Here is a 144,179-nt window from a genome sequence, read left to right on the forward strand (position 1 = left end):
ACAGTCAGACATGCCGCGGCGTTCAAAATGATTTTAGTGTCAGTGATATGTTTAATCCATTTTGAGATATTTTCCCAATAGTCAAGGATTAGGGGACAGTTCCACCAGATATGCATAAAGGACCCTGTGTCCACACCATATCTCCAGCATGTATCTGATGTTGTGTGAAGCCACTTTTTCGCTTTTAATGGAGTCATGTACCACTGTGTTAAAATCTTGTATGATATTTCTTGATATTTTGTGCTCAACAAACATTTATGTGCCATGATACATGCTTTTTCCCATTGGGATTCGCTGATGTTCATGCCCAGGTCAACTTCCAATTTGGCTTTGTGTTTTTTATCTTCATTGTGAGTTGATTGATTCAGCCACGAATAGGTGATGGAAGTTGTTTTTAAGATCTGAGATCTCTTATAGCAAATGTGTTCTAAGGGCGTCATCTGCAGACAGTATGAGGCTTTATGTTTACCGTTGAGCAGAAAATCTTTAAGCTGTATATGAAACCAGTGGTTAGGGAATGAGTCTCCATATTCTGCTTTTAAAGTGTCAAGAGATTTCATCTTGTTACTGCTAAGACAGTGGGTGGCCAGTAGTTTTGAGTTGCAGTCTGGGGACAGGAGTGACTTTTGATTTAGACCTGGAAGAAAATACGGGTTCTTGGCAATTGATGTCAGAGGGCCAGGTATTGAAGCAAGTTCATTGAGTGGCAATTTTATGCCAGATATTTAACGTAGTAGCTACTAGGGGGTGATCTATGTTCCTGGTGTGTTTGGAGTGAGTAGACCAAGGGTAATACAGTAGTTGTTGTTTGTTGTGTAGTTGCTTAAGATGTATCCAACCCTCATGTTAGAAACTCCGATCCCCCATGGATCTTTTCATTTTAGGGAGATTGAGAAAAAACACTTTCATATAAGGGGCTTTGCTCTGAAAGTGAACTTCCAAATGAGATATACAGCCTTTATAAAGGCATATCTATGAGAATCACTGCCCCTTCTCCTTGAAGTAAACTGCCCTGATATAAATCCTGCCCTGACAGAGGAATTTTCATGTGAGAGATTCTGGCTTCTTGTCAGAAATACTTCCATGTCAACATTCGACAAATGTTGGTCTATATGGCCCAATTGATTCTGAATTTGATGACATAAGAGGTTATTTCGTAGTATTAACACTACCTGTAGGTATAGATTAATTACTGAAAACCAATTTAATGAACATTCTTTCTAGATGCATACCAAAATAATGTGTATATCACTATTACCATATTTTATGTTCTGTACTTTGTTTATTTTTGAAATATTCAATAAAAATTATTGCAAAAAAAAAAAAAGAAATACTTCCATGTGAGGAATCCTGGCCTGTTAGAAATACTTCCATGTAAGAGAATTTGGCCTGTCAGAGATACTTCCACATGAGAGATCATGGCCTGTCAGAGATACTTTCATGTGAGAGCTCCTGCCCTGTTATAGATACTTCCATAAAAGAGATCGTGGCACGTCAGAGATACTTCCATGTGAGAGATCTTGGCCTGCCAAAGATACTTCCATATGAGAGATCCTGGTCTGTCAGAGATACTTTCATGTGAGATATCCTGGCCTGCCAGAGATACTTCCATGTGAGAGATTCTGCCCTGTTATAGATACTTCCATGTGAGAGATCATGACCTGTCAGAGACTATTTCATATGAAAGATCCTGACCTGTCAGAGACACTTCCTTGTGAGAGATTCTAGACAGTCAGAGACACTTCCATGTGAGAGATCCTGGCCAGTCAGAGACACTTCAATATGAGAGATCCTGGCCCATCAGAGATTTTTCCATTTGAGAGATCCTGGCCTGTCAGAGATACATCCATGTGAGAGATCCTGGCCTGTCAGAGATACTTCAATATGAGAGATCCTATCGAATCAGAGATACTTCCATGTGAGAGATCCTGGCCCGTCAGAGATACTTCCATGTGAGTGATCCTGGCCCATCAGTCATACTCTAATGTGAGAGATCCTGGCCATGAGAGATACTTCCAGTTAGAGATACTTCTATGTGAGGGATCCTGGTCTGCCAGAGATACTTCCATGTGAGAAGTCCTACCCTGTCAGAGAAACAAGAAGAAACACAAGAGGAATTTCTGAAACCCCCCCCCCCAAATCTAGGAAGTAATAAAAAAATAGGAACAGAAAATAACAGCAAAAGCAGGCCATAGATGGATTGAAATTCGGGTGGCTGAGCAGGGACCAGCCAAATTTCAATTCATGTGTGTCCGTTCATACTCGACAGAAATCTAATGATCGACTTCTGTTGAAAAGACTTGTTGGAAAATTTCTCTCGAGCAGCCAATGGGCCCCAGCCACAGTATATTCTGATAGCGGAGAGTTCCGGCAGCTAAAATACAATGTGGGGAGTAGGGATGAGCTTCGTGTTCGAGTCGAACCCATGTTCGACTCGAACATCGGCTGTTCGATCGTTCGCCGAATTGCGAACGTTATGGGCCGTTCGCGCTAAATTCGTGTGGCGCGTCACGGCCCATAATTCACTGCGGCATCGCAGTGCATTGCTGGCTGATGATTGGCCAAGCATGCACTATGACCCGCATGCTTGGCCAATCACAGCGCCGTCAGTAGAGAGAGCTGTAATTGGCCAAAGCCAGGGTGGCTTTGGCCAACTATGGCTCAGGGGATTTAGTACACACCCCACACTATATAAGGCCGCCTGCACGGCGGCCCTGTGTAGTGTGTGTTCCGGTGTGCTGAGAGATAGAGAGAGAGAGAGACAGTGTCATTTGATTTGAGTTAGATAGATTAGGCAGAACAGTCAGTCAGTTAGCTGCACTTACAGTGTATTGTGTATATATATGCATCCCAGGTGTTGCATATATATATATACACTGTATTCAGTTTAGCTAGATCCGTTCCTGTTATCTTCTATCTAGACTATTTACATTTAATGCAGTGCGTCCTGCTCACAGTGTTCAGCTAGATCCGTTCCTGCTATTTACATTTAGTGCAGTGCGTCCTGCTCACAGTGTTCAGCTAGATCCGTTCCTGTTAAATTCCTACTGACAGGCAGGCTTGTCTGGTTACAGTATATAAAGCTACCTGAAGAAAATTACAGGTGTTCTATTTGATCCTATTAGTACCACGGTCAGGCAGCTAGACTATTTACATTTAGTACAGTGCGTCCTGCTCACAGTGTTCAGCTAGATCCGTTCCTGTTATCTTCCTACTGACAGGCAGGCTTGTCTGGTTACAGTATATAAAGCTACCTGAAGAAAATTACAGGTGTTCTATTTGATCCTATTAGTACCACGGTCAGGCAGCTAGACTATTTACATTTAGTACAGTGCGTCCTGCTCACAGTGTACAGCTAGATCCGTTCCTGTTATCTTCCTACTGACAGGCAGGCTTGTCTGGTTACAGTATATAAAGCTACCTGAAGAAAATTACAGGTGTTCTATTTGATCCTATTAGTACCACGGTCAGGCAGCTAGACTATTTACATTTAGTACAGTGCGTCCTGCTCACAGTGTTCAGCTAGATCCGTTCCTGTTATCTTCCTACTGACAGGCAGGCTTGTCTGGTTACAGTATATAAAGCTACCTGAAGAAAATTACAGGTGTTCTATTTGATCCTATTAGTACCACGGTCAGGCAGCTAGACTATTTACATTTAGTACAGTGCGTCCTGCTCACAGTGTTCAGCTAGATCCGTTCCTGTTATCTTCCTACTGACAGGCAGGCTTGTCTGGTTACAGTATATAAAGCTACCTGAAGAAAATTACAGGTGTTCTATTTGATCCTATTAGTACCACGGTCAGGCAGCTAGACTATTTACATTTAGTACAGTGCGTCCTGCTCACAGTGTACAGCTAGATCCGTTCCTGTTATCTTCCTACTGACAGGCAGGCTTGTCTGGTTACAGTATATAAAGCTACCTGAAGAAAATTACAGGTGTTCTATTTGATCCTATTAGTACCACGGTCAGGCAGCTAGACTATTTACATTTAGTACAGTGCGTCCTGCTCACAGTGTTCAGCTAGATCCGTTCCTGTTATCTTCCTACTGACAGGCAGGCTTGTCTGGTTACAGTATATAAAGCTACTTGAAGAAAATTACAGGTGTTCTATCCCAGCTTAGTGCAGCTACAGGCCATTAGTATGTCTGGAAGGCCAAGAAGGAGAGGCAGACAGTCACAAGCCAATAAGAGAGGGCAAGCAGGCTCTGTGTCTAGTGCTGGTCGTGGAGACGGTGCATCCTCATCAGCACGTGGCCATGGGACACGCTTGGCCTTTTTTTCGGCAGCTGGCCGCGTTGAGCCGCAACATGCGGAAGACTTGGTCGAGTGGATGACCAAGCCGTCCTCATCCTCCTCATCCTCTCTCACCCATGCCCAGGGTGCTTTGTCTGGCAAAGCAGCGGCCTCTTCCCTCAGCTCAATGTCATCAGTGACTCCTTCCCTAGCTCCACCATGTCCTCATGAGGATTCCCTCGAACTGTTTGACCACAGTGTTGGGTACATGCTCCAGGAGGATGCCCAGCGTTTGGAAGGCTCTGATGACGATACTGAGCTTGATGAAGGCAGTAACATGAGCGCGGACAGAGGGGGTGCCCAAGAAGGACAGCAATCTGGCAGTCATGCTCCCCCTGCTGCAGCATACTGCCAGGTTTGCTCCAGTGATGAGGAGGGAGGGGATGATGAGGTCACTGACTCAACGTGGGTGCCTGATAGGAGAGAGGAGGAGGAGGAGGAGGAGGAGGAGGAGGCGGCAGCACATCACCAACGAGGCAGGATGCCCTCCAGGGGCCAGCCTAAGGGCAGCACATTGACTGCATCACACCCCAAAGCTCCACATGTGCAGGGCGCTGCAGTCTCTGCGCGTTATTCAAAAAGTTCTTTGGTGTGGGCCTTTTTTGAGACGAGTGCATCAGATCGCACCGCTGCTATTTGCAACATATGTCTCAAGCGTATCTCGCGTGGCCAAAACATCTCCCGCTTGGGTACCACATGCTTGACCAGACATATGTTGACCTGCCATGCAGTTCGTTGGCAAGCGTATCTAAAAGACCCACACCAAAGAACAAAGAGGATCTCTCCTTGCTCCTCATCAGCTGAGATTTCCAACCCCACTAGACCTTCAGTCCTCTCTGAGACCTGCAGTGAGAGGAATGAAGGTGTAGAATTAGGTGTGTCACAGCCAAGTACTTGTGGGCAATCTGCTTTTGGTACACCGACGTCAGATTGTACCAGGCAAATTTCCCTGCCCCAGCTGCTGCACCGCCGAAAGAAGTTTGCTCCCAGCCATCCACATGCCCAGCGGTTGAATGCTAGCTTGGCAAAATTGCTAGCACTTCAACTGCTGCCTTTTCAGTTGGTAGACTCTGCCCCCTTCCGTGAGTTTGTGGAATGTGCGGTTCCTCAGTGGCAGGTACCCAAACGCCACTTTTTCTCACGGAAGGCGATTCCGGCTCTCTACCGGCATGTGGAAGGCAATGTCCATGCCTCGCTGGACAGGGCGGTCAGCGGTAAGGTGCATATTACCGCTGACTCATGGTCCAGCAGGCATGGACAGGGACGTTACCTAAGTTTCACGGCGCATTGGGTGACTCTGCTGGCAGCTGGGAAGGATGCAGGACAAGGTGCAGTAGTGTTGGAGGTTGTTCCGCCACCACGCCTCCAAAATGCTGATTGTGACACACCTCTCTCCTCCACCCCCTCCTCTTCTTCTTCCTCCATGGCCTCTTCCTCGGAACCAGCGGTGCTCCGTAGGCGTTCAAGGGGCTACGCAAGTACGCAGGCCAAAAGATGCCATGCGGTGCTTGAGCTGGTGTGCTTGGGGGACAGGAGCCACACTGGGGCAGAGGTTCTGTCAGCTCTGCAGGGGCAGGTTCAGAGGTGGTTGACGCCACGCCAACTTAAGGCAGGAATGGTGGTTTGCGACAATGGCACCAACCTCCTCTCTGCCCTCCGACAGGGACAAATGACCCATGTGCCCTGTTTGGCTCACGTCCTTAACTTGGTGGTGCAGCGGTTCTTGGGCAGGTACCCGGGCTTACAGGATGTCCTGAGGCAGGCCAGGAAAGTCTGTGTGCATTTCCGCCGGTCATATAATGCCAGTGCTCGGCTGACGGACCTCCAAAAGGAGTTTAACCTGCCCAAGAACCGCCTAATCTGTGACATGCCCACCAGGTGGAACTCAACGTTGGCCATGCTGCAGCGGCTGCACACGCAGCAGAGGGCCATCAATGAGTACCTGTGCGACTATGGCACCAGGACAGGGTCAGGGGAGCTTGGTTTTTTTTCCCCACGCCAGTGGGCCATGATCAGGGATGCATGCACTGTCCTGTCACCATTCGAGGAGGCCACAAGGATGGTGAGCAGTGACAGTGCATGCATCAGTGACACTGTCCCCCTTGTCCACCTGTTGGAGCACACGCTGCGTGGAATAATGGACAGGGCACTTGAGGCAGAACAGAGGCAGGAAGAGGAGGACTTCCTTAGCTCTCAAGGCCCCCTTTATCCAGACAGTGTTCCTGCGTGCCCGCCGATCACACAGGAAGAGGACGAGGAGGAAGAGGAGGAGGAGGAAGATTGTGTCAGTATGGAGGTGGAGCCTGGCACTCAGCATCAGCAGCAGTCTTTAAGGGATCAGTCCCAAGAAACACATGGACTTGTACATGGCTGGGAGGAGGTGGCTGCGGACCATGTCGTTCTTAGTGACCCAGAGGACTCCGGACCGAATGCCTCAGCAAACCTACGCTGCATGGCCTCCCTGATCCTGCAAAGCCTGCGTAAGGATCCTCGTATTCGTGGTATCAAGGAGAAGGACCAATACTGGCTGGCAACCCTCCTTGATCCACGTTACAAGGGTAAGGTTGCGGACCTTATCTTGCCATCGCAGAGGGAGCAGAGGATGAAACATCTTCGGGAGGCCTTGCAGAAAGGTCTGTGCAACGCGTTCCCAGAGACTGGGAGGTTACAAACTCCTGTTTCTGGACAACGTGTTGCTGGGGCTTCGGTCAGTCAAAGAAGGAGCGGTGGAGAAGGTGGCCGTCTGACCGATGCGTTCAGACAATTTTTTGGTCCGCAGCCCCAAGGTATGATCGGTTCCAGCAACCATCGCCAGCGTCTGTTTTACATGGTGCAGGAATACCTAGGGGCAAGATCAGACTTGGACACCTTTCCCACCGAAAATCCTCTGGGTTACTGGGTCTTGAGGATGGATCACTGGCCAGAGCTTGCACAGTATGCAATTGAGCTACTGGCCTGTCCTGCATCCAGCGTTCTTTCGGAACGCACATTCAGTGCTGCTGGAGGCGTGGTAACCGATCACAGGGTGCGTCTGTCCACCGACTCGGTCGATCGGCTGACCTTCATAAAAATGAATGAGTCTTGGATCACCACCAGCTACCAAGCACCTGATGCTGATGTAACCGAATAATTTTTTTTGAAATCTCAGATCCCTTCAAAGACTGCCTATGCTGATGCTGAGTGACTATCCCTGAGTAATTATCCTCTTCCTCCTCAATCATCACGCTGATAGCTTGTAAGAACATTTTTGGTTCTGGGCGCCACCACCAGTGCCTAAGGCACAATTTTTCAGCCCCTGTTTAACAGGGGCGTGTAATTACAATTTTTGATGTAATACTTTGCAGCAGGGCTCGTTCCTGCATTCCAACTAGAGTGTCTGTGAGGGGTTGCAGTGTTGTGGCACCAGCACCAGTGCCTAGGGCCCAATTTTTCTGCCCCTGTCTAACAGGGGCGTGTAATTACAATTTTTGATGCAATACTTTGCAGCAGGGCTCGTTCCTGCGTTCCAACTAGAGTGTCTGTGAGGGGTTGCAGTGTTGTGGCACCAGCACCAGTGCCTAAGGCCCAATTTTTCTGCCCCTGTCTAACAGGGGCGTGTAATTACAATTTTTGATGCAATACTTTGCAGCAGGGCTCGTTCCTGCGTTCCAACTAGAGTGTCTGTGAGGGGTTGCAGTGTTGTGGCACCAGCACCAGTGCCTAAGGCCCAATTTTTCTGCCCCTGTCTAACAGGGGCGTGTAATTACAATTTTTGATGCAATACTTTGCAGCAGGGCTCGTTCCTGCGTTACAACTAGAGTGTCTGTGAGGGGTTGCAGTGTTGTGGCACCAGCACCAGTGCCTAAGGCCCAATTTTTCTGCCCCTGTCTAACAGGGGCGTGTAATTACAATTTTTGATGCAATACTTTGCAGCAGGGCTCGTTCCTGCGTTCCAACTAGAGTGTCTGTGAGGGGTTGCAGTGTTGTGGCACCAGCACCAGTGCCTAAGGCCCAATTTTTCTGCCCCTGTCTAACAGGGGCGTGTAATTACAATTTTTGAAGCAATAATTTGCAGCAGGGCTCGTTCCTGCGTTCCAACTAGAGTGTCTGTGAGGGGTTGCAGTGTTGTGGCACCAGCACCAGTGCCTAAGGCCTAATTTTTCAGCTCCTGTTCAACAGGGGCATGTAATTACAATTCTTGATCTAATATTTCACAGCAGGGCCCTGTGAGGGCTTACAGTGTTGTGGCCACAGCAACACCTAAGGCCCAAATTTCTGCTGAGTATATAGGGCAGGACCCTACTTTCAAACATCTAACTTACAAACGACTCCTACTTGCAAACGGAAGGAGACAACAGGAAGTGAGATGAAATCTACCCCTAGGAAGGGAAATTCTCTCCTGTAAGAGTTAATATGGGAAAACAATTTCTCCTTTCCACTGATGCTTTCCAATCCTTGTTCCACAAAAAAACCCAAATTTTCAAAAAACATTTTTCATTGGGACAAAAAAGTGAGGTGAAATCTTCTGAAGAGGAGGAAAGACAGCAAAACAAATGTCACAGGGGTGATAACCCTTCCCTATGTTTTCCAAAAAGCTTAGAAAAGATTTTTTGGCTGGAGCTAAACACGTTAAAAATGTTCAAAATTACAAACAGATTCTACTTAACAACAAACCTACAGTCCCTGTCTTGTTTGCACCGCCTGTATACTGCTGTTCAGAGTATATAGGGCCTGGTGGCCCCACACCTTTCCTTATTTTAATTTGGGTGCGGGGTTCCCCTTAATATCCATACAAGACCCAAAGGGCCTGGTAATGGACTGGGGGGTACCCATGCCGTTTGTCTCACTGATTTTCATCCATATTGCCATGACCCGACATGACATTAAACCCGCAAGCAGTTTTAAATGAGATTTTTTCCTTTAAAAATGACATTTGGTGCAGGGACTGTTCTAAACATGGGAAACATGCGTCACTTTACAGGCATACTATAGACACCCCCCAGGTACGATATTTAAAGGAATATTTCACTTTTTTTTTTTTACTTTAAGCATCATTAAAATCACTGCTCCCAAAAAAACGGCCGTTTTTAAAAGTTTTTTTTGCATTGATACATGTCCCCTGGGGTAGGACCCGGGTCCCCAAACCCTTTTTAGGACAATACCATGCAAATTAGCCTTTAAAATGAGCACTTTTGATTTCGAACGTTCGAGTCCCATAGACGTCAATGGGGTTCTAACGTTCGTGCGAACTTTCGGTCCGTTCGCGGGTTCTGGTGCGAACCGAACCGGGGGGTGTTCGGCTCATCCCTAGTGGGGAGTAGGGATGAGCTTCGAGTTCGAGTCGAACTCATGTTCGACTCGAACATTGGCTGTTCGCAAGTTCACCGAACAGCGAACAATTTGGGGTGTTCGCGGCAAATTCGAATGCCTCGGAACACCCTTTAAAAGTCTATGGGAGAAATCAAAAGTGCTAATTTTAAAGGCTAATATGCAAGTTATTGTCATACAAAGTGTTTGGGGACCTGGGTCCTGCCCCAGGGGACATGGATCAATGCAAAAAAAAGTTTTAAAAACGGCCGTTTTTTCAGGAGCAGTGATTTTAATAATGCTTAAAGTCAATCAATAAAAGTGTAATATCCATTTAAATTTCGTACCTGGGGGGTGTCTATAGTGTGCCTGTAAAGGGGCGCATGTTTCCTGTGTTTAGAACAGTCTGACAGCAAAATGACATTTTGAAGGAAAAAACTCATTTAAAACTACCCGCGGCTATTGCATTGCCGACAATACACATAGAAGTTCATTGATAAAAACGGCATGGGAATTCCCCAAAGGGGAACCCCGAACCAAAATTAAAAAAAAAAAATGACGTGGGAGTCCCCCTAAATTCCATACCAGGCCCTTCAGGTCTGGTATGGATATTAAGGGGAACCCTGGCCAAAATTAAAAAAAAAAAAATGACGTGGGGTTCCCCCTAAATTCCATACCAGACCCTTCAGGTCTGGTATGGATTTTAAGGGGAACCCCGCGCCAAAAAAAAAAAAAAAACGGCGTGGGGTCCCCCCAAAAATCCATACCAGACCCTTATCCGAGCATGCAACCTGGCAGGCCGCAGGAAAAGAGGGGGGGACGAGAGTGCGGCCCCCCCTCCCTCCTGAACCGTACCAGGCCACATGCCCTCAACATTGGGAGGGTGCTTTGGGGTAGCCCCCCAAAACACCTTGTCCCCATGTTGATGAGGACAAGGGCCTCATCCCCACAACCCTGGCCGGTGGTTGTGGGGGTCTGCGGGCGGGGGGCTTATCGGAATCTGGAAGCCACCTTTAACAAGGTGACCCCCAGATCCCGGCCCCCCCCTGTGTGAAATGGTAAGGGGGTACATAAGTACCCCTACCATTTCACGAAAAAAGTGTCAAAAATGTTAAAAATGACAAGAGACAGTTTTTGACAATTCCTTTATTTAAATGCTTCTTCTTTCTTCTATCTTCCTTCATCTTCTGGTTCTTCTGGTTCTTCTGGCTCTTCTGGTTCTTCCTCCGGCATTCTCGTCCAGCATCTCCTCCGCGGCGTCTTCTATCTTCTTCTCCTCGGGCCGCTCCGCACCCATAGCATGGGGGGGAGGCTCCCGCTCTTCTCTTCTTCTTTTCTTCTCTTCTTCTCTTCTTCATTTTCTTCTCCGGGCCGCTCCGCAATCCATGCTGGCATGGAGGGAGGCTCCCGCTGTGTGACGGCGCTCCTCGTCTGACAGTTCTTAAATAACGGGGGGGCGGGGCCACCAGGTGACCCCGCCTCCCTCTGACGCACGGTGACTTGACGGGACTTCCCTGTGACGTCACGGGGAATGCCACAGGGAAGTCCCGTCAAGTCACCGTGCGTCAGAGGGGGGCGGGGTCACCGGGTGGCCCCGCCCCCCCCGTTATTTAAGAACTGTCAGACGAGGAGCGCCGTCACACAGCGGGAGCCTCCCTCCATGCCAGCATGGATTGCGGAGCGGCCCGGAGAAGAAAATGAAGAAGAGAAGAAGAGAAGAAAAGAAGAAGAGAAGAGCGGGAGCCTCCCCCCCATGCCATGGGTGCGGAGCGGCCCGAGGAGAAGAAGACAGAAGACGCCGCGGAGGAGATGCTGGACGAGAACGCCGGAGGAAGAACCAGAAGAGCCAGAAGAACCAGAAGATGAAGGAAGATAGAAGAAAGAAGAAGCATTTAAATAAAGGAATTGTCAAAAACTGTCTCTTGTCATTTTTAACATTTTTGACACTTTTTTCGTGAAATGGTAGGGGTACTTATGTACCCCCTTACCATTTCACACAGGGGGGGGCCGGGATCTGGGGGTCACCTTGTTAAAGGTGGCTTCCAGATTCCGATAAGCCCCCCGCCCGCAGACCCCCACAACCACCGGCCAGGGTTGTGGGGATGAGGCCCTTGTCCTCATCAACATGGGGACAAGGTGTTTTGGGGGGCTACCCCAAAGCACCCTCCCAATGTTGAGGGCATGTGGCCTGGTACGGTTCAGGAGGGAGGGGGGCCGCACTCTCGTCCCCCCCTCTCTTCCTGCGGCCTGCCAGGTTGCGTGCTCGGATAAGGGTCTGGTATGGATTTTTGGGGGGACCCCACGCCGTTTTTTTTTGTTTTTTTTTTTGGCGCGGGGTTCCCCTTAAAATCCATACCAGACCTGAAGGGTCTGGTATGGAATTTAGGGGGAACCCCACGTCATTTTTTTTTTTAAATTTTGGCCGGGGTTCCCCTTAATATCCATACCAGACCTGAAGGGCCTGGTATGGAATTTAGGAGGACCCCCCCACGTCATTTTTTTTTTTAAATTTTGGTTCGGGGTTCCCCTTTGGGGAATTCCCATGCCGTTTTTATCAATGAACTTCTATGTGTATTGTCGGCAATGCAATAGCCGCGGGTAGTTTTAAATGAGTTTTTTCCTTCAAACTGTCATTTTGCTGTCAGACTGTTCTAAACACAGGAAACATGCGCCCCTTTACAGGCATACTATAGACACCCCCCAGGTACGAAATTTAAAGGGATATTACACTTTTATTGTTTGACTTTAAGCATTATTAAAATCACTGCTCCTGAAAAAACGGCCGTTTTTAAAACTTTTTTTTGCATTGATCCATGTCCCCTGGGGCAGGACCCAGGTCCCCAAACACTTTTTATGACAATAACTTGCATATAAGCCTTTAAAATTAGCACTTTTGATTATTCATGTTCGTGTCCCATAGACTTTAACGGTGTTCGCATGTTCGAACGAACTTTTTTCCTGTTCGCATGTTCTGGTGCGAACCGAACAGGGGGGTGTTCGGCTCATCCCTAGTGGGGAGTATTCCTCTAGCCATCTCAATTGTGTGGATGGAGGAATCGTTTTTTTTTTTTTCATTGAGCCAACAAAAAGAAACAATCCATCTATGGCAAGGAGAAAATGGAACAAAATAGTTAAACAGGGCACATTAGGGTTAATGAGGAGGTTAATAGGAACACATTTTACCTATTTATTTTAATTTGTTTACTTGTGATGTTGCTTTAACATATGCAGAACAAATGTCAGGGCTTTGATATACACTTGAATGAAAAAGAGTAAATACAATTTAACAATAATGTTATTACATTGTACAGTATTTAATTGAAGCTTGCAAACACTGTTTGAAAGTTTAATTTTACACAATAGCTGCTGCAGCCACTCCTGGGCTAATTTTGACAAATTTTTATTTTGACAGCTAAGATTTGCCAGCAATAGCAGCAGGAGAGCAGTAGCTGGTAAAAGAGAAGCAACGCGTGGGAGATATGCTTTAGGAACTTTGCTGCTGTTTTTTAGGATTTGTCCTAAAAAAAAACATCCTGATGACATCCTGAATACACAAATGCCCTTTACTATATAACACTATAATTTAGTGCTTTATAGAATGAAACATGATAGAAGATTAAGGATCTCTGTGAGTTTCTAAGTGCAGTTTCCACTGGTTTTGCCAACGCCCTTTTTTTCAGTTTATTTATGGTCTTTCTGCTTTATTCTATGAGGGATATCAATGGAGGATCATTATCATTTTCAGTTTTAGTTCAGTTTCTAACCCCTTTGCCCCATTCTTAAGTTTCAGTTCGGATGTGTACGTTTTTCTAATTGGACTAAAACCTCGCCACTAGGCAAGGCTTCTAAAATTAAATGTGAATCTGATGGGTGGCATTTATAAATGACAAATGCTCAGAGGCGTACAAACTTCTTATTCATCCCCCTGATGGTTTTGTCCCAGGGTTCCTATTAGATTGGGGAAGAGAGTTGGGCTTATCATTCTCTGCAGAGCAGCGGGAACACATACTGTATTTTGCTCATTATTCTTCAGTGGCCTGTAAATACCAGGAACTCAACAACAAGGTCCTCACACACTAGTAAAAGGTCCCTTCTCTCTTGAGGCAGTGAGTACTTATTAGTGTTGTGGGGAGGCTGAAGGTGCCATGTTACATACTTTCTGGCCGTGCCGGAAACAGAAGCAGTTTTGGACCCAGGTATGTTATACAATCAAGCAGCCCACTGATTTTGATTTAGGCACTGACCCGGCCAGATATCTTCTCCACCATTCTGATCTCACTAGATGTAGATATAACTGCTCAATGTTAGTTTACCTGACATCGAATGCGGCAAAGGCAGTGTGGGAGAGGGACTGCCCTCCTACATTTTTGTTGTGGCTTACCTAGATTGCTGATATTCATGCCATGGAAAGTATCACTGCTGCCTTACGTGGTAATGAAGAGAAATTTAATAAAACATGGTTCTATTGGACCCAGTATATTTGTTCCAGGGATTAAGAATCTGCTGTAGCAGAGGATGGGAAAAGGACAATTTTCCTCCTCTCCTCACCTACTTTTTCCTTTTTGTTTCCTTTTTTGCTGCAGTGTGCAGTTCACATATATGTGGGTATTGTCAGTAAGTGTTTAAAATTGAAGTATGGACTGGATGGTGAGAACATGAATGCCATTTGTAGTGGTCAATATACTGTAACACATCTTTTGATATGGAGCATTTTCTTCTGCAGCAATGCACCATTTGAACTAAATCTGTTTGGCCATTGCCTGAATATTTTTTCTCCCATGCCTGTCTGTATGAAAATTGTTTAAATAAAGAATTGTATAGAAAAAGCTAAAGACAAATGCAGCAAAAAAGTGGAGACGCAGCTCCAAATTAGCTAGGTGTGGTGCTCTAAGTGGGTAGGGTGATGGAAATAGCATAGGTAATGGTTGAGGCACTAGAAACCATGGCACATGTCCTATTTCTACTGTGCCCAGCTGCTGCCACTAAGGCTTTTCAGTTTTTGAATCGCGGGCAAACTTACCGTGAATCTGCCTGTGATTTGAAAGTGCTGATATTTGAATGGCAAATCGCGGGACTCGCATTCGAATGACACCTAACAGTGAAAATTCAGTTCTTATGTTACTGGAAACAGATTTGGAAAACTGTAACTTAACCTTCTACCTCCATCTATCTTCTAGTTCTATCGATTTTATAAATTATGATAGTCTAATGCATGCTAATGCATGCTAGTAAGTTAGAATAACACAGTTATTACTTAAGGAGGATGAAAAAAAATCACAATACTTAAGAAAAAAAATTAGAGCACACTGAGTTCAAAGCTCTTTTACACAAAGACTCTCACTATCCCTGAAGCAGTAGACAAGTTAAAAGTGATGATAGATATGTTGCAGAATATTAAATCAAGCACAGAAGTAGTTTTACCAAAGCTTTAACACTACTCCATTGCTGACACTGTTCTGTCTGCGTACGATCTGATGCGCAGTGGAGGGTCCCAGAAGGAAACCATTTATTCTGCTTGTGAGAAAAACAAGGCAAAATAATGCACAAAAATTGCTCTAGAGCTGGTAGAGGAAGAAGTGGAGTGAAGGAGTTCAGCATCCTCTTACCACCACAATCTCTCACATCATGTTCCCCACTGTTTACTCAGACAGAGAAGCTGTTTCCTTTGAAATTCAAATGTTACTTTAGACCTGATCTCTGTCAGCTTCAAGGAAATTTAACTTTGTCTCTGTACAGCTAATTGACAGAAAAAAAAACATTATCTTCAAGAACTGCATTAAAATTCTTCTCTGCAATCTACCTTGTGAACATATTCTGCTCATTCTTAAACTGGACATACTCTGAAAATACACCCTTACTTTTTGGACTAAAACCAGTATTTTATTTGATAAATGAAAGCGTTTGCTACCCCAAAAATTCATATTCCTGATATATGCCTGCTGTACCATATACTTGTAAGAGAGAGAGAGTATCCTGTTTCTTTATATTATTTGCTTTGTGTGAAATCCCTGGTTATCCTACCAGTCTCTCTGCTTTCCTATTAAAAACTGACCACACTAAGCAGGAGAACACACTGTGGTGAGTTCTTTAGCTATGCTGGAAAATCAGTGTGCTCTCCTCCAATGATCAGACTTGTCTTGACATCCCCCGTTGCACAACCATTCATTGGAAAACTCAGTGTGCTGCTGCTTCTCCCCCCTGCAGCTCTTATGCAGCTGAGAACAGATGGAAGGCGATCACTTATAAAAAGGGAAAAAGGGTATTTATAATATATACTTACACTGCCTTTAAAAAGTATTCATACCCCCTGAAATTTTCCACATTTTGTCATGTTACAATCAAAAATGTAAATGTATTTTATTGGGATTTTATGTTATTGACCAACACAAAGTGGCACAGAATTGTGAAATGGAAGGAAAATGATAAATGGTTTTCACATTTTTTTACAAATAAATTTCTGAAAAGTGTGGTGTGCATTTGTATTCAGCCCCCCTGAGTCAGTACCAGAATCACCTTTTGCTGCAATTACAGCTGAAAGTCTTTTTGGGTATGTCTCTACCAGAAAAGTGACATTTTTGCCCATTCTTCTTTGCTCAAGCTCTGTCAGACTGGATGGAGAGCGTCTGTGAAAATAATTTTTCAAATCTTGCCACAGATTCTCAATTGGATTTGGATCTGGACTTTGACTGCGCCATTCTAATACATGCTTTGATCTAAACCATTCTATTGTAGCTCTGGCTGTATGTTTTGGGTCATTGTCCTGCTGGAAGGTCACGCTGGGAAAGATTTCACATTTGGGATTTACAAGTTGACAATGTGTAAGTGGATGGAGTTGCTTTAACAAATACATATACTTTTAATGGTTCCCTTCTTCCTTTCTTTTTTCTTCTAATACATTTTTATTTATACTCTAAAAGTTTAATAGGGTAGTAATGCAAAAACTTGGAAATACACTAAATTTGTCTAGGTTGAAATTAAAAAGTATTGTCAGAAAAAAGACAAATTAAAAAGAAAAGAAAGAGTCAGGTAACAGATCACAATAGTCACCTCACCACCAGATAGACAAGATGGTACACTCATCAAACAAAAAGGTCTTCTGTATCAAAGAATCTCTCAGCCCGTGGTAAGCCTATCATAATCATCTGAGTATATGAATATATGCCTGGCTTTAAATCCTTTATATCTAACAACAGCTCCTCCTCAATGGGTCGCTCTAACAATTCAGCATCTGAGTTTTGAGAGTATAGGCATACCGCTCTGTTGCAGGTAATCTCGCATAATCTAGGGTCTATCACCATGAGTAGTTGGGGGTTCTATGCATTGGAGGGAGATTATAAAGCTTTGTATAATAGTTATGACATGCTGAAGCGAATGCCTCAATGGAATGTTCCAGTGTCCCTGAGGGTGATTTAACACCTAAAATATTGGAGGACAGGTTGAGATCTTGCAGTGCTTTTGCTATTTATGGACTTTATCTCCATGCTCATAAAAAATACTTTTCTATAGAAAAGGGAACGTTGCGCCTTCAGATTTAAGAGTTGTTGTAGTTCATGTCAAGCCTCCAAAAGATCATTATAAATATGATCTCCAATAGGGATGAGCTTCGAGTTTGAGTCGATCTCATGTTCGACTCGAACATCGGCTGTTTGCCAGTTTGCCGAACAGCGAACAATTTGGGGTGTTCGCGGCAAATTCGAAAGCCGCGGAACACCCTTTAAAAGTCTATGGGAGAAATCAAAAGTGCTAATTTTAAAGGCTTATATGCATGGTATTGTCATAAAAAGTGTTTGGGGACCTGGGTCCTGCCCCAGGGGACATGGATCAATGCAAAAAAAAGTTTTAAAAACGACTGTTTTTTCGTGAGCAGTGATTTTAATAATGCTTAAAGTGAAACAATAAAAGTGTAATATTCTTTTAAATTTCGTACCTGGGGGGTGTCTATAGTATGCCTGTAAAGGGGCGCATGTTTCCCGTGTTTAGAACAGTCTGACAGCAAAATGACATTTCAAAGGAAAAAAAGTCATTTAAAACTACTCACGGCTATTAATGAATTGCCGGTCCGACAATACACATAAAAGTTAATTGATAAAAACCGCATGGGAAGTCCCCACAGGGGAACTCTGAACCAAAATGTAAAAAAAAAAAATGACATGGGGGGTCCCCCTAAACTCCATACCAGGACCTTCAGGTCTGGTATGGATATTAAGGGGAACCCCTGCCAAAATTTTTTTAAAAATGGCGTGGGGTCCCCCTCAAAATCTATAGCAAACCCTTCATGTCTGGTATGGATTTTAAGGGGAACCCCGTGCCAAAATAAAAAAAAATGGCATGGGGCCCCCCAAAAATCCATACCAGACCCTTATCCAAGCACGCAACCTGGCAGGCCGCAAGAAAAGAGGGGGATGAGAGAGCGCCCCCCCCTCCTGAACTGTACTATGCCCTCAACATTGGGAGGGTGCTTTGGGGTAGCCCCCCAAAACACCTTGACAGGGGCCTCATCCCCACAACCCTTGCTTGGTGGTTGTGGGGGTCTGTGGGCGGGGGGCTTATCAGAATCTGGAAGCCCCCTTTAACAAGGGGACCCCCAGATCCCGGCCCTCCCCCCTGTGTGAAATGGTAAGGGGGTACAAAAGTACCCCTACCATTTCACAAAAAAAACTGTCAAACATGTTAAAAATGACAAGAGACAGTTTTTGACAATTCCTTTATTTAAATGCTTCTTCTTTCTTCTATCTTCTATCTTCTTCTATTTTCTATCTTCTATCTTCCTTCGGTTTCTTCCTCCATCTTCTTCTTCTGGTTCTTCTGGTTCTTCCTCCGGTGTTCTCGTCCGGCATCTTCCTTCACGGCATCTTCTTCCCTTCTTCTCCTCGGGCCGCTCCGCATACATGATGGCATGATGGGAGGCTCCCGCTGTGTGACGCTTCTCCTCTTCTGACGGTTCTTAAATAACGGGGGGCAGGGCCACTCGGTGCCCCAGCCCCCCTCTGATGCACGGGGACTTGACGGGGACTTCCCTGTGGCATTCCCCGTGGCGTCAGAAGGGGGCGGGGTTACGTAACGGGTGACCCCACCCCCCTCTGACGTCACGGGGAATGCCACAGGGAAGTCCCGTCAAGTCCCCGTGCGCCAGAGGGGGCGGGGTCACCGGGTGGCCCTGCCCCTCGTTATTTAGGAACTGTCAGAAGAGGAGAAGCATCACACAGCGGGAGCCTCCCATCATGCCATCATGTATGTGGAGCGGCCTGAGGAGAAGAAGGGAAGAAGACGCCGCAGAGGAAGATGCCGGACGAGAACACCGGAGGAAGAACCAGAAGAACCAGAAGAACCAGAAGAAGAAGATGGAGGAAGAAACTGAAGGAAGATAGAAGATAGAAGAAAGAAGATAGAAGATAGAAGAAAGAAGAAGCATTTAAATAAAGGAATTGTCAAAAACTGTCTCTTGTGATTTTTAACATTTTTGACAGTTTTTTGTGAAATGGTAGGGGTACTTTTGTACCCCCTTACCATTTCACACAGGGTGGAGGGCCGGGATCTGGGGGTCCCCTTGTTAAAGGGGGCTTCCAGATTCTGATAAGCCCCCCGCCCACAGACCCCCACAACGATCGGGCAAGGGTTGTGGGGATGAGGCCCTTGTCCCCATCAACATGGGGACAAGGTGTTTTGGGAGGCTACCCCAAAGCACCCTCCCAATGTTGAGGGCATGTCGCCTAGTACGGTTCAAGCCTGGTACGTCCCCCCCTCTTTTTCTGCGGCCTCCCAGGTTGCGTGCTTGGATAAGTGTCTGGTATGGATTTTTGGGGGGACCCTACGCCATTTTTTTAAATTTTGGCGTGGGGTTCCCCTTAAAATCCATACCAGACCTGAAGGGTCTGGTATAGATTTTGAGGGGGACCCCACGCCATTTTTTAAAACATTTTGGCCGGGGTTCCCCTTAACCGGTTCAATACAGGGCAATTTCACCCCCTTCCTTCCCAGGCCAATTTTTAGTTTTCAGCGCTGTCACACTTTAAACGTCAATTGCGCGGTCGTGCGACGTTGTACCCAAAAAAAATTGACGTCCTTTTTTCACCACAAATAGAGCTTTTTTTGGTGGTATTTGATCGCCTCTGCGGTTTTTACTTTTTGCGCTGTAAACAAAAGAAGAGCGACAATTTTGAAAAAAAACACAATATTTTTTACTTTTTGCTATAATAAATATCCCAATTTAAAAAAAAAAAAACACATTTTTTCCTCAGTTTTGGCCGATACGTATTCTTCTACATATTTTTGGTAAAAAAAATCGCAATAAGCATATATTGATTGGTTTGCGCAAAAGTTATAGCGTCTACAAAATACGGGATAGATTTATGGCATTTTAAAAAAATATATATTTTTTTTATTTTTTTTAGCGGCGATCGCGATTTTTTTTGGTGACTGTGACATTATGGCGGACACATCGGACACTTTTGACACATATTTGGGACCAATCACATTTATACAGCGATCAATGCTATAAAATTACATTGATTACTGTGTAAATGTGACAGGCAGTGAAGGGGTTAACCACTAGGGGGCGGGGAGGGGTTAAGTATGTTTCCTAGGGAATGATTCTAACTGAAGGGGGAGGGGACGCACTAGGGGAGGAGACCGATCAGTGTTCCTCCGTTCTGGGAACACAGATCGCTCTCCTCAGAGCTGACAGGCTGTGGATCTGTGTGTTTACACACACAGATCCACATGCCGGCCCGGTTAACGGGCAATCGCGGGTGCCCGGCGGACATCGCGGGCGCCGGGCACACGCACCGGGTCCCGGCGCGCGCGCGCCCCCTAGACAGCCGGGAATCCCAGGATGTCATATGACGTCCACCCAGGATGGGAGATCCCATCTGTGGACGTCATATGACTATACGCGGGTACTGAAGTGGTTAATATCCATACCAGACCTGAAGGGCCTGGTATGAAATTTAGGGGGACCCCCATGTCATTTTTTTTTTTAATTTTGGTTCGGGGTTCCCCTGTGGGGAATTCCCATGCGGTTTTTATAAATGAACTTTTATGTGTGTTGTCAGACCGGCAATTCATTAATAGCCACGAGTAGTTTTAAATGACTTTTCTTCCTTTGAAATGTCATTTTGCTGTCAGACTGTTCTAAACATGGGAAACATGTGCCCCTTTACAGGCATACTATAGACACCCCCCAGGTACGAAATTTAAAGAAACATTACACTTTTATTAAAGTTGAATACAAAGGGCTGCGCTTAGGACAGTAGTTTAGGTGTGCTGCCTCCCTTAAAAGAGCTTCCCTAGGGATTCTCTGCTGACTAAAAATATGTTACCAAGGGTAGTGGCGCTTCCTATAGGGTAATAAATGGGAGGGGTGGTTACCCAGATGGTTTCTATCAGTAGATCCCTAATGGAGGTAGCTGGTACCTACCAGGGAGAAAAAACCTTTAATTATCGTGAGGGTATGTATGTCTGTACCTACACACACATATATCCCCATACACCCGTGTATATCAGCAGGTATAAATGAATAAATAGATGAGCAATGTCTTCAGAGGGTCTGGCCTGAGGCCCCTAATAATGTGGTAAATTTACACCATATGCCACCACTAGGTGAAGATATCAATATCATATATACATACTACTGATCTAAAATAATTAAACCATCAAAATAAACCTTTGCTCATCGTGCAGAAAAAACATGTGTAAGTATGAGTAAAAGACATTACATAATATCGAATTAGTGCAAATAAACGTAGTAAAATCACTTATGTCCAAAGAAACAATTATATCCAAAGAAACAATTTTGCAGTGATTAAAGTCCTTAAAAGTGAAAAAAATCCTTAGAATGAAAAGGCTTATGTGAAAAAACTTTTTAGTGAAACAATTTTTTGTTCAAATCCAACGTTTCAACAATTCCGTGACTTGAGTGCTCTCGGAAAATTCCTGTGACTTTTGTGCACCCCCTTCGGGTCCCCACTCACCAGATCCAACAGCCCCAAAAGGGGCGACCAGCATAAGATATCTCAATCACGGTCTCCTTTCCACGATAGTTATACGGGCTCTCCAAGGTGGTTTCCGTGCCTCTGGTTTTCCCAATGGATTCCTCCAATCTCAGATGGAGCAGGCTGCAAGGGGAGTTGCGGTCCCAATATTCCTACCGACCATCCAAATAGTTTCCCACTATTGGTTTCAATATACGCAGTGGCTCCCTCATAGAAAGAAAAGATAGGAAGCTCCCATGGTGTAGTATATATAAAAAAACGCTTTTATTCAAAAAAGCTCCATCAGCTTACAGCGGAGTAAAAAATGGTAAATATACCATAAAATTAACTAAATAAAACAACCAGTGAATAAACAGATTAGTGAATAAAAACAAATTAGCTCACTCAGAGATACCCTGAGAACAGGCCCGTAGCAGTAAAAAATATATTGGAATTACGTGCCGCTGGTTAGAGCTATTGCGCTCCACCTGCGTTCCAGCTAGGGCCCGTACCCGGAAGTGACGTAGCGTGCGTGGCGTCGTTGTACGCGTTTCGTCATAGGACGTCTTTAGCAACGATGCCACCACGCCACGCGCTACGTTCTTTAATAGGAAGCCATCAGGTTAGATCCGCCCCATGCTTCTGGCAATCCAATCCAACCGTGACAAGGGCGGGGTGATATTCCCACCTTGTCTGGGGTGTCAGCAGAGGTGGTCTAACTGCTTTCCTCGTAGCTAGCCGAACTGCTAGCATTACAAACTATATTGCCATCCTGTATTTTACACATTGTCCTAGGGTAAATAAGTAATAAAAATCCATTGCCTAAGACAATACAATAACATAGGGCAAATAGATGATAAAAATGATGAAGAATCTACCCCAAATGAAATGAAAAAATAAAAATAAAAATAAAAATAAAAATAAAAATAAAAATAAAATAAAAATAAAAATAAAAATAAAAATAAAAATAAAAATAGATATAAAAATAAAAATAAAAATAAATATAAATAAAATAAAATTAATATAAATAAAAATAAAAATAAAAATAAAATAAAATAAAAATAAAAATAAAAATAAAAATAATAATAAAAAAATAAAAATAAAAATAAAAATAAATGAAATAAAAATAAAAATAAGAATACAAATGGGGAATGTTCAGAGGGACAATATATAGAGAGAAAAAACCCCTTGACATTTATTATGGACCCTATGTGTAGAGGAGGAAAAAACTTTTCCATCGGCTTAAATTAGCCTTAATCTCAACCACTTTCTAAACTCCCCCTGTGCCCTCATGTTGTGTCATCAAGCGATCACCCTAACATAAGTCCTACTGGGGAAAAAAGGGGGTTATTTACCAATAATGCATCAAGGGCTTGAGCACAGACTAATAGGGAGTATTTTTGAGCCCCATTTTTTACTTAAAGGAGGTCCTAGGGGGTGCTATTACCCATATTGTTACAGATTGAAAATAACAGATCAAAAATAACAGTAGTAATTCTAGTAAAGGCATGCAGAAATTAACTGTATTACAAAATTAGGGGGTATGGGCTTTTTGAGTTTTGCCATTAGGCCTAATCAATTCTAGAAAGAGGTTTGGAGGCACCCCCATATTCTTAGTGTGAGTGGTCAGGGGGCTAGATGTCCACTCCCTAACAACTTAAGTCCATAAAAGGACCAGCAATAGGTAAAATATTAAAATATTACCAAATTTGAATATATGTACCCCTGTGTCTTACGGGTTGGCCAGGAAACAATTTAAATCGATATCCAGGTTGAGGCCCCTGGGGGCAAGGGACCCCAACCTGTATATCCATGCGGTTTCATTTTGGGATATAAGTGTGGTTTTATTACCCCCTCGCCAGTGATCCTTCACACAGTCGATCCCATAAAAGATCATTCCTGTGGGGTCCCGATTGTGTACTGTGTCAAAGTGGCGGGAAAGATGGTGTTTTGGGAACCCTTTTTTGATGTTTTTAATATGTTCCCGTATTCTCACATAAAGGGGTCGGGTAGTTCTGCCCACATATTGCATTTGGCACGGACATTCGATGACATAGGTCACGTGCGTACTTTGACATGTGATAAGTTCCCTGATCTGATATTGTTTGTAATCTGATCTTGATTTGAAGGTTTCCCTTTTCCGGGGTTGCTTTTTGGTAACCCTGCATGGTAAGCATTTTTGGCACTTATAAAACCCTTTCATGTCTGGAAAAATTCGAGTCGTCTTAGGGGGATTAATAACATTGTGTACTAGAAGATGTCGTAGATTGGGCGCTTTTCGATATATTATCTTGGGTTTCTTGGGTAATATACCTGCTAATGTTCTGTCCTCTTTTAAGATAGGCCAGTACTTCTTCAGGATCTCCTCAAATTCTTTGTATTGAGAGTTGAACCCTGTAATAAACGTCAGTTCTACGTTATTTTTCTTCCTTTTGGGTTTTGTTAATAAATTCTTGCGGTCTAGATTTGCTATATCCCCCTTCAGCTTATTCAACGAATCTAGGTTATATCCTTTTTCATGGAACCGCTCCACCAGGGTGCTTGCTTGTTCCAGATAATCATCCATGGTTACGCAGTTCCTCCTTAATCTCGTTAGCTGGCCTTTGGGGATATTACCCTTCCACTGGGGGTGATGGCAACTGTTAATGGGAATATACCCGTTTCTGTCGGTTGCCTTAAAAAAGGTCTTCGTACACAGGCCATCGTTCTTTTTGAATATTTCAAGGTCAAGATATTCAATCCTTTGGGGGTCCCATTGCCCTGTGAAGGTTAAACCGTATCTGTTATTATTCAGCTCTTGCAAGAAATTTTCAAAGGTCTCAGATGTTCCTTCCCAGAATATGATTAGATCGTCTATATACCTCCGGTACAGTTTCACTTGTGGTATATCCCTAGCATAAATGTACTCCTCTTCCCACATGTTCATGAGTAAGTTGGCCACACTAGGTGCGTACCTTGCGCCCATAGCGACTCCCTTGGTTTGAACGTAATAGTTTTGGTCATACCAAAAATAATTACAGGACATCGCTAACTCCAGGCCTTCAAGTATGAAGTCAATCTGTTCTTGCCTCATGCTGGTAAGCTCATGAAGAGCTTTTTCCACACCCAACAAGCCATCCTGTTGTACAATGCTAGTATATAACGAATTCACGTCAATAGTGGCTAGCAGGTAATTTTGTGTCCCATCCATTTGCTGTAATTCTTCTAAAAGTTGGGCACTATCACGTAAATAAGATTTTCCCTTCTTAACAAGTGGTTTGAGGAATACGTCTAGGTACTCTCCCAACCTGGAAAACACTGAATTAATACCACTAATTATAGGTCTTCCGGGTGGTTTATGTAATCGTTTGTGAATTTTAGGTGTGTAATAAATCACCGGAGTTTTTGTGGAATTTGAAACCAAATATTCTGCTTCTTTAGTATTTAGGATCCCAATCTGTTTTCCTTTGTTTACATAAGCTCTCAGTTTCTTTTCATACGTGCGTTTGGGGTTCTTCCTAAGTTTGTTATAGGTGTTTTCTACCAGAAGCAAGTTCCCCATCTCCTCTTCATAATCTCTCTTATTTAGTATTACTAACCCTCCCCCTTTATCTGCGGGTCTAATGACCACCTCCTTTCTTTTACTTAAAGACTTTATTGTTTTCCAGACATTTCTTGTTTTGTGATTGTTCCGTTTTTCTAACTTCCTCAGGTCGTCTTCCACCATTTTTTGGAATGCTTCCATGCATTGGTTCCCAGATGTTTTAGGGTTAAAGATGGAATTGTTTTTCAACCTTGTTTGCTCATATATTACTTCTTTCCTTATTCTTGTGTCAGTTTTTGTTAGGAAATGTTTTTTAAGGTTGAGTTTCCTCATAAACTTTTTCAGATCAATATATGTTTCGAACTTATCTAGAGGTTTTTCAGGGGCAAATTTGAGTCCTAAATCAAGAATTTTCATCTCATCTTCAGAAAATTGGACATCACTAAGGTTAAAAATACCCTTCCCTAATATTCTCGTCTTCGCTTTCTTCTTCCCTCCTCTATTTCCTCTGGTCGTCTTCTTCTTTCTTCGGGTTCCATCCCGTGTCCTCCGTGCCTCCTGAAGTGCTCCTGCTCCCTGTATGGTTGATTCACTTCCCTCATTCTGTCTTGGTCTTCTCGGGGGTCTCCTTGCCCCATGTATGGTCCTCTCCAATCGGGATTCCTGTAGGGGGGCCTTGCCCTCCATCTTCCTGGTGGTCTGTCTCTCCCCCAACGCCTGGGAAAATCCCTATGGGGTCCTCTGTTTCTTCTATACTGTGATCCTGGGGTTTCTTCATAGTTGTTTCTATATTGGGCCCTCGCATTTTCCCTTAATGGGGAATATCTATTTCTTGTGGGTATATTATATCCAGGTGTTTGAGGGGCTCTGTGTTCGTGTCTTTCTTGATAGTTACCACTGTAAATTCTGGGTCTTGCCACATGTCTGTATGGTGTGGTTTGTTGTAATCTATAAGGGAACTTTACATTAGTTCTTCCTATCTGTTGTGGTGTGTTGTTAATCGGTTCCTCCATTTCCATCGATGTGTCGGGGCTATCATCCATCTCCAATTCCTCCTCTAATGGACCTGGGTCGCTACTTACAGTTTGCCATTTGTAGACATTCATATTCTGATAGTCAGTCAAGTCCCTTTTGTATTTTTTCTGTTTTTTTACTTGTATCTGAGTGTCATATTTCTTTATAGTTTCCTGTAGCTCTTTGTCTTTGTTTTTATATTCATTCTGGTTGATAAAGGGTATTAGTTGGTTTTTAATATCAATAATGTTGGCTTCAACCCCTTTAAGTTTAAGCTGTCTCCTTTTAAGGATTTTGTGTAAAAGCTCATTTTCACACCCATTGAAGAAGGTGTACCATTCATCCATCAACGCTGGGTCATTGATACCATCATTGGGATCCAAGTCCCACCTTAGTCTCCTGGGTGTCATTTTTGCTGTGATATATGTTTCCAGGGTGGCTACATCCCACCATACTCTCAGCTGTTTCTCCATAGTGTGTCTTAATTTTTTCATCAGGCCATTCATATCTTGTGTATTGTTCACTGTCTCCTGACTGAAAATGCCCCCCAGGTCGATGTTCCTATTTCCCATATACCCGAAGATGTCCATAGCTGCAAGCTAAAAGATCTCACCAAGGTGAGAACTTAAAATAAAGTTGAATACAAAGGGCTGCGCTTAGGACAGTAGTTTAGGTGTGCTGCCTCCCTTAAAAGAGCTTCCCTAGGGATTCTCTGCTGACTAAAAATATGTTACCAAGGGTAGTGGCGCTTCCTATAGGGTAATAAATGGGAGGGGTGGTTACCCAGATGGTTTCTATCAGTAGATCCCTAATGGAGGTAGCTGGTACCTACCAGGGAGAAAAAACCTTTAATTATCGTGAGGGTATGTATGTCTGTACCTACACACACATATATCCCCATACACCCGTGTATATCAGCAGGTATAAATGAATAAATAGATGAGCAATGTCTTCAGAGGGTCTGGCCTGAGGCCCCTAATAATGTGGTAAATTTACACCATATGCCACCACTAGGTGAAGATATCAATATCATATATACATACTACTGATCTAAAATAATTAAACCATCAAAATAAACCTTTGCTCATCGTGCAGAAAAAACATGTGTAAGTATGAGTAAAAGACATTACATAATATCGAATTAGTGCAAATAAACGTAGTAAAATCACTTATGTCCAAAGAAACAATTATATCCAAAGAAACAATTTTGCAGTGATTAAAGTCCTTAAAAGTGAAAAAAATCCTTAGAATGAAAAGGCTTATGTGAAAAAACTTTTTAGTGAAACAATTTTTTGTTCAAATCCAACGTTTCAACAATTCCGTGACTTGAGTGCTCTCGGAAAATTCCTGTGACTTTTGTGCACCCCCTTCGGGTCCCCACTCACCAGATCCAACAGCCCCAAAAGGGGCGACCAGCATAAGATATCTCAATCACGGTCTCCTTTCCACGATAGTTATACGGGCTCTCCAAGGTGGTTTCCGTGCCTCTGGTTTTCCCAATGGATTCCTCCAATCTCAGATGGAGCAGGCTGCAAGGGGAGTTGCGGTCCCAATATTCCTACCGACCATCCAAATAGTTTCCCACTATTGGTTTCAATATACGCAGTGGCTCCCTCATAGAAAGAAAAGATAGGAAGCTCCCATGGTGTAGTATATATAAAAAAACGCTTTTATTCAAAAAAGCTCCATCAGCTTACATTATTGACGTGAATTCGTTATATACTAGCATTGTACAACAGGATGGCTTGTTGGGTGTGGAAAAAGCTCTTCATGAGCTTACCAGCATGAGGCAAGAACAGATTGACTTCATACTTGAAGGCCTGGAGTTAGCGATGTCCTGTAATTATTTTTGGTATGACCAAAACTATTACGTTCAAACCAAGGGAGTCGCTATGGGCGCAAGGTACGCACCTAGTGTGGCCAACTTACTCATGAACATGTGGGAAGAGGAGTACATTTATGCTAGGGATATACCACAAGTGAAACTGTACCGGAGGTATATAGACGATCTAATCATATTCTGGGAAGGAACATCTGAGACCTTTGAAAATTTCTTGCAAGAGCTGAATAATAACAGATACGGTTTAACCTTCACAGGGCAATGGGACCCCCAAAGGATTGAATATCTTGACCTTGAAATATTCAAAAAGAACGATGGCCTGTGTACGAAGACCTTTTTTAAGGCAACCGACAGAAACGGGTATATTCCCATTAACAGTTGCCATCACCCCCAGTGGAAGGGTAATATCCCCAAAGGCCAGCTAACGAGATTAAGGAGGAACTGCGTAACCATGGATGATTATCTGGAACAAGCAAGCACCCTGGTGGAGCGGTTCCATGAAAAAGGATATAACCTAGATTCGTTGAATAAGCTGAAGGGGGATATAGCAAATCTAGACCGCAAGAATTTATTAACAAAACCCAAAAGGAAGAAAAATAACGTAGAACTGACGTTTATTACAGGGTTCAACTCTCAATACAAAGAATTTGAGGAGATCCTGAAGAAGTACTGGCCTATCTTAAAAGAGGACAGAACATTAGCAGGTATATTACCCAAGAAACCCAAGATAATATATCGAAAAGCGCCCAATCTACGACATCTTCTAGTACACAATGTTATTAATCCCCCTAAGACGACTCGAATTTTTCCAGACATGAAAGGGTTTTATAAGTGCCAAAAATGCTTACCATGCAGGGTTACCAAAAAGCAACCCCGGAAAAGGGAAACCTTCAAATCAAGATCAGATTACAAACAATATCAGATCAGGGAACTTATCACATGTCAAAGTACGCACGTGACCTATGTCATCGAATGTCCGTGCCAAATGCAATATGTGGGCAGAACTACCCGACCCCTTTATGTGAGAATACGGGAACATATTAAAAACATCAAAAAAGGGTTCCCAAAACACCATCTTTCCCGCCACTTTGACACAGTACACAATCGGGACCCCACAGGAATGATCTTTTATGGGATCGACTGTGTGAAGGATCACTGGCGAGGGGGTAATAAAACCACACTTATATCCCAAAATGAAACCGCATGGATATACAGGTTGGGGTCCCTTGCCCCCAGGGGCCTCAACCTGGATATCGATTTAAATTGTTTCCTGGCCAACCCGTAAGACACAGGGGTACATATATTCAAATTTGGTAATATTTTAATATTTTACCTATTGCTGGTCCTTTTATGGACTTAAGTTGTTAGGGAGTGGACATCTAGCCCCCTGACCACTCACACTAAGAATATGGGGGTGCCTCCAAACCTCTTTCTAGAATTGATTAGGCCTAATGGCAAAACTCAAAAAGCCCATACCCCCTAATTTTGTAATACAGTTAATTTCTGCATGCCTTTACTAGAATTACTACTGTTATTTTTGATCTGTTATTTTCAATCTGTAACAATATGGGTAATAGCACCCCCTAGGACCTCCTTTAAGTAAAAAATGGGGCTCAAAAATACTCCCTATTAGTCTGTGCTCAAGCCCTTGATGCATTATTGGTAAATAACCCCCTTTTTTCCCCAGTAGGACTTATGTTAGGGTGATCGCTTGATGACACAACATGAGGGCACAGGGGGAGTTTAGAAAGTGGTTGAGATTAAGGCTAATTTAAGCCGATGGAAAAGTTTTTTCCTCCTCTACACATAGGGTCCATAATAAATGTCAAGGGGTTTTTTCTCTCTATATATTGTCCCTCTGAACATTCCCCATTTGTATTCTTATTTTTATTTTTATTTCATTTATTTTTATTTTTATTTTTATTTTTATTTTTATTTTTTTATTATTATTTTTATTTTTATTTTTATTTTTATTTTATTTTATTTTTATTTTTATTTTTATTTTTATTTATATTAATTTTATTTTATTTATATTTATTTTTATTTTTATTTTTATATCTATTTTTATTTTTATTTTTATTTTTATTTTTATTTTATTTTTATTTTTATTTTTATTTTTATTTTTATTTTTATTTTTTCATTTCATTTGGGGTAGATTCTTCATCATTTTTATCATCTATTTGCCCTATGTTATTGTATTGTCTTAGGCAATGGATTTTTATTACTTATTTACCCTAGGACAATGTGTAAAATACAGGATGGCAATATAGTTTGTAATGCTAGCAGTTCGGCTAGCTACGAGGAAAGCAGTTAGACCACCTCTGCTGACACCCCAGACAAGGTGGGAATATCACCCCGCCCTTGTCACGGTTGGATTGGATTGCCAGAAGCATGGGGCGGATCTAACCTGATGGCTTCCTATTAAAGAACGTAGCGCGTGGCGTGGTGGCATCGTTGCTAAAGACGTCCTATGACGAAACGCGTACAACGACGCCACGCACGCTACGTCACTTCCGGGTACGGGCCCTAGCTGGAACGCAGGTGGAGCGCAATAGCTCTAACCAGCGGCACGTAATTCCAATATATTTTTTACTGCTACGGGCCTGTTCTCAGGGTATCTCTGAGTGAGCTAATTTGTTTTTATTCACTAATCTGTTTATTCACTGGTTGTTTTATTTAGTTAATTTTATGGTATATTTACCATTTTTTACTCCGCTGTAAGCTGATGGAGCTTTTTTGAATAAAAGCGTTTTTTTATATATACTACACCATGGGAGCTTCCTATCTTTTCTTTCTATGAGGGAGCCACTGCGTATATTGAAACCAATAGTGGGAAACTATTTGGATGGTCGGTAGGAATATTGGGACCGCAACTCCCCTTGCAGCCTGCTCCATCTGAGATTGGAGGAATCCATTGGGAAAACCAGAGGCACGGAAACCACCTTGGAGAGCCCGTATAACTATCGTGGAAAGGAGACCGTGATTGAGATATCTTATGCTGGTCGCCCCTTTTGGGGCTGTTGGATCTGGTGAGTGGGGACCCGAAGGGGGTGCACAAAAGTCACAGGAATTTTCCGAGAGCACTCAAGTCACGGAATTGTTGAAACGTTGGATTTGAACAAAAAATTGTTTCACTAAAAAGTTTTTTCACATAAGCCTTTTCATTCTAAGGATTTTTTTCACTTTTAAGGACTTTAATCACTGCAAAATTGTTTCTTTGGATATAATTGTTTCTTTGGACATAAGTGATTTTACTACGTTTATTTGCACTAATTCGATATTATGTAATGTCTTTTACTCATACTTACACATGTTTTTTCTGCACGATGAGCAAAGGTTTATTTTGATGGTTTAATTATTTTAGATCAGTAGTATGTATATATGATATTGATATCTTCACCTAGTGGTGGCATATGGTGTAAATTTACCACATTATTAGGGGCCTCAGGCCAGACCCTCTGAAGACATTGCTCATCTATTTATTCATTTATACCTGCTGATATACACGGGTGTATGGGGATATATGTGTGTGTAGGTACAGACATACATACCCTCACGATAATTAAAGGTTTTTTCTCCCTGGTAGGTACCAGCTACCTCCATTAGGGATCTACTGATAGAAACCATCTGGGTAACCACCCCTCCCATTTATTACCCTATAGGAAGCGCCACTACCCTTGGTAACATATTTTTAGTCAGCAGAGAATCCCTAGGGAAGCTCTTTTAAGGGAGGCAGCACACCTAAACTACTGTCCTAAGCGCAGCCCTTTGTATTCAACTTTATTTTAAGTTCTCACCTTGGTGAGATCTTTTAGCTTGCAGCTATGGACATCTTCGGGTATATGGGAAATAGGAACATCGACCTGGGGGGCATTTTCAGTCAGGAGACAGTGAACAATACACAAGATATGAATGGCCTGATGAAAAAATTAAGACACACTATGGAGAAACAGCTGAGAGTATGGTGGGATGTAGCCACCCTGGAAACATATATCACAGCAAAAATGACACCCAGGAGACTAAGGTGGGACTTGGATCCCAATGATGGTATCAATGACCCAGCGTTGATGGATGAATGGTACACCTTCTTCAATGGGTGTGAAAATGAGCTTTTACACAAAATCCTTAAAAGGAGACAGCTTAAACTTAAAGGGGTTGAAGCCAACATTATTGATATTAAAAACCAACTAATACCCTTTATCAACCAGAATGAATATAAAAACAAAGACAAAGAGCTACAGGAAACTATAAAGAAATATGACACTCAGATACAAGTAAAAAAACAGAAAAAATACAAAAGGGACTTGACTGACTATCAGAATATGAATGTCTACAAATGGCAAACTGTAAGTAGCGACCCAGGTCCATTAGAGGAGGAATTGGAGATGGATGATAGCCCCGACACATCGATGGAAATGGAGGAACCGATTAACAACACACCACAACAGATAGGAAGAACTAATGTAAAGTTCCCTTATAGATTACAACAAACCACACCATACAGACATGTGGCAAGACCCAGAATTTACAGTGGTAACTATCAAGAAAGACACGAACACAGAGCCCCTCAAACACCTGGATATAATATACCCACAAGAAATAGATATTCCCCATTAAGGGAAAATGCGAGGGCCCAATATAGAAACAACTATGAAGAAACCCCAGGATCACAGTATAGAAGAAACAGAGGACCCCATAGGGATTTTCCCAGGCGTTGGGGGAGAGACAGACCACCAGGAAGATGGAGGGCAAGGCCCCCCTACAGGAATCCCGATTGGAGAGGACCATACATGGGGCAAGGAGACCCCCGAGAAGACCAAGACAGAATGAGGGAAGTGAATCAACCATACAGGGAGCAGGAGCACTTCAGGAGGCACGGAGGACACGGGATGGAACCCGAAGAAAGAAGAAGACGACCAGAGGAAATAGAGGAGGGAAGAAGAAAGCGAAGACGAGAATATTAGGGAAGGGTATTTTTAACCTTAGTGATGTCCAATTTTCTGAAGATGAGATGAAAATTCTTGATTTAGGACTCAAATTTGCCCCTGAAAAACCTCTAGATAAGTTCGAAACATATATTGATCTGAAAAAGTTTATGAGGAAACTCAACCTTAAAAAACATTTCCTAACAAAAACTGACACAAGAATAAGGAAAGAAGTAATATATGAGCAAACAAGGTTGAAAAACAATTCCATCTTTAACCCTAAAACATCTGGGAACCAATGCATGGAAGCATTCCAAAAAATGGTGGAAGACGACCTGAGGAAGTTAGAAAAACGGAACAATCACAAAACAAGAAATGTCTGGAAAACAATAAAGTCTTTAAGTAAAAGAAAGGAGGTGGTCATTAGACCCGCAGATAAAGGGGGAGGGTTAGTAATACTAAATAAGAGAGATTATGAAGAGGAGATGGGGAACTTGCTTCTGGTAGAAAACACCTATAACAAACTTAGGAAGAACCCCAAACGCACGTATGAAAAGAAACTGAGAGCTTATGTAAACAAAGGAAAACAGATTGGGATCCTAAATACTAAAGAAGCAGAATATTTGGTTTCAAATTCCACAAAAACTCCGGTGATTTATTACACACCTAAAATTCACAAACGATTACATAAACCACCCGGAAGACCTATAATTAGTGGTATTAATTCAGTGTTTTCCAGGTTGGGAGAGTACCTAGACGTATTCCTCAAACCACTTGTTAAGAAGGGAAAATCTTATTTACGTGATAGTGCCCAACTTTTAGAAGAATTACAGCAAATGGATGGGACACAAAATTACCTGCTAGCCACTATTGACGTGAATTCGTTATATACTAGCATTGTACAACAGGATGGCTTGTTGGGTGTGGAAAAAGCTCTTCATGAGCTTACCAGCATGAGGCAAGAACAGATTGACTACATACTTGAAGGCCTGGAGTTAGCGATGTCCTGTAATTATTTTTGGTATGACCAAAACTATTACGTTCAAACCAAGGGAGTCGCTATGGGCGCAAGGTACGCACCTAGTGTGGCCAACTTACTCATGAACATGTGGGAAGAGGAGTACATTTATGCTAGGGATATACCACAAGTGAAACTGTACCGGAGGTATATAGACGATCTAATCATATTCTGGGAAGGAACATCTGAGACCTTTGAAAATTTCTTGCAAGAGCTGAATAATAACAGATACGGTTTAACCTTCACAGGGCAATGGGACCCCCAAAGGATTGAATATCTTGACCTTGAAATATTCAAAAAGAACGATGGCCTGTGTACGAAGACCTTTTTTAAGGCAACCGACAGAAACGGGTATATTCCCATTAACAGTTGCCATCACCCCCAGTGGAAGGGTAATATCCCCAAAGGCCAGCTAACGAGATTAAGGAGGAACTGCGTAACCATGGATGATTATCTGGAACAAGCAAGCACCCTGGTGGAGCGGTTCCATGAAAAAGGATATAACCTAGATTCGTTGAATAAGCTGAAGGGGGATATAGCAAATCTAGACCGCAAGAATTTATTAACAAAACCCAAAAGGAAGAAAAATAACGTAGAACTGACGTTTATTACAGGGTTCAACTCTCAATACAAAGAATTTGAGGAGATCCTGAAGAAGTACTGGCCTATCTTAAAAGAGGACAGAACATTAGCAGGTATATTACCCAAGAAACCCAAGATAATATATCGAAAAGCGCCCAATCTACGACATCTTCTAGTACACAATGTTATTAATCCCCCTAAGACGACTCGAATTTTTCCAGACATGAAAGGGTTTTATAAGTGCCAAAAATGCTTACCATGCAGGGTTACCAAAAAGCAACCCCGGAAAAGGGAAACCTTCAAATCAAGATCAGATTACAAACAATATCAGATCAGGGAACTTATCACATGTCAAAGTACGCACGTGACCTATGTCATCGAATGTCCGTGCCAAATGCAATATGTGGGCAGAACTACCCGACCCCTTTATGTGAGAATACGGGAACATATTAAAAACATCAAAAAAGGGTTCCCAAAACACCATCTTTCCCGCCACTTTGACACAGTACACAATCGGGACCCCACAGGAATGATCTTTTATGGGATCGACTGTGTGAAGGATCACTGGCGAGGGGGTAATAAAACCACACTTATATCCCAAAATGAAACCGCATGGATATACAGGTTGGGGTCCCTTGCCCCCAGGGGCCTCAACCTGGATATCGATTTAAATTGTTTCCTGGCCAACCCGTAAGACACAGGGGTACATATATTCAAATTTGGTAATATTTTAATATTTTACCTATTGCTGGTCCTTTTATGGACTTAAGTTGTTAGGGAGTGGACATCTAGCCCCCTGACCACTCACACTAAGAATATGGGGGTGCCTCCAAACCTCTTTCTAGAATTGATTAGGCCTAATGGCAAAACTCAAAAAGCCCATACCCCCTAATTTTGTAATACAGTTAATTTCTGCATGCCTTTACTAGAATTACTACTGTTATTTTTGATCTGTTATTTTCAATCTGTAACAATATGGGTAATAGCACCCCCTAGGACCTCCTTTAAGTAAAAAATGGGGCTCAAAAATACTCCCTATTAGTCTGTGCTCAAGCCCTTGATGCATTATTGGTAAATAACCCCCTTTTTTCCCCAGTAGGACTTATGTTAGGGTGATCGCTTGATGACACAACATGAGGGCACAGGGGGAGTTTAGAAAGTGGTTGAGATTAAGGCTAATTTAAGCCGATGGAAAAGTTTTTTCCTCCTCTACACATAGGGTCCATAATAAATGTCAAGGGGTTTTTTCTCTCTATATATTGTCCCTCTGAACATTCCCCATTTGTATTCTTATTTTTATTTTTATTTCATTTATTTTTATTTTTATTTTTATTTTTATTTTTTTATTATTATTTTTATTTTTATTTTTATTTTATTTTATTTTTATTTTTATTTTTATTTTTATTTATATTAATTTTATTTTATTTATATTTATTTTTATTTTTATTTTTATATCTATTTTTATTTTTATTTTTATTTTTATTTTTATTTTTATTTTATTTTTATTTTTATTTTTATTTTTATTTTTATTTTTATTTTTTCATTTCATTTGGGGTAGATTCTTCATCATTTTTATCATCTATTTGCCCTATGTTATTGTATTGTCTTAGGCAATGGATTTTTATTACTTATTTACCCTAGGACAATGTGTAAAATACAGGATGGCAATATAGTTTGTAATGCTAGCAGTTCGGCTAGCTACGAGGAAAGCAGTTAGACCACCTCTGCTGACACCCCAGACAAGGTGGGAATATCACCCCGCCCTTGTCACGGTTGGATTGGATTGCCAGAAGCATGGGGCGGATCTAACCTGATGGCTTCCTATTAAAGAACGTAGCGCGTGGCGTGGTGGCATCGTTGCTAAAGACGTCCTATGACGAAACGCGTACAACGACGCCACGCACGCTACGTCACTTCCGGGTACGGGCCCTAGCTGGAACGCAGGTGGAGCGCAATAGCTCTAACCAGCGGCACGTAATTCCAATATATTTTTTACTGCTACGGGCCTGTTCTCAGGGTATCTCTGAGTGAGCTAATTTGTTTTTATTCACTAATCTGTTTATTCACTGGTTGTTTTATTTAGTTAATTTTATGGTATATTTACCATTTTTTACTCCGCTGTAAGCTGATGGAGCTTTTTTGAATAAAAGCGTTTTTTTATATATACTACACCATGGGAGCTTCCTATCTTTTCTTTCTATGAGGGAGCCACTGCGTATATTGAAACCAATAGTGGGAAACTATTTGGATGGTCGGTAGGAATATTGGGACCGCAACTCCCCTTGCAGCCTGCTCCATCTGAGATTGGAGGAATCCATTGGGAAAACCAGAGGCACGGAAACCACCTTGGAGAGCCCGTATAACTATCGTGGAAAGGAGACCGTGATTGAGATATCTTATGCTGGTCGCCCCTTTTGGGGCTGTTGGATCTGGTGAGTGGGGACCCGAAGGGGGTGCACAAAAGTCACAGGAATTTTCCGAGAGCACTCAAGTCATGGAATTGTTGAAACGTTGGATTTGAACAAAAAATTGTTTCACTAAAAAGTTTTTTCACATAAGCCTTTTCATTCTAAGGATTTTTTTCACTTTTAAGGACTTTAATCACTGCAAAATTGTTTCTTTGGATATAATTGTTTCTTTGGACATAAGTGATTTTACTACGTTTATTTGCACTAATTCGATATTATGTAATGTCTTTTACTCATACTTACACATGTTTTTTCTGCACGATGAGCAAAGGTTTATTTTGATGGTTTAATTATTTTAGATCAGTAGTATGTATATATGATATTGATATCTTCACCTAGTGGTGGCATATGGTGTAAATTTACCACATTATTAGGGGCCTCAGGCCAGACCCTCTGAAGACATTGCTCATCTATTTATTCATTTATACCTGCTGATATACACGGGTGTATGGGGATATATGTGTGTGTAGGTACAGACATACATACCCTCACGATAATTAAAGGTTTTTTCTCCCTGGTAGGTACCAGCTACCTCCATTAGGGATCTACTGATAGAAACCATCTGGGTAACCACCCCTCCCATTTATTACCCTATAGGAAGCGCCACTACCCTTGGTAACATATTTTTATTACACTTTTATTGTTTCACTTTAAGCATTATTAAAATCACTGCTCCCGAAAAAACGGACGTTTTTAAAACTTTTTTTTGCATTGATCCATGTCCCCTGGGGCAGGACCCAGGTCCCCAAACACTGTTTATGACAATAACTTGCATATAAGCCTTTAAAATTAGCACTTTTGATTATTCATGTTTGTGTCCCATAGACTTTAACGTTGTTCGCGTGTTCGAACAAATTTTTTGCCTATTCGCAAGTTCTGGTGCAAACCGAACAGGGGAGTGATCGGCTCATCCCTATTCTCCAACAGGCTGTTTGTAGCTTAGCAAAAAATGGGGGGTAAAAGGTCCTTGAATCCACACTCACCAAAGTAGCAAACAGCAAATAGAGTACCAGCCGATTCGTCAATATGTGACGGGATACCTGCCCTAAAAGCAATGGCACTATATCAACAACAGAAAGAGGAGACAAGGGAGTCCCCAGAAAGCAAAAAAGGGGAATGGTCAACTACGGCTTATGGTACAAAAATGCAAAAAGGCTTTATTAAGGGTAGGGGGGGTGGGGGTATTTACATATACAAAAAATTCCAAATATATGTAAGATAAACAATGTATCTAAATAACACAGTCCGTCTCACTACACTAAACCAAAATTAAAAACCATGCTGCAACATTGATGAATAAAACTGCAGAGCGTGCCTGCAGGCCAAAAACGCATGCAGTGTCCATTTGAATCCAAAGAAAAAAGTATTGCACCAAACATTACATGGAGTAAGCTACTGATGGGATATCAAGTCTTATGTGGTCTAGTATTAACTGTGCATCAGATTGAGCAGTACTGAGAAAAAAAAAAAAAAAAAAAAAAACCCACATATATCCACATAGACAGGACCTTACATAGCTGAATTAGGTGGGGTTTTTTAAAAAAAACCTCTGTTAAAAGGAAATCCTCCACAAGCAGCTTCCAACCTCAGTGCACTAAATGTGTGTTTACACCAGTTGTTTTGGAAATGGAAAGACCAGCGTTCCTGTTACTAGGTATGTCCAGTGCACAAACACTATTTCCTCAATGCAGCATAAAAGGAGCAAAGGACAAACCACTCCAAAGAAAGGGCTTAGTCTCTTTTCCAATCTAGACCAGGATGATATTTTCACAGTTCATCAGTTTCAAGTGTGTCAATCCATGCAGGAGGGTGAATGGCAAACAGATGCAAAGACTATTGATAAACAGGTAAGGAGGGAAAGAGAAACTGCCCGTTGGGCTCTCACCTCTTTCAAGTACTGGGGATGTCCTCAGACTCTGCTGTCTTGCTGTTTGGCATGGAGCGGCTCAGTCAGTTCAGAGCAACATTCAGTGTGTAGTCACAGCACACCATTCTCCTCAATAGTAGACACTGCAGACTGTGTGATCACATGACCGGTCACATGGTTAGGAAGAGACCAGGAACCAGGAACTTTGCATTCAATTGCTGATGCGGAATTAGCTTGTGAAGTATGGTGCTGTATGCAAATCACAGGGAAACCCTTTTACATTGCTGGAAAAGGAAGCATGTTGAAGGCCTGCTGACAAGCCCTGCAGGGGCTGCGTTGACGTTTCGTACGCCTCCGCATACTTCTTCAGAGTATGTTCTGAAGAAGTATGCGGAGGCGTACGAAACGTCAACGCAGCCCCTGCAGGGCTTGTCAGCAGGCCTTCAACATGCTTCCTTTTCCAGCAATGTAAAAGGGTTTCCCTGTGATTTGCATACAGCACCATACTTCACAAGCTAATTCCGCATCAGCAATTGAATGCAAAGTTCCTGGTTCCTGGTCTCTTCCTAACCATGTGACCGGTCATGTGATCACACAGTCTGCAGTGTCTACTATTGAGGAGAATGGTGTGCTGTGACTACACACTGAATGTTGCTCTGAACTGACTGAGCCGCTCCATGCCAAACAGCAAGACAGCAGAGTCTGAGGACATCCCCAGTACTTGAAAGAGGTGAGAGCCCAACGGGCAGTTTCTCTTTCCCTCCTTACCTGCTTATCAATAGTCTTTGCATCTGTTTGCCATTCACCCTCCTGCATGGATTGACACACTTGAAACTGATGAACTGTGAAAATATCATCCTGGTCTAGATTGGAAAAGAGACTAAGCCCTTTCTTTGGAGTGGTTTGTCCTTTGCTCCTTTTATGCTGCATTGAGGAAATAGTGTTTGTGCACTGGACATACCTAGTAACAGGAACGCTGGTCTTTCCATTTCCAAAACAACTGGTGTAAACACACATTTAGTGCACTGAGGTTGGAAGCTGCTTGTGGAGGATTTCCTTTTAACAGAGGTAAGGTCCTGTCTATGTGGATATATGTGGGTTTTTTTTTTTTTTTCTCAGTACTGCTCAATCTGATGCACAGTTAATACTAGACCACATAAGACTTGATATCCCATCAGTAGCTTACTCCATGTAATGTTTGGTGCAATACTTTTTTCTTTGGATTCAAATGGACACTGCATGCGTTTTTGGCCTGCAGGCACGCTCTGCAGTTTTATTCATCAATGTTGCAGCATGGTTTTTAATTTTGGTTTAGTGTAGTGAGACGGACTGTGTTATTTAGATACATTGTTTATCTTACATATATTTGGAATTTTTTGTATATGTAAATACCCCCACCCCCCCTACCCTTAATAAAGCCTTTTTGCATTTTTGTACCATAAGCCGTAGTTGACCATTCCCCTTTTTTGCTTTCTGGGGACTCCCTTGTCTCCTCTTTCTGTTGTTGATGTTTGTGGCTTAGTTCTAAGTTTGTTATTTTAGATGTCAAATGCAAAATTTTTTGTTTTGCTGCCTTTTTACACTGAGAACCTAAATTAATAAGTTCACCCCTCAATATGCATTTGTGCCCCTCCCAAATTGTTTATGGTGAGAGCTCATCAGAGGTGTTAGTGGCAAAGTACATATCTAGGGCATCTGCTACCCATGCTAATGATTCAGGGTCTGATAACAAAAATGGGTTCAGTCTCCATGATCATTTCCCTGTCCTTGGCCATGCAAAATTAAGAATAAGCGAGGTGGGAGTGTGATGCGAAATGGATTTAATGCCAATATGCGTATCCTGTAATAATGAAAGAGCCCCCTGTGATATAAAGATATAATCTATGCGGGAGTGTTTTATATGAAGCCTAGAATAAAATGTGTGTGTCTCTATCTGAGGGGCGAGCCATCCTTCAGGAGTCTAGGAGGGACAGAGAGTGGAGCAGTGATTTAACATATTTTTTAGACATCGGTTTTGTATACTGGATTTCCCATTAGATGTGTCTAACAAGGGGTCTAGGGGGACATTGAAGACACCCCCCAGATGTGTACACCCAGAGGCAAATCATTTAAGTTCTAGAACAATTTTCCTACAAACAAAAGCATGCAGTGTATTAGGAAAATACACATTGGCTAGTGTAATTGGCGTGCCTTTCAGATTGCCTTTTATGAAAAGGTATCTCCCCTTGGGTTCGCTAAATGGTTGGTAACCTCAAATTCACCAAGTCTGTTGATCAAAATAGAAACCCCCCCTTAGTTTTGGCATTAGGATTAGTGCCATGATAAAGCTTGGGGAAGAAGGAAGAAGTCAACCTGTCCTGAAATTAGTTTCTTGTCATATCACGAAGGCTGGGCTCACCTTTTTGAGTTCCCGTAAAAGCGCAGATTGCTTCTCAGGAATATTCAGTCGCTGTACATTTTTTTTTAATACAAGAGACCTGACCTTTGAGTTAAGGTTACAGACAAGGCAACTCACACCCAATAATGTGCGGGCCGAGTACAATCATAGTTGGTATCGACCTCCAAATAACCTGTTCAGAGGTAAAAATCAAGTGTGGATTGTAGTCAATAACAATAATCATAAACCATTCAATCCACTGGTGGGGGATAGTAGGTGGGGTTTACCTGTCAGAGGGACAAAACACTACAATCAAAAGTGTTAACACGTCAATATTAGATAGAAGTAAACAGAGGACCCGCAGCAAAATACCGTATTTATCGGCGTATAACACGCACTTTTTTCCCCTTAAAATAAGGGGAAAATCGTGGGTGCGTGTTATACGCCGATCCCCGCTATTTTGTGATCTGTCGGAGCGATCGCCGCCGACATTCACAAAGCTTGTATTTTTAAACATGGCGCCGCGGAGTTCGGAGGGACTTGGGGGCGCTCGTTCAGCTGAACGAGCGCCGCCGAGGACACAGTGACTGGGCGGAGCCGAGATACACATAACCGGGGGTTCTCGGCTTTTCTCGGCGCCGTTCACAGTCACGCCCAGTCCCGCCATTGGACCTCTGTTATGTCCATCATAGGGACTGGGCGTGACTGTGAACGGCGCCGAGAATAGCCGAGAACCCTCAGATATGTGTATCTCGGCTCCGCCCAGTCACTGTGTCCTCGGCGGCGCTCGTTCAGCTGAACGAGCGCCCCCAAGTCCCTCCGAACTCCGCGGCGCCATGTTTAAAAATACAAACTAAACGTTTGTATGTCGGCGGCGACAAGGCTGCACGGACCACTGGGGACAAGGCTGCACTGGGGCAAAGCTGAACTGGGGCAAAGCTGCACTGGGGACAAGGCTGCACTGGGGCAAAGCTGCACTGGGGACAAGGCTGCACTGGGGACAAGGCTGCACTGGGGACAAGGCTGCACTGGGGACAAGGCTGCACTGGGGCAAAGCTGAACTGGGGCAAAGCTGCACTGGGGACAAGGCTGCACTGGGGCAAAGTTGAACTGGGGCAAAGCTGCACTGGGGACAAGGCTGCACTGGGGCAAAGCTGAACTGGGGCAAAGCTGCACTGGGGACAAGGCTGCACTGGGGACAAGGCTGCACTGGGGCAAAGCTGCACTGGGGACAAGGCTGCACTGGGGCAAAGCTGCACTGACAAGGCTGCACTGGACACTGGGGAAAGGCTGCAGATGAACACTGATGAGGCTGCATTGATGGGCATTTAAATGTAAGTTTTTTTTCCTTAAACTTCCCTCCTAAAAGTTTTTTTCCTTAAAATTCCATCCTAAACTTGGGGTGCGTGTTATACGCCGATAAATACGGTAACTAAAATAGTATATCATTTCAAGACATACAGTTTCTCCCGTACCCCTAACTGTGCTTCAACCAAAAGTGTTAATGATTGAGAGGACAAGTAAATGACCAGATGCAAAGAACATCATATATCACTACGCTACAACTAATAATCTATGTTGTTGGGCCATAAAACTCCTATAGTCAGAATAACCTGTCTAGAGAATTTATAATGCAAGGCTTCTGTTAAGGCATATTAGTCAATAGGTTCCGGCAGAGAAGGGCCAATCCAATCCTAAGATAGATATGAGGGCACATCTGGAGCATAAAAAAGCATGTGAAAACTAGGCTCGCCTCCTAAATTTAAAGGGCTAGCAACTGGATGCTAAAGCTGCAAGTCGCTGACAAATAGATCCAAAAGGAAGCCATTATAAATCAAGAACAATTTCTTGCACTCAATGGATAGGGACCAAGATAATGAGGCGAAGCAAACATTTTAAATAAGTTATAAACTACAAACACTGGTAGAAAAATAGTTCAAATGGGAAAGCCAAGTTTCATACTACAACACACAAAATCCCATTGTGAGAGCCTTGCATCCCATTAGCATTAACAACAATAACCAGCATGACCTGTTAAGGTAGTAGAACTAATTCCTGGAAAGGAAATAACAAGTTAACATCTTATAGTCTTGATGTAAACAAAAAAAGGTAATTAGCCTGACACTGAACAAAAAGGGGTCAGTCCGAATAAAATGTCCCAGTGATGAAATAGGTGATCAGAACATTTGTAACAGAGAAGATTCAAATTACTGCTAGTGAAATGTCGCAGAGTAGGCTCCATCAGGTTGGTGGTGAAGTCTCTGTAAGAAATACTGTAAAGTAGTATCAAACCAGCTGTAAAGAATAATGCTTACCACGGAAATTCTTTAAACAAATAGATATAAACATCCTCAGATTAGTTTGGAAACTTTGCAGCTGCCTAATGCCCCGTACACACAAGCAGAAATTCCGCCAGCAAAAGTCCGATGTGAGCTTTTGGTCCAAAAATGCGACCGTGTGTATGCTCCATCGGATTTTGCTGGCAGTATTCCAGCCAGCAAAAGATTGAGAGCATGTTCTCAATTTTTCGGTCGGAAAAAGTTCCAATCTGAAATTTCGATCTTCTGTACCAATTCCGACGCGCAAAATTCCTACGCGTGCTCAGAAACAATTTGACGCATGCTCAGAAGCATTGAACTTAATTTTCTCAGCTCATTATAGTGTTGTACGTCGTTCTTGACGATCGAAAGTTCCGCGAACTTTTGTGTGACCGTGTGTATGCAAGCCAAGCTTGAGCGGAATTCCATCGGAAAAACCATCCAAGATTTTTCCGACGGTAATTCCGCTCGTGTGTACGCGGCATTAGGATGAAGGAGGTTTGACTGTCCCTAATGCCAGGCTTTATTATCTGGCATCCCAACTTCAGCAATTAAATGGAGGGAATACTATAGATTGTGAGGATCCCATAAAACAAATTATACTTTCCCAATTGCAGATAGATCCACTAGTGCAGTCAATAGTTTCTTACTATTTTTATAACAAACATAGATATCCTACATTCTATTTGGTACATAGGATTTGGACCACTGTTTAACAAGAAACTCATTATGAGGGTTATACACAATATATGCCCATATGGAATAATCCACAACTGCCTGAAGTGGCGAAACTTAAAAGTTTTGATTTGTGGAAAAAGGCAGGTATTCTGTTTCTTAGCCGACTTTATGATAATGATGTTTTGCAATCATTTGATAAATTGGCAGAGAAATATCATTTGTCTAATAAAGTATTTTTTCAAAACTTACAATTATGGTATGCCTTGCAGACCTAAGCAAATATAATGAAGGTGAAAGGTGGGGTAGAATGTCCCCATCCCAACACCTATGGGATCAAGTAAAGTTAATAAAAAAAAAAAAAAAAAAAAAAAATATATATAATGTTAAATACTTGCCTGATTGGCAGTTGTTAGATCAACCAATCAAATGCTGTCTGACACGAGCAAAGTATGCTATATAAAAAACAGAAGATGCATCACTAACGGGCAGAGGAGAGAAGAAGTCTGTAGTATAACTTGCCTACCTGCGTTATAGAGTCCTTACTGCGTTTGATGATGGATCGCGCTGCCGCTGAGGGTGGAGACGCCTGGATGCGCTGCTGCTTATCTATGCCTATATCGGTGCCATTATCGGATGCCCAGGAAGCTGTTGCCAGTGCTGCGGTAGCTCTTTCCATGGATCGCGGGGAAGGTATTGCTTGTGAAACTGGATCACCTATCTATTCTGTTTCTGCCCCCTCTGCTTCTGATTCCGGGTCAATGACACAGGCGTGTTTTTCTCTTTCTGGTCTGCCTTCAAACCTCGTCACTTCGGGCCTGCCTGCTGACTGCGTCATAGCTCCGCCTGCTGAACAGGTTGATGGACAAGGCGATGACGCAGATAGGCCTGGAAGGAGGTTACATAGGAATTTAAAGAGACCTTGTCGGTTCGAATCCCCAGTTCGTCAGGTAACTGGGGACAGAGGAAAAAAGAAAAGAGGTACTAACTCAATACATAAAGGTTCACATAATGCTTTATATGGTATGAACAATTCTACAAATGTGATGGTTTCTTCTCCTTCTAGTTTGCAGCCTATAAAAAATGTTGCGTTAAATTGTTCTGCTAGTACTGCTTTTTCAGACTTGGGCAAAGTTGCTGAAGATTCGGATGTGATGGCATTGCGTCCTGCGTTATCAGAAGCTAATAATGCGTACATCCCTGCTGCTATTCCTGTGAGTGGTGAGTCTGATCATATGTCTCAATTGAAAGCTATTTTTTCATCATTTCAAGATTTAATTGGTAAATTTGATGAGAAAACAAATACAATTGATAGTACTGATAATTTAAATTCGGGAGTAGCGCAAGTCTGGCTAAATACTCCTTCGGAAGGTGATATAAGGGTGCCTTTGAGGAATAATGCAAATGTTTGTATTGAGCCTCCTGTCACGACTTGTTCTTCGGTTATTCCTGATACTTGCTTACGCGAAGTTATGACATGGGAATTGTCCCCTTTGGGATTCCATTTTAATAGTACTATTAAAGAAAAGATATGGCGTGGTGATTATGTCGATATTTTAAATCTGCTCCCTTTGAATAGAGATTTTAAGACGGATAAAAAAGATGGTGATAAATTTGATGATGATAGACGTAAATCTCCCCCTCGATAGTTTAACAATTGGTTGCAAGCCTTTTGCATTCATGCTAGTATGCTTGGGGAAAAACGCCCAGACTTATGTTGCGGTTTATTTCAACATGTCAAGATAATTCTTGAGGCTTATAAAAATTTTCCAGGGCTATTGTGGTTCGCATATGATGAGTCCTTTCTACAGAAGTTATCTGTGCATAGATCGATGAGGTGGGGAGTTAAAGATGTGGGACTGTGGCTGAACCTTTTGATTCCACAGAGGCAATTTTCTAAACCTCAATTGTCTGTAATGCATACTTATCGTCGTGGAGTTTGTTTCCACTTTAACGATGGGCAATGTAAATGGCCCAACACATGCAAGTACAAACACGAATGTAATTTTTGTGCTGGTGCTCATCCAGCGTCACGCTGTTTTAAAAAGTCTTCTGCTGCTATGACATCTACTAAGGAGCCATTTCTCAAAAGCAACCTCTCCGGTGAAACTCAGAAATATGTTGCCATGGCTACTTCGTTACCCAGATCGTCAGAAAGCTAAAATCTTACATGATGGTTTTTTATTGGGGTTTATGTTGCCTCCATTTAAGGGCCATGGTTGTGTTATTTTTGAGAATCTAAAATCTATTGATTTGCATTTGGATGTTGTCCATTCCAAATTATTGAAAGAAATTGCTGAAGGCAGGATTGCTGGCCCGTTTCCAGATGCTCTTTTTAAAAAAATTAGGGTGTCTCCTTTGGAAATTGTTCCTAAGAAGGAATCAAATGCTTTTAGACTTATACAGCACTTGTCTTATCCATGTGGGCTTTCTTTGAATGATGACATAGATCCTAGTTTTTGCTCAGTTCATTATGTCTCATTTGATGATGCGTTAAATATCATTAGAGGAGTTGGTGGCTCTGTATTGCTTGCGAAGGCAGATATCAAATCTGCATTTCGCCTACTACCCATACACCCTTCTGCGTTTAATTCTTTGGGTTTTAGATTTGAATAGGAATTTTATTTTGATCGTTGCCTCCCTATGGGGTGTTCTTTATCCTGTCATTATTTTGAGTTATTTTCTTCCTTTATTGATTGGGTGTTCATCAGAAGACTGGCTTAGATTCGGTTTTACATTATCTTGATGATTTTTTGTTTGTAGGAAAAGCTGGGACTCATGATTGTTTATTTTTATTCACCGAGTTTTGCATATTTTGCAAGGAATTTGGTGTTCCTTTGGCTGAAGAAAAATCTGTTTACCCCACCTCATGTTTAGAATTTTTGGGCATACAGATTGATACGGTAGCCATGGAATTTAGACTTCCCTTTGAAAAAGTCTTGCACATTAAATCTTTGTTGTTTTTTGTTATGTCAAAAACGAAAGCTCGTTTGAAATTCTTACAATCGTTGCTGGGTTTGCTAGCATTTGTGTCCAGAATTATGCACATGGGTAGAGTTTTTACTAAGCGTCTTTATTGGGCGATTTCAGGTATTTCTTCCCCATCGCATTTTGTTCGTATTACATCCGAGGTCGTAGCAGATTTTAGAGTTTGCAGATTATTTATCCCATTCACAGATTCAAGAATTTTGGCAATTGGTACCGAATGCGGATCCAGTCGGTCTGGTTTATCCTCCTCGTTTGTGGTGGTGGTGTGACTCCAGTCGTTTCAGCCATTAGAAATTCCATTGCACCTTCTACTTGGTCTTCTTACTGTTCGGCGTTAAATTTATGGCATTCCTATTTGGCCTCATCTCATTGCAATTCTGTTTTTCTGAGCAGTTGGTGTTGTCGTTTTTAAATTATTTAATGTCGGCTTCTTACTCCTACTCATACATAGTTAAGACATTGGCTGGGATATCCTTTTTTAGGCGTTCGAATGGAGCATCCTCCTGTATGCAATTTTTTGCAGTGAGATGTGCTTTAAAAGGATATCATAAGCACCGTACTATTGCTGATAACAGATTACCGATCACATCTGATTTATTGCTTAGGATTGGTGATTCTACCTGCAATGTTTGTTTCTCAACTTTTGAAGCTTTGTTGTTTAAAGTGGCATTTTATTTGTGTTTTTTCAGGGCTTTTAGGATTTCTGAACTATTGCCAAACAAAGCTGGAGTTGGCTTTGGTATTCTGTACAAGGATGTTTATTTAGGATTTGGTTCTCTTTCCATTTTTCTGAGACAGAGCAAAACTGATTCCGTAGGGAAGGGTTGTTGGATAAAATTGCAAACAAACATTGGAGGTATAGTTTGTGTGGTGGATTTGGTTCGTCAGTATTTGCAGTTACATCCTGCTGGTTCTTCATACTTGCTAATCCATGCTAATGGGAATCCTTTGACTGTATATCCGTTTAAGGCAGTGTTGAAGACTTGTCACTTTTCACTCTTTCCGCATAGGAGCAGCCACTGAAGCGTCTAAGTTTGGTTTCAATGATGATATGATTAAGCATGTTGGTAGATGGAAATCTAATTGCTTTCGTTCATATGTTAGACCTAATATTTCTTTTTAATTTCAGGTCGCATTAATAATATCTGGATAATCTGCCATTCCTTTGTATTTTGGGCCAAGCATAGGGCTGATCGTAGGAACTATGGCACTAATCTAAGTATGGGATTTGATGCTTTTAAAGTTCTTTGGTTTGGAAGAAAGGGAATGCAATGGAGAATGCTTCGCGATTCTTTCTCGTTTACATGAAAAATGGCCTCATGTTATTATTTTCCATTTGTCAGGGAATGACGTGGGTAAATGTGATACGTTACAGTTAATTGCTCAGATGAAGTTGGATTAGCAATGTTTACATGCAGTATTGCCTAACACCATTCCTGTTTTTTCAGAAATAATACCTCGTTTGGCTTGGCTTATTTCTTCGGAGTTTCATTACTTCGAAAAAATTTGCAAGCGTGTAAATAGAGCAATGGCAAAATGTACGCCTTCTGTAGCTGGTTTCTCTTTCCGACATGTTAAATACTTACCCAATTGGCAGTTGTTAGATCAACCAATCAAATGCTGTCTGGGGGGGATGTTCAGTTTTCTTATTGGATTTTGTATGTAAGGGATGTTGTTTTAGTACATAATGTAATAGCTCAAGCTCATATATAGCTGAGCTATATATATTTATTAGTACATATATGATACATATTTGAAGTTGTTATTAATAAATTTAAATAAATTGATTATTTATATAAAATGGTAATATTAACTAATTGTATATACCTATAATAAAGGGCCATGGCCTATTAAACCACAGGTGCTGCAGTAGTGAGTTTTATTGTAATAATTGTTCTGTCTATGATCCCACCATTCATCAATTTTAGCTTTGGCAGTTACTACAAGATGTGCTAAACAGGGACTAATAGGAAAGACATATTCTTCTATTAAAACGATAACTAGAATCAACTCACAAGAAGGTAGTTTTGGACGGTGACAAAGAGATCTAGAGACGCTTAGTGATGAGGATTGGGGGAAAGCCTTGAAAAATGTATTTAAGGTATCCTTATCCTCCACACAATGTTGGCTCAACTATTTATTATCCATAGATCCATTATCCATAGAGCTCACTGTACTCCTTTAACCACTTGCCGACCAGCCACTGTCATTATACTGTGGCAGATCGTCACGATCCTGCGAACCGTCGTAGCTATATGCCGGTCCCTTTAAGCGGGATAGCAGGCGTGCACGCCTGCTGCACAGTGGGGGTGTCGATGCTTGTGACCGCCTGCCACGAGCGATCGCTGGCACGAGAGGCAGAGCAGGGACGTGTGTGTGTGTAAACACACACATCCCAGTTCTGTGAGGGGAGGAGAGAGAGATTGTGAGTTCCAGGAACCACAATCTCTCATCTCCTCTAGTCAGTCCCATCCCCCACAGTTAGAACACACACATAGGGAACACAGTTAACCCCTTGATCGCCCCCTAGTGTTTTTATAACACTGATCGCTGTATAGTTGTCAATTGACCCAAAAATGTGTCAAATGTGTCCGATGTGTCCGCCATAATGCTACAGTCTTGATAAAAATCACAGACTGCCATTACTATTAAAAAAATAATAATAAAAATGCAGAAAATCTATAACTTTTGCGCAAACCAATCAATATAGGCTTTTTGTGATTTTTATTACCAAAAATATGTAGAAGAATACATATCGGCCTAAACTGAGGAAAAAATTTGCTTTTTTTTAAAGAAATGGGGCTATTTATTACAGCAAAAAATACAAAATATTAGTTTTTTTCAAAATTGTCGCTCTTTTTTTGTTTATAGAACAGAAAATAAAAACCGCAGAGAAGAACAAATACCACCAAAAGAAAGCTCTATTTGTGAGAAAAAAAGGTCGTCAATTTTGTTTGGGTACAGTGTCGCATGACTGCGCAATTGTCAGTTAAAACAACGCAGTGCCGTATCGCAAAAAGTGGCCTGGTCATCGAGCAGCCAATTCTTCTGGGGCTGAAGTGGTTAAAACTGTATTCCTGGGGTAAAGCAATTACATCCAACAGCCCAAGATGCATAAATGGTACAGGTACACTTATACATATGTTGTGGCGATGCCCCAAATTGCACCGCTACTGGGAGTCCACATTTGATACTTAGAACTCCTTGTGCTCCACACAAGTACAGCCTGATCCAAAACTAACATTGTTAGGGGTTATGCCAGAACATACTCTCCCAGTTGAAGTTTACGTGATGTGGCTGAGAACTACAGTATGTACATGGCACATAAACTTATTTTGCAAAAATGGTTATCAAACTGTCCACCAATGACAGATCAATGAATTAAAGCAATTAATCTTAATTTAAAATGAGAGGAACTGACCTGTAAACATAAGGGATGTCCTAAGAAATTTGAAATGATCTGGCATTGGTGGTTAGTGTCTAATCTGGTTGAGCAATCAGATGAGTATATTAATGATATGGGATATTAGATAAGAAATATAATACTGGAGTGAAATTAATATATATAAAATAGGTACCATCTTGGAATAATGTGAAGGAAGGAATTGAAATCTGATTTCTGATGAACGCAGATGGAGAGGGAAATTTATTTCTTTTATTTTATTTATGTTTGCACAGACGTTGGTTGGGGTAATGTGATGGTAATGTTATAAGTGTTTATGTTTTGTTGTAAAATGTGAAAAAAATTCAATAAAAATTAGTTGATTGAAAAAAAAAGAATAATGCTCACAAAACCTTTGCTTCTTTTGGTGAGAAGGTGAGCGTTCAGGCCCAGATCTCTGTTGACGGCCGTATCTTCCTTTTTTGGAGAGTGGTTTTGCAGGTGATGAATGTGGCGATTGTGAAAGAACTTCTGGGTGGAGTTAGTAAGCAGAATTCTTCATAGCATTCTGGAAGCTCCACCAGGGGCAGCTGAAGATTTTCACAGAAAACAGGTAGATCAGCTGGCATCCTCAGATAGTACTGTTTCTCATAGAATGTAGCGTGGAGTGCAAAGGGGAACCTCCATTTGTAAGTAATGTAGCAAAAGTTCTAAGTTATTGCGCAGATAAACCCAAATTAGAAAGCCACTGGCAAAAAAATAAGAATAAGATTGTAGACAACATATACAAACAGAAAATTGGCGCGCTAAAAAAACAATGAAATAAAGTCCCATAAATTATAAAATCCAATGAGAAGTGATACAGTCCAATCATGAAACTAATGTATCAAGGAAAACGTGAAGAATTCAGTGTTCAACATATATGAAAACAACACCTTAATAGTGAATATTGTAAAAAAAGGTGAATCACCCAGGTGCGCCTCCACCATATGATATGAGATGGCTGCTTACCAGAGGAAATGGATTCTAGATTATAAGAGTCATGAACGCATTATGATAGGATATCCCTTAGGCAGGACTCATCAACCCTCTTCCCTTTACAGCAAAATAGGAGACCTCAATATCTTTCCTTTGGTACCAAATGAGAACACTCACATAGGGAATAATAGATGGTTCACCGGCAGATCATGCATGCAAGATGAATCAAAGAAACTCCCATAGTGTAACACTGTAATAAATTTATTAAGGGTAAAAGATACCAACTACTCACTTAAAGGTAGTTAAAAATGAGCATACACAGTGAGTACACCCCTCACATTTTTGTAAATGTTTTATTCTATCTTTTCATGTGACAACACTGAAGAAATTACACTTTGCTACAATGTAAAGTAGTGAGTATACAGCTTGTATAACAGTGTAAATTTGCTGTCCCCTCAAAATAACTCAACACGCAGCCAATAATGTCTAAACCACTGGCAACAAAAGTGAGTACACCCCTAAGTGAAAAGGTCCAAATTGGGCCCAATTAGCCATTTTCCCTCCCCGGTGTCATGTGACTCGTTAGTGTTACATGGTCTCAAGTGTAAATGTGGAGCAGGTGTGTTCAATTTGGTGTTATCGTTCTCACTCTCTCATACTGGTCACTGGAAGTTCAACATGGCACCTCATGGCAAAGAACTCTCTGAGGATCTGAAAAAAAAAATTGTTACTCTACATAAAGATGGCCTAGGCTGACTAAATACATGGATTACTGGAACCATGTTCTGTGGTCTGATGAGACCAAGATAAACTTATTTGGTTCAGAGGGTGTCAAGCGTGTGTGGCAGCAACCAGGTGAGGAGTACAAAGACAAGTGTGTCTTGCCTACCCAAACCCAGACAGGAACGTCCTTCTGCCGAATTCACTGCCTGTGACTGCCTCAAACGACAATCAGGTCTCAGACATGGAAGAGACAGAGGAGCAACAACCCCATCTGGCCTCTTCTCCTATTAACAGAAGTAAGAGATCTGCCATCTTGCAGCACACTCTCCTACAAAGCCTCCCCCAGTGAAGAGACAGCATGGCGCTGAGCCTTGTAGTTCCATGGCTGATGCTGCTCCCACTCAGCCTCTGGCAGCATTTGAAACCACAGATAACCCGGCAACAGAACATTCTCTTAAAGCAATGCTACTCTCTCTGCAGGCTGATATGCAGAGAGATTTTGGAGCCTCCATTAACCATCTACATCGAGTTGATTACCTACAGCAGTTTTGGAACTACATTTCCCATGATGCTCATGCACTCTGCAGTGTAGGTGAGCATCATGGAGAATGTAGTTTCAAAACATCTGGGGTGCCCAGGTTTGCCATCACTGACCTAGAGGAACGTACTGACCACATTCAGCAACGCTTATCAACAGCTACACCTGCTCCTAACATTGTTGTTGACATTCTGAATGAACACTCTGAGGCCATTCAGCACATTGCGCCTGAAGGTAACCGACCTGGAGGATCACTCCAGGCGGAATAATATCGAAATCAAGGGGGTCCCAGAGGCTATAACATCAGCGGAGATTATGCTCTATTTGCACCAACTATTTTGCAAAGTTGTACTGACATTCACAGCACAAGACCTGCTCATAGACCGGGCCCACAGGATCCATAAGCCAACACATCTACCTGAATCCCTCCCCAGAGATATTCTGGCTCGAATCCATTTCTTTCACACTAAAGAGAATACTATGAGAGCCACACGATCTATGCGTCCTCTCCCGGATCTGTTCTCCAAAATCTCACTCTATAACGATATCTCGGCAGCTACCACACAGGCACGCAAATCATTTGCGCCAGTTACCTCGATCCTTATGGAGCATGGGATCACCTACAAGTGGGGGTTTCCTACCAAACTGTTGGTCACCTACCAACATCAGAAAATCTCTATCTTAACCCCTAAGGATGGGATCAAACATTTCCTAAGGATGGGATCAAACAGTTGCACAACTGGGGTATACTCCCTGACCCACCACCAAAGACTCCCACTAACAAGAAGTCTGCCAAAATCTCAAACACGTGGGACGCGCAAAATAAACCCTAGTTCATGACCTTACTACTACCCAGGGTAGATTACTAACTTTACATCTAGATGGATGCCATATGCATACACTTGTGGAGGAGCTGCTTCCACGTTGGTTGACTCTCCCCGCCCTACTGCTATTGTGTGCACAGAACACAGCATTTCTCAGGCTACTCTAGTATACTTTTATCGTTTTGAGACTGCATTGTTGACTAAGCCTATATAGCTTCTATAACATACATAGATACCTGGTAGACATAATTCGCCTTATCTATCCTGTATATCTGTAAATGTTACTACTGCATTTTGGTCCTGGAGACTCATATGTTATGCTCTTAGCGACTACTTGGACCCCCTACTTCTCTGTGCCACTTTGATATATCTCATATTAGAACTCATGTCACTCAAAATCACCTCCCTCAATGTCAAAGGCTTGAATAGCCTATTCAAGCAATCCCTATTATGGAGGGAAGCGATTGCCCAACGCACCAATATATTATGTATTCAGGAAGCCCATTTTTCCTCAGTCAACCCTTCGCAGTGTTCCCATAAGCTATTCCCAGACATCTTCCACTCTCAAACTGATAAAAAAGTGAGAGGGGTTATGATCGCTGTCCGCTCTACTGTATCCTTAACCGTATCACACATAGAACAAGATTCCTCTGGCAGGTTACTGATTCTATCAGCCTCTTTTAACAACAATCCTTTTACTGTTGCTAATTTCTACGCCCCTAATACCCATCAAAAATCCTTCTATAAAACTGTCATGCAAAAAATTCAACACTATCCCAGAGACCAACTCATTATTTGCAGTGATTTTAATAAAGTAATAGACCACTCCCTAGACTCTTCCACTCCAAAGAGAAGATCCACTGCCCTTTCTTCTCTAGTACTCTTAGAAGATTTCTATGACCCCTGGAGGTGTCAACATGGCACGGAGAAGGACTTTACATTCTACTCAAATTCCCAGAAGACCTACTCCAAGATCAACCTGTTCCTGGCCTCCAAAGTACTACTTCAGTCAATCTCTACCTCCTCTATTGGAGTAATATTGTGGTCTGACCATGCCCCTGTATCTATCACCCTTGTATTATCCCCCCCAACACATCTCATAAATTGTGGCACTTGAACTCTTCCCTACTACGTACCAAAGATAGTAGGGAGCAGGTCGGTTCTGCTATTAGGGACTTCTTTAACCTTCATGCTGGATCTGTTGCTAACCCCACCACCATGTGGAATGCCCACAAGTCTGTCATCTGAGGAATATTATTGAAGCTGGGAGCGCAGGAGAGAAAAAAATGCAATGTGACCCTTAACATATTTATTGATAACATAAGAACCCTTGAAACACATAACAAGCAAGATCCCTCAAAGGCTACTCATGCTGAACTACATAAGCTTAGGTCTGACGTGAGCTCCTATCTACAGAATAATTATGCTATGCTATATGCTACCTGAGAAAGTTAAAACTCACCTGGTATTCCCAGGGTTATAAATCAGGGAGATTTTTAGCACAGCAATACAAATACAGAGTAGCCCAGTCCAAAATCCCTTACCTATTAGACTCCCAGGGTCAAAGACTCCTCAACCCCAAAGAAATAGCCAACTGCTTTGGCTCCTTCTATTCTAAACTATATACCCTTAGCCTTTCTCCTAATGAGCCCAAACCTGACCAAACATCGATTTGGAACTTCCTATCCCCCATGAATCTTCCATCTCTGACGCCCACACAAGTAACAGCACTCGCACAACCCTTCTCAACACAAGAAGTCCAGACTGCTATTAAAGCCCTTCCTCTACACAAGGCCCCGTGCCTGGATGACTTTAGTAATGATTACTACAAAACGTATTGTGAACAACTAGTTCCCCATCTTTGTAAGTCCCTCAGTAGATTCCTCGCTACTGGAAACATCCCATCTGAATCCCTAGAAGCCATCATAACCACTATTCACAAACCCAGTAAATCCCCACATGATCTGGCCAGTTATCGACCCATTTCCCTCCTTAACACAGACCTCAGACTGTATGCCAAATTACTAGCTACCCGCCTTGCCCAACACATGCCTCAACTCATACACCCAGAACAGGTGGGATTTATCCTCAAGCAACAGGCCTCAAATGGAACTCGCTGCTTTGTAGACCTCATCCACTGGGCCGAGCACCCTTGAACGCTTTCTCTGCTGATCTCCCTTGATGCAAAGAAGGCGTTTGACAGGGTTCATTGGCGATACCTAGAGGCTGTCTTGAGGAAGTGTGGCTTAGAAGGTACATTCTTACAGGCCATCCTGGGTCTATACACTACCCCTAGCACCAAAGTTTGGACATCAGGCATTCTCTCTGACTCCTCCTCAATCACTAATGGCACCCGACAGGGATGTCCCCTCTTGCCCCTGATTTTTGCTTTAGTGATCGAACCCCTGGCTCAAACAATTCGCTCCAACCCTCTCATTTCCGGGATTTCAGTTGGGGACACCCCCCATAAAATAGGTCTCCACGCGGATGACATCATCATCGCACTCACTGATCCACTTCATTCAATACCCACCTTATCTCAGATACTAGCTGACTTTAATTCGATATCTATGTACAAATTAAACCACTCTAAATCATTCATGATCAGCACATCCCTCACACCCTCACTTAAACACTGGACATTGCCAAAATATCACCCTTCTCCTGGGCTCCTACCTCTACTATGACATACTTGGGCATTCAACTGGTATCTCCTTCCTCCATGCTTCTCTAAATGAACCTCTCCTCTCTGCTCCAGAAACTCCAATCCATAAGCTCATTCATGATGTCTATTGCTACATTTTGGGCTGGACGTATAGCCTTGGCTAAGATGTTTCTCCTACCGCAAATCCTCTACCACTTCCACTGCTTCCGATAGATCTCACCAAAATTCAACAAATTCTTAATTCCTTTATCTGGGCAGCCCACAAGCCTTGACTAAAAGCTTCACTTTTAAGCACACCTACGGCTTTCTCTGGACTGGGAGCACCCAATATTAAGCAGTATTACAAGGCAGTCCTCCAAGCAAAACAGTGGTAGTACCATCGCACTACCTCCTTATGGATCCAAATTGAGTCAACAGCAAATTTCCTTGGCCCCACACCTGCTATTGGTAGCTATATGGATGAACTTCCGTACACCATGTTCCTTCTTACCCACTGTAAATGCCACAACCTCAGTCTGGAAGGCCTTACATCTAATCTCTCAAAGAATCCACAACGACACCTTGCGGCTTCTTCCAATCCTCTCTATGCAACTACTTTCCCCAGATCTACCTATTCAGCACTGGTCCACAGCAGGAATTTGCACTATTGGAGACCTTTTCCAACAACAAAGCCTCCAAAATTTCCAACAACTACTGCAGACCTACAGTCTGCCAAGTAAAGACTTCTACATTTTTCTCAGGCTCTGCCACATCCTCTCATCACTGCCTGCCTCCACAGCAACAATCCTTAAGGACCTACTCTCATACTACAAACAAATAACCACTAAAACCAAGGGACTTTCCTACGTCTATAACATTCTTTCTAGACCTATAGCCGCAAGTAAATCCACCAGCATGATATACTGGGAATCAAAGTTACAAATGTCCTTTCCTCCAGAGGCATGGTACCATGCTCTTCGCCTTCCTACTACCATCTCCAAAAATGTATCCCTCTGGGAAACGCCCCTTAAAAAATGTTAAGGGAAAGGGTGCTATACGCCTGACAGACTGGCATTCATCTTCCCATTCCAATCCCCAAATTGTTGGTGGAATTGTGATACCATTGGGGACATTTTTCATATATGGTGGAACTGCCCCCTCATAGCCTCTTTCTGGAAGTCAGTATCTGCTTTAATAGCTGATGTGACCCATACTAACAGTCAACTGACCCTGCAAATGGCTCTCTTTTGCCTTGACGCCTACCCCTGGCCCACAGCATACATACTAACAATACAACACAACTTAATCGCAGCAGGTATAGTAATAGCTCTTGCCTGGAAAGATCAGTCCCACAAACGGCCACCTCCCTCATTTCTGCTTTAAATGAACACTGCCACATGGAATATCTCTTCTCCAAATCTCACCTAATGGGAAAGAAGTTTCACAGACAGTGGGCTCCTTGGCTGGCTCATCCCAAAAGTATTAAGTGCCCATAAATGAATTCATACACCTATCTGACTACCTTTGAACATTGGAAAAAATTGCCTTTACTGTTCTGACCACACAGAGCCAATATTGAACACTTAATTTATTTTCATTGCAACTTTATGTCTGTATTTTTGCTTTATTAAATGTTTTCTAGGTATCCAAGCCGGTTGCTAGGCATCTTATATATTCACTACTCTCCTTTCTCCTATCTTAGGCCCCCCCACCAGTCTTTGACGCCTCCCCTGTAGCTTGTACGTACCAACATGTGGGACTCCCACGGCTTACTTCTACTAAGAAGCTATTAAATTGTTATGTGTTTGCAACTCCATATCTAGGAGGGAATCCCTCCCTTGTATTTGATATGGTATTTGTACCTTGTATCTTTTGCTTTTACTTTTGCCCTAATAAAAATCAATTTAGAACAAAGTTAAGGTTGGCTGTGTTGCCCCCCACCTCTTGAGAAAGATTGCTCCCAGATGGGGTGTCTGAGTTTGGGAACAACACCCATACAGATTGGTTATTACTAATACTGCCTCATTGTTCTAGTTTAGGTGCGACCTGAGTTATGTTAATGCAACCACTCAAGTGATTATCTGACATGTTCAAATGTATAACAGATATTGATGTTGTTTTCTTATACTTCTGTATTTATTCATTATTCATTTTGTGAAGAAAACTTAATAAAAACCATTTAAATAAAAAAAAAAACAAAACAAGCATATATGCAATGTGCATCCGTCCCTGGATTCACGCCGTCAGCCTTGTGGAATCGGAGGGCATGGTGACGTCATGAGCATGCTCCCAGTGGATCTCAATGTATGTAAAGAAGTGACCTCATCATCATTACAGTTGGCCCCTTTCTCACATGTGCCTTCCATTCTGTCTAAGTAGGGGTTCCTAGAATGACAGATCATATGTGATGGTGGAAAAAGTGGACCCATGTAAATCCTATGGGCAGCTGGAAGTAAGCAGATGTGAATCCACGTATATCTGTCCATCCAAGTCTGCAAAAGAGGACCTGGATGTGAATTTTAATTTTGAGAACCTGAATGGACCCCTATGTAAACAATGCACAACAGCATACACCAAGTAGTCCACAGTGATACATTGCAGTCGATTGCAGCAGCCCATTTTAATGCTTATGCTGTAATTACAGGTCAAAAATGGACTGATGGAAAGCCAGTGTGAAAGGAGCCTTGTGATTTTATTATTGGTGAGTTTTTACCTTCAAAGATATAGACCAATTTACTAAACTCATCTAATTATTGGAAAGGAACCACCTTAAACCAATTATTGATCATGATTGATGCTCCAAATACTGAGCAGAATACATTTATTTAAACAATATTTTTATTTTTATTTTTTTTTTAAGTTGTATTTATTAAATATGTATTTATTCTGAATACCTGAAAAAAATAGTTCCCTTTCTGGGCCTGTACCAAATTCCTTTCATTTCTGGTAGGATGACTTGCTTACAGAGAAAAAATGGCAAAAGATCTTAGAGATGTTTAGTCGAACTATCAGCTGTAGACAGGATAATATAATTGATGTTCTAAATTTAATATAGAAAAGGGAGAAATTTTTCATGTTTTGGGATTGCCCAAAGATTACTGAATTATTTGAATTATATGTAATGTAATATGTGGAACCTTGTTTACACTACACCATACATATTGCCCATGGGTATGATAAATATTTTTTTTTTTTATGAATAGTTACAAGAAACGTGTTTTGCTGTGCTAGGAAACGTTCTTTAAATGTAACCAATCATTCCCATACACAAAATGAGGCTGGATCAGTCCTTTAAAAAATATTTTAATCCAAACCGGATGACATTTAGTTTGCTAAAGCATTTAGTATGGTAAACAATTGCCATTTTTTTTTTTTACCATAATACTATTTTCACTTTTTTAAATTCTTTTTTCCATCTCAGTGCAGCTGACCTCCTCACTTCCTGTCTACGCATGCACTTGCCCCAGTATCATGTGACAGTATGTGTGAAGGCATGGTGGCTCGTAATGTGAATCAGGAGCTCATGCAACAGGGTAATTATGCAGTATCACAAGTGGGAGCCATCTGTCACAGTACAACAGTAAGTACCTGCAAAAGGACCTTAATGACAGGATCACCAGCTACTATTTTAATGAAAGCTGCAGATATAAAAATATTGAAAAAAAGGTTTTGAAATTACATAAACAGGTTAATGCTTTAGTGATTGGGCTTAGATGTGCTTCAATCCAGCTTTAATTTGTATAAGTTTTTGATCATTTCAGCTCTCATATCTTTTATATTTCTGTTATGGCCTATTGATTCAGCAATATTTTTTGTCATTATTTTAGATAAGAGATATGATAGGGAGGGGATGGTCAAAGAAGGCTTTCTTGTGGAAATATTGTCTTGCAAAAATGTTTTACAAACTATAGACAAAAAGATGCTACACCCCCCTTTTTTCCAACTGACCAGTGTTCCTTTTGATGCTGCTAGTATAAGTGTAGATGCCAACCTAAATTAGGTTTCTGGTACAAATACAAAGTGCATCCTAGTTATTTACAAGTGAAATAAAGGCTATTTTTTAAGGCCACAATAAGAAAAAAATAATTGAAATTCTCAAATCTACTAAAAATGAACAAAAAAGAAAAACAGTTTAAATATTAATAGTAAAAATAGACATAAAAAAATCTGTTAACAAACAATAGTTATGGGGATATGAAGCAGTTCATTAGGACTGATTAGCATTACCTAAATGTTAATAAAGAGTAAATGCACTTTTTATTATTATCATTTTTTTTTTACTTGCTTCAACTGACATTGAATGTTAATTTACTAGATGTTGAGAAAGTTCACATAATAATACAATAATTTTTATTAATATTTACGCCTACTATCCAGTCATTTTGCGGAGGATATACTGTAAGTACACAGGGATTCGCTTTTCTCATGGATGGAAAATTGAAGTGAATCTACACAGAAGTCATTGTGTGAACATTCTCAGCTCCTTTAGTAAATCAGCTTTCATATGTAGGTTAAAGAGTGAAATATGATGTAACAATAATGCTGTTACAATGTATTTTTATAAAGTGTCAAATACATTGATGCAGAGCCACTTCAAGGAAAGAGGAAGAGGTATATAAGGTGTGCCCATGCTAGAAGTTTTTTTTAGGGCACACCACTTTTGCCCTTGGTCTTCAATAGGGATGAACTGAACACCCCCCAGTTCGGTTCACACCAGAACTTGCAAACAGGCAAAAAATTTGTGCGAACACACGAACACCGTTAAAGTCTATGGAACACGAGCATGAAAAATCAAAAATGCTCATTTTAAAAGCTTATATGCAACTTATTGTCATAAAAAGTGTTTGGGGACCGGGTTCTGCCCCAGGGGGCATGTATCAATCCAAAAAAAGTTTTAAAAACTTCAGTTTTTTCAGGAGCAGTGATTTTAATTATGCTTAAAGTGAAACATTAAAAATGAAATATTCCTTTAAATATCGTGCCTGGGGGTGTCTGTGATGGAACGTCCCACACTCCGCTTGATTGCTTCCGTCATATACCACTTCCTCCCAGTCTGTATACAGATATCAGATATTCCAAATGCTTCCAAGCACAAAACAAGGCGACACTTGCTTAGATGCTAACATGAACTAACTTTATTTAGAATCAAAATACAGTCTTATATACAGGAGAAGATGAGGTTCCCCCTCCTGCTCATATTATTCTAACAATACAAATGTAACCTAATTAACCTAATTAACACAAGCTAATTAACTAATCCTTTTACCCAGACTAAATGACTACATCTCCTAGCTCATTGACTATTCAACACACATTACCATAAACATCAACACAGGGTTAATTAGAACAAACAACAATGACTTGAATACCCTTAGAACCTGTGGTAAGCCAGACTAAACTCATTTACATTAAACACATTATAGATGACATCAGACAGGTGAGTGGAGTTGATGACATTAGCATCTTCTCACAGTATGAGTCCCAACAGTATGACTCAGTCACTATTGCTACTATGGCAAATGCAGGGTCCCCAGAGTCTGTGTGTCCTGGGGGACAAGGACCTAAAGCCAAAGTAACAATACCTCAAGGGTACCCCAAATGCCAAGGCCCATAATCTGTAGGCAAGAGGCTCACATTCAGTCCCCTCCAAAAGCCTCCATCCCGGGTGAGTCTGTCACAGTGTCCTTAGTATGCCTGAAGAGTAGCGTATCTTTACTGTGTTTAGAACAGTACCACAGCAAAATTACATTTCTAAAGGCAAAAATTTCATTTGAAACTGCTTACGGCTGTGATGAAATGTCGGATCCCGGCAATATAGATAAAAATCATTGCAAAAAATGTCATGGTCCCCCCCCAGTCCATTACCAGGCCCTTTGGGTCTGGTATGGATATTAAGGGGAACCCCGTGCCAAAATAAAGAAAATGACTGGGGGGTCCCCCCAAAATCCATACCAGACCCAAAGGGCCTGGTACGGTTCAGGAGGGGGGGCGCTCTCTCGTCCCCCCTTTTCCTGTGGCTTGGGAACCCCGCACCAAAATAAAAAAATGGTGTGGGGGTCCCCCCAAAATCCATACCAGACCCTTATCTGAGCACGCAACCTGGCAAGCCACAGGAAAAGGGGGGATGAGAGAGCACCCCTCCCCTCCTGAACCATACCAAGCCGCATGCCCTCAACTTGGGGAGGGTGTTTTGGGGTCCCCCCAAAACACCTTGTCCCCATGTTGATGGGGACAAGGGTCTCTTCCCCACAACCCTTTCCCGGTGGTTGTGGGGGTCTTATCGGAATCTGGAAGCCCCCTTTAACAAGGGGACCCCCAGATCCCGCCCCCCCCATGTGAATGGGTAATAGGTACATTGTACCCCTACACATTAACCAAAAAAGTGTCAAAATGGTAAAAATTATAGTAGACAGTTTGAGACAAGTCCTTTATTAAAAAGTGTCCAACGATGTAACTTCATCTTCGATGACAGTGCCAATGACCAGAGAAAAAAATGTAAAAAGCCAAAAAATTCTGCCACGATGGGAGTTGTCCTTTTTGCAATGACAGCTGTTATGAAGTGACGGTGACATAAATGGGTGACCCTGCTCTTATGTGATGCTATGTTACATCAGAGGGGGTGGGGTCACCCGTTTATGTATCCCGGTGGCCCCGCCCTCAGCTATATAACAGCTGCCATTGCAAAAAGCCTGCAGTTGCGGGACGCCTCCCATCAAAGCGGAGTTATTCTGTTTTTTTTTTTTCCTTGGGTCATCGTCGCTGTCATCGAAGATGGAGTTACATTGCGGGACACTTTTTTTTTAATAAAGGACTTGTCCCAAACTGTCTCCTGTCATTTTCACCATTTTGACACTTTTTTGGGTAAATGTGTAGGGGTACAATGTACCCGATACCCATTCACATGGGGGGGCAGAATCTGGGGGTCCCCTTGCTAAAGGGGGCTTCCAGATTCCGATAAGCCCCCCGCCCGCAGACCCCCACAACCACCGGGCAAGGGTTGTGGGGATAAGGCCCTTGTCCCCATCAACATGGGGACAAGGTGTTTTGAGGGGTCCCCAAAACACCCTTCCCATGTTGAGGGCATGTGGCCTGGTACTGTTCAGGAGGGGGGTGCTCTCTCGTCCCCCCCTTTTCCTGCGGCTTGCCAGGTTGCGTGCTCGGATAAGGGTCTGTTAAAAAAAAAAACGCAGTTTTGTTCTAAATTTTGGTGCTGGGTTCCCCTTAGAAACCATACCAGACCTAAAAAGCCTGGTATGGATTTTGGGGGGGACCCCCACAGAATTCGTTTTTTAAATTTTGGCGCAGGCTTCCTCCTAATATCTATACCAGACCCAAAGGGCCTGGTAATGGACTGGGGGGGAACCTATGCTGTTTTTTTCAATGATTTGAATGCATATGGCTGGGATCCGGCAATACATTACAGCTGTGAGCAGTTTTAAATTTTTTCCTTTACAAATGTAATTTTGCTGCTCTCATTCATATAACTATGTACGGCTGCTGTGTAAGCAGCCTTACATAGTGCGGGGCGTGGACTCAGCCGATTGACTTTGGCCAATCATGGCTCTCACAGCAGAGCGTGCTGTGATTGGCCAAAGCATGCAGGTCAGGTGCATGCTTTGGCCAATCAGCAGCCATCAATGCACTGCAATCTCGCAGTGCATTGACTGTCTCATCGTTCATTATGGGGCGTACCGCGGGTTCATTATGGTCACACTGAACTGTGAAGCTGACATATTGGTGACAGGGAATCACTGCTCATCTTGGGTAACAGTGCATTTGTTGTATGTCTTTTTTCATATTGGCCTATTGTACATTAATACATGCATCTGTGTGGATGTAGATTAGGAGAATCTGCAGTAAAGCTTTAAGACCCAAGTCAGTTGATTGAGAATTAATCGGTTCTTTCTAGACGTGATTGTACTTTTTCTTTTGGTTGTTTTAATTGCTGTATGTTTTCTTTCTATTTGTCATATACAAAAAGTTTCTGTTCAACAAAAAACAAAACAAACAAAAAAACCCTGAATTGTGAACCAATTACTAGTTACATAAATGGGACTGAATTGTTAACAAAGTATCACCACAATATAAAAAAAAAACTTTTAAATCCCCCAGGAGACCAAGTGCACAATTTTACTAGCACTTATTTATGATCCACTGTGGATAAAAAGCACATCTTTATGTGTGTTTGTGCCGCCTCTCAGCTCCACCCCAGGCTGAAGCCCAATTTATGGACATTGCTATGGGAAAAATACAGCACACCGCTGTAGCCACCACCTTATTCAGGGATTCTTATTAAAAAGGATTGTGCAGTGTTCCAGCTTGCCAAATCCTCTAACTGCAGCCTGACCTGCTGCCCCTTACCTAATAAGTAAACAGTGAGAGAAATAGAAGATATGGAGATGAGAGAAATGAATTGACTGGGAGTGGCAATAGAGTATAGTGAGCAAGTAATTATGTGAACAGTGAATAAGAGTGTGTAACAAGATGAGCAGTAGAGGGATAGAGAAACTATATAACAGGGAAGATGTGGTTGACATTTCCTGGACGGAAAGGGGAAAAATAAGTGGCTGAGAGATTATCAGTGCTTGTACTACTATTTCCATGTAGCCAGCCAATTTTTTACTCCTATGCTTGCATGTGGGAACCATCATGACCTCTTGAACTGCTTGCTGAATAACAGCGCTCGTCTCCAGCATGCGCCTGCTGCTAGAGGCGAGCATTGTCAACCAGAACTAATTATATATTGGCCCCCTTCTGATCAGTATGGTTGGGCAGCAGTGGGGGTGAGCTTTCCAGCCACACTACTCAGCAACCACACAGAAGATCATGGACTGCTAAACGCTACAAGAACTTAGATTTTTAAAATGTAGTGATACTTCTTATTTAAACACAAATGTATTATTTCAGGACTTCATTTTTCTTGTTTTATTTTTAATTTTGATAGAATGCGCTTATAGCTAGAAACTGTCATGTTTTCATCAGTCAGCATAGAAGGTTTTCATTACTGTGTCATTAGAGAGATTTACCCTTGTAATGTTCTGTGCTGTGTTTTCTCTTCTTGGCATCTGGAGACATGCATGCTTCACTGAACTATATTTTCAACTTCTCACTGAACTGATACAGCTCCAACAACCTCTAAACAAGTTTCAACACAACATTATATAAATTGTCATGTGCCACCTACTACTTACCACAGCATGTTATATCTCCAATGAACAATGCAAAACAAATCTGTAAAACATACCGTGCAGTTCATAGCTTACCACACACTCTCATTCACTGCTCAGTTTTATAGCGCATAATGCATATGAGCAGATTATGTATTCCATGCTGTTTTCTGATACCACTGAATTAGTGTTAGTAGAATCTGTTTTTGTTTGTGTTGTCTTTTGTTTTTCTGCTACAGACCTGGTTAATGTAGACTTATATTTGAATGCAATTTTGTGACACTGAGTTCTGCAACAACCTGTTACAACCTCAAAATATAGACCCATACGCACGATCCAAAAATCGTACAAAAAATTCCGCTTTCAAAGCGATCATACGATAATCGGGTAGTTAGTACAGAGCTTTCGAGAACCAATCAGGACAGTTTATTCGATATTACCTGATCAGACATGCACTAAATTTTTTCTCATATGATACCAGATTGTATAATTTTAGTTTAATCAGTACAGTTGTCATTCGAAAATACAATGTAAATACACTACAACACATGACATCACTTCTGATTTTTTTATTCAGTTGTACTCGAATTTTCGTAAACTCTTCATGTTCGATAGTGCAACTAGCATGCAAAAAAAGCGGACGATCCATCGTCCAATTTTCAGATCGTGTGTACAGGGCTTAAGGATGACCTAAAGGTCCCTTTCACATTGGGGTTCCATTTTCTTTATTCATTCCGTCATGTTTTTTTTTTTAGAAATTTGGTTGAAAAACAGATGTGGACCTAAATTTTTACATCCAATGTGTACATCCGTTTTTTACATTCGTTTTCTAACAAATTTAAATTTTAGGAACAATTAGGATTCAAATTGGTTGAAAATTGATCAACAGATCTGAATTCTATTTGCAGAATAGCTGGTTGATGAGGAGTGGGCCGGCAAGCCGGCCACGGTGTCCTTAACAGCCGATGAGTCGTCAGCTGTCAGTGGGGTTCCCTGCTGACATCTGAATGTAAGAATAGCTTGTTGCTAAGGAAGGTGCTGGGAAGATGACAGCCGCATCCTTGACAACCGATGAGTCATCGGCTGTCAGCAGGGTTCCCCGATGACAGCTGAATGTAAAAAAAATTGCTGGTAATTAAAAAAAATTGTGAAATAAACAGCGTGGGGGGGGGGCCCTCCCAATCCATACCGGGTCTGGTATTGATTTTAGGAGAAACCCCATGCAAAAAAATGGTGTGGGGTCCCCCCCAAGATCCATACCAGACCCTTATCCGAGCATGCAGCTCGGCAGGTCAGGAAAGGAGGGATAAAGCGAGGGCCCCCCAAACCTTACCAGGCCACATGCCCTCAACATGGGGGGTGCTTTGGGGCATATGACCTTGTCCCCATGTTGATAGGGACAAGGGCCTCTTCCCCACAACCCTGGGAGGTAGTTGTGGGGGTCTGCGGACAGGGGGCTTATTGGAATCTGGAAACCCCCTTTAACAACTCCCAGATCCTGGCCCCCCCATTTGAATGAGTAGGTAGTACCCCTACTCATTCACCAAAAAAAGTGTCAAAAACAAATAAAAACACAGTGAGTTTTTGAAAATTCCTTTATTAAAAAAAATAAAAAGAATGTCCCCCAGTGTAGATCCATCGTCAACCATGATGCCCGCCACCACCGACCCGAAAAAAGAAAAAGAAAAAAAAAGTTTGGCTCCCGACCAAGGCTCCTCCCGTCTGCATGCTCCACTGTCTGACAGTTCTTAAATAATTATATTGCTGGACTATACAATCAGTTTGTCAGGATGTAAACACACCATCTCTGTTTACAGAGGTAACTCGCCTCACCGAGCTACATAAAATACTGGAGAGGCCCCTGACTAATCGTCGTGTAAGCCTTCAGGAATATTTTGATTCATTTATTACAGGCATTTATATAGCACTGACAATTTGCACAGTGCTTTACATACTGTACATTCATATCAGTCCCTGCCCTCAAGGCGCCTACAATCTAAGGTCCCTATCTCACATGCATACATACAATGCCAAGGTTAGACAGAAGCCAATTAACCTTCTTGCTGTCACACTGCCAATTTCACTTGCTGATACTTGTGTACCAACGTTAAGCTGACTACTGTCTACTCTTAATTTCTCTCCACATCATACCCGATGACACTAGCTACAGCAGCCAGGTTAAATATTGACTATGCATCTGCCTCACTTCCATTTCTTGTGCTGCTACTTGTGTACTACACCTGGCCTGTTCTTGACCATGAATCTTGTCTGCTGTTTCAGCAACTAGATTTTGATTCCAAATCATGACAGGGTAACATGAAAAATGTAATTAAAGGGTCTAATTATGCATGTTTGAGCATTCACACAGCCGTCACAAATAACACCCGTAATTTTTCCTGTTCAAGAGTTTTATTGAGTTTTCAAGAAACAAATCTTACATTGATGGTAGCGTTAAGGTTGCGCTGCATACAAGAGTTAACATGCATCAGTCATATTAATAGACATGGACTAAGTGCAATCTGATAAGTGAAATGCAAAAGATAAAAACAATGATACAAATCAAACATCTGCGATGTATTCAAAGACTTTGTTGAAGCGTCTTCAAGGACTTGTTGGCTTAGCATATACAGTTGTTGTAATTGTACATTAAAGTCTGTATTGACCGTAAATATTGACCATCTTCAGTGCATAGGCCTAAATATATCCATCGTTATAAATTGCTAGAACGGAACTTGAGAGGGCTACCATGTGAAGACAGGTGCCTTAGTAAATATCTGGTAATAATGACAAGTGGGGCAAAACTGTCCCCCACAACCACATATGTGAATGTGTCAGGCATAAAAGAATGAATTTTATAGGTTAATATTAAAGATTTTTGATTGGTCTATTTTAAAGTATTTATTTAAATATAAACGGTACTCAGCTCGTGCTGGAGGGTATATAAGTATGTTGATTGCATCACAAACTGTCAGACGACATGGAGAAACAGAAGAAGATCATTTGATTTGGATTGAAGTCTGTTCGTTTCTGGACAAGATGAAATCTATGCTGCGACAACTGATGGAACGGGTCGGTTAGGAAGGCTGAGAAGAATGGATGCGTTGGTGTTTATCGTTGCCTGTTGGTTCTCAGGCTTCTGGCCCTGAAACTGAGGGTTTTACAGCTGTTCCTGTGATGGAGGATGTTCGGCCTGAAGCTTTGTTCCGCCCCCCTGGACTGCTTTCCCCATTCGGGTCAAGCTTCCGTGACTGATCGGGTTACGCACCCGCCTCCTCTGCCTGTTAATCAAGAGGCTTCGAGACACAGACAGAAACTATCGTAGAGGATGAATTCGGGCGCATGCGCAGTAGTGTGGTCTGACCTTAGGTGTTCTACTAAGCTGCCTCGTAGGTTCGAATCCCGGTCACCGCCTAGAGTGTTAAAGAAGATGATGGAGCAGGTGAGGATTCCTAGGAGTTCTGCTCCTATGAGACTTCATTTAAAAAATAAAAAACCTGATTCTGCAGTGAGTGTTGCTCCAAGGGGGGAAGTTATTATTACACCTGTGGAGCCTCCTGTATTATCTGGACATGTGATTGAAGAGACTGTAGCTGGTGTTACTGATGTTGATGCTGTTACCATGGAAACACAAGCTCTGCCTATTCATGCAGTGGCATTTACTAACCATTCTATGCAGGCAGTCCCTTCAACTAGTACAGCTGCGCAGGTGAGTCTGCTGACATTGCTATATTGTGTGACTTAGCAAAACAATTTTCTACGATTGTTGAACAATTGAAATTGTCTATTATTGATGTTAGTAATGTTGCGTCAGCGTGGAGAGTTGAGTCTGCTAATTCCACGCTGCCTCGGTCTACAGATTCTAATAATCTTACATCTAATTGTGTTGTTCCTTCTGTGTCGTCTGTAAATGTTCCTTCTGCACAAGTTCCCGAAGGTTGTTTGAAAGAAGCATTGTCATGCGAGATTTCGCCTTTGGGTTTTCATCTTAGTTCTGCTTATTAAGAAAAAATCTGGAGAGGTGAATATATGATGTGAAATCAGCCTTCGATTATTGCCGATTCATCCATCGGCCTTTAATTCATTGGGTATTTATTTTCAGGGGAAATATTACTTTGACAAGTGCCTACCAATGGGCTGTTCATTGTCCTGCAGATATTTTGAAATGTTTTCAACCTTTTTGGAGTGGGTGGTCAGTTCGCAGTCTGGTTCAGTTAACATGCTTCATTATTTGGATGATTTTTTGTTTGTTGGTAAGGATGACTCGATGGAATGTTTATATTTATTTACTGGGTTCAAAATCATTTACGAATGGTTTGGTGTTCCTTTGGCTCATGAAAAATTGGTGCCACCTACGCATTGTTTAGAATTTTTGGGTGTCACTATAGACACTATACGGATGGAATTTCATCTCCCTATGGCAAAAGTGAAGAAAATCTGTTTTTTATTAGATTTTGTTCTCTCTGGGACTAAAGTTTGTTTGAAAATTGATACAATCTTTATTGGGCCTTTTGGCTTTTATGTCTCGGGTTATTCCTATGGGTAGGGTTTTTTCTAAGAGATTGTATCGGGCTATTGCTGGAGTTCATTCTCCGTGGCATTTTGTTCACTTGACAGTGTCTATTAAAGAAGATTTGTTTATTTGGAAACATTTTTTAGCTTTGTTTAATGGTCGTTCTGTGTGGCAGGCCCCCTTTTGTTTGGCTGATGCTTTAAATTTATTTACTGATGCTTCGGGTGCGATAGGTTATGGTGCATACTGGCAGGGATGTTGGTCTGCAGATACTTGGCCGGAGGTTTGGCATGTTAAGGGTTTTACGAAGATAGTAGTTTTATTGGAGTTGTTCCCTGTGGTAGTGGCTTTGGAATTATGGGGTGAGGCTTTTCGGAATCGTCGCATTTTTCTTCATTCGGACAATAAAGGCGTTGTGTACGCTATTATTTGTTTGTCTTCAAAGTCTTTATCTGTAATTGCTTTGTTACGTCACTTAGTTTTTAGATGTTTAACACTGAATGTATGGTTGCAAGCTAAGTATTTTCCTGGTAATTTCAACACTGTGGCTGAAGCTTTATAACGTTTACAGCTGGATCAGTTTCATGCCCTGGTGCCGGAAGCAGACATGGATGGTGCCCCATGCCCGGATTTCTTATGGAACTTGATCTAGGGTTCATAAGTTCGGCTGTTCGTAATTCTAACGCTGCACATGGGCGAGTTATGGAGCCGCATGGTCTCTGTGGTTTAGTTTTTTGAGACAGTCTAATAGTTTATCTGCGGAATTTTTGGAGAGTTTAGTTTTGGCATTTTTAAATTTTTTATTGTCTCGAAATTCCTCTTGTTCTCATATTCTTAAAACATTATGTGGTGTTTCCTTTTTTCTGAAATTAAGGGGTTTTCCTTCTTGTCAGAGTTTTTTTTCGGTTCAACAAGCGTTAAAAGGTTATCAAAAAGTAATTTTGTGCCCGATCGTAGACTGCCTATTACTTCTGCTCTTTTGGGCCGTCTGTGTTTAGCTACTGAATCGATTTTTTTCTGATTACGAATCCATTTTGTTCAAAGCTGCATTTAGCCTTTGTTTTTTTGGAGCATTCAGGGTGTCGGAGTTAGTGCCTCATACTGTTGAGGATACAGCGGGCTTATTATTAGAGTATTTATTAATAGGTCCTGATTTTGTATGTATTTTACTTAGGCGCAGCAAGACGGATCAATTAGGTAGAGGTCATTGGGTTACAGTGGGTAGAATTGATAACCCTCTTATATGTGCTGTTTCCCTGCTTAGTCAATTTTTGTCAATTCGGAACAGTTCTTCTGGACATTTATTTTTACACCTTTCCTCTTTGCCTTTAACTGTATTTCAGTTTAATTCTGTACTGAAAAAATGTTTGCATTTTCTGCAGCTCGACCACCTTCGTATTTCATCGCACCCGTTTAGAATCGGTGCGGCTACGGAGGCAGCCGAGTTGGGTTTGTCTAGTGATGAAATAAAAAATGTACGTGGGTGGAAGTCGGATTGTTATCTATGCTATGTACGCCCTAATGTTTCATTTTGAAACTTACAGGTGTCAAGTTCAATGTTTGGGTTATTGGACATTCTTATGCGTTTTGGTCTCACCATCGTGCTTTCAGAAGGATTTACGGCTCTAATTTGGGTCTTCCTTTATCGGACTTTCGAATTTGGTGGTATGGCAAAAAGGGGATGAAATGGTCTAATTTAAGGGAGACTTTGTCATTATTATATATTTCTTGGCCTTCTCCTGACATCATTGTTTTGCATCTGGTGGGCAATGATGTTGGTCATTGCAAAACCTTTGACCTTATTTCACAGATTAAAATTGATTTTTTGTGCATTCATTCTGTTTTTCCGGAAGAAATCTTGGTTTATTCAGAAATTGTACCAAGATTGCTTTGGCTGGCTTCCACAGAGCTTAAATTTTTCAAAAAAGTGAGAAAAAGGATTAATAGGACTATAGCCAAATGTATGAATTCCTTAAATGGCCTGTCTTTTAGACATGTTGATCTAGAAGGGGGCATTTCAGGATTTTATTGCTCGGATGGTACTCATTTGTCAGATATTGCTTTAGACATTTTTAATTTAGACTTGCAGACTTGTATTGAATTGGCCGCTCTGAAAGTGGGGAGGTGCCAGGATCCTAAGTGATCCTGGAGTATGGATGATATTTGATGATATTTATTTTAACCTGAGCTTTGATAGCTAGGTTATTAGTATTATTTATTATTATTTATTAATATGAATAGTAATGTTGAATAAAATTGAGTTTTATATATGATATATTTTCAATGATATATGTTTTTTGATATTAAGCCTATAATAAAACTGCGGCCTTATTTAATCCAAGTCTGTTGTTTAGAGTGTTTTATTTTATATATTAATTTATACAAAGTCCTGACTACGGTACCATAAACCAAGCACTGGGCAACCTACCTGTTCATAAGAAGATTGATAAAACACTGAACAGTAAGACCAGTACCAAGGGGGAGAGAAGAGGATAGAAAATAGTAGTAAGGGAAAAGAAAAGAGGAAAGAAAAGAGAGGAGAGATTCCTGAGGGTGACGCAGCTGCCAGTGGTACATCAGGTGGGACACCAATACGACTTCTGTCTACCATGGCATAAGCATTGCCTCGTCAAAATCTGTAAGCAATGTTTGATTACTTGAACATCTGGTGTTTTTCAAGGGCTTCCATCTTCACGTCGATCAGGGAATACCCGTAGTTTTTTCACATTTTTTTCTTATGATCGCCGCATTTCCTGATTGCGGTATTTCAGGACCACATTATGGCCACTAGATGGACCTTCTGATCATTAGAAAATAAACTATATACTGGAAAAATTATGGGGACTATTTCATGACAGGTGTGCAATTGCTCAGATATTCATACAGCAAATGTTTTATAAATAGATCCCCAAGTAATCTATCCCACCCATAACAGGTGTAGGAGGAAATAAAGCTATTGCAACATTTCAATACTTCAGAATAGGTTCCAATAATTCAATTTTTTGATGACAGCAGAAAAAATGTTCTGTTAGCATCAGTATTATACATGATGGTAAGACCCCTCAAACTCCATGGCTTCTGCATGTGTATTCTTTTCCATTATTTATTGTTACTGGAAACATGGCACTGTTACTGTGCTAGCATTGTCTGCTTACCTCTGATTGACCCCCCGCAGCAGCAGCCATCTCTCCATTGCCTGTGTGTTTGATAGCATAATGATTAATGCAGGCAACAAATAGGATCTTGCACATACATAGATAAAAATCAATGTATATTTAATTTGGGCACCTGTGGCCGATTACTATGAAAATAATTAAGTATGCTGCAGTGCCAGTTAATAACTTAGAATGGCACTTATCGCAGTAGTGGGATTTGCCTTAACTTGGCATCAAGAGGGCTGGAGGGCACGATAATGATTTTGCAATTTGGCCTGTTTGAAGTATAATAGTTATGCATCTGCCTTTCTGCTAATTTGCTGTGATACAAAAATAATAAAAGCATGAGGAGAAATGAATGTGTCACATCAGGGACATTTACTAGTATCTTATTTTATGTGTTTATTTTTAATAATCTCCATCTGCGGCTTGGTCTGTTATGTGTTCTGCAGCCCTCTGTTTCTCAGTAAAGTAGTCTGCAAAAGATCACACATCTTGTACAAAACTAATTGGCCTACTAGCTCATCCATCTTTTTGTTTTGTGTAATATATGAAAGTTCTTTGAGATTTCATGTACTTTTGTATGGTTTGCAATATTTATTAGGTGAATTTTGGCAGGTTACACGATGATTTGTTAAAAGTGGGGCAAAAAATATGGCAATTTACTGTAGCAATCAACCTCATGATTTTTCATTTAACATGCGCTAAATAAAGGAATCTATGCAGGATTCCCCAGTATCCATTTTCATTTAGGTTTACTGTTGTCAAATAAGTTAAGCATGGACATCTTGCCAAATTTTCTCAACTGAAGAAATCCTTACCCTAATTAATTTATCTTTTACATTATCACTTTTCAGTCAGCACTCTCACTATATCAAACACTAAATCACAGCCCCAAGTTGTATCAGTGACACCACAAAAAATGGCAGCGATTCTGGCACTACATCAACACCACAGCCCAGAAAGTGTGCTGGAGGCAATATCAATGCCAGTCCACCTGTTCCTGAGTCCATAGTCAATAATTGACAGTATAGCACTCTCCTGCACCATGCCTATAGAGTGTTTTGCAGAGCAAACTTCCCCAGTGTCTTGTGACTACATCACACTACCAGTTAAGGCTTGTTTACATCTGCAATAGCCTTCTAAAGAGTGATCTGCAGTTATGTAGCCTCCTTACTGCCTGTATGTACCCCCCTAAAAACCTTCACCACTGCTTTGCATTGCACATGGTTATTGCAGCGTGGGCCCATTCAGTTAAATGGGTCGTGTTTGGTGGGCAGTAATGCCTGCTGAATGTGACAGGAAATAATATTTGCCACATCACAATGTAAAGCATCACTGCTGCTGCATGTGTACACCTCTATCTGTTGCCTTTGCCTCTTGGGGGGGGGGGAGTAGTTGGAGGAACAATAAAAATATGGCTCAACCGCATGATATGTATGTGTATGTGCATACCTGTATGTGTAATGCAAAGTTTGTCCTTATGTTTAAAAACTGTGCTTCTCCTTATTTGTCTATGGTAGCCTAGCCTGGTGGTAAAATATGAAAGAACATCAGCTGTGTTCTGCTTAGCTCTTCTTACCGTACCTATTAATGGTCAATAGGTTGACTGCATACAACAATGCCTCCATCCGTGGACCAACCTTTCTTGATGTGTTTCACTGTTCTTGACTTGTTCACAAGGATAGGGGAAGATCCTATATTTGTGAGCAAGCCAGGAGTAGTGAAACATGTTAATGAAAGTTGGTTCTCAGGTGGCGACATTGTTCTATGCAGCCAACTAATTGACTAATTTAAAATACAGTAAGAGGAGCTAAGCATAGTGTGGCTGATGTTGGGTCATATATTTAATGGGGGAGTGGAGACAGTCTGGGGTGGCTGGCACCTGGGCCATTCATGGGCCATCCATGTATAAGAGAGGTGAGTCTTGAGAGGAGCTATAAATTTGTATATGATTCTGGTGATACAAATAAATATCCCTGGTCCTGTAGTTATTGAGCATAGCATTTTTTCCCTTTGATGAATAAACCTGAAAGTTAATCTCATAAACCCCAACAATGTAAGCCTTAACTAAAAGACAATTTGTTTACTAAGGCTTTGTGCACCATAACCAATTGCCATTTTTTAAAATACTGTAAATACTAGTTTTCAGCTTTTGTTGCATCTCAGTACCACTGCAGAAGAATTTCCCGCAGAAGAACATTTGGGAGGATGGAACAGAGTGCTGTCACCCTTTAAGGACAATCCATGCAAACAAAAAAAGCATGGGGTCCCACCCAAAATCCATACCAGAGCCTTATCTAGGCATGCATCCTGGTTGGCCAGGAAGGGGACAGGACAGCAAGTATGCTTAGATCTACCTTAGTTTGACTACATCTTCTCCCCTAATTAAAAGAGATATATGGGATTTTTCTTTCAGAATCATACTTACCTACTGTAGGTGGATGTAGCATCGGTCCGATGCTGCATCTGTCCCCACGCCGGCTCTAACACTGAGAACTGAGCGATCTAACACCACTGATCGCTCGGTTCTCAGGGCTTTGTGAGCAGAGAGCTGGTGATTATCAGTCACCAGCTCTCTGCTCTGCCCGCTCCTCACTCACTGAACTGCTGAGCTGTGGAGGGGGTTGGAGCGGCCGGCTCAGGCTTTCATCGGCTCGCTTAGAGCCGGGTGCCAGTCCAGACATGTGGGCGGATCCCGACTTCATTGTTGTGATCTTGCCTGAGCCTGGACCAGCTCTGTGACGTCAGCAGACAGAAGACTTCAGCCTGCTGTCTGCTGAAAATGGGTCACAGGAGTGCAGAACGATCTGCACTCCTGTGATCCATAGGAGGAGTAAGGCCAAATGAGCTTTGGTTGTACTTCTCCTTTAAATCTGTATGCTAGGCTTTCTCTGGCTCCTGTCCTAATGACACCAACAAGTAGAGGGTTTATAAACCACTATAATGAAGGTACATCTAGTAAAACCAAAGTAGATCCCTAAATGAATAACATTTAGTTTGCTAAAACACAGTGTATTATCAATAGGGATGACATGAAGGTTTGGCGGGACCCGAATGTCAAGTAGACTTGCAGCATTATTTCTGCTAATATGCAAGACAGCTTTCCCCTGTCAATGGTTACTAAGGATGCTGGCGGGTGCAAGTCCTTAGCAACCAGTGATGTCACAAGCCCCATTCACTTATATGACTGCAAATTCATAGCCATGTAAGCAATTATGCCAAAATAGTTTTTTAAAAAAAGCTCTGGAGTTTGCCCCCTAATTTATACCAGGCCCTTTAGGTCTTGTATGAATTTTAAGGATGACTTAAACTAAAAAAAAGCATGAGCCCCCCAAAATAAGTTCTATACAAGACCCTCTGTGGGGGGGATCCCACACACGAAATAAGCGTGTGGTCCCTCCCAAATATTCATACCAGACCCTTATCTGAGCATGAAGGCTGGCAGGCCAGGAAAGAGGGGGAATGAGCATGAAACCTCTCCTTCTCAAACTTTACTAGACAACATGCTCACATTAGGGGACTTTGCCAGAAGGGAACCCCCTGGCATCTTGACCCCATGTTAATGGGAACACAACCCTGGACTGGTGGTTGTGGGGGTCTGCTGATGAAGGGGTTAATCAGAATTTGGAAGACCCCTTTGACAATAGGCTACTTAGATACAGGCCTCTAAGTAAATAGTGCCCTTACTCATTCATAAAAAAATGTAAAGTTTAAATGAAAATACAAATGTCGTTTTTGACAGGTTCTTTGCCAAAAAAAAAGCCCCATGATGTACATTCATTGTCAATCACTCATCTAGTATAATTAACTTGTATAGGTGAATGGAATCTTTGGCTGCTTTGTTTACAAACAGAATAAAGTGTCTGGGAGTTGTCATTTTGCTTGCTTTTTTGCTTTGTAAATGTCAGTTTTATTGTAGTAGGTTGTATACATCACACAGTTGCGCCACTTCCCAGACAGGGCCAGGGCATCCCAATGTTAAATGTTTCCCTTTAGGCATTACTACAATCTATGCTCACCACAGAACTGAATTTTTAAAATATTTTTTTTTTTTTTTTTTGCTTTGGTAAATGACAATTTTTGCCTATTAGCCTGGAAAATGGTCATTACTGTTTTTAACATTTGGCTCCCATTGACATCAATGGTGTTCACCCAAACTTCTGTAATGTTCTCTGAACCCTGCTCAAACAATTTCATAGATGTTTGGCTCATCATCAATCATAAATAATTGTCAATGCAGTGTGGATTGCTACAAAGAAGCCTATTATATTTTCTGAGTCACTGATTTTGAACAAGCATGCAACAAAGGAGGTTAGTGTAAAGACAGTTTTCCTGATATACTTGCTTTGGGCCAGTTACTCAAAGTATTGACAATAAGCATGATAGTCAGTCAACTAGCATTTTCAGAGAGTGAGGTTAGCAATAGCAACCTAAATGTTTCTTTTAGCATGGTTCAGTAGGCAGAATCGTGACTTTCTAATTAGTATCAGTTAATGCAGATCTGTCACATGTTACTGAAAAGTAGAGTGCCAGATTCTACAAGTTCCGCTTCCGATGAAAAAAAAATGCTAGGGATAGCAATTCCTTATTATTATTATAATTATTTCTATACTAAATTTTTCATTTTCATTTGCACTCTGTTTAAGTCACATTTTGAAGCCAAGAAGTATAGAATGTTGGAATTGAAAAGATGAATTAGCCAGTACCCCTCAAAAAGAGGAAATCCTATAAAATCCCATAATTCAGTGAAAGAATCATTAATATACTCATCCCTGGTGATGAATGACTGCATTTATTTTCTGGGGATTGCAACAGTGGACAGAAGAGGCAGGCATTTGCTGTATGTAGTGCATGAGAAAGGGTGGCCTACTCAGAAACATGAAGTGCCTCCTATAGGAATTTTAACAACTACATTTTTAACTCACACTTGCCAATGATCTACTTTGTCAGGAAATAAAATTGTAATTCCAGGTGGATGCAGATCTGAAATGCTAAAGAAGCTATATACAGCTCATCAAGGATTTCAGCACTCCAAACAAGGATGAGAATGCTAATTGGTCTTATTCAGTAGAGAGATCTTAATTCCTAAGTGCCAATACTTAAGTGCGACCAATCTGAATTCATCTTGTACTGGTCTGACCTCAGCAAAGTGAATTCTAATTTGTTCTGCACTTAAGGATTAAGGACACATTAATGAATAAGGCTGAATGTGTTGGCCTGCTATATCTAGGGACATAGAGCAAACTGTGTAAAATGGAAAACGGAAGAGCCTGTCTAGAAACCAAAGAGAGACTTTAGTCACATATATTTACTGAACTACCTTGGCAAAAGATAGACTTGGATACAGATATTTCCAAATGTTCTGACACATCTGTTATGAGGCAATGCAGACAGACTTTGGTGCATTATGGTACATTATATCAAAGTTCATTGTACCCATCATGAAGACCGAAACTGGTAAACTAAAATCATAACCCGATTTGAGTCTATGGGGGTGAATCTTAATTAATTCTAGACATTTTCAAGGCTATAATGCAGGGGTTGGCAACCTTAGAGAGATGGATATCTGCTTGAACAACACTGATGAAGTCAAAGATCACCGGAAACAGTGTTCTATTGTTAGGGCTGGTTTACACCAGAGCATGATGTCAGAAAGGCACGTTCCATGTGTGCTTCCTGCACCGTGTTCAAAACACACTGCCTTTGTGATCTACGGTGATGATACATTGTTAGCCCCAAATGTAGATCGCAAATGCAGTAGACACAAAAAAAATTATAAGAGAGTGCAGGGTTTGGGAGTGCGTTACGTTTAGAATGCAGGGTTCAAGAGTGTATTACGCTCAGAATGCAGGGTTCAGGAGTGCGTAACGCTCAGAATGCAAGATTCAGGAATGTTTTACGCTCAGAATGCAGGGTTAAGGAGTGCGTTACGCTCAGAATGCAGGATTAAGGAGTGTGTTACGCTCAGAATGCAAGATTAAGGAGTGTGTTACTCTCAGAATGCAAGACTAAGGAGTGTGTTTCGCTCAGAATGCAAGATTAAGGAGTGTTACGCTCAGAATGCAGGGATCAGGAGTGCGTTGCGCTCAGAATGAAGGATTAAGGAGTGTGTTACGCTCAGAATGCAGGGATCAGGAGTGCGTTACGCTCAGAATGCAGGGATCAGGAGTACCTTACGCTCAGCATGCAGGAGTGCGTTGCGTTTAGAATGCAGGGTTTAGGAGTGCATTGCATTAAGAATGCAGGGATCAGGAGTGCGTTACGCTTCCGAATGCAGGGATCAGGAGTGCATTGCGCTCAGAAAGCAGGGATCGGGAGTGCATTACGCTCAGAATGCAGGGATCAGGAGTGCGTTATGCTCAGAATGCAGGGATCAGGAGTACGTTACACTCAGAATGCAGGGATCAGGAGTGTGTTACGCTTAGATTGCAAGGTTCAGGAGTGCATTACGCTCAGAATGCAGGGATCAGGAGTACGTTGTGCTCAGATTGCAGGGATTGGGGGGGTGATGTGAAAGGTGGTAGAGGACACTGCTATGGCGGTGGGCACTGCTATGGGGGTGGCCTTGCCCATAGCAGTGTCCACTGCCCCCTTCACATCATCCCCCCTAAACACACACACACACAGTAGTGTCCTCTTCCCCCCCTTCCCTCGCGTAGCATCCTACCTGTGCACACAGGAGACAGCGAGGCAGCACAGTTATGGACAGGGGGCAGGAATGGGAGCTAGCAGATTGACTTTTCATATTAATGAGCTGGTAATTGGTTGCTTAGGACCTAGCAACCAATCACCTGCGGGTTAACTTGAAAAGGTAACTGGGCCAGCTCTTCTCCCCGCCCTCCATCCTGACCTATGCTTCCTCTCGCTCTCTGCTTTTCACTGATGATGGGGCTGGGGTGGGGGAGAGAGGGAGACGGAAGGTGTGTCAAGGGAGGCTGAGGGAAGGCAGGAGTCGGTGGCACAGACCCGTTCCCAGTCTATGAGAGGATCCACCTTTTAATCCAATTTCAAGAGTGACATGGGAAAGACACAAATCCTTTAAAATACAGCACATGTTTGGAAGATGCCTTTAAAGTGTTTGTAAATGATCACCTTACAAAACAACCCATTCAGCATAGAAATGAAAGGCAAAACATTTTTATATAGATATGAAAAAAAAATTATAAATGCCCTTTGTCCCTTTTTTTTAATAAATAATCACATTTCCTCTGTTCTCAGCTGCATAAGAGCTGGGGGGGGGGGGGTGGAGAAGCAGCAGCACACTGAGCTTCCCAGTGAATGGCTGTGCAGCAGGGGCATGTCGGAAAAGTTTGATCATTGGAAGAGAGTGCACTGAGGTCCCATCATAGCTAGAGAATTGACCACAGTGTGATTCCCTGCTTAGTGTGGTTAGTTTTTAATAGGAAAGCAAGCGGACTAGCAGGATCACCAGAGATTTTACATAAAGGAAGCAATACAAAGAAAAGAGGATACTTTCTCATACAAGTAAATGGTACAGCAGGCACATATCAGGATTCAGGAATATGAAGTGTTGGGGTAAAAAAACGCTTTAAGTTGTATCATATGTGATAGTACAGAACAGTACGTCATCAACACTGTGTTCTGGCATCACATTCTGTTACATTATTGCTTGGCTTGATTACAGCAGTGCCTTTATGTGATTCGTTACAACCTGAAAAAAAAAAAATACTTTCCTAGATAGTTTTGGTTGCAACTTACAACAACAGATTTTTCATCCAACAGTAATAGGCCTGAAATGAACAATGTAAGTAGGAACCACAACAGATCTAGAAACTCTAGAAAAGTTTAATAAAGCAAAAGCCCTCAAATTAAAAGTGAACAACACACAAAATAAGAAACACCTGAGCTAAGTCCAGATCTGACCAAACCTGGTCAATTCCAACACCACTGCAAATTCTTGTGCGAGGGACAGGGATGAACACCCCCCGGTTCGGTTCGCACCAGAACCTGCAAACGGACTAAAAATTTGCATGAACGTTAGAACCCCATTGAAGTCTATGGGACTCGAACGTTCAAAATCAAAAGTGCTAATTTTAATGGCTAGTTTGCATGGTATTGTCCTAAAAAGGGTTTGGGGACCCGGGTCCTGCCCCAGGGGACAGGTATCAATGCAAAAAAAGTTTTAAAAACGGACGTTTTTTCGGGAGCAGTGATTTTAATGATGCTTAAAGTGAAAAAAAAAGTGAAATGTTCCTTTAAATATCATACCTGGGGGGTGTCTATAGTATGCCTGTAAACTGGCGCGTATTTCCTGTGCTTAGAACAGTCCCTGCAACAAAATTACATTTTTAAAGGAATAAAAGTAATTTAAAACTGCTTACGGCTTTAATGTAATGTCGGGTCCCGGTAATGGGGATGAAAATCAGTGAGACAAATGGCATGGGTACCCCCCAGTCCATTACCAGGCCCTTTGGGTCTTGTATGGATATTAAGGGGAACCCTGCACCCAAATTAAAAAAAGGAAAGGCGTGGGGCCCCCAGGCCCTATATACTCTGAACAGCAATATACAGGCGGTGCAAACAAGACAGGGACTGTAGGTTTGTTGTTAAGTAGAATCTGTTTGTAATTTTGAACTGGGACATTTTTAACGTGTTTAGCTCCAGCCAAAAAAAATCTATTTTAAGCTTTTTGGAAAACATAGGGAAGGGTTATCACCCCTATGACATTTGTTTTGCTGTCTGTTCTCCTCTTTAGAAGATTTCACCTCACTTTCTGTCCCAATGACAAATGTTTTTAGAAAATGTGGGGTTTTTAGTGAAACAAGGATTGTTGATAAAGCATCAGTGAAGAGGAGACACGTTTTTCCCATATTAACTCTTATAGAAGAGAATTTCCCTTCCTAGGGGTAGATTTTATCTTACTTCCTGTTGTCTTCTTCCGTTTACAAGTAGGAGTCATTTGTAAGTTGGATGTTTGAAAGTAGGGGCCTGCCCTATATACTCTGCAGAAATTGTGGCCTTAGGTGTTGGTGTTGCCACAACACTGTAAGCCCTGCTGTGAAATATCCGATCAAGAATTGTAATTACATGTCCCTGTTGAACAGGGACAGAAAAACTGGGCCTTAGGCACTGGTGCTGGTGCCACAACACTGCAACCCCTCACAGATACTATAGTTGGAGCGCAGGAACGAGCCCTGCTGCAAAGAATTGCAACAAAAATTGTAATTACACGCCCCTGTTAAACAGGGACTGAAAAATTGGGCATTAGCCACTGGTGGCGGCGCCCAGAAGCAAAAATATTCTTACAAGCTATCAGCATTATCATTGAGGAGGAAGAGGATAGTTACTCAGCATAACAGGATAGTCACTCAGCATCAGCATAGGCAGTCTTGAAGGGATCTGACATTTCAAAAAAATTTATTCGGCTACATCAGCATCAGGTGCTTGCTATCTGGTGGTGATCCAAGACTGATTCATTTTTATGAAGGTCAGTCGATCGACCGAGTCGGTGGACAGGCGCACACTGTGATCGGTTACAAAGCTTCCAGCAGCACTGAATGTGCGTTTCTTAAAGAACGCTGGATGCAGGACAGACCAGTAGCTCAATTGCATACTGTGCAAGCTCTGGCCAGTGATCCATCCTCAAGACCCAGTAACCCAGAGGATTTTCGGTGGAAAAAGTCAGATCTTGCCCCTAGGTATTCCTGCACCATGTAAAACAGACGCTGGCGATGGTTGCTAGAACTGATCATACCTTGGGGCTGCGGACTAAAAAATTGTCTGAACGCATCAGTCAGACGGCCACCTTCTCCACCGCTCCTTCTTTGACTGACCGAAGCCTCAGCAACACGTTGACCAGGAACAGGAGTTTGTAACCTCCCAGTCTCAGGGAACGCGTTGCACAGACCTTTCTGCAAGGCCTCCCAAAGATGTTTCATCCTCTGCTCCCTCTGCGATGGCAAGATAAGGTCCACAACCTTACCCTTGTAACGTGGATCAAGGAGGGTTGCCAGCCAGTAACTATCCCCCTCCTTGATACCACGAATACGAGGATCCTTCCGCAGGGTTTGCAGGATCAGGGAGGCCATGCAGCGTAGGTTTGCTGAGGTATTCGGTCCGGAGTCCTCTGGATCACCAAGGATGACATGATCCGCAGCCACATCCTCCCAGTCACATACAAGTCCATGGGTTTCTTGGGACTGTAAATGATCTCTTAAAGACTGCTGCTGATGCTGAGTGCCAGGCTCTACCCCCATGCTGACACAATCCTCCTCCTCCTCGTCCTCTTCCTGTGTGATCGGCGGGCACACAGAAACACTGTCTGGATTACGGGGGCCTTGAGAGCTAAGGAAGTCCTCCTCTTCCTGCCTCTTTTCTGCCTCAAGTGCCCTGTCCAATTTAGGCAGTTCTTGGGCAGGTTAAATTCCTTTTGGTGGTCTGCCAGCTGAGCACTGGCATTATATGACCGGCGGAAATGCACACAGACTTTCCTGGCCTGCCTCAGGACATCTTGTAAGCCCGTGTACCTGCCCAAGAACCTCTGCACCACCAAGTTAAGAACGTGAGCCAAACAGGGCACATGGGTTAGTTGTCCCTGTCGGAGGGCGGAGAGGAGGTTGGTGCCATTGTCGCAAACCACCATCCCTGCCTTAAGTTGGCGTGGCACTGGCATTATATGACCAGCGGAAAAGCACACAGACTTTCCTGGCTTGCCTCAAGACATCCTGTAAGCCCGGGTACCTGCCCAAGAACCGCTGCACCACCAAGTTAAGAATGTGAGCCAAACACGGCACATGGGTCAGTTGTCCCTGTCAGAGGGCGGAGAGGAGGTTGGTGCCATTGTCGCAAACCACCATTCCTGTCTTAAGTTGGCGTGGCCTCAACCACCTCTGAACCTGCCCCTGCAGAGCTGACAGAATCTCCGCCCCTGTGTGGCTCCTGTCCCCCAAGCACACCAGCTCAAGCACCGCATGGCATCTTTTGGCCTGCGTACTTGCGTAGCCCCTTGAACGCCTATGGAGCACTGCTGGTTCCAAGGACAAAGCACAGGAAGAGGCCATGGAGGAAGAAGAAGAGGAGGGGGTGGAGGAGAGAGGTGTGTCAGAATTACTAGTAGTGGCATTTTGGAGGCGTGGTGGTGGAACAACCTCCAACACTACTGCACCTTGTCCTGCATCCTTCCCAGCTGCCAGCAGAGTCACCCAATGCGCCGTGAAACTTAGGTAATGTCCCTGTCCATGCCTGCTGGACCATGAGTCAGCGGTAATATGCACCTTTCCACTGACCACCCTGTCCAGCAAGGCCAAGACATTGCCCTCCACATGCCGGTAGAGAGCCGGAATCACCTTCGGTGAGAAAAAGTGGCATTTGGGAACCTGCCACTGAGGAACCGCACATTCCACAAACTCACGGAAGGGGGCAGAGTCTACCAACTGAAAAGGTAGCAGTTGAAGTGCTAGCAATTTTGCCAAGCTAGCATTCAACCGCTGGGCATGTGGATGGCTGGGAGCGAACTTCTTTCTGCGGTGCAGCAGCTGGGGCAGGGAAATTTGCCTGGTACAATCTGACGTCAGTGTACCGATAGAAGATTGCCTGCAAGTACTTGGCTGTGACACACCTAATTCTACACCTTCATTCCTCTCAGTGCAGGTCTCAGAGAGGACTGAAGGTATAGTGGGGTTGGAGATCCCAGCTGATGAGGAGCAAGGAGAGGTCCTCTTTGTTCTTTGGTGTGGGTCTTTTAGGTACGCTTGCCAACGAACTGCATGGCAGGTCAACATATGTCTGGTCAAGCATGTGGTGCCCAAGCGGGAGATGTTTTGGCCACGCGAGATACACTTGAGACATATGTTGCAAATAGCAGTGGTGCGATCTGATGCACTCATCTCAAAAAAGGCCCACACCAAAGAACTTTTGGAATAATCCACAGAGACAGCAGTGCCCTGCACATGCGGAGCTCTGCGGTGTGATGCAGTCAATGTGCTGCCCTTAGGCTGGCCCCTGGAGGGCATCCTGCCTCGTTGGTGATGTGCCTCCTCCTCCTCCTCTCTCCTATGAGGCACCCACATGGAGTCAGTGACCTCATCATCCCCTCCCTCCTCATCACTGGAGCAAACCTAGCAGTATGCTGCAGCAGGGGGAACATGACTACCAGATTGCTGTCCTTCTTGGGCACCCCCTCTGTCTGGGCTCACGTCAGTGCCTTCCTCTAGCTGAGTACCATCATCGGAGCCTTCAAAATGCTGACCATCCTCCTGGACCATGTACCCAACACTGTGGTCAAACAGTTCGGGGGACTCCTCAGGAGGACATGGTGGGGCTAGGGAAGGAGTGACTGATGCCATTGAGCCGAGGGAAGAGGCCGATGCTTTGCCAGACAAAGTACCCTGAGCCTAGGTGAGAGAGGATGAGGAGGATGAGGACGGCTTGGCCATCCACTCGACCAAGTCTTCCACATGTTGTGGCTCAACATGGCCAGCTGCTGAAAAAAAGGCCAAGTGTGTCCCACGGCCACGTACTGATGAGGATGCACCGTGTCAATGACCAGCACTGTTGCCTCTAGACACAGAGCCTGCTTGCCCTATTTTATTGGCTTGTGACTGTCTGCCTCTCCTTGTTTTCCTACCAGACTATTGGCCTGCAGTGAGATGTAGCTGCACTAAACTGGGATGTATATATATACCGATTATACTGCAGCTAGCAGAATCAAATGCCTGCCTGTAGTATTATTAGTATGAGAACACCTGCACTTGTCTTCAGGTAGCTATACTGTAGGTGCAACTGTGCAGGGTACACAGTACAGTAACTGGAAATACGTCAAGAGCCTACACAAGCACCTGGCTTCAGGTAGCTATACTGTAGGTGCAACTGTGCAGGGTACACAGTACAGTAACTGGAAATATGTCAAGAGCCTACACAAGCACCTGGCTTCAGGTAGCTATACTGTAGGTGCAACTGTGCAGGCTATACAGTACAGTAACTGGAAATACGTCAAGAGCCTACACAAGCACCTGGCTTCAGGTAGCTATACTGTAGGTGCAACTGTGCAGGGTGCACAGTACAGTAACTGAAAATACGTCAAGAGCCTACACAAGCACCTGGCTTCAGGTAGCTATACTGTAGGTGCAACTGTGCAGAGTACACAGTACAGTAACTGGAAATATGTCAAGAGCCTACACAAGCACCTGGATTCAGGTAGCTATACTGTAGGTGCAACTGTGCAGGGTACACAGTACAGTAACTGGAAATACGTCAAGAGCCTACACAAGCACCTGGCTTCAGGTAGCTATACTGTAGGTGCAACTGTGCAGGGTACACAGTACAGTAACTGGAAATATGTCAAGAGCCTACACAAGCACCTGGCTTCAGGTAGCTATACTGTAGGTGCAACTGTGCAGGCTATACAGTACAGTAACTGGAAATACGTCAAGAGCCTACACAAGCACCTGGCTTCAGGTAGCTATACTGTAGGTGCAACTGTGCAGGGTGCACAGTACAGTAACTGAAAATACGTCAAGAGCCTACACAAGCACCTGGCTTCAGGTAGCTATACTGTAGGTGCAACTGTGCAGAGTACACAGTACAGTAACTGGAAATATGTCAAGAGCCTACACAAGCACCTGGATTCAGGTAGCTATACTGTAGGTGCAACTGTGCAGGGTACACAGTACAGTAACTGGAAATACGTCAAGAGCCTACACAAGCACCTGGCTTCAGGTAGCTATACTGTAGGTGCAACTGTGCAGGGTACACAGTACAGTAACTGGAAATATGTCAAGAGCCTACACAAGTACCTGGCTTCAGGTAGCTATACTGTAGGTGCAACTGTGCAGGATACACAGCATAGTAACTGGAAATACGTCAAGAGCCTACACAAGCACCTGGCTTCAGGTAGCTATATTGTAGGTGCAACTGTGCAGGGTACACAGTACAGTAACTGGAAATACGTCAAGAGCCTGCCTGTGCTATTAATAGGATCAGAAGAAGCACACAAGCACCTGGCTTCAGGTAGCTATACTGTAGGTGCAACTGTGCAGGGTACACAGTACAGTAACTGGAAATATGTCAAGAGCCTACATAAGCACCTGGCTTCAGGTAGCTATAGTAGGTGCAACTGTACAGGGTACACAGTACAGTAACTGGAAATATGGAGCCCACACAAGCACCTGGCTTCAGGTAGCTATACTGTAGGTGCAACTGTGCAGGGTACACAGTACAGTAACTGGAAATATGTCAAGAGCCTACATAAGCACCTGGCTTCAGGTAGCTATACTGTAGGTGCAACTGTACAGGGTACACAGTACAGTAACTGGAAATATGGAGCCCACACAAGCACCTGGCTTCAGGTAGCTATACTGTAGGTGCAACTGTGCAGGGTACACAGTACAGTAACTGGAAATACGTCAAGAGCCTCCACAAGCACCTGGCTTCAGGTAGCTATACTGTAGGTGTGACAGACCTAGCCAGGACAGAGGCTGTTGGAGAGGACTGAATGCAAGCCTGTTGCCTTTTGATTATGGGCCCTGGATTTTCAAGGGAACAATACTCTTTGTGATGTGAATGAGAAATCCAGTCTGAACTGTACTAATCGGACTCAGTCATATATATATGTATATATTGTATGTTGTTTGATTCTGTTGGGGACTCCTTGCTGTGGATTTGTGTCCCTGAAGAGGGAGGGGGGATTCCTCCAGCAGCCCCCTGCTGATAAGACTGATTCATACTGTTGGGACACATCCTGTGAGGAGAATGCTGGTGTCATCAACTCCAACTACCTGTGTTTATGTTAATTGAATGAGCTGATCACATCGTCCTCTATACAATGTAGGAGACGGGACGACTCCTATTGGAGCTGCTGCTATTGTCCTGTGATAATTAACTCAGTCTGGGCAATAGGTCATGTCTCAGTCACCTAGGCTGTATAAAGGACTAGTTAATTAGCTCATGTTAATTATGTTAATTAGGTTACAGTTGTATTGTTAGAGGTGGTTCCAACGGCATACAAAGTCTTGTAATTTTGATTCTAAATAAAGTGAGTTCATGTTAGCAACAAGCAAGTGTCGCCTTGCTTTGTGCTCAGAGAGGTTGGAATATCTGATATCTGTATACAGACTGGGAGGAGGTGGTATATGACGGAAGCACTCAAGCGGAGTGTGGGACGTTCCGTGACAGTAGATGCAACTGTGCAGGGTACACAGTACAGTAACTGGAAATATATATATATATATATATATATATATATATATATATACACAATACACTGTAAGTGCAGCTAACTGACTGACTGTCCTGCCTAATCCACCTAACTTAAATCAAATGACACTGTCTCTCTGTCTCTGTCTCTCAACGCCACCCTGGCTTTGGCCAATTACGGCTCTCTGTACAGACAGCGCTGTGATTGGCCAAGCATGCGGGTCATAGTGCATGCCTGGCCAATCATCAGCCAGCAATGCACTGTGATTCCACAGTGAATTATGGGCCGTGATGCGCCACTCGAATTTGGCGCGAATGGCCCATAACGTTCGCAATTCGGTGAACGACCGAACACGCGATGTTCGAGTCGAACATGCGTTCGACTCGAACACGAAGCTCATCCCTAGAGAGGGATATATCAGAATGGAAGGCTATCTAGTTGGGCTGTGAAGTATTCTACATCTTTACGTGCTATAGCTGATCTGTTGTCAGGCATGGTGGTGAGTGTCTGTCTTTTCGGAGGTTTGCGCCTTAGAGGTGCAATTAAGAGTTCTTTTTTGGATATTGGAGGCACAGAGTGAAGTTTGGCTTCATCACAAGAGATTGTTGGACTATTTTTCATGTTTTGCTCACTGGTGTTTTGTGACATATTTATTGTATTTATTCACTCAAGAACAGTGCTGCATATTTTCTTATTTTATTTTATTGTGTTCACTTTTAATTTGAGGGGTATTAATTTAGCAGCAGTGTAATGAAGGATTCACACTAATCTGTGCTTTATTTTCACATTTTATTTATCACCTAAAAAAGTGAAAAGTGTCACTTACATGTGTAATTCTTTGAATTGTGGAATGGAAGTTGAGCGTAGTGAAGGGGATGTATTTTCTTTTTCAAAGGCCCTCAGCATCTTACAAACTGGCCTGTGACACAACAGTTTTAAATGATAATTTGTGAACTTCTTTTTTTTTGCATTACCACATGGCATTGTTTGAAAAGTTTATTACGTCAGAACCCACATTCACTGAACCCCTCCCATCCCTGTATCCCCAATCATTCCCAAAATTTAGATTTCAGGTATGTGTTTGATAGAAAATGTCCAGTGTCAGGACAGTACGAGAGAACTTGACTTAGCTACAAATAAAAAGAGCTCTGCAGTGTGGGCTTTTTATTTATTTTTTTAGCATATCTACTGAAAACAACACTGTTGTGGTCTGCAGCCACTGCCAGTAGTACACCAGCCATGGTAAAAGTAAAAGTACCAGCCTTTTAGATACCACATGCTAAAAACATGTTACAAAAAGGCTTGAACATCCATGTTATAAATGTGTAGGGTGGTGTCTGTCATCCAGCCCCTGAAAAAACCTGTAGACACAATAGAGCCCAAGCGGGGGGGGGGGAGTGGGGGCTTATTGAATGACAGAAAGCACGTACCAAATAATGTAAAGTATAAACACTGTATTGATTAAATATAAAACATGGTGATTAACTAAGGTTACTGATGCTAGGCTAGCTCAAAAATGTTATGGCTAGTCACAGTTGACTGGCCAAACATATGCACATACATGTGGGACATAAACAACATAAAACAAATACAAAAGACGTCCGGACGCCAGGTATATTGGTGCAGGTTGTACCCACTCGGAACATGCCTAGTGTTCAGCAAAGGTTGTAAGTAAAACAACCAAGCACCAACCCTCTGGAGGCTCGAGCCATGGGGAGAGAGGGGTGAGAGAAGTAAAAGAAGGAGGCCGTGGTTGCCAATCAATCCTGGATCCTATAGGGAGACTATAATATGGCAGTAGCCAAATCAATAGCACAGTAATAGATGGACCATCAGGAAAAAATACTGTACCTATCAAAGTCTGTGGCATCAAAGAACCTTGAGTAAGCCTAGTTAAGGGTAAATCCTAATATGACAAGTCCTATTCCGAAGTTATCCTGACATCAAGGTTAATAAGCGCTAGATGGAAATATAAAGATAGCATTGGCCTGTCTCATCAGTCATACGTTACCACTCCTGGTTGTAGACTTGAGTCAAAGCAGTGTAGTTAGTCCTCCTAAGTAGTGCAGCTCAAGATTAACCGTGTCTCCTTGTCTGAAAGAATTTCCTTCCGTCAAATGTCATCTGAAAGAACGGTGCTTCCAAGCCAAATAAGCTCCACTACTCCCCATATAGGGGCTGATATAGGTCCGTGGAGATATGTTCTTCGCTGGCTTCCCTCTGCCCCTCAAATGGGATGATTACCCATCAATATCCCAGAAGGTTCACCAACACAGCGGGGGATGCCATCGTATCGTGACGTCCGGACGGAAATGACATCAATGCGTTTCACAATGCTATTACGTAGCTTTGTCTGGACCAGATACCACATGCATGAGGAAACACGTGACTACGTACCTAAGTGCTTGATAGAAGTGTTGCTAATGCTCTAATGTACCCTTTGTCCCTCCTCCTCGAGGATGCGTAGCAGCCATTTTCTTTTTTTTGGGAATGTTCTCTGCATTGCTTATTTGCCTAAATGCAGGTGTAACATATAAAATTGAGCAAAATGTGGAGTTAGCCTTTAATTCTTTTTTCCGGACTTTTGGAAGTATACATTTGTTGCTGATACAGGCAACTCTTGTTTTTCGTTTGCATTTTTTTGTTTTTTACCTTGTAAAACTGTCCCTGCTCTGTTAAAGCAAACATGTGCAGGGATGACAATGCAACGTGGGTATTACTATAAAAAAAAATCATAGGCCTAATGCCTAACTGCCAAATGCAAAAATAAAAAAATGGGTTCCAAGCAAGATAAGGACACCAGCTCAGGCACTGGCCTTGCAAGTGGTGGCTAATGTAATTCTCTTGGTGATATCTGTTCATGGCATGTGAAGAATTTGATGAAAATGCGCTAACTAATTTTGCATAAATAATCCAATGATTTTGACAGAATCACCTTTTTTGTTGTGGAAAAGGAAAGAGAAATGAATATGCAGCTCATTGTTTAAGGCCTAGCATGTTTGGGCAGCAACTGAATAATTATTGATTTGTGAACATTTTATAAATAGTTAGATCATTTTGTATCTTGTTCTGTTAAGTCATACTATTTAATTTATTCAATTTAACTATTATTAATGGCAAAAAGAGTTTCAAAATAAAAAAATAGAATATCACAGATGATATGTAATAATCAATGTATCAATGGCCAACAGCAGGGCAGTTTTAACAATAGGACAATAGGCCTAACTGATATATGCCTGATGTTTATTTTATTTATGGGGATAGAAGGGTTTAGTAGACATGAGTGATGTCATGTGAAATGGTTTAGATGATATTGTTCCTGCACTTAATTTCTTTCAAAAGATGCAAAAGAAAAAAAAAGCTCTTGAATGGACTGTCAGCAGCAACTGGTCGACGTGTGCTAATCGCCCTGAGATTAGCATTATCAAACCAAAGAACAAAGGAAGAAGACCAAATTTATAGTGGGAGTAAACTCCCATACCTGAATTTTACCTATAGGTAAGCCTATAACTAATACTGTAAATATCTCCTAAACGTGCACAGTTTAGGAGATATTTACTGTACATGCAGCCATTGACATCACCGCAGCATGAGCTCTGAAGAAACAGCTGCCTGGCCCATTCCTTCAGAGTCCTGTGCCGTAAATGGCGGGTCACTCGCACAGCCGGAGTACACAAACCCGGAAGCAAGACAGCTGAAGATGGAAGCCCTGTCAGCGGTGACAGCTCACCCCTGGAAGGGCTTCATTCCAAGGTAAGTTTTCACATAATGTGAGATGTATACTAGCACATTATAACTTTGCCTTATGCCCCGTACACACGGTCGGACTTTGTTCGGACATTCCGACAACAAAATCCTAGGATTTTTTCCGACGGATGTTGGCTCAAACTTGTCTTGCATACACACGGTCAAACAAAGTTGTCGGAAAATCTGATCGTTCTAAACACGGTGACATAAAACATGTACGCCGGGACTATAAACGGGGCAGTGGCCAATAGCTTTCATTTCTTTATTTATTCTGAGCATGCGTGGCACGTTGTCCGTCGGATTTGTGTACACACGATCGGAATTTCCGACAACGGATTTTGTTGTCGGAAAATTTTATATCCTGCTCTCAAACTTTGTGTGTCGGAAAATCCGATGGAAAATGTGTGATGGAGCCTATACACGGTCGGAATTTCCGACAGCAAGGTCCTATCACACATTTTCCATCGGAAAATCCGACCGCGTGTACGGGGCAGTAGAGGTTTAAAAAAAATCTCCGCCGGTTTACTACCGCTTTAACATACAAAGTAGCATGGATGTTGGCAATTGAAAAGCTAGCTATCAACCAGTTGTTGTTAACAGATTTTTTTTTTGGTGTACATAGCTGTGCTCACAGGCAGGGCACAGTGTACCCTAGCACTGCAACTCAAGCAAAGTTTATTAAAGCCAAATACTACATTGTAATATAAGCCTTAACAGCTGGCGATACTAATATAAAGGTCCTTAACTAGGCAGTTTGTGTTATGGGGTGACAACGTTCTGCCCCATCTCTTACAATCTCCTGTCTGTAAATTGCCCTGTCGCTTTCCTTCTCAAAGGAAACAGCCTCTGTGCTGATGCATGCAATATTACACTGTTTTTCAAATGAAGGCCTTTCAAAAATTGCAGAAAGGGGGAGCAGGAGGCGGAGCCTAGCAGAGCAGACATGCATTGTTAGAGCTCCACACCGCTGAGGAGAGAAGAGAAGGACAAAGCGGAGCCTGCAGGCTCAAAAGGTATCCATTTGAACCTTTTTGCCCCAGGGAACAAACTGTGAAAGTTTGGGCAGGAAATATGGTACTGGGAGGAAACCGTGGCAGAAATAAAAATTACCTCACAAAGAGCTCACAGGCACTCACTGCAGCTGAAGCAGCTCCAGTCACCTCACAAGATACAGCATCAGGGCGCTCTCACAGACAGAAAATGTCACAGCAAGACTCTCCATTTGAGTCAGATACAGAACAAATCCTCTCACAAACTTCTCCACAAGCCTCCTCAGTATCCCCAGTAATATTATTACAATTTGAAAAGATGCTTCATAAGGCTTTAAAACAAACCTCAGACCAAATAACAAAAAGCCTAACCAAAGAAATAAGAGAGCTGGGAAACCGCACCGCAGCCTTAGAAATAAAAATGGATGAAATTGAAATTACAACCCAAGAAAATATAACAGAATTGGAACAATTAAAAAAAGAGAATTTAATACTTCAAACTAAGCTCGAAGATTACGAAAATAGAGCCAGACGTTCAAACTTGCGCATAAGGGGAATACCTGAAACTGTGACAGACCTGCAATCTACTATTACTACTCTATTACAAGAACTAAAGCCAGATATCCCTATTGAACGTTTAGAACTGGACAGAGTACACAGAGCCCTCACAGCCAAAATGAAAAATGGACCCCCACGTGATATAATCACAAAATTTCATTATTACAGAACGAAAGAACAAATACTAATTGCTGCAAGAGAAAAAAAGGAACTTAATTTTCAAGGACACAATTATCAAATTTTTGCTGACCTATCCCAACTTACTATTACTAAAAGACGATCCATGAAACCCCAACTAATGGAACTGCAACGCCACAACATTATGTATCAATGGGGCTTCCCCTTTTCAGTCAGATTTAACTACCAAGGTACAATTTACAGAAGCAGATCAGCAGATGAACTACAACAAACCCTTTTAAAATTAAATCTGACAGAACCCACAAGCAGCAACTCTCCCACACGCAGAAGAATGGCATCATCTTCACCTTCAGGCAGCACCCAGAAAATTTCAGAACAAAATGGGAATCATCATTCTCACAAAAGAGGCCGTTATGCCACATCATCCATGGACCAAGAAGATTCAATGGACTGATATCCTAATTCCTGATATCTCTTCATTTATTATACTAAGAGATGGTTCTCTATAAAAAACCTGTATTTATAACTGAATGTAACTGCATTCTGATAGTCACACACTGTGTGGGATCATGTTACATTCCAGTTATATTTCTTATTACTTCTGATTCATATAGCCTTAGAATATATAAGTGAAATAAGGAAATTCTTGTTCAGTTATATATTATCAGGTAATAACAATAGATTTATTACTTTTTAAGACAAATATGTTCAATAATCCAGAAGTAATGGAAGCTTTTTCTTTCTTTTCTTAAAACAAATATATTATTACCTAACTAGTTCCTAGAATTATGTTTTTGTTTATTCTAATCTGAAGCAATACAACCTCAATTTTATGAGTTAACATATCTAAACAGTTACATATGAATAAAATATGTAATTGTTTACTCTAAAAGGGTTAAAATCCCAAAATAATTCAAACTATCTTCATCAATACCAAAGTTATTAACAGTACCTTTCTAACTGAATTATTTAGCCTAGGGCAAGACTAACCATATACAACCACCCTGGAATAAATAATTTCAACAAAAACTATATTCTGCACTCCAATTAATGAAACATCATTTTGATGTCTTTTGACATAGCACTTCTCTCCTGTAAGCGGAAGATCCGTGTACCCCCATTAGCCCTCCTCATTCTCCCAACCATATTATGTGGGAGTGTGACGAAGGCACTTATTCCCCTGAGAGAGATATTTATTCTCTTTCACGGGTAAATTGTGATTACTTGCAAAAAATAATTTATACAATGTATCATCTAATCTCATATGTTTTTTGTTTACTCTTTACTCCAGAATTCACTGGTTTCTTTTCTATCTATTCATCTCTTCAGTCCACACAGGTTGATCTGCGCAGTCAGCTCTGCATAACAAAAAGTAAGTCAAAACTATTTGATCTATTGCCATGGCACCACTGAATATACTTTCCCTGAATGTTCAGGGAATAAATGTCCCTCAAAAAAGGACCAAAGCCTTCCGTACTTTCCATAACAAGAAGGCTCACATAGTATGCCTCCAAGAAACACACTTCACCAAAGATTCTACTCCAAAATATATTTCTCCTTTTTATCAACAAATTTACACGGCTTCTGCCTGTACCAAGCAAAGGGGAACTCTAATTGCATTTCACCGATCCACACCATTCACCTTATCATCAGAAATTAAAGACCCAGAAGGTAGATACCTGATACTCATGGGTTATATAATGGATACAGCAATCACGGTGATTTCCTACTACGCTCCTAACAAACAACCTACACCATTCCTCTCACATATATTACAAGTGATTAATACACACAAAATAGGAACAGTGATAATGTGTGGGGATTCGAACCAGGTCCTCCTCCCATTTCTAGATAAATCACCTTTTACACCATCCCAAATAACCTCTAGATTACCTTTTTCTCAACTTCTTTCCAAATACAATCAGGTAGATTCATGGAGAGAAAGTAACCCAATGAAAAAGAAATTCACTTATTTCTCGCACCCTCATCAAACCTTCACCAGAATAGATCATATTTTTCTAACAATAGGAATGATACCAGAAATTAATGCATCAGATATAATTCCGATTCCGTGGTCTGACCATAATGCAGTATACACTACTATAGCCTCAGCCATACCAAAAGCGCATGACCCAACGTGGTACTTACCGGACATAATGCTCAAACACCCACTACATCAGATGGCCATTGAACAAGCTTTAAAGGAATACATATCAATTAATAACACAACAGACATCTCCCCAATAACACTGTGGGAAGCTCATAAGCCTGTCTTGCGTGGTACAATACAAAGACAAATGGCACTATTTAAACGGGAACGCAAAAATCTAGCAAAAAAACTAGAACTCAATTTTAATGCAGCCTACATATCATTTCAAGATAATCCATCTCAGAGTACAAAATCTCATCTGGAAAAATCTAGATTGGAATACGATCTACTTCTCACTGAGTCAGTTGATAAATCCCTCAAACGCTCCAAACACAATTTCTACATGAATACAAACAAACCAGGTACATATTTGGCTCGGGCATTAAATTCAACTAACAAATCTTTCAAACCAATACGTTTGAAATTATCAAAAAATGTTTACACTTGTAATCCAGTTAAAATAGTCCATAAATTTCACTCACATCTCGCAACTTTATACAAGACAAACAATGAATTTAATCCTACAGAAGCTGAATCCTTCTTCTCAAAAATAACCTTACCTGAGTTATCTCAGAATCAAAAAAGCAGTTTGGATGAGCCTATAACTATAGATGAAGTTGCTAACACCATAAAAGACCTAAAACTTAACAAAAGACCAGGCCCAGACGGCTACTCGGCTTTATACTATAAAACATTCTCAGAAATACTCTCTCCCATTCTCACTGAAACTTTTAACAAACTTCTAGATGGACATTCTTTTCGGCAAGAAACACTAATGGCAATTGTTTGTATGATCCCAAAACCCCTTTCTGATGATACTTCCTGTGTGAATTATCGGCCTATCTCTCTGTTAAACCTCGATATTAAATTATTAGCAAAAATAATAGCAAAACGCCTCAATAGCATTATAGGAAAATTAATACATAGAGATCAAGTAGGCTTCATGCCAAATAGACAGGCAGGCGATAATATACGCAGGGCAGTGTTATTGGCACATATTGCTAAAAAACGGAAAATCCCTTTATGTTTTCTATCTCTCGATATTAAGAGGGCATTTGACACAGTATCCTGGCAATATATGCAATATTCATTACAAAAATGGGGTTTTGGACCCCACTTTTTAACATGGATCAAAGCATTATATAATAAACCCAAAGCCTATATAAAATATGCTGGATACAAATCTGATGCCTTTAATATCGAAAGAGGTACCCGACAGGGTTGCCCATTATCTCCCTTATTATTTGCCCTTATACTCGAACCCATGGCCCAATACATCAGAACAAACCAAACTATAACTGGCATTGAAGTAGGAGGTATTACACACAAATTATGTATATTTGCAGACGATATATTACTTTTTCTATCATCACCACAGGTCTCTGGTCCTAACTTAATACCAGCTCTTGATGGATTTGCAGCCCTATCCGGCCTTATGATTAATCCTAAGAAATGCCTAGTGCTTAATATTTCACTCACAAACATGGAATTGATCCCGGCTAGGGCTGCACTCCCATTCACATGGGCAGAAAAATCAATCCCATATCTTGGAATTCATTTAACAGCATCTCATCCTCCTGTACTAAGACAGATCACAAATCTAATAAAACAATGGTCGCAACTTCCTTTATCCTGGATAGGGAAGATTAATGCAATCAAAATGACTATTCTACCCAAATTGCTTTATCTATTCAGAGTCCTCCCTATTCCAATTCCTTCCTATTTTTTGAGAATAGTACAAAAAAGAGCAACTTCGTTTATATGGGGCTCTTCTAAACCACGTATACCTATACACACACTACATCTTCCCAAAAATAAAGGAGGCCTGGGATACCCTAATTTTACTAACTACTACAGAGCAGCACATTTGGCCAGTCTGTCCAAATACCATGCAAAACAGGAAATCCCATTATGGGTATTTATAGAGGCTTCAGAAAATGACCCTCTATTAATATCAAATTTATTATGGCTTGATCCTAAAGACCGCTTTAAAATTCATAATCCCATAACTAAACACTTCTTATCTCTCTGGGATAAACTAAAAACCAAATATCAGTTACAATCTCCACACAATCCTCTCCTTTCTTTTATCAGAAATCCGGCCTTTTATCCGGCATGGATCTACCCAAATTCTTTTAAAGCTTGGACAACATCAGGCATTCAGACACTAAATGACTTCATAGCATCTAAATCATTCCTTTCATTCCCATCGCTTAGAGAAAAATATGATCTACCAAACTCTGAGATATTTAGATATCTCCAAATCAAAAATGTCTATACACCATTCCTAAAGGGGGATACACCATTATCCCAATTATCCATTTTTGAATCAATCTGTACAAAAGATCCATTTGCTAAAGGTACAATTTCATCACTTTATAATCAATTATATGGAGTAGCAAATCTTAATAGACCCTCTTACGTTTAGAGGTGGGAGGAGGACCTGGGACGAACTTTAGAAGACACGGACTGGTCTAATATATGGCTCACATCTAAGTCATCTTCACCCAACATCTTAGCACTGGAGACAAATTATAAAGTCCTAACTCGCTGGTACCTTGTACCCGCTAGAGTGGCAAAATATTCCTAATACCTCAACTCTTTGTTTTCGAGGATGCCCAGAAATAGGCACATATTTACACATATGGTGGACGTGCCCAGTAATCCAAACCTTCTGGAAGGAAGTCTTCGTGATTGCATCTAAAATATTTAAAAAAATAATACAACCAGATCCATATTTAACTTTACTTAATCTAAAACCGGAATGGTTAACACTCTCTCAATTCAAACTTATGATCCAACTAATAACGGCTGCAAAACAAACAGTGGCCAAGGCATGGAAATCTCCTACATTGGTACTAGCAGAAACAGTTCACAGAATGAATAATACAATGTCCCATGCTAAGATGGTAGCCATCGATCAAAATCAAATTCCAAAATTTGAAAAACTTTGGCATCCTTGGATAAAACAACAGTTCCTGTCAAATTTCAATGACTCTGTCCTGTTGCCATGGTAACAGATTAAATGACTTACAGAGACACCCATTCTAAGGCTTCAAAGAGAACTAAAAAGAATAATAAACTGACGAGCGGGACAACCTTATGGACCATACCTCTACCTTTCAACCCTTTTTCTTCTTTCTCTTTCCTTTTCTCCACCTTACGATTAAAGCTCATTATCAGAATTTATTTGACCTATATACACTCTACTTGTAAACAATATGTATAGTAGGTATAAATCATTTAAATACCTACAAAAGTAACTAAGGAAATGATATATATCTTTAATTTAGGTTTACGTGAACCCAATGTTTAATATTTGAAATTTCATGATATTTACCTATATAAACCCTACTGTAAAACAATGAGCTTACTTTATAGATCCTTGTAAACTTACTTTATGTATCTTTATGTATCTTTATAACATTGTATACTCAATAAACTTCTTTTGACAAGCAAAAATTGCAGACAGCAACAGTCTGAAAATCCTTTTAAAATATCACATGCGGACAGTTAAAATAGTAATAAATAAGTTGCGCTAAACATGAAAAATCACAAATGAAGTGACATAAAGTGCAAATGAAAAATTAATACTAAAACAGTGAACATTCAGAAATAGTCCATAGGCACAAATAAATATATAAAAATTGATGATATATACAGAAAGACGAATATTAGTGAATGGATAAAAAGATGAATGAAAAAGTGCAAAATTAAGTCCAAATAAGATGATAAATTCCAAAAAGCCATCCACCTTTACCGGGAGAAGGGACAAGGGAGGAAGAGAAAGGGTCTCAATCTGAAGAGAGGGAGGGAGCTCTATGAGTAAGAACCCTTACGAGAACAGATGGACCCCCTCAAGAGCGAGGTCTTATGCGCAAGCAGATTATGCCCTCTGCGGTGACTAATGGATTTTTCAGACACCTCAGAAATCCTCCAGTTGCAAGCCGGAATCACTTCAGCAGGATAAGGTAGAAAACCAAACAAGGAGACACTCCTATCTGAAAAACCTACACTTGAGCTCAAAGCCACAAGTGTAGAAAAGAAAGGGACTCCAATTGTGAAGTAACGTTTAAAAAGGAGAGCTTTTAATGCTTATAAAAGAGCGGTGACAACCACTAAGTAACAAATACAAATAAAACGACCGGCAAGTTAAAAAACAACAGATAAACACCCATGATGGCGTCAGCACATAGCACCACCCTACATGTTTCGTAATACCAACAAGGAGACACTCCGATCTGAAAAACCTATACTTGGGCTCAAAGCCACAAGTGTAGAAAAGAAAGGGACTCCAACTGTGAAGTGACGTTTAAAAAGGAGAGCCTTTATGGCTTATAAAGGAGCGGTGACAACCGCTAAGTAACAAATGCAGGGGGGGGGATTGTCATTCTTAACAAATCGGATTATCTCACGGAACTAAATAGGATTGTTGGCAATACAAAGACTTACACGCTACTTCCTTCTGATCCACGGTTTAGATTTAAGAAGGAGCTTAAGCAAATTGTCAATTATGGTTTTGACTCTGGCATTATCAATAAGAAAGAAAAACTATTCCTTGTACCAGTCTCATCTAGGATTCCTATCATATGCTACCTGCCCAAAATCCATAAGGATTCGTCCCACCCCCCCCCAGCCGACCTATTATTAGTGGGATTGATTCCCTTACTTCTAGGGCAGATAAGTATATTGATGTTTTCCTCCAACCACTGGTGAAGTCACTACCAGTGCATATTAAAGATAGTAGACAGGGGGGGGCGTGACCGGATGTGGGAGTGAGAGGGTGTGTGTGTGATCTCCTCTCCCCCCTCTAACTAGCAAGCATACAGCTGAGGAAATGCTAGCCGACCCGGCAGCAGGAGAAAGCAGCCGACTTCAGCCCTAGAAACAGACCACCAGCACAAGTACATACCTAGTCCCGGTGAGAGCGGAGTCCCGGAGGACAGCGGAGAGCGTGACAGGGGGGGAGGCGTGAGAGGTCTCCCAGACCTGCTGGCGCTCGGCGAGAAAACCGGCTTTAAGAGCAACAACAGCGCCGCTGTGAGGGACGGAGCGAACGCTTGGTGAGAGAAACCAGAGGGGTAGCGTGAAAGGCTCCCATTTGAGACAGCAGCTGAGTAACGAATTGGCCTCAGCAACTGGGGCTGAGGGGAGTGAAGCGGTGAGCGGTTGTTAAGAACATAAGGTAATGCTGAAAACCAACAGACATGTGTGAAGACGTCTGATGCAGGTGAAAGTTTTTTCTATTTGTCTCGAATCGCATATCTGCCACATATGCTTATTTAAGCTTAGCCCATAACAGAAGAAAGATAAATATAAATTTATTGCACTCTCACTTGGAACCTTCTCTGAGCTGATCTACTGCTTAGCGGTTGTTATTAAAGACTCTATACATATAAAATTCATAAGGTAACGTTGGAGATTGACTATCATGTGTGAAGACGTCTGATGCAGGTGAAAGCTCTTCCTACTGTTTTCAACCTACATATCTGCCATATATGTTTGTTTATCCTGAACGTATACAGTACAAATCAATATAAATAGAGGAATGGTGTTTAAAAGCTGGCTATTATAACTAAAGTGGCAATTTAAAGTGCAGTATTTCACCGCCTATTATTTAATCTCAGGCTCAGTTGAGCGGGATGACATTGTAAACTCTGGACATATGTAAAGGGACAGTGTTTCCCCTTTTTTTTGGTTTGTTTTGTCATTCTTTTTGAGTCCAACAGGAATTAACAGGGTGAAATAACAAGTGATGATGCAACACTGGGCAATACTTTGAAACAATGTGTAAACTGGTTAATCCTTAAAGGAGAAGGAGAAAGGAGGAAAACAACATGGTGGGGAAACGAGCTGCTGAGGAGAAAGTAAACCAGCCACAACAGCCACAACAAGAAGGATCCCAAGTCACACGCTCTACAAAAAATCAGACAAATCAAGCAAAAGCTGCAGCAGCAACTGCAGTTGCAGCAGCAACTAAGCTAGAGCGATTTGCTAGGACATCTCTTTCACCAGCTAAATCTACACAACTAACCCACACAGTTCCATCAGGGACTAGGAAAAGTTCAAGCAGCGGACCAGTGCCGGTGGTGACAAGCCCGATATATAAAGGAACAAGAAGCAGGGAAAGTGGATACATCAAGCGGTGACAGAGCAACTAGAAAGCTCTCTAACATAACAGAGGCAGATATGGAGGGAGAACAAAGGGGAAGAGCAGAAGAACCCACAATGAGGGACCTCCTATATGCGATAATCGCATGCAAGGAATCAATCGCAGGGGTGGATGCCCAATTGAAAGGCATAAAGGAGGAAATCACAGTGATAGGCGGCAAGCTGAAGGAGATGGAGGAAAGAACAACGGCTTTAGAAGAAAGATTAAGTGCAGTAGAAGATACGTTATCTCCACTCAAACAGGATGTCATTGAGATGAAAAAATGCATAAAAGAACAAGCAGCCAAAATGGACGAATTAGAAAATAGAAATCGAAGAAACAACGTAAGAATAATTGGCATGCCTGAGCGGAGTGAGGGGTCTAACCCCATAGATTTCTTGGAGGAATGGGCCAAAGAAAAATTTGGGGCTGCGACTTTTTCTCCTTTTTTTGGCATTGAGCGTGCACACCGAATTCCCTCTAGACTTCGTCAGGGAAAAGAATATCCAAGGCCCATAATCATAAAATTGTTCAACTTTAGAGATAAAATATCGTTGCTCCGGAAGGCAAGAGAAATGAGAGAGATTCTATACAAGGGGGCCAAAATTTTATTATTTCAGGACTTTTCTCCAGAGCTACAAAAGTGCCGAGCGGCATACATACCAATCAAACGTACGCTACAGCAAATCAAGATGGACTATGCACTGCTATACCCAGCCCAATTGAGAGTGACTAATATAACTGGTATACACTTTTTTGATTCCCCACGGAGTGTTGAAGAGTGATTGAAGGACAACGGGAAAACAGCACGGAATACAGAAGATGAGAGATCAGAGACTATTTAGACTTTTTTTTTTTTTTTTTTTATTATATAGGGGTAGTGGGAAGGAAGGGGGAAGAAAAGGGATCGAAGATAATAATTAATTAAAAAATAAAAATTAAATAAATGTTTAGTGTTGACAAGTAAAACACGGATTAGGAGGGGGATTAGAATGTAATAAAATAGTGGAAGATTGATATATTAATTAGATTAAAATGGGGCTGATATGAGTATTTACCTTCACAAACACAAAAGTCATCGCACAGGAGTGGCACTAAAAAAGGTTGGAGGGGGGGAGGGGGAGGTAAGTCCCCGTAGGACAGGGGGATACAGAGATGTATGGTATGGAAAAGATGGCAGGGAGTATGTTGGGGAGTGAATATAGGTGGGAGGTCAAGATACAAGCCCCTAGGGTAGGCCCAGTTGGTTGGGAGGGGAGGGGAGGGAGGAGAAGAAGGGTGGGAAGGTTTGGGAGGGAGTGGGGTGGAGAGGAGGGAGGGGGGGGGGTAGGGTAGGCACGAGAAGGGGCGGATTTATGCAATTAAGAAAGGGAAGTTATCACAAGTATAAGTTTTGCCACAAATATTTTTTGTATCACACAACTGACAAATGGGAGGAAAAAATAAAGTTATGTAGAAATGTATTGTATGCTGGCAGGGTCCTTGGAATGGTTAAAACTCAGAAGGCCAACGGTGTTATGATTTACTATTTATGTAGCTGTTTTCGATTCTATGAGTGCAGAAAATAGAGAGCTATCATGTATGAGTAAAGGGGGGAAAAAAAGGGTATTTTATTAATGACATGGAATGTAAGGGGGCTGGGGGATAGGGATAAGAGAAGTGCAATGTTTAAATATTTTGATAAAATGAAACCCCAGATAATTTGTTTGCAAGAAACACATATGCGGTCTGACTCTGTACATTTATTGCGTTCAAGGAGATACCCGATACAGTTTCATTCTATGCATACCTCATATTCAAGGGGGGTTAGTATTGTGATCTCCTCGGATATCTCCTTTGAGTGCTTGCAACAGAGAGTGGATAAGGAGGGAAAGTTTGTTTTTCTACTATGTAAGCTTAATGGACTAACGTGTATAATAGCTTCCATATACATTCCTCCGCCTTTTTCAGCAGTTCCCCTTGGGTGCCTATCGCAGTTCATGGCTCTGCATCCGGGGGTCCCGGTGTTAGCAGTAGGAGACTACAATAATATCTTGGATAATTCCCTGGACAGAATGTCTTTGACATCCAAAAATATGAGACATACCTCTGGGAGGACGGCTTTTGCCGCCCTCCTCGAGGAATTGGGACTTAGGGATGTATGGAGGGAGAGACATGACAAGGATAGATGTTACCCCTGTTACTCTGCAACACATGATGGTTTCTCACGTATTGATTTGGGCCTGGGGAATGAGTCACTTTTTCAGTGGGTAGAGGACTCTGCATATGAGCCGCGCCTTCTGTCTGACCACTCCCCATTTTGGGTACGGCTGGGCATTATTGGTACCTCGAGACAACCACTGTGGAAAATGAACCCATATTGGTTGACTCTGCTTCCACAGGCAGATAGAACGGGAGAGGTTTTACGGGAATTTTTACAATTAAATGGGGGCTCAGCCAGTAAAGCGGTAGTCTGGGATACACTCAAAGCATTCTTGAGGGGTTGCCTCATCAAAGAAATTGCGGGAGTTAAATCCCGATCCAGAGAGTGGGAAACCAGGGTACGGGAAGAACTGAAAGAAAGGGAGCAGGCCTTAATAATTGACCCATCACAATCCAATCAAGAGCTATGGAGAGAGGCGCAGGCAGTGCACAATGCAGTATGGCTATCTGCAGCAGAGAAGAGAAGATATTTTCAGCAACAAAGTTATTTCGAAGAGGGGGAAAATACTGGCCGCCTATTAGCTCTAATAGCTAGAGAGCAATGGGAATCTACAAATATACTAGCTATAGGGACTGAAACTGGAGAGAAGCTAACTCTCAGCTCAGACATAGTAAATAGTTTTCAGCAGTTCTACAGGGATTTGTACTCTAGTAAAACCAGGTATAAACCATCGGACTTGGAACAGTTCCTACAAACCTGTCGTTTTCCGCGGTTAACGGAGGAGGAGAGGGAAACTCTAAATTCCCAAATTTCACTGGCTGAATTAACGGAAGCATTAGAGGGGGCAATGCGTCATAAATCACCAGGCCCAGATGGAATACTGGTAGAGGTATACTCCCATTATAGGAAGGTCCTCTTACCGTCATTGTTGCAGACAATAGAGGAGGCTGGGGAAGTGGGAAGGTTACCAGATAGTATGCAAGAAGCAATAATTACAGTTCTTTTGAAACCAGGAAAAGATAGACTTCTAATGGATTCATACCGTCCAATTTCGTTATTGAATGCAGACGTTAAGTTGTTGGCCAGTGTTTTGGCTAAGAGGCTTTCTCAGGTAATTGGCAAACTGGTTCATTGTGATCAGTCTGGCTTTATACCAACGCGCTCTACGTCTGATAATATAAGGAGGTTATACATGAATTTGCAGATGCCAGTGGACAATCCGGGGGGTAGGGCCATTCTGTCACTTGAAGCGACTAAGGCGTTTGACAGTGTGGAGTGGCCCTACCTCATGGAAATACTGGAAAGATTCGGAGTGGGAGGTAAATTCATATCCTGGGTAAGAGTACTGTATTCCAAACCTAGAGCCAGGTTGCGCATCAATGGGATCCTCTCCCCCCCATTTGGATTATATAGGGGGACTAGACAGGGCTGCCCGTTGTCTCCATTACTGTTCGCCTTGGCGATTGAACCCCTGGCTATACTGATCCAGAACTCACCTGAGGTAATGGGGTTTCGCAGGTTTCAGAGAGAGGAAAAAATATCTTTATATGCAGATGATGCACTTATATATCTAGGGGATATGTCCTCTTCTTTGCTGGCAGTGATGGAGATAGTGGGAAACTTTGGCAGCTTTTCGGGCTTTGCAATTAATTGGTCGAAATCAACTATAATGCCATTAGATCAGACGAGGAGGGACTCCCAGAGGGGGCTGAACAAATTGCTATTGTTAGCTGCTTTAAATATTTGGGAGTGATGGTGTCCCCAGAGCCAACCGAGTATCTTCGACTGAATTTGGGGCCACTGCTCACCAGACAGAAAGAAAAATGTAACAGTTGGTGTAGGCTCCCATTGTCAGTCGTAGGACGGGCAAATCTAGTAAAGATGATCTGGGCCCCACAGCAATTGTATATCCTCCACAATTCACCAATATGGATTTCAAAGAAGTGGTTCAGACTAATAGACACATTAACGAGAGAATTGATATGGAAAAAAAAGGTGCCTAGAATTAGCTTGGAAATACTGCAATATGAAAAAGATAAAGGAGGGCTGTCAATACCCCACCCCAGGTTATATTTCTTGGCATCACAGTTGCAACAAATGGCAGGATGGGGTAGAGTGAGAAATGAGGACCCTATATGTAGATTGGTGACCATCTCGGAACCCACATTGGCGTCGGCCTCCCATTTAGAAATGGATCTACCAAGTATGAAGGGATTAGAACCTATGAGTTCTCTTTTTAAAAGGGTTTGAGGGGAAACTCGTAAAATATTGAAAATAACGGGCGTGCTCCCATTCACACCAATATGGCATAATAAAAGATATACTGAGGTTCAGGAGTTGCGAGGTTTCTCACACTGGAAGGAAAGGGGGATTTGGTTCTTCTCACAAATCTATGAGGGGGACGTATTAAAGTCATATGAACAACTATGTAGGGAATTCCATTTGCACCCTAGGGGCTTCTACCAATATCTTCAAATCCGCCATGCGCTACAGGCACAACAAACAACCCACTCCTTAGGAGTAAAAACAGTCCCAATACTGAATGAAGTTTTGAAAGCAGACACAAGGAAAGGACTAATAACAAAAATATACAGGGAATTATTGATTAGGACCCAAGATCATACATCATTAAATTGTCGGAAAAAATGGGTAGAGGATGTAGGCGAGATAAACGATAATCAGTGGGAAGTGGCACTCAAAGCCATCCCTGTGGTCTCGTTATCTGCATCACAAAGGTTATCACAATTATTTATTTTACACAGGGCCTACAGGACACCAGTGCAACTCCACAGGTGGGGAGGTAGGGATTCTTCTGCGTGCCCCAAGTGCGGAGTGCACAGGGGGGACTTTATTCACCTAATGTGGAGGTGCCCAAAGTTGCATAGGTACTGGGAAGAGGTATCCAGACGCATTTCTGGGTTGGCGCAAATCCATATTCCCTTGAATCCGACGGTTTATTTGCTTGGCGCCATTGAGGCAAAAATGTTCCCTGGAGGAAAGTATCTTATGATAACTAGATTGAAGTATTTAGCTAGAAAACTTATCGCAAGATACTGGATGGCTCCTACGGTGCCCACTGGGAAGCAATGGATCTCATATGTAAATTCCCTCCTTCCAAGAGAAAGACTGGCCTACAACCGTAGAAACGAGAAGGGGAAATTTGACAAAATATGGCAACCCTGGTTGAGGGAGGCAGAAGTGGCCCCCCATCAACTGGTAGTGGAAAAGCTCTGGATGTAGAGCAGAGGGAATTGCGTAGAAAGGAAACAACAGGCAAAAAAATAGTCGGAAAAGGAAGAAGCAAAAGGAGGGGAAAGGAAAGGGGAGAAGGAGTAAGATAGCGAGTGGACCCAAGGGGTGATAACTACACAACAAAGAATAGGTTGGGGGGGAAGCCAGCGGCAAATGAGGGAGTGGCAATTAAAATAAAATAAAGCAACCCTAAAGTGACGATTGACAGGTAGATGTGAGGGTGGGAGGGGGGAAGGCTTGGGGCGGGCAAGGCATAAGATATGATATTGAGAATATAATAGAGAATTTGTATAATTTTATAGAAATTGTATTATTATATATTATGTATAACTGTTTTGTGAAGTGTATGTATTAAATTAAAATAAAAAAAAATTTCTGATCAAAAAAAAAAAAGATAGTAGACATACCATCAATTTGCTTAATGATTGTGTGTATAGGGAAGGCTATTGACTGGTTACAGCCAACGTGAGATCCCTATACACTATAATCCCGCATGATTGGGGGATATCACCAGTGAATCATTTCCTCAATAAAGACACTACCCTCTCCATTAGATAGAAAGGGTTGATTATGGAACTTTTGGAGTATGCCACTACGCATAACTTTTTCTGGCATAGTAATAGATATTACCTCCAGAAGAAGGGTGTGGCCATGGGGGCAAAGTTTGCCCCCAATTTCGCCAACCTTTTCACAGGTAAATGGGAGGAGGACGTCATCTATCCTGAAATAAGACCAGAGTTGGTTCTCTGGGCGAGGTATATTGATGACATCCTCCTCCTATGGAACGGTACCCTTGAATCTCCACATGTATTCATGACCAGTTTATACAACAATGATAAAGGCACTGAACTTAAGTATGCAGCTAGCCAACATACTATCAACTTTCTAGATCTGAAAATCTGGAGTGAAGGGGATGTACTATTGACGTCTACTCACTTTAAAACCACGGATCGTAATTCCTTTATCCCTGGGGATAGCTGCCATCATAGCTCTTGGCTAAATTTGGTTCCCAAGAGCCAATATATACGAATGAGACGTAACTGTTCTCGAGTAGAGGACTTTGAAGTGCAGGCTAAAGTCCTCACAGATAGACTTATTGATAAAGGGTTTGATACCTCTGTTTTAAATAGCAAACTTACGGAGGTACGATTGTTGGATTGTGACCTCTTACTGTCAGATAAACCTGCGGTAGCCGGACATGAGACTAACAATTCTCTATGCCCCTTCATTACAGGCTATTCCCATCAGCATTTTTCGATTAAAAAACTCTTACGTTAACATTGGCACATAGTAAAAAATGACCACCTGCTGGGTTCCATACTCTTGGATAACACAATAGATATCTCTCCTGCGCTCAGGTGTCCATGAACTAGACATGTGGTGCAGCCATCTAAAAAGGTAATGCCTAGCGTCTTGCAGCCCTCGTTTGAACAATGGGTATTCAAGCTAGAAAAAAACAGAAAAGAAGGAGGGCGCACCAACCTAGTGCATTACCACTGATAAACTTTAATGCAGCATAAAAACAGCAAAAATTATACTCACAAACGAGCTTAAAAAAAACAGCTTTAAAAGGGCGCAAAGGCGCTGTTCTGTGGATCAACACACCAGGACCTGTTGCCAAGAGGGTCAGACTGGTACAGATGGCCAATGGCTAATGCGTTTCGGGGAGCACCCCTTTCTTCAGAGCCTAGATGGGCAATGGTTGGTCTCTCGAAATTCCCCCTCTATAAGTGTATGCATATATCTGTCACACCCAATTGGTGGAAACACCCCCTCCCACAAATAATAAGCACCACCCACCCATTCAGGTTAACCCTCCCTAGACAACTCCCTCTGAGTACAATCCCCATTTGTAGCCAGATAGTGGAAAACAAACATCCCTCTATATTATCCGAGCCAACAGATCAATATCTCTCTCAGCATAGACCACATAGCACAGGGTGCAACCACTCTGGACGACCACCCCAGGGGGGGGAAGGGGGGGTGGCGCTCCAGACACAATTACCTCACCTCCTGCATGCTGCTCAAATAGTGTCCCCATACCATAGATAGACAGGGGTGGATAGTGCGGGGCTTCTCCGGCTCCCAAGAGCCATACTAGTGCTGCATGTAACGTGTGGAACGCACGCTGTCCGAAGGACCAGGAAGTGCGGGCGTTCCTGCATTCCACCCGCAACTTCCGGCTGATCGCTGCGTCATTTCCCCTTCCACAAGTGTCAGAGGTCACTGTGTGCAGGGGACACGGCCCGGAAGTGCGGGTGTGTTTGCGTTCCACCCGCTGCTTCCGGCCGTCATACCTAGAATTGTTAGTGCGCGCGCATCTCAACATCGTCGCGCACCCTCCACCACTCGCTCTGCTACTGTCAGTTGACAGAGACAGGCTCTGACTGCACAGGGCAAGCAGCATTCTGGCGGGGACTACATACAGCTCTCAGCCCACACCTCTCTATAAAGGACCATTTTTGAAATATAGAGGGGAAAATTGTATTGAGAAAACACATATAATATTTAAAAATAAAATTAAAATTAAGATTGAAATTGATATTAATATCAATTCCAAATAGGGAAGTAGGTGAAAAAGACCCGAACCGACATTGTTAGTAGTAATTAAATATAATGTATAATCAACAAACAATGTCCAGTCAGTTAATGTGATCCGCAGAAATATCCTTCCAAGGTGCAATAGATCATAGCACATATAAAATGTCTATAAAATTCATAAATTGAAATATGATTAACTAGAGGGGCAGGAGGCGGAGCCTAGCGGAGCAGACATGCATTGTTAGAGCTCCACACCGCTGAGGAGAGAAGAGAAGGACAAAGCGGAGCCTGCAGACTCAAAAGGTATCCATTTGAACCTTTTTGCCCCTGGGAACAAACTGTGAAAGATTGGGCAGGAAATATGGTACTGGGAGGAAACCGTGGCAGAAATAAAAATCACCTCACAAAGAGCTCACAGGCACTCACTGCAGCTGAAGCAGCTCCAGTCACCTCACAAGATACAGCATCAGGGCGCTCTCACAGACAGAAAATGTCACAGCAAGACTCTCCATTTGAGTCAGATACAGAACAAATCCTCTCACAAACTTCTCCACAAGCCTCCTCAGTATCCCCAGTAATATTATTACAATTTGAAAAGATGCTTCATAAGGCTTTAAAACAAACCTCAGACCAAATAACAAAAAGCCTAACCAAAGAAATAAGAGAGCTGGGAAACCGCACCGCAGCCTTAGAAATAAAAATGGATGAAATTGAAATTACAACCCAAGAAAACATAACAGAATTGGAACAATTAAAAAAAGAGAATTTAATACTTCAAACTAAGCTCGAAGATTACGAAAATAGAGCCAGACGTTCAAACTTGCGCATAAGGGGAATACCTGAAACTGTGACAGACCTGCAATCTACTATTACTGCTCTATTACAAGAACTAAAGCCAGATATCCCTATTGAACGTTTAGAACTGGACAGAGTACACAGAGCCCTCACAGCCAAAAAGAAAGATGGACCCCCACGTGATATAATCACAAAATTTCATTATTACAGAACGAAAGAACAAATACTAATTGCTGCAAGAGAAAAAAAGGAACTTAATTTTCATGGACACAATTATCAAATTTTTGCTGACCTATCCCAACTTACTATTACTAAAAGACGATCCATGAAACCCCAGCTAATGTAACTGCAACGCCACAACATTATGTATCAATGGGGCTTCCCCTTTTCAGTCAGATTTAACTACCAAGGTACAATTTACAGAAGCAGATCAGCAGATGAACTACAACAAACCCCTTTAAAATTAAATCTGACAGAACCCACAAGCAGCAACACTCCCACACGCAGAAGAATGGCATCATCTTCACCTTCAGGCAGCACCCAGAAAATTTCAGAACAAAATGGGAATCATCATTCTCACAAAAGAGGCCGTTATGCCACATCATCCATGGACCAAGAAGATTCAATGGACTGACATCCTAATTCCTGATATCTCTTCATTTATTATACTAAGAGATGGTTCTCTATAAAAAATCTGTATTTATAACTGAATGTAACTGCATTCTGATAGTCACACACTGTGTGGGATCATGTTACATTCCAGTTATATTTCTTATTACTTCTGATTCATATAGCCTTAGAATATATAAGTGATATTCAGTTATATATTATCAGGTAATAATAATAGATTTATTACTTTTTAGGACAAATATGTTCAATAATCCAGAAGTAATGGAAGCTTTTTCTTTCTTTTCTTAAAACAAATATATTATTACCTAACTAGTTCCTAGAATTATGTTTTTGTTTATTCTAATCTGAAGCAATACAACCTCAATTTTATGAGTTAACATATCTAAACAGTTACATATGAATAAAATATGTAATTGTTTACTCTAAAAGGGTTAAAATCCCAAAATAATTCAAACTATCTTCATCAATACCAAAGTTATTAACAGTACCTTTCTAACTGAATTATTTAGCCTAGGGCAAGACTAACCATATACAACCACCCTGGAATAAATAATTTCAACAAAAACTATATTCTGCACTCCAATTAATGAAACATCATTTTGATGTCTTTTGACATAGCACTTCTCTCCTGTAAGCGGAAGATCCGTGTACCCCCATTAGCCCTCCTCATTCTCCCAACCATATTATGTGGGAGTGTGACGAAGGCACTTATTTCCCTGAGAGAGATATTTATTCTCTTTCACGGGTAAATTGTGATTACTTGCAAAAAATAATTTATACAATGTATCATCTAATCTCATATGTTTTTTGTTTACTCTTTACTCCAGAATTCCCCGGTTTCTTTTCTATCTATTCATCTCTTCAGTCCACACAGGTTGATCTGCGCAGTCAGCTCTGCATAACAAAAAGTAAGTCAAAACTATTTGATCTATTGCCATGGCACCACTGAATATACTTTCCCTGAATGTTCAGGGAATAAATGTCCCTCAAAAAAGGACCAAAGCCTTCCGTACTTTCCATAACAAGAAGGCTCACATAGTATGCCTCCAAGAAACACACTTCACCAAAGATTCTACTCCAAAATATATTTCTCCTTTTTATCAACAAATTTACACGGCTTCTGCCTGTACCAAGCAAAGGGGAACTCTAATTGCATTTCACCGATCCACACCATTCACCTTATCATCAGAAATTAAAGACCCAGAAGGTAGATACCTGATACTCATGGGTTATATAATGGATACAGCAATCACAGTGATTTCCTACTACGCTCCTAACAAACAACCTACACCATTCCTCTCACATATATTACAAGTGATTAATACACACAAAATAGGAACAGTGATAATGTGTGGGGATTCGAACCAGGTCCTCCTCCCATTTCTAGATAAATCACCTTTTACACCATCCAAAATAACCTCTAGATTACCTTTTTCTCAACTTCTTTCCAAATACAATCTGGTAGATTCATGGAGAGAAAGTAACCCAATGAAAAAGAAATTCACTTATTTCTCGCACCCTCATCAAACCTTCACCAGAATAGATCATATTTTTCTAACAATAGGAATGATACCAGAAATTATTGCATCAGATATAATTCCAATTCCGTGGTCTGACCATAATGCAGTATACACTACTATAGCCTCAGCCATACCAAAAGCGCATGACCCAACGTGGTACTTACCGGACATAATGCTCAAACACCCACTACATCAGATGGCCATTGAACAAGCTTTAAAGGAATACATATCAATTAATAATACAACAGACATCTCCCCAATAACACTGTGGGAAGCTCATAAGCCTGTCTTGCGTGGTACAATACAAAGACAAATGGCACTATTTAAACGGGAACGCAAAAATCTAGCAAAAAAACTAGAACTCAATTTTAATGCAGCCTACATATCATTTCAAGATAATCCATCTCAGAGTACAAAATCTCATCTGGAAAAATCTAGATTGGAATATGATCTATTTCTCACTGAGTCAGTTGATAAATCCCTCAAACGCTCCAAACACAATTTCTACATGAATACAAACAAACCAGGTACATATTTGGCTCGAGCATTAAATTCAACTAACAAATCTTTCAAACCAATACGTTTGAAATTATCAAAAAATGTTTACACTTGTAATCCAGTTAAAATAGTCCATAAATTTCACTCACATCTCGCAACTTTATACAAGACAAACAATGAATTTAATCTTACAGAAGCTGAATCCTTCTTCTCAAAAATAACCTTACCTGAGTTATCTCAGAATCAAAAAAGCAGTTTGGATGAGCCTATAACTATAGATGAGGTTGCTAACGCCATAAAAGACCTAAAACTTAACAAAAGACCAGGCCCAGACGGCTACTCGGCTTTATACTATAAAACATTCTCAGAAATACTCTCTCCCATTCTCACTAAAACTTTTAACAAACTTCTAGATGGACATTCTTTTCGGCAAGAAACACTAATGGCAATTGTTTGTATGATCCCAAAACCCCTTTCTGATGATACTCCCTGTGTGAATTATCGGCCTATCTCTCTGTTAAACCTCGATATTAAATTATTAGCAAAAATAATAGCAAAACGCCTCAATAGCATTATAGGAAAATTAATACATAGAGATCAAGTAGGCTTCATGCCAAATAGACAGGCAGGCGATAATATACGCAGGGCAGTGTTATTGGCACATATTGCTAAAAAACGGAAAATCCCTTTATGTTTTCTATCTCTCGATATTAAGAGGGCATTTGACACAGTATCCTGGCAATATATGCAATACTCATTACAAAAATGGGGTTTTGGACCCCACTTTTTAACATGGATCAAAGCATTATATAATAAACCCAAAGCCTATATAAAATATGCTGGATACAAATCTGAAGCCTTTAATATCGAAAGAGGTACCCGACAGGGTTGCCCATTATCTCCCTTATTATTTGCCCTTATACTCGAACCCATGGCCCAATACATCAGAACAAACCAAACTATAACTGGCATTGAATTAGGAGGTATTACACACAAATTATGTATATTTGCAGACGATATATTACTTTTTCTATCATCACCACAGGTCTCTGGTCCTAACTTAATACCAGCTCTTGATGGATTTGCAGACCTATCCGGCCTTATGATTAATCCTAAGAAATGCCTAGTGCTTAATATTTCACTCACAAACATGGAATTGATCCCGGCTAGGGCTGCACTCCCATTCACATGGGCAGAAAAATCAATCCCATATCTTGGAATTCATTTAACAGCATCTCATTCTGACTTATTCTCAACCAATTATCCTCCTGTATTAAGACAGATCACAAATCTAATAAAACAATGGTAGCAACTTCCTTTATCCTGGATGGGGAAGATTAATGCAATCAAAATGACTATTCTACCCAAATTGCTTTATCTATTCAGAGTCCTCCCTATTCCAATTCCTTCCTATTTTTTGAGAATAGTACAAAAAAGAGCAACTTTGTTTATATGGGGCTCTTCTAAACCACGTATACCTATACACACACTACATCTTCCCAAAAATAAAGGAGGCCTGGGATACCCTAATTTTACTAACTACTACAGAGCAGCACATTTGGCCAGTCTGTCCAAATACCATGCAAAACAGGAAATCCCATTATGGGTATTTATAGAGGCTTCAGAAAATGACCCTCTATTAATATCAAATTTATTATGGCTTGATCCTAAAGACCGCTTTAAAATTCATAATCCCATAACTAAACACTTCTTATCTCTCTGGGATAAACTAAAAACCAAATATCAGTTACAATCTCCACACAATCCTCTCCTTTCTTTTATCAGAAATCCGGCCTTTTATCCGGCATGGATCTACCCAAATTCTTTTAAAGCTTGGACAACATCAGGCATTCAGACACTAAATGACTTCATAGCATCTAAATCATTCCTTTCATTCCCATCGCTTAGAGAAAAATATGATCTACCAAACTCTGAGATATTTAGATATCTCCAAATCAAAAATTTCTATACACCATTCCTAAAGGGGGATACACCATTATCCCAATTATCCATTTTTGAATCAATCTGTACAAAAGATCCATTTGCTAAAGGTACAATTTCATCACTTTATAATCAATTATATGGAGTAGCAAATCTTAATAGACCCTCTTACGTTCAGAGGTGGGAGGAGGACCTGGGACGAACTTTAGAAGACACGGACTGGTCTAACATATGGCTTACATCTAAGTCATCTTCACCCAACATATTAGCACTAGAGACAAATTATAAAGTCCTAACTCGCTGGTACCTTGTACCCGCTAGAGTGGCAAAATATTCACCTAATACCTCAGCTCTTTGTTTTCGAGGATGCCCAGAAATAGGCACATATTTACACATATGGTGGACGTGCCCAGTAATCCAAACCTTCTGGAAGGAAGTCTTCGTGATTGCATCTAAAATATTTAAAAAAATAATACAACCAGATCCATATTTAACTTTACTTAATCTAAAACCGGAATGGTTAACACTCTCTCAATTCAAACTAATGATCCAACTAATAACGGCTGCAAAACAAACAGTGGCCAAGGCATGGAAATCTCCTACATTGGTACTAGCAGAAACAATTCACAGAATGAATAATACAATGTCCCATGCTAAGATGGTAGCCATCGATCAAAATCAAATTCCAAAATTTGAAAAACTTTGGCATCCTTGGATAAAACAACAGTTCCTGTCAAACTTCAATGACTCTGTCCTGTTGCCATGGTAACAGATTAAATGACTTACAGAGACACCCATTCTAAGGCTTCAAAGAGAACTAAAAAGAATAATAAACTGACGAGCGGGACAACCTTGTGGACCATACCTCTACCTTTCAACCCTTTTTCTTCTTTCTCTTTCCTTTTCTCCACCTTACGATTAAAGCTCATTATCAGAATTTATTTGACCTATATACACTCTACTTGTAAACAATATGTATAGTAGGTATAAATCATTTAAATACCTACAAAAGTAACTAAGGAAATTATATATATCTTTAATTTAGGTTTACGTGAACCCAATGTTTAATATTTGAAATTTCATGATATTTACCTATATAAACCCTACTGTAAAACAATGAGCTTACTTTATAGATCCTTGTAAACTTACTTTATGTATCTTTATAACATTGTATACTCAATAAACTTCTTTTGACAAGGAAATATGATTAACTATACAACATGTAATATATATATTTATTTAATAAAATATGATATCTTAATGTTAAAGAGTCAACACATGGAAATCCATAGCAGTTAGTCATATAAATAAGACCGAGAAGGAATCCGTGCATAATGATATCTACATGATACTGATCTAAAGTGAAAAATAAAAAATATTAAATAAAAAATAAAAATAAAAATAAAATAAAAAATACTCTTGGATAAGCCACAGGTAGTGTTCAGGGGAGTTCCTTCAATTAAATAGCTTGTAGCTCCTAGTGTCTGCGATCCGTCTACTAATAAGCCAATGTTCCTTCAGAATTTAGTGGGATATTACAGATGTAATAATTGTGCTGTCTGCTCTGTCAATGCTATTAAGGATAGGAAAATAACCCATTTTACTTCTTTGAGTACCAATCATGTTTTTTCTATTAAATCATTTGTTACCTGTTCTACCCCCAATGTTTTGTATCTTTTGACCTGCCCATGTGGGCTCCAGTATGTGGGTCGCACTGTACACCCACTGCAGGTCAGATTGAACGAACACCTAGGGAATATTAGGACAGGTTTTAAGGGACATCCTATCTCCAGACACTACCTAAAGGTGCATAAACAGAACCCTAAGGGGATTTCGATGGTAGGGATTAAGGGTGAGCTTCGTGTTCAAGTCGAACCCATGTTCGATTCGAACATCGTCTGTTTCGATCGTTCGCCGAATTGCGAACAATATGGGCCGTTCGCACCAAATTCGAGTGGCGCGTCGCGGCCCATAATTTACTGCGGCATCGCAGTGCATTGCTGGCTGATGATTGGCCAAGCATGCACTATGCCCCGCATGCTTGGCCAATCACAGCGCCGTCTGTACAGAGAGCTGTAATTGGCCAAAGCCAGGGTGGCTTTGGTCAATTATGGCTCAGGGGGTTTAGTACACGCCCCATACTATATAAGGCCGCCTGAACGTCAGCCCTATGTAGTGTATTCCGGCGTTGAGAGACAGAGGGTGAGAGACAGTGTCATTTGATTTACGTTAGATAGATTAGGCAGGACACCCAGTCAGTTAGCTGCACTTACAGTGTATTGTGTATATATATGCATCCCAGGTGTTGTGTATATAAATATATATATATATATATATATATATATATATATATATATACACTGTATTCAGTTTAGCTAGATCCGTTCCTGTTATTATATGCCTACTGAAAGGCAGGCAGGTGTTGTTACAGTATTTGAAGAAAATTGCTGGTGTTCTTCTGATCCTATTAGCTACAGTATTTACAGTTAGTGTAGTGCGTCCTCTGCACAGTGTGCACCTAAAGCTACCTGTAGAAGATTGGTGGTGTTTTTCTGATCCTATCACTACCGTAGGCAGTTACATTATTTTTTAGTGTAGTGCGACCTTTGCACAATGTTCAGCTAAAGCTACAAGTTAGTGTACTGCGACCTCTGCACAGTGTTCAGCTAAAGCTCCAAGTTAGTGTAGTGCGACCTCTGCACAGTGTTCAGCTAAAGCTACAAGTTAGTGTAGTGTGACCTCTGCACAGTGTTCAGCTGAAGCTACAAGTTAGTGTAGTGCGACCTCTGCACAGTGTTCAGGTAAAGCTACAAGTTAGTGTAGTGCGACTTCTGCACAGTGTTCAGCTAAAGCTACCTGTAGAAGGTTGGTGTTGTTTTCCTGATCCTATCACTACCGCAGGCAGCTACATTATTTACACATTAGTGTATTGCGACCTCTGTACAGTGTTCAACTAAAGCTACCTGTAGAAGGTTGGTGGTGTTTTCCTGATCCTATCACTACCGCAGGCAGCTACATTATTTACATGTTAGTGTAGTGCGACCTCTGCACAGTGTTCAACTAAAGCTACCTGTATAAGGTTGGTGGTGTTTTCCTGATCCTATCACTACCGCAGGCAGTTACATTATTTACATATTAGTGTAGTGTGACCTCTGCACAGTGTTCACCTAAAGCTACCTGTAGAAGGTTGGTGGTGTTATCCTGATCCAATCACTACCGCAGGCAGCTACATTATTTCCACATTAGTGTAGTGTGACCTCTGCACAGTGTTCAGCTAAAGCTACCTGTAGAGGGTTGGCGGTGTTTTCCTTATCCTATCACTACTGCAGGCAGCTACATTATTTCCATGTTAGTGTAGTGCAAGCTCTGCACAGTGTTCAGCTAAAGCTACCTGTAGAAAGTTGGTGGTGTTTTTCTGATCCTATCACTACCGCAGGCAGCTACATTATTTCCACGTTAGTGTAGTGTGACCTCTGCACAGTGTTCAACTAAAGCTACCTGTATAAGGTTGCTGGTGTTTTCCTGATCCCATCACTACCGCAGGCAGCTACATTATTTAAACGTTAGTGTAGTGCGTCCTCTGCACAGTGTTCAGCTAAAGCTACAAGTTAGTGTAGTGTGACCTCTGCACAGTGTTCAGCTAAAGCTACAAGTTAGTGTAGTGCGACCTCTGCACAGTGTTCAGCTAAAGCTACAAGTTAGTGTAGTGCGACCTCTGCACAGTGTTCAGCTAAAGCTACAAGTTAGTGTAGTGCGACCTCTGCACAGTGTTCAGCTAAAGCTACCTGTAGAAGGTTGGTGGTGTTTTCCTGAACCTATCACTACCGCAGGCAGCTACATTATTTAAACGTTAGTGTAGTGTGTCCTCTGCACAGTGTTCAGCTAAAGCTACAAGTTAGTGTAGTGCGACCTCTGCACAGTGTTCAGCTAAAGCTACAAGTTTGTGTAGTGCGACCTCTGCACAGTGTTCAGCTAAAGCTACCTGTAGAAGATTGGTGGTGTTCTCATACTAATAATACTACAAGCAGGCAGTTGATTTTGCTAGCTGCAGTATCAGTATATATATATATATATATATATATATATATATATCTATATATATATATCCCAGCTTAGTGCAGCTACATCTCACTGCAGGCCATTAGTATGTCTGGAAGGCCAACAAGGTGAGGCAGACAGTCACAAGCCAATAAAAGAGGGCAAGCAGGCTCTGTGTCTAGAGGCAATAGTACTGGTCCTGGACACGGTGCATCCTCATCAGCACGTGGCCGTGGGACACGCTTGGCCTTTTTTTCGGCAGCATGCAGGAGACTTGGTTGAGTGGTTAACCAAGCCATCATCATCCTCCTCATCCTCTCTCACCCATGCTCAGGGTACTTTGTCTGGCAAAGCAACTGCCAACGCGGCCTCTTCCCTCGGCTAAATGGCATCATTGACTCCTTCCCTAGCCCCACCATGTCCTCCTGAGGAGTTCCTCGAACTATTTGAACATAGTGTTGTGTACATGCTCCAGGAGGATGGCCAGCATTTAGAAGGCTCTGACGATGATACTGAGCTAGATGAAGGCAGTAACATGAGCACGGACCGAGGGGGTGCCCAAGAAGGACAGCAATCTGGCAGTCATGTTCCCCCTGCTACAGCATACTGCCAGGTTTGCTCCAGTGATGAGGAGGGAGGGGATGATGAGGTCACTGACTCAACGTGGGTGCCTGATAGGAGAGAGGAGGAGGAGGAGGAGGCACATCACCGACGAGGCAGGATGCCCTCCAGGGGCAGCACACTGACTGCATCACACCTCAGAGCTCCGCATGTGCAAGGCGCTGCTGTCTCTGCACTTTATTTCAAAAGTTCTTTTTTGAGATGAGTGCATCAGATGGCACTGCTGCTATTTGCAACATATGTCTCAAGTGTATCTCGCGTGGCCAAAACATCTCCCGCTTGGGCACCACATGCTTGACCAGACATATGTTGGCCTGCCATGCAGTTCGTTGGCAAGCGTACCTAAAAGACCCACACCAAAAAAACAAAGAGGACCTCTCCTTACTCCTTATCAACTGGGATCTCCAACCCCACTATACCTTCAGTCCTCTCTGAGACCTGCACTGAGAGGAATGAAGGTGTAGAATTAGGTGTGTCACAGCCAAGTACTTGCGGGCAACCTGCTATCGGTACACCGACGTCAGATTGTACTGGGCAAATTTCCCTTCCCCAGCTGCTGCACCGCAAAAAGAAGTTCGCTCCCAGCCATCCACATGCCCAGCGGTTGAATGCTAGCTTGGCAAAATTTCTAGCACTTCAACCGCTACCTTTTTAGTTGGTAGATTCTGCCTCCTTCCGTGAGTTTGTGGAATGTGCGGTTCCTCAGTTGCAGGTTCCCAAACACCATTTTTCTCTACCGGCATGTGGAAGGCAATGTCTTGGCCTCGCTGGACAGGGCGGTCAGCGGTAAGGTGCATATTACCGCTGACTCATGGTCCAGCAGGCATGGACAGGGACATTACCTAAGTTTCACGGTGCATTGGGTGACTCTTCTGGTAGCTGGGAAGGATGCAGGACAAGGGGCAGTAGTGTTGGAGGTTGTTCCGCCACCACGCCTCCAAAATGCCACTACTAGTTATTATGACACACCTCTCTCCTCCACCCCCTCCTCTTCTTCTTCCTCCATGGCCTCTTCCTGTGCTTTGTCCTCAGAACCAGCAGTGCTCTGTAGGCGTTCAAGGGGCTACGCAAGTACGCAGGCCAAAAGATGCCATGCGGTACTTGAGCTGGTGTGCTTGGGGGACAGGAGCCACACTGGGGCAGAGATTCTGTCAGCTCTGCAGGGGCAGGTTCAGAGGTGGTTGACGCCACGCCAACTTAAGGCAGGAATGGTGGTTTGCGAGAATGGCACCAACCTCCTCCCTCCGACAGGGACAAATAACCCATGTGACCTATTTGGCTCACGTCCTTAACTTGGTGGTGCAGCGGTTCTTGGGCAGGTACCCGGGCTTACAGGATGTCCTGAGGCAGGCCAGGAAAGTCTGTGTGCATTTCCGCTGGTCATATAATGCCAGTGCTCGGCTGGCAGACCTCCAAAAGGAATTTATCCTGCCCAAGAACCGCCTGATTTGTGATATGCCCACCAGGTGGAACTCAACGTTGGCCATGCTGCAGCGGCTGCACACGCAGCAGAGGGCCATCAATGAGTACCTGTGCGACTATGGCACCAGGACAGGGTCAGGGGAGCTTGTTTTTTTTCCCCACGCCAGTGGGCCATGATCAGGGATGCATGCACTGTCCTGTCACCATTTGAGGAGACCACAAGGATGGTGAGCAGTGGCAGTGCATGCATCAGTGACACTGTCCCTCTTGTCCACCTGTTGGAGCACACGCTGCGTGAAATAATGGACAGGGCACTTGAGGCAGAACAGAGGCAGGAAGAGGAGGACTTCCTTAGCTCTCAAGGCCCCCTTTATCCAGACAGTGTTCCTGCGTGCCTGCCGATCACACAGGAAGAGGAGGAGGAGGAGGATTGTGTCAGTATGGAGGTGGAGCCTGGCACTCAGCATCAGCAGCAGTCTTTAAGGAATCATTTACAGTCCCAAGAAACACATGGACTTGTACATGGCTGGGAGGAGGTGGCTGCGGATCATGTCGTCCTTAGTGACCCAGAGGACTCCGGACCGAATGCCTCAGCAAACCTACGCTGCATGGCCTCCCTGATCCTGCAAAGCCTGCGGAAGGATCCTCGTATTCGTGGTATCAAGGAGAAGGAACAATACTGGCTGGCAACCCTCCTTGATCCACGTTACAAGGGCAAGGTTGCAGACCTTATCTTGCCGTCACAGAGTTAGCAGAGGATGAAACATCTTTGGGAGGCCTTGCAGAAAGGTCTGTGCAATGCATTCCCAGAGAATGGGAGGTTACAAACTCCTTTTTCTGGACAACGTGCTGCTGAGGCTTTGGTCAATCAAAGGAGGAGCGGTGGAGAAGGTGGCCATCTGACTGATGCATTCAGACAATTTTTTAGTCCGCAGCCCCAAGGTATGATCGGTTCCAGCAACCATGTTTTACATGGTGCAGGAATACCTAGGGGCGAGATCTGACTTGGACACCTTTCCCACCGAAAATCCTCTGGGTTACTGGGTCTTGAGGATGGATCACTGGCCAGAGCTTGCACAGTATGCAATTGAGCTACTGGCCTGTCCTGCATCCAGCGTTCTTTCGGAACGCACATTCAGTGCTGCTGGAGGCTTTGTAACTGATCATAAGGTGGGTCTGTCCACTGACTCGGTCGATCGACTGACCTTCATAAAAATGAATCAGTCTTGGGGGCGTGGCCTGACACTGAATGGAGTAGGACGTGTGGACCCAGAGCTCCGTCCATTACTCCTGTAAAACAATCAATCCTGGATATACTGACTGGCTGACTGGCTGGACTGCCTCTCTGGGACACCTGGGGCGGCTGGACTTGACCCCTGGAGGAGGGAGACGCACGGCGGCCCGAACGGAGCGGCGATCTCCCGCTCGGCGGGTAAAAAAACTAATCGAGACCGCGGCTTCGGCCTACAACCGGAGGCCGCGGCCATCTTGGTACACCTCAATCTCGGCCCTGCCAGGATCCAGCCCCACAAAACAGGCACCTGGCTACTAGATAGCTCTCTGAAGGAGCTGGACTGTGCTCACTCCTCCTCCCCCTAGCCTGCTCACCCACCTGGGATCCAGAGAGACTGCCACCCACAAACGGCCTGGCTGGCAGCCTGGGCCTACCTCTGCTGACCGGCGGCCATCTTGGCACACCTGCCCCCTTTGCCTGTGCTGTACACATAGACTGCGGCCCTGCTATCCCCCTCTAAAGGCGGTTTCTCCTGGGGACGTGGCCTGACAGTGGAATAGGACTCATTCCTGAGAAGATCTGTACATTAATCCTGATTTTACCCCATCCTATACCCGCAGACCCCTCTAAACAAGCTTAGTAGCTCCCCTTTTGTGACCGCTGAAGAATCTAGTCAAGATGTCTCCCACAAAGGCTCAGAAAGCAGCCACGGCGGCAAAACTAGCTCAATAACGCCGACACGAGGGAGAGGAGATGGAGGAAGATGGTGCCGCGGAGAAGCCTGAGGAGGAACGTCCGGCGGGAGATACGGATCGGCTTCTCGAGGCAATCACATTCTGCAGAACTTCACTAACAGCCCAGATAGAGGAGGTAAAGGTAGATATATCTCTCATCCGGCAAGATTTACATAAACTCCGGGACCGGGTTAAAACTACAGAAAACCGAATCAGCAATGTGGAAGACGCCATCCCGCCCCTGCAAGAGGGACAGAACGTATACAGCGCCAAATCCAGCAACTGTTCTCCAAGCAGGACGAAATGGAAAACAGACTGAGGAGATGCAACCTGCGATTAATCGGCCTCCCTGAAGGCGCTGAGGGAAAGGACCCTACCACATTCCTCGAGCAGCTACTCATCACACACTATGGCAGAGAGGCATTCTCCCCAATGCTAGCTGTGGAAAGGGCCCACCGAATGCCTGCCAGACCGCCTCCGCAGGGAGCACCCCCACGCACCTTTATAGCCAAGCTCCTTAACTACAAGGATCGGGATGCAGCCCTGAGAATGGCGCGAGAAAAAGGCAACATTCAACTAGGGAACAGTAAAATCGCCATATTCCCTGACTTCTCAACAGAAGTACAACGCCGCAGACAGGGGTTCACAGAGGCCAAACGCAGGCTGAGATCAAAGCAAATTAAATATGCTATGCTATTTCCAGCTCGACTCCGAGTAGAGCAAGATGGCAGAGTTCACTTTTTTGAGGACCCTGAGGAGGTGATAACCTGGCTGGAACGCCAGGGGGCACCGGAGAGAGCCGACTGATACCGCTGTAAGTACACCTTTTGCTACCACTTACCACAATCAACACAGCATACAACTCCTGACACTTATTGCAGACCTGATTAGAAATTAACAGATATGCGCTGTGCACTGAAGTGGACATATACAGATCAAACTGCTAGATTTAAATACTCCCCGCATCAGCCCATTTATTCGCTCAGTGAGCCAGATGGAAGACCCGCCAAGGAACTGTGAGTTATATCCTTACTACGAGAGTCAAGTTTAGCCTAACAGTCAACAAGCTGATTTTTCATTTACCCACATTTTTTACTTTAATTTGTTTTCCCCTGACATCTTATGTGGCCCAATATATGTTTTTTGAGAAGACGGAGCCCGGAGAGGGCACAGTCCTACCCCCTTTATTGAAAAGTACAGCAAGACTTTACCCCACTCAACATCAGAGAATATGATAGTGGGATTGGGAGCCACTGCAATGAACACTTATATACCACTCCTCCAACACGAAGTGTAACCCGTCAGCACTCTCTAGTGCGGTGGCCCCAATTACTCACGAGTTTATTGCTTTATCATGCAAAGTTTTGTATTACCCTGTTGGGGATTTCCAGCCGGTTTGGGGATGATGCCTGCAACAGTTGGGGAGGTTGCAAGGCGGGGTGGGGGGTGGTAGGGGGGACAGTTCAACCGTTGAACAGATTTGTATGTGTTATAACCAGATGGTACACCAACCAAAGTTGGACATTGTTGTTGCAGACATTAAATGTTAAGCTATACCTAGTAAAGTGCACACTAAATATACAGTACAGACATCTGAGAAGGCTAACCAAAAAACTAGATGTATATATGATGGCTGGAATACGTTGCTGTATAGAAGGGAACGCATGGGGACTCTAAAGTTTCTTACCTGGAATGTGCGGGGCTTGCGTGAGAAGATAAAACGCTCGGCGGCCCTCACGTTCCTTAAAAAACAACACGCTGACATCCTAGTCTTAGTGGAGACTCATGTGGAAGGGAGACTGCAAATGGCTCTTCGCTGACCTTGGGTCGGATGGGCATTTCATTCAACCTACACATCACACGCACGTGGAGTATCAGTTTTGGTGGCCAAATCAGTACAATTTGAACTTATAGAGGTTTCCACGGACCCATAGGGACAGTATGTCTTTTTATCTGTCAAGCTGTATGGGGAACCTTTTCTTATTTTGGCTTTCTATGTACCCCCCCCCATTCTCCATACCCATAATCTTAGAGGGCTTCACATTCATGACCAAACACCCCACAGTCCAGGCAGTCTGGCTGGGGGATTTTAACACCACACTAAACCCCTCGGTAGATAGACTTCAACCCTCGAATCCACATCCAATAACCAACAGAGAAACCAAATTTGCCAAGCTAATTTCCTCCTTTCACCTTGTGGATTCTTGGAGATACAAATACCCACACAAACAATCCTTCTCTTGTTTCTCTTCCTCCCAAAGCTCTATGTCTAGAATTGACATGATATTGTTATCACAAAGTCTCACACCCCGACTACTAGAGACGACTTTTTCTCCCAGGCTGTTATCTGACCATAGCCCATACTGGATTACACTAAGTGTGCCCACTGACAAACCAAAGCGGAATTGGCGATTAAACCCGTTCTGGCTCTCACTACTTCCTGAGGATGATGAACTTATGAATGAGTGGAAGTTGTTCTTCAGGAACAACGATCGCTCAGCTTCCCTGACAGCAATCTGGGAGTCTTTTAAATCTCATGTTCGCATGATACTCTCAACCCGCATTAACAGAATTAAAACAGAATCCTCTGGAGAGCTTGATAGAGCGATAACGGTACTATCCCAATCTGAAAAAAATTATATAGATGATCCCTCTCCAGCAAATGCAGACTTACTTAAACTTCAGACCAGAGTAGTAGCCCAACTCCAATATGGGAAAGAACGACACAAAATGTTCTTTGCTAGACAAAAGCTGTTTGAACATGGGGAGAAGGCTGGCAAGCTCCTAGCATATCTAGTACACAATGAAGATAGACCCCCTGTGGTAATATCTTTACACGGTCCTGGCGGTGAATCCATTACTAATCCCCTCATAGTGACATCTATGTTCAGGAGTTTTTTTATTGACCTCTACACCTCAAAAAGTTCTGAGGATAAGGGCCCAATGAACTCCTTTTTGGAGGAGACGGCACACCCCCAGTTAACAGAAGACCAGGTTAATCTCCTTGAGGCACCACTCACTGAGGAAGAAATAGCGTTGGCTATTGCTGGATTTGCCAGGTCCAAATCCCCGGGCTCGGACGGCCTACCTATAGAATTTTACTCCCGATTCAGCGATTTTCTGATCCCAAAACTTCTAACTTTATATAATCACCTATTCGAGACATTTACACTTCCCGCTTCCATGAGAGAGGCAACAATAGTCCTCATACCCAAACCGGGAAAAGATCCAGGATACCCCGAATCCTACCGCCCAATCTCCCTATTACAAGTAGATATCAAGATATTAGCCAAGGTACTCTCCCTCCGACTCAATCAAGTCATTCTCTCGCTGATACATACGGATCAGGCGGGGTTCATGCCTGGTCGTAACACCTCGTTCAACCTACGAAAATTGTTTATAAATTTACAGGCCACACATGAAAATGTAGGATCCCGGGTGATTGTGACGCTTGATACGGCCAAGGCATTTGACTCCGTGGAGTGGGGATATTTATGGCAATGCTTGGGAAAATATGACTTTGGCCCCAGATTCCTTAAGTGGATCAAACTACTTTATCAAAGTCCCATAGCTAGAGTGGTGGCGTACGGGTGGCCGTCTCAAGAGTTTGACCTCAGTCGAGGCACGAGACAGGGCTGCCCTCTTTCCCCACTTCTCTATGCCTTAGCTGCAGAGCCTTTGGCTGTGTCGATCCGTGCAAACCCCGAGATCGTGGGTCTACAAATGGGAACCCTAACTGAAAAAATTAGTTTATATGCGGACGATACTCTATTATATCTCGCTGACTCAGGCCCATCCCTTCAAAAAGCATTACAGTTGATCGAACACTTCGGAACGTTTTCCGGTTTAAAGATGAACTGGGAAAAGTCTCAGATACTACCTATAGACAGCTTCCCACCATCTGAATCATGGACAGATACCCCACTAAAAAGAGCAGACACAATCAAATACCTAGGAATCCATATATCCAGAGACCCGGCTGATTATATTCCCCTTAACATTGAACCCCTCTTTTCACTAGTCAAAACCAAAATACGTACTTGGGCCCGTCTACCACTAGGAGTATGGGGTCGCATAAATCTGATAAAAATGGTCCTTCTCCCAAAAATCCTTTACATATTGTGGCATACCCCACTCTATCTCCCATTAAAACACTTTAAGTCTCTCGAAGCTTTACTCAAACCCTTTGTGTGGGGGACTAGCAGACATAAAATCGCATGGTCAGCGCTTAAAAACCCGACAGACATGGGGGGAATGGCCCTACCGGATCTGAACCTTTATTACATTGCATCACAGTTATCACAACTATTCCACATAGACAAGACAGACAATGTACGCTTCCTGACCCTTCTTTGCTCCAAAAGTGTGCAACTCACAGGCGATTCTCTTTACGCAATATCGGCGGGATCCAGGAATACTGAAGTGGGGGGAGACAAGAAGTCCTTGTTACACCATTATAGACGTATTTGGGACCTTGCTTCTACCAAATTAGAAATACCAAGACTGCACGATCACACACCGATATGGCACAATAGAGACATGTCAGAATTCATTAACATGCCGGACTCGGAGTTGTGGGAGTCTAGGGGAATTTACTATATACATCATCTGCTGTTCAATGGAACTCTCAAAACTTACGATACACTCAAAGAGGAGTTTTCTCTTCCAAACTTCATGTTCTTCAGATACCTGCAAGTAAGACATGCAACCCAAACACAATTCTTGCAGGTTGGGGCTCCGCCTGCTCTTCATCCCGTTATGGCTATAGTTAAAAGTACAGACCCACGTGGACTAATATCCACATTTTATAGGATGCTTCTAGCTCCTACCTCGTCAAAAATAGCGTTTGATTTGAAGCCTCGATGGGAGAGAGAGGCAGGCCTGAAAATGAGGAGTGGGAGGAAGCCCTCGAGACATGCAAAGCAGTATCACCAAAACTATCGGACAGACTCTCTCAGATCTACATAACACATAGAACATACCTCACCCCAATTCGAGTAGCCAGATATAAGTGTAATCAGTCTACTCTATGCCCGATGTGCGGCCAAGAAACAGGTATGTTCTTTCATTTAATATGGACATGCCCCAAGATTCAACAATTATGGAAACAGGTCATAACATTTCTACACGACACCATGGGCTCCCCAATAGCGTTAGAACCAAAACAATGTCTCCTAGGGATATTTCCAGACACAGTTGATAAATTTACCAAGGTATTCCTACATGAGACTCTATTCTCCGTCAGAAAAATTATTGCAAGAAAGTGGATGAGACCATCCCCTCCCAGTGTGACGGAGTGGAAAACAGAAGTTAACACTACCTTGCCATACAAAAAACATATTTACATTAATAGAGGATGCCCGACAAAATATAACAAAATTTGGGATCGATGGTTGCAAGAACCTGAAACTTGCACTTAATCATAAATTCGCTCAGTAATATAACACGTGGATCTCTGTAACTAAAACTCTATTCCAGATACATACAGAGAAAGTGTAAACCAAAAGACATTACGGTTCATGTTGTTCTCCCAAAATGGTCATGTCTGTATTGAATACAATATATCCCATATAGACTTAAAGGTATATAACACATATGAGAGCGTCACATTATGCATATACATATCACGTGTACTATAATAAAATTCAATTAAACCAAATATGTTCAACGGGGGGGGAGGGAGATAAAACTACACATTATGATGATAGTAGTTCATAGTGGTATACATTTATTTCTACATTAACATATATTACCCCTAATTTTGACTATATTAACAATGTATGCTTTCCTTGTTTAATACGCATTTTTATGTATAAATATATACTAGTAATACTATGTATTTATATGTATCATCTTTGCTCAATAAAACCTTGTTTGATGAAAAAAAAATGAATCAGTCTTGGATCACCACCAGCTACCAAGCACCTGATGCTGATGTAACTGAATAATTTTTTTTGAAATGTCAGATCCCTTCAAAGACTGCCTATGCTGATGCTGAGTGACTATCCTGTTATGCTGAGTAATTATTCTCTTCCTCCTCAATCATGCTGATAGCTTGTAAGAACATTTTTGGTTATGGGCGCCGCCACCAGTGCCTAAGGCGAAATTTTTCAGCCCCTGTTTAACAGGGGCGTGTAATTACAATTTTTGATGCAATTCTTTACAGCAGGGCTAGTTCCTGCACTCCAACTAGAGTATCTATGAGGGGTTGCAGTGTTGTGGTACCAGCACCAGTGCCTAAGGCCCAATTTTTCAGCCCCCGTTTAACAGGGGCGTGTAATTAGAATTCTTGATGTAATATTTCACAGCAGGGCCTGTTTCTGCGCCCACCAAGAGTAACTGTGAGGACTTACAATGTTGTGGAACCAGCACCACCACCACCACCAAAGGACTATTTTTCTGCCCCTGTTCAACAGGGGCATGTAATTACAATTCTTGATCTAATATTTCACAGCAGGGCCCTGTGAGGGCTTACAGTGTTGTGGCCACAACAACACCTAAGGCCCAAATTTCTGCTGAGTATATAGGGCAGGACCCTACTTTCAAACATCCAACTTACAAACGACTCCTACTTGCAAACGAAAGGAGACAACAGGAAGTGAGATGAAATCTACCCCTAGGAAGGGAAATTCTCTCCTGTAAGAGTTAATATGGGAAAAACTTTTCTCCTTTACACTGATGCTTTATCACCAATCCCTGTTCCACTAAAACCCCCAAATTTTCAAAAAACATTTGTCATTGGGGACAAAAAGTGAGGTGAAATCTTCTGTAGAGGAGCACAGACATCAAAACAAATGTCACAGGGGTGAAAACCCTTCCCTATGTTTTCCAAAAAGCTTAAAATAGATTTTTTGGCTGGAGCTAAACACGTTAAAAATGTACCAGTTCAAAATTACTAACAGATTCTACTTAACAACAAACCTACAGTCCCTGTCTTGTTTGCACCGCCTGTATACTGCTGTTCAGAGTATATAGGGCCTGGGGGCCCCACACCTTTCTTATTTTAATTTGGGTGCGGGGTTCCCATTAATATCCATACAAGACCCAAAGGGCCTGGTAATGGACTGGGGGGTACCCATGCCGTTTGTCTCACTGATTTTCATCCATATTGCCAGGACCCGACATTACATTAAAGCCGCAGTTTTAAATGACTTTTATTCCTTTAAAAATGTAATTTTGTGCAGGGACTGTTCTAAGCACGGGAAACACGCGCCACTTTACAGGCATACTATAGACACCCCCCAGGTACGATATTTAAAGGAATATTTCACTTTTTTTTTTTTTTTTTTACTTTAAGCATCATTAAAATCACTGCTCCTGAAAAAACGGCTGTTTTTAAAACTTTTTTTTGCATTGATACATGTCCCCTGTGTCCCCGGGTCCCCAATACCATGCAAATTAGCCTTTAAAATGAGCACTTTTGATTTCGAACATTCGAGTCCCATAGACATCAATGGGATTCTAACGTTCGTGCAAATTTTCGGTCCGTTCGCAGGTTCTGGTGTGAACCGAACCAGGGGGTGTTCGGCTCATCCCTAATAGGGATCGATAAACTCAGATTACCTTGGAGAGGTTGGCCGAAGAGGCATGCCATTTCCAAGTTGGAAATGAGCTGGATCTATAAAATTAGATTTCTCAGGCCCTCTGGCCTGAACGTCGATATAGAGATCAATGCTTTTATTGATAATGCCTGAATATTTTGAATTAAGTTTTGTATTATTAATATGTTATTATTGTTAATGCTATTGCTTATTGTAATTTATTATATATATTATATATTATGTCCATGCACCCTTTGAAGGCGCGATTTCGATGAGGTTCTCGTTGGTATTCAAATTACAATTCGGGATTTTTAATTTTTATTCCTTTTTTGTAAATTCTTTTTAAAATAAATGTCATAACTTTACTTACTAATGTACTACAGAGGTGCACGTAATCATATTGTATTGTATTATGTGGAATGGCCATACTTACCTGTGGTCTCTCCTCTTTTTTATTATTATTTTTTATTATTTTTATTGTTGTCATGTGATGGCTATGAGCATCAGATCGTGGTCTGGTTCCTTCTTGCGTTGCATTAGACTTGTGAGTCACAATATGGTGCCCAGACGATAACGAGGCTTGGTTGCAGTTGTGTGATATAAAAGTGATAGATCAGCGCATCGCCCATGCCCCAGGAAGACGTAAGGTATTACGAAACATGTAGGGTGGTGCTATGTGCTGACGCCATCATGGGTGTTTATCTGTTGTTTTTTAACTTGCCGGTCGTTTTATTTGTATTTGTTACTTAGTGGTTGTCACCGCTCTTTTATAAGCATTAAAGGCTCTCCTTTTTAAACGTTACTTCACAATTGGAGTCCCTTTCTTTTCTACACTTGTGGCTTTGAGCTCAAGTGTAGGTTTTTCAGATAGGAGTGTCTCCTTGTTTGGTTTTCTACCTTATCCTGCTGAAGTGATTCCGGCTTGCAACTGGAGGATTTCTGAGGTGTCTGAAAAATCCATTAGTCCCCGCAGAGGACATAATCTGCTTGCACATAAGACCTCGTTCTTGAGGGGGTCCATCTGTTCTGGTAAGGGTTCTTACTCATAGAGCTCCCTCTCTTCAGATTGAGACCCTTTCTCTTCCTCCCTTGTCCCTTTTCCAGGTGAAGTTGGATGGCTTTTTGGAACTTATCATCTTATTTGGACTTAATTGTACACTTTTTCATTTTTCTTTTTATCCATTCACTAATATTCTTCTTTCTGTATATATCATCAATTTTTATATATTTATTTGTGCCTATGGACTATTTCTGAATGTTCACTGTTTTAGTATTAATTTTTCATTTGCACTTTATGTCACTTCATTTGTGATTTTTCATGTTTAGCGCAACTTATTTATTATTATTTTACTTGCACAATAGGGATATTTGATGGTTTTTGTTGCAGCTTCTCTTAATTTATGTAGTTCTCTAGCGCGTTATTAACTTCTTTTTAATTTTCATGCTGCCAGTTAGCAGTGAAAAGCAGCCCCCCAAACCAATAAAATTCCACAAGGTAGACAGCATTTTTCAACCTAAAGGACATTCAGTAACTGTTTACATCTACTTTAAAGTAGAACTATAGGCTTTTTTTTCATTTTAGATAAAGTAAGAAGGGTTATAACCCCTGTCAGATTTCTTTTCTCTGTCCCATTTAAAAGATTTTCCTTCACTTCCTGTCCCAAAGCCAATCAGGAAGTGAGAGGAAATCCCCGCAAATAAAGGGAATCCTTTGGGGACCCGGACCTCCAGGTTACCAGAACTTGTGCCCCCATTTGAGGATTACCCACTTTTACTTTTCTATGTTTTGACAACCCAAAATGTGGGATTTTCTTTACTTTCACCTTCAGTGAAAATTTTAAGCAGGACAAATAGAGAGGGTGAATCTCCTTAACAGGGGCACAGACAGCAATAAAAAACCGACAGGGGTTCTAATCTCTCTCCACTCTATCCAAAACAAAAAAAAGTGCCTTTAGTTATACTTTAAGACACCAGTGCCTACCAGCCCCATGTTAATCTGTCCCAATGCACTTTATCAGCAGCAATGAGCCCCTATCCTTTCCCTATCCCAGCTAATAACATTGTCCATACGGCTGTTGGAAACCTTTCCTTTTTGAACAGAGAAGTAAGTGTGGATTGGAGTATAGATTAAACACAAACTAATGGAGTGACTCAGGGTATCATCCTGATATATATGGTGAAGGAAAGGTAAGGGGGGGCTTTGGGACTTTAAATATACCCCTCGTGTCACTTATGTAAGATTCAACAGAACATATAAGTTAATAAAACACAATTTTATTAAATACAGTTTTGTTTAAAACCATATAGAAATCATAATAGACATTACATACATCACAAAGATGAGAAATCTGTGTCTTTTCGATAAGGTCGTGTTTCCTAAATATACCTCTTCATCGGGACCCACAAAGGTTTTGTACATTCAGAGAGCTTGTTCACAATCATAAAAACAAATCTACAGAGAATAGGGTTCAATATTGAGTTGGCCCACCCTTTGCAGCTATAACAGCTTCAACTCATCTGGGAAGGCTGTCCACAAGGTTTAGGAGTGTGTCTATGGGATTGTTTGACCATTCTTCCAAAAAGCACATTTGTGAGGTCAGGCACTGATGTGGATGAGAAGGCCTGGCTCACAGTCTCCGCTCTAATTCCTTCCAAAGGAATTCTATCGGGTTGAGGTCAGGACTCTGTGCAGCCCAGTCAAATTCCTCCACCCCAAACTCGCTCATCCATGTCTTTATGGACCTTGCTTTGTGCACTGGTCCAAATCATTTGGTGGAGGGGTGTTATGGTGTGGGGTTGTTTTTCAGGGGTTGGGCTTGGCCCCTTAGTTCCAGTGAAAGGAACTCTTACCAAGATATTTTGGACAATTGAATGCTCCCAACTTTGTGGGAACAGTTTAGGGATGGCCCCTTCCTTTTCCAACATGACTGCGCACCAGTGCACAAAGCAAGGTCCATAAAGACATGGGTGAGCGAGTTTGGGGTGAAGGAACTTGACTGGCCTGCACAGGGTCCTGACCTCAACCCGTTAGAACACCATTGGGATGAATTAGAGCGGAGACTACAAGCCAGGCCTTCTCTTTCACATCAGTGCCTGACCTCACAAATGCACTTCTAGAGGAATGGTCAAATATTCCCATAGACACACTCCCAAACCTTGTGGACAGCCGTCCCAGAAGAGTTGAAGCTGTTATAGCTGCAAGGGATGGGCCAACTCAATATTCAGCCCTACAGACTAGGACTGGGATGCCATTAAAATTAATCTGTGTGTAAAGGCAGGTGTCCCAACTCGCAATACTTTTGACAATATAATGTATATCATGTAAAATGTGACTAGCCTTGTACCTATGAAATATGCCAATGTGATAGAAAACTCTATAAATAAAACAAGATAAGCTATCGTTTATCTCTGTAGATTTGTTTTTATGATTGTAAATAAGGTGTCTGAATATACAAAACCTTTGTGGGTCCCGAATAAGTGGTATATCCGCGAAACACGTAGACCTTATCGAAAGGACACAGATTGCTTGTCTTTGTGATGTATCTAATGTCTATTATGATTTCTATATGGTTTTAAACTGTACTTTATTAACTTATATGTTCTGTTGAATCATACATAAGTGATACTAGGGGTATAGTTAAAGTCCCAAAGCCTCCCTTACCTTTCCTTCACCTTTCCTTTTTGAAGTGGGGGCTGGCACATAACAAAACTCCCATTATTGGCCACCCTAAGCCATCTGACCTAACTTAAGAGTCCATGAACTGCATTTTTGATAGTTGGTTGTTATGTTAACCAATTACCACATTAGTTCACCGTGTCCACAAACCGCAAACTGGTTGGGTTTACTGTGAACTTTTGCTAAACTGGAGCACAAAGTTCATCCCTAGTGATAACAAATAGATTGTCTGCCAAATTATCACCTAAATGAGGTTACTTTTTTGGCTTAGGTAAGTGTGGCTTGTACCACTAGAGACGGGAGCCTAATGTAACAAAAAATATAGCTGTAAGGTGGTATAGACAGCATATTTAGAAGTAAAACATATCTGTTTATACAGATATATTTCAACAAAAGCCATGGGCACTTGATACAGAGGATTTATTACAATGATATATTTTTCAAAATCTGCATTTGATGTATCACGATTCACCCAATACTGTCTTTTAAAACTCTTTAGAACTCTGAATTGAAGCAAGATAATTCAACATGCTAGAAAACCATAAATAAGCCGGTTAATCAGGCAAAGAAATAAATAATACGTTTCCTATAAATCAGCTGCACTATGTACAAGTAGGAATGACTTACAAATTGCTGATCCTTGATTCCTATTTTATGTCCAACAGGGATAGAAATAAGCTGCTCCATTGGTGCATGTTACATTTTATATAATTCCTGATTTACAGAGCAGCAGAAAGTACAAGAAGGGAAGAGTTCTCTAAAAGAGAATGTATTACATGTGCCAAGTTCTCTCAGGGTCATTTGGTATTAGGATATAGGCTATTGCTATGCAGCTTCACATAGTTATGACATTACCAGGCTTATGTACAGTAACAAAAGCTTTTAAAGCTTAAGTTTTAAGGCTCAGGTCTATGGATATGGAGTTGAGAGTATGACCGTATAGGTCTTTATTAATTTTCAAATGCACTTAATGAGTATGCCAAACTGGGGGCATAAGTGTTTAGTGTACTTACGTGTTAACCAACAGCTTAAAAACCTGTGGCTTTTTATATATGTACATATTCATAACAAGAGGCAAGGCTTTAGAACAATCCCCATTGACCTCTGTAGCTGCAGGCACTATTGAGCAAATCATTTTCAAAATTCACATAAAAAGCATTGACTGTGCTTGATGATGTTCGAGTGTTTATCTGAGCAGTAAGTTGGCAGTGGGTGCAGTGCACTGAATTCCCTCCAAATTAGACCTGCACTGCTTGTGGAAGTGAGCTAATGTGATCCTCTCTAGTTGCATGAGCGGATCAGGAGATTTGCGGTAGAATAGCAAGTTTAAATATAAACAAAACAAGATTAAAAGCAATAGAGAAGACCCTATCCACACTGCAAGGTTCCTAGGAAATTCAACAACTGCACAATCAAAGGGAAAGAGCTACACTCATGTGTCAATGTGCAAAATCCAAAGTACAAAATTGGCAAACAGGACACCAAAATAAAGCTTACTTTAAGCTCTCAGGACAACCATATGGTGAATGTACAGACACAAATTCCACTGCCATCTGTACTTGTAGCACAGAACAAAATGTGTGGCAGTATTGAAACTTTAAATATCACTGAATAAATATATTTGTATTAAATCAAGCACAAAGCAATGGTGATGTGCTGCCATTCTGTGTTAATGTCCATACCAGCAAAGGTATGGCACCTCTGCTGCCCCAAACTTCAGTCCTTACATTATTAGAATATAAGAGACTGACAGCTGACCAGAGACTAGAATACCCCTAGGTGCTCCATTAAAAAAAGGGCCTGCAGGTAGCAGGGGAGGAGGAAAAAGCCAAGTTAGGTTTGTGTTAATATGCTGAACACTTAGAATGTGGGAAATGGAGATTAAGAAGAGGAGGTCAGGCAAGAACTGTTTGCTTTTTAGGAAGTCCGGGAAGGGCCAATACAAATGGTGGCACTGGAGGAGGAGAAAAGAGGCAGTATGGGAAGCTTGGGGATGACTGGAATAGGCAGTACAACTGACTCAGCGCACTGGGAACACCCCGGTTCGGTTCGCACCAGAACCTGCGAATGGACCGAAAATTTGCACGAAGGTTAGAACCCCATTGACGTCTATGGGACTCGAACGTTCGAAATCAAAAGTGCTCATTTTAAAGGCCAAATTTATGGTATTGTCCTAAAAAGAGTCTGGGGACCCGGGTCCTGCCCTAGGGGACATGTATCAATGCAAAAAAAACTTTTAAAAACGGCTGTTTTTTCGGGAGCACTGATTTTAATGATGCTTAAAGTAAAAAAAAAAAAAAAGTGAAGTATTCCTTTAAATATCGTACCTGGGGGGTGTCTATAGTATGCCTGTAAAGTGGCGCGTGTTTCCCGTGCTTAGGACAGTCCCTGCACAAAATGACATTTTTAAAGGAAAAAAAGTCATTTAAAGCTGCTTGCGGCTTTAATGTAATGTCGGGTCCTGGCAATATGGATGAAAATCAGTGAGACAAACGGCATGGGTACCCTCCAATCCATTACCAGGCCCTTTGGGTCCTGTATGGATATTAAGGGGAACCCCGCACCCAAATTAAACAAAGGAAAGGTGTGGGGCCCCAGGCCCTATATACTCTGAACAGCAGTATACAGGCGGTGCAAACAAGACAGGGACTGTAGGTTTGTTGTTAAGTAGAATCTGTTTGTAATTTTGAACTGGTACATTTTTAAAGTGTAGCTCCAGCCAAAAAATATGTTTTTAAGCTTTTTGGAAAACATAGGGAAGGGTTATCACCCCTGTGACATTTGTTTTGCTGTCTGTGCTCCTCTTCAGAAGATTTCACCTCACTTTTTGTCTCAATGACAAATGTTTTTTGAAAATTTGGGATTTTTAGTGAAACAAGGATTGTTGATAAAGCATCAGTGGAAAGGAGAAAAGTTTTTCCCATATTAACTCTTACAGGAGAGAATTTCCCTTACTAGGGGTAGATTTCATCTCACTTCCTGTTGTCTCCTTCCGTTTGCAAGTAGGAGTCGTTTGTAAGTTGGATGTTTGAAAGTAGGGGCCTGCCCTATATACTCAGCAGAAATTTGGGCCTTAGGTGTTGTTGTGGCCTCAACACTGTAAGCCCTCACAGGGCCCTGCTGTGAAATATTAGATCAAGAATTGTAATTACATGCCCCTATTGAACAGGGCCAGAAAACTTGGGCCTTTGGTGATGGTGGTGGTGGTGCTGGTGCCACAACACTGTAAGTCCTCACAGTTACTCTTGGTGGGCGCTGGAACGGGCCCTGCTGTGAAATATTAGATCAAGAATTGTAATTACATGCCCCTGTTGAACAGGGGCTGAAAAATTGGGCCTTTGGTGGTGGTGTTGGTGCTGGTGCCACAACACTGTAAGTCCTCACAGTTAATCTGGGTGGGGGCAGAAACGTGCCCTGCTGTGAAATATTCAATCAAGAATTGTAATTACATGCCCCTGTTGAACAGGGGCTGAAAAATTGGGCCTTTGGTGGTGGTGGTGTTGGTGCCACAACACTGTAAGTCCTCACAGTTAATCTTGGTGGGCGCAGAAACGGGCCCTGCTGGGAAATATTAGATCAAGAATTATAATTACATGTCCCTGTTGAACAGGGGCTGAAAAATTGGGCCTTAGGCACTGGTGCTGGTGCCACAACACTGCAACCCCTCACAGATACTCTAGTTGGAGTGCAGGAACTAGCCCTGCTGCAAAGAATTGCATCAAAAATTGTAATTACATGCCCTTGTTAAACAGGGGCTTAAAAATTGGGCCTTAGGCACTGGTGGCGGCGCCCAGAACCAAAAATGTTCTTACAAGCTATCAGCATGATCATTGAGGAGGAAGAGGATAATTACTCAGCATAACAGGATAGTCATTCAGCATCAGCATATGCAGTTTTTGAAGGGATCTGACATTTCAAAAAAAATTATTCGGTTACATCAGCATCAGGTGCTCGGTAGCTGGTGGTGATCCAAGACTGATTCATTTTTATGAAGGTCAGTCGATCGACCGAGTCGGTGGACAGATGCACCCTGTGATCGGTTACAAAGCCTCCAGCAGCACTGAATGTGCGTTCTGAAAGAACGCTGGATGCAGTACAGGCCAGTAGCTCAATTGCATACTGTGCAAGCTCTGGCCAGTGATCCATCCTCAAGACCCAGTAACCCAGAGGATTTTCGGTGGGAAAGGTGTCCAAGTCAGATCTTGCCCCTAGGTATTCCTGCACCATGTAAAACAGATGCTGGCAATGGTTGCTGGAACTGATCATACCTTGGGGCTGCGGACTAAAAAATTGTCTGAACGCATCGGTCAGACGGCCACCTTCTCCACCGCTCCTTCTTTGACTGACCGAAGCCTCAGCAACACGTTCAGAAACAGGTGTTTGTAACCTCCCATTCTCTGGGAACACGTTGCACGGACCTTTCTGCAAGGCCTCCCGAAGATGTTTCATCCTCTGCTCCCTCTGTGATGGCAAGATAAGGTCCGCAACCTTACCCTTGTAACGTTGATCAAAGAGGGTTGCCAGCCAGTAACAATCCCCCTCCTTGATACCACGAATACGAGGATACTTCCGCAGGCTTTGCAGGATCAGGGAGGCCATGCAGTGTAGGTTTGCTGAGGCATTCGGTCCGGAGTCCTCTGGGTCACTAAGGACAACATGGTCCGCAGCCACCTCCTCCCAGCCACGTACAAGTCCATGTGCTTCTTGGGACTGATCCCTTAAAGGCTGCTGCTGATGCTGAGTGCCAGGCTCCACCTCCATACTGACACAATCCTCCTCCTCTTCCTTCTCCTCCTCCTCGTCCTCTTCCTGTGTGATCGGCGGGCATGCAGGAACACTGTCTGAATAAAGGGGGCCTTGAGAGCTAAGGAAGTCCTCCTCTTCCTGCCTCTGTTCTGCCTCAAGTGCCCTGTCCATTATTCCACGCAGCATGTGCTCCAACAGGTGGACAAGGGGGACAGTGTCACTGATACATGCACTGTCACTGCTCACCATCCTCGTGGCCTCCTCAAATGGTGACAGGACAGTGCATGTATCCCTGATCATGGCCCACTGGCGTGGGGAAAAAAAACAAGCTCCCCTGACCCTGTCCTGGTGCCATAGTCACACAGGTACTCATTGATGGCCCTCTGCTGTGTGTGCAGCCGCTGCAGCATGGCCAACGTTGAGTTCCACCTGGTGGGCATGTCACAGATTAGGCAGTTCTTGGGCAGGTTAAACTCCTTTTTGGAGGTCTGCCAGCTGAGCACTGGCATTATATGACCGGCGGAAATGCACATAAACTTTCCTGGCCTGCCTCAGGACATCCTGTAAGCCCGGGTACCTCCCCAAAAACCGCTGCACCACCAAGTTAAGGACGTGAGCCAAACAGGGCACATGGGTCAGTTTTCCCTGTCGGAGGCCGGAGAGGAGGTTGGTGCCATTGTCGCAAACCACCATTCCTGCCTTAAGTTGGCATGGCGTCAACCACCTCTGAACCTGCCCCTGCAGAGCTGACAGAACCTCTGCCCCAGTGTAGCTCCTGTCCCCCGGGCACACCAGCTCAAGCACCACATGGCATCTTTTGGCCTGCGTACTTGCGTAGCCCCTTGAATGCCTACGGAGCACCGCTGGATCCGAGGACAAAGCACAGGAAGAGGCCATGGAGGAAGAAGAAGAGGAGGGGGTGGAGGAGAGAGGTGTGTCAGAATAACTAGTAGTGGCATTTTGGAGGCGTGGTGGCGGAACAACCTCCAACACTACTGCACCTTGTCCTGCATCCTTCCCAGCTGCCAGCAGAGTGACCCAATGCGCCGTGAAACTTAGGTAACATCCCTGTCCATGCCTGCTGGACCATCAGCGGTAATATGCACCTTACCGCTGACCCCCCTGTCCAGTGAGGCCAAGACATTGCCTTCCACATGCCGGTAGAGAGCCGGAATCGCCTTCCATGAGAAAAAGTGGCGTTTAGGTACCTGCCACTGAGGAACCGCACATTCCACAAACTCATGGAAGGGGGCAGAGTCTACCAACTGAAAAGGTAGCAGTTGAAGTGCTAGCAATTTTGCCAAGCTAGCATTCAACCGCTGGGCCTGTGGATGGCTGGGAGTGAACTTCTTTCGGCGGTGCAGCAGCTGGGGCAGGGAAATTTGCAGGGAAATTTGCCTGGTACAATCTGACGTTGGTGTACCGAAAGCAGATTGCCCACAAGTACTTGGCTGTGACACACCTAATTCTACACCTTCATTCCTCTCAGTGCAGGTCTCAGAGAGGACTGAAAGTATAGTGGGGTTGGAGATCTCAGCTGATAAGGAGCAAGGAGAGGTCCTCTTTGTTCTTTGGTGTTAGTCTTTTAGATACGCTTGCCAACGAACTGCATGGCAGGTCAACATATATGTCTGGTCAAGCATGTGGTGCCCAAGCGAGAGATGTTTTGGCCACGTGAGATACGCTTGAGAGATATGTTGCAAATAGCAGCGGTGCAATCTGATGCACTCGTCTCAAAAAAGGCCCACACCAAAGAACTTTTAGAATAGCACGCAGAGACAGCAGCGCCCTGCACATGTGGAGCTTTGCGGTGTGATGCAGTCAGTGTGCTGCCCTTAGGCTGGCCCCTGGAGGGCATCTTGCCTCGTTGGTGATGTGCCTCCTCCTCCTCCTCTCTCCTATCAGGCACCCCCGTTGAGTCAGTGACCTCATCATCCCCTCCCTCCTCATCACTGGAGCAAACCTAGCAGTATGCTGCAGCAGGGGGAGCATGACTGCCAGATTGCTGTCCTTCTTGGGCACCCCCTTGGTCCGTGCTCACGTTACTGCCTTCATCTAGCTCAGTATCATCATCAGAGCCTTCTAAACGCTGGGCATGCTCCTGGAGCATGTACCCAACACTGTGGTCAAACAGTTTGAAGGACTCCTCAGGAGGACATGGTGGGGCTAGGGAAGGAGTAACTGATGCCATTGAGCCGAGGGAAGAGGTCGCGTTGGCAGCTGCTTTGCCAGACAAAGTACCCTGAGCATTAGTGAGAGAGGATGAGGAGGATGAGGACGGCTTGGTCATCCACTCGACCAAGTCTTCCGCATGTTGCGACTCAATGTGGCCAGCTGCCGAAAAAAAGGCCAAGCGTGTCCCACGGCCACGTGCTGATGAGGATGCACCATCTCCACGACCAGCACTGTTGCCTCTAGACACAAAGCCTGCTTGCCCTCTTTTATTGGCTTGTGACTGTCTGCCTGTCCTTGTTGGCCTTCCAGACATACTAATGATCTGTAGATGCACTAAGCTGGGATATATATATATATATATATATATATATATATATATATATATATATATATATATATATATATATATATTCTGATACTGCAGCTAGCAAAATCAACTGCCTGCCTGTAGTATGAGAACACCACCAACCTACTACAGGTAGCTTTAGCTGAACACTGTGCAGAGGTCGCACTACACTAATGTGTAAATAATTTAGCTGCCTGCGGTAGTGATAGGATCAGGTAAACACCACCAACCTTCTACAGGTAGCTTTAGCTGAACACTGTGCAGAGCTTGCAAAAAACTAACTTGTAGCTTATTTAGCTGCCTGCGGTAGTGATAGGATCAGGAAAACACCACCAACCTTCTACAGGTAGCTTTAGCTGAACACTGTGCAGAGGTCGCACTACACTAACTTGTAGTTTTAGTTGAACACTGTGTTTATCGAAAAAAATATAGTTATGTTGTAAAATAAAATAAATACTCACTAGGATGAACCACTTGAGTTCCTATGTAAATTTAGAATATAAGTGTATAAATATATTTATTAACTTTAAAACTCATTTGCCAGATAGCTGCCCAATTAAATAGTGCATTGAGGTTGGCATGTAGGTTGGAGACATTCTGTAAGGAGGTTATACCACTGTAAATAATATTTAACTTGAATTATAGAAGCCTGTATACTTTACCTTACACATTAGCTGTGTGTTGGGGAACTGTGTCAAATGCTTCAGCAAAATCCAAGTACACTATGTCCTGTCTTTAATGAATCCATGCTGACTACTGTTGAAAATGTTATTTTCTAGCAAAAGCTCTTCTGTGTGTGTTTTTTTAAACTCTAAGATACTGTATGTTCCTGACTATAGAAGGTAAATTAACTGGTCTGTAGTTGCTTTGAAAAGCTTTGATCCCTTTTTAAATATAGGCACCACATTGGCTTTACACGAATCCAGTGGTACTATGTCAGTCATTAAAGAGTCTTTAAAAATTAGAAACAATGGCTTAGAAATAACAGAGCTCAACTCTTTCAGGACTCGTGGGTGTAAGTCAGCCGGTCCAGGTGCTTTGTTCACCTTTATTTTGTCTCTGTGTTTCTGAACCATATCATTTTGAGCCATTGAGGATAATTTATCGTGTCAATACTATCCCTATTAAGGACTTGAGCTCCCTCATTTTCCTTGTATACACAGAGCTGAAGAAGGTACTTAATGAATTTGCCTTCTTTTTCTCTCCAGTCACAAACTCAAAATTATGCTCAGACCTGACCTTTTTACTATTAATATATCTGATATTTTTTTAAGTTTGTCCTACTCTCCTTTGCAACCTGACATGCATTTTGAATTTTTGCAGCCTTAATTTTATTTTTACAAATTCTTTTATATCCTTTTAAACTTTTAAATGATGATAGTGTTCCTTCATTTCTGTATATTTTAAATTATCTTCTTATTTATAGCTATTTTAACTTTGAATGTGAGCCACATAGGTTTTCATTCACTCCCAGTCTAAATCTTGGAGAGCAGGCTTTAGCCTTGAAAATTTTTGTCTCATAAAATTAAATGTTTTTATCCTATCAGTATGTGCTTGTTGTTTACAGCTTACTTTAAATGAAATCAGGTAATGATCATTGCTGCCCAGATGTTTTTATATGAACATTAGTAATAAGGTCTGCAATGTTTGAAATCGAGCAAAGCATCATTTCTAGTAAGGGCTTCTATAAACTGTATCATAAAATTATTACCACTCATTTTACTGTTTCAGTGGTGCCATTGCTCCAATCAATATCAGGGTAGTTAAAATCCCACATTATTATCACTGTTCCAGCCCTTGCAGCCATTTCTGTCTGTGCAAGGAGCTGAGTCTCCACTGACTCATTAATACTGGGTGGCCTGTAATAAGCTCTAGTAAATAAATTTGAGGTATGTACATTCATATGTAGCTCAAACCATAATGCTTCAGCACCATCACACTCTACACCAACAAGGTCCTCTTTCACGTTCGCTTTGAGATCACTTCTGACATAGAGACAGACACCGCCTCCTGTTCATTTTACGCATTCAAAGCTAGGAATTCCTGTGAAGAATGGAGCCAAGATTAGCAATATCAATTAACCTCCTGATGACTGCTCACCTTTTGGGAAGGGTACGCCAGCTACCAAAATGGCAGCCAGAGAAGATCCCCTGTGCTTCATGTCCCATTGAGAAGAGCAGCACGTGCTTCAAGTCCCATTAAGAAGAACAGCATGGGCGCGCTTGCGTGCAACGCATGCGCATGCATGCCAATACAGATCGGGATGCCACCACAAGTGAGCGTGCGCGCCTGGTGACAGTTCTTGGTGTCAAATGGGCTACTTAAACTGGCTCATTCCCCAAGATCAATGCTTTCTGGTCTACAGCATTT

This window comes from Aquarana catesbeiana, linkage group LG02 (genome assembly GCF_042186555.1).
Source record: "Aquarana catesbeiana isolate 2022-GZ linkage group LG02, ASM4218655v1, whole genome shotgun sequence".
In the NCBI taxonomy this organism is placed as follows: domain Eukaryota; kingdom Metazoa; phylum Chordata; class Amphibia; order Anura; family Ranidae; genus Aquarana; species Aquarana catesbeiana.